General features: G+C 42.9%; 3 protein-coding genes and 1 long non-coding RNA gene across 15 annotated transcripts; 1 reads left to right on the top strand and 3 right to left on the bottom strand.

Annotated features, from left to right (window-relative positions):
• Window positions 1–32,861: 32,861 nt before the first annotated feature.
• Window positions 32,862–34,067, bottom strand: LOC308551781. Its single transcript, XR_013998069.1, has 3 exons — window positions 34,008–34,067; window positions 33,199–33,377; window positions 32,862–33,044 (listed from the first exon to the last, which is right to left on the bottom strand). It is a non-coding gene; the product is annotated as an uncharacterized lncRNA (long non-coding RNA).
• Window positions 34,068–40,939: 6,872 nt separating this feature from the next.
• Window positions 40,940–64,033, bottom strand: LOC308551775 (uncharacterized protein). 9 transcript variants are annotated; one of them, XR_013998060.1, is made up of 13 exons: window positions 63,466–64,033; window positions 62,036–62,120; window positions 58,942–59,068; window positions 57,696–57,764; window positions 56,670–56,730; window positions 56,013–56,146; window positions 51,914–52,009; window positions 48,744–48,799; window positions 47,935–48,113; window positions 47,671–47,780; window positions 45,688–45,832; window positions 44,815–44,889; window positions 40,940–41,026 (listed from the first exon to the last, which is right to left on the bottom strand). XR_013998060.1 is itself a non-coding variant. In XM_081126423.1 (10 exons), the coding sequence occupies exons 4-9, from the start codon at window positions 57,738–57,740 to the stop codon at window positions 44,874–44,876; spliced, it is 333 nt and encodes a 110-aa protein (XP_080982549.1). In that variant the 5' UTR covers window positions 57,741–57,764; window positions 58,942–59,068; window positions 62,036–62,120; window positions 63,466–64,033; the 3' UTR covers window positions 40,940–41,026; window positions 44,815–44,873. The 9 variants fall into 9 exon arrangements, 1 of the variants encoding a protein (XP_080982549.1); XR_013998061.1 differs by having other exon boundaries at window positions 47,671–47,739; XR_013998062.1 differs by lacking the exon at window positions 47,935–48,113 and having other exon boundaries at window positions 47,671–47,739.
• Window positions 64,034–69,813: 5,780 nt separating this feature from the next.
• ZBTB33 (zinc finger and BTB domain containing 33) lies at window positions 69,814–77,355 on the top strand. Its single transcript, XM_081126378.1, has 2 exons — window positions 69,814–70,052; window positions 72,431–77,355. Exon 2 carries the CDS (start codon window positions 72,433–72,435, stop codon window positions 74,449–74,451), a length of 2,019 nt encoding a protein of 672 aa, XP_080982504.1. The 5' UTR covers window positions 69,814–70,052; window positions 72,431–72,432; the 3' UTR covers window positions 74,452–77,355.
• Window positions 77,356–77,865: 510 nt separating this feature from the next.
• Window positions 77,866–131,833, bottom strand: TMEM255A (transmembrane protein 255A). 4 transcript variants are annotated; one of them, XM_081126411.1, is made up of 10 exons: window positions 131,568–131,833; window positions 124,980–125,122; window positions 111,624–111,686; window positions 109,389–109,478; window positions 104,096–104,164; window positions 102,593–102,664; window positions 102,111–102,199; window positions 94,082–94,244; window positions 87,707–87,850; window positions 77,866–80,256 (listed from the first exon to the last, which is right to left on the bottom strand). In XM_081126411.1, the coding sequence occupies exons 1-10, from the start codon at window positions 131,623–131,625 to the stop codon at window positions 80,098–80,100; spliced, it is 1,050 nt and encodes a 349-aa protein (XP_080982537.1). In that variant the 5' UTR covers window positions 131,626–131,833; the 3' UTR covers window positions 77,866–80,097. The 4 variants fall into 4 exon arrangements, with proteins under 4 accessions (XP_080982537.1, XP_080982538.1, XP_080982539.1 ...); XM_081126412.1 differs by lacking the exon at window positions 102,593–102,664; XM_081126413.1 differs by lacking the exon at window positions 109,389–109,478.
• Between the last annotated feature and the right edge of the window lie 12,346 nt (window positions 131,834–144,179).

Below are 144,179 nucleotides of genomic sequence, written 5' to 3'. Positions count from 1 at the left end.
TTAGTATATTGAACAGTTTGTGTCATCATAGAAAGAATCACAACATGCAACATTATATGCCATTAAGACAACTGCATCAGAAGCTCTTTACTTATTGCTAAAATACCTCAGGGAAGTTAACACCCCCCCCCCTTCAGCTTACCCCTAGTGTGCACCGGTTATGTGCCAAGTGCTTCAACAGGCCTATTACTCCCAATTTTAATATTCTAATAGCTTTTGGCAGATGTTGGATGCTGATGTAGCTTGAGTTGCACCATTTCCTGGTAAAAGGATAAACAAAGGTCTGTATCCTGACAGCTGACTATCAGCAGTTAAGCTGGCTTCTGCCCCCTCCTCACTAGGGATAGTGTCACCTTGTGTGTGGGGGAGTTTGGGCATGGTAAATAGGGGACCCTGTTTTAAGTCATATTGAGGGTAAAGGATCCTTATTTGAAAATCCTATCTTCTGCATGAAGTAAATTCTTAATAGGAAGGAACTTACTGGCTTTTTAGATAAAAGATATCCTTCCAGAATGTTGAAGGGGTCATTAGTCCTCTAAAACCTCTTAAGAGTCAAAAAGGTGCTCTAGCAAGGAAGGCCAATCATGGGACCCATGGAGTTTGAGGCTTGTCCACTGGGACATGAGAGTTGCTGAAAGCCTGGGACACTGCCTTGTCATTCTAGCCTGTAGTGTTAAACACTGTGGAGTCCAACTTGACCAACTGCCAATTGCCTAAAACTCTCAAAAACATCTTTGGCCACCCAAAAGTTTAGGGGAAAGAGGTATATCATTGTGACCAGTGTCAACTCTTTTTTTTTAAATCCTCACCTAAGGATATGTTTCTAATCATTTTCAGAGAGAGATAGGAAGAGGGAGAGACAGAAAGAGAGAGAGAGAGAGAGAGAGAGAGAGAGAGAGAGAGAGAGAGAGAGACACACATTGATGGGAGAGAAAAACATTGATCAGTTTCCTCCTGTTCTCACCCTGACCTATATAGAACTGGAAACCTATGTATGTGCCCTGACTGGAAATGGAACTCACAACCCTTTTGGTGCACAGGACGATGCCCCAACCAACTGAGCCACCTGGCCAAGGCATAACATTGTTAATTCTTCACACTCCACCCTAACCCACCCTAAAAACCATCCTGGGCTCAGGACCAGGTCAGCTCACTCTGCTCTGGCTACAATTCCAGGACCCTGGACCAGAGCTGCTGCTTTCCACAATGGCAGGTTATCCTAGCCCCTGCTACTCAACCAGGAGCCCCAACCCTATCCCTTATCCTTAAGGTAAACGGTGGAACAGGCATTTCAGGAAGATAATCAACGACGATGGAGAGGATTCATAACATTTTCCTCCCTGAATATCTGCCAACTTTCTCTGCAAACAAACAAAACTGTTAGTTAGATTTGCCTATCTTCTCTGTGTTCTAGTTAATGGGGTTTATGTTGTATTTAAATACTTTAAGTTTCCAAACTGTACCTGTTACGTGACATAAAGGGTCATCTCTCTGCCTGGGATCTCATGTTTACCCTCCCCACTTAGGATCTGTGGTCTTTCTGCTGCATGAATATATTGTCTAAACAAGCTTTGGGAGGATGCAAATATACCAGTGGTCAAATTTCCATAAACATAACCAAAGTTCACAGCTAGCTGTGGTATGGGCTGATATTGGGTCTGTATTCCCAGTACTTGTTTCACAAAACTGTCCTATTTGCAAAAGAAAGGAGGAAAACCATGTACTAAGCTTTAGTGGAAATTCATGCTGTAGGGTTTTGAAATAAATGAGAACACTATTTTCCCCCTAATTTGTTTCTTGAGGTTCCTATTCTCTTCCAAATGCCATTGAGAGAGCACCATGGAAGCCCATGGAAGGGGAAAAGCAAGTCACCAAACCTTATGTTCTTTCTTTAATTCTGCACAGGCTTTGTCAGCCTGAGAAAGTGCTCCCAACCTCCTCCCAACCTTTCCAACCTGAGCCAGGCCTGTGAGACAGTCTGTGGTGTCAGGATGCCAGTACTCAATGGCCTGCTTTGTTGGGCTGCAGCCCAAGTCCATCACTGCACTCACACATGCACTCTGTAGCAAAGCTCAGAAACCCAGCCTGATTTTCTTCACTTCCCTTTAGGCAAATACCACTTTGATACAACTTTTGATCCCATGACCTACACATTAGCCTTCACAGCCTGCAAGAGGGGAAAAAGTATGTGGAATTAACACAGCTATGAATCTATCGCAAAGGGGGCCACACCTTGCCACCAAACAAATTCCACAAAACTCGCCTCTTCAAAACGGTACCATCAAAATGGAAAAAACACCTTAGATGTTAGAAATTCCTCATGAGAATATTCACTTGTGCATTTCTTAGATTCATAAGGCTGAATTTGTGTAAGATATGAAAGACCCCTTTTGATTGCATGTAACTGTTCTCTAACCTTTTCACCCTTCTTAGCTCAATTCACATTACTTTTTGCTCACTTGTTTTTTCTGTGGACTGACTTCCAAAGCTTGTAAACTTTCCCTCCATTCTCAGCATGTGATTATTCTAGCAATGTTTTCAGGTTGATACATCAAAGAGTTTCAGAAATGTGCAACTTGGGGCTGCCACTCTGCAGTGCTTAACCAACCACTTACAAACAAATGGAAAACCAGGTGATGGAACAGGTAAGTTGTCTTCTCCTATCAGTCTCAGCTTAATTCAACCTATGTTGTTCATATAGAGCAGCGACTTTCAGCCCCTTTCATATTATGACGCACATCAACTAAGTACTAAAATTCTGTCCCGCACCAAAACATATCCTGTATGTTTTGCAGATCTGACAAAGAAAAATAGGTATAATTTTTATTCATTCGCACAGGACAACTATTGTGTTGGCTGTTGTCAGTTTTGTATATGACAAAGTAAGGGAAAAAAGGTCAGTGCCCCTCACTGAATAGTCAGATACTGCATGTTTTATTTTTTTAAAAATATGTCTTGCCCGGCTGGGCGTGGCTCAGCACCTGAGCTTCGACCTAGGATCCAGGCGATTGGGGTTCGATTCCCGGTCAGGGCACATGTCCAGGTTGCGGGCTCGATCTCCAGTAAGGGGCCTCTCTCTCTCTCCCTCTCCTTTCCTCTCTCTGAAATCAATATATTTTAAAAAAAATGTCTTTATTGATTTCAGAGAGAGGAAGGGAGAGGGAGAGAGAGAGATAGAAACATTAATGATGAGAGGGTCATTGATCGCCTGCCTCCTGCATGCCCCTTTCTGAGGATCGAGCCCCCAACCTGGGCATGTGCCCTGTCCAGGAATCTATCCTCGGCCTCTTGGATTATAGGTCAATGTTAAACCACTGAGCCATGCCAGCTCAGCGGGTACTGCATGTTTTAAAAATTCTGTGGCATACCAGTTGAAGAATGCCCATTCAGAGCATTCTCTGGATAAGTTACTCCACCACCCCACTATTTATAAATACGTTGATTTAGCTAACAACTTAAGCTTGGCTTCAAATAATTTAGCACAGTTGGACCCTCTTATAATCTGCTCCTCTGTGCACTAATTTGAATACTTCCAAAGTCAGGCTGAGCTTCAATAAGACTCTACAGAGAAGTGCTCCTTAAAGGATGCCAGTGCTAGAAGGAGATGAACTTTATTGTATGCACTGATGGGGCTCAAGGCAGGATGCCTGAAAATATGCCCATGTGGCAAATTGACTATTTATAATGAGAGTTACTTGAATAAGAGCTGGTACAAGAGTCTCCTCTCTCTGTCTCCCAAAAAGCAAGAAATAAATCTCTGATATAAAAGGTGCCCTCATGCACCAGGAGTTAAAGAGACATCCTCAGGACCAGAGACAGGGAATTCTGGACCCAGTGTTCTATACAAACATGTCTCGTTAATTCTTTTCTAATTTCTCTTCTAAGCCTAACATTGCTTAGATACTTCACCGAATAAGCACCCAAGCCTATGTCTCTTTGTCTGGTCCATTCCTCACAGATATGTTGTTACTTTCTCTAAAAAGTATAAAAGCTGCTTGCTTGGGACATTTCCTTAGGCCCCACTTCGGTGAGACCTCCAAGTATATGAATTCAATTCTTCATTTTCCCTGCTAATCTGTCTTGTGTCACTTCACTGGTTAGGCCAACCAGAAGCACTAAGAAGGGAAGGGGGGAAATTGCCCTTCTCCTCAACGGTACACTTATACATGTATACATATGTATATGGTTGCAGACATGATTATCTATATTTTTGTAAAGAATATGTTTAATTTTATACCCAGACTTTGCAAAACAGTTCATTTTGTCTTTTCCTTTAAGAAGTCGTGTTCTGTCTGGTGATGGGAAATAGCCATTGGCTGGAGTTCACCTATCCTATCTCCCTCCACAAAGATTCCTAAGGGCCAAGCTTATTTTTTTTTTTTAAATATATCTTTATTGATTTCAGAGAGAGGAAGGGAGAGGGAGAGAGAGAGAGATAGAAACATCAGTGATGAGAGAGTCATTGATTGGCTGCCTCCTGCACGCCCCCAACTGGGGATTGAGCCCGAAACCCGGGCATGTGCCCTGACCAGGAATCGAACCCCGATCGCCTGGATCCTAGGTCGTTGCTCAACTGCTGAGCCACGCCCAGCTGGGCAGGGCCAAGCTTATTTGCCAACACAAGACAGACACAGCAACGTGAGAAGGTCTAGGACAAAGATGTCCAATTCCTGAGACAGGTTTTAGGATGGCTCCCCTGCCAAAGGGCTTTTTCAGGTTTACTTACCTGCACTCTGTCTTCAGTGTCGCCTATGCGTCTCGCAATGTCCCTCCTGAAGGGAGAAAACAACAAGTGTTTAGTATTTGGAGTTGTGAATAAAATGAAATACATGAATATACATTTTATGCTTGATTTAAAATTTCCATTTTCTCCTCAAGATCCTCCACAATAAACTTTTCTGCCTTTCCCAGCACAAGATTTGCTTTATAGAGGGTTGCCCCTCAAAATTTAAGGTGACACCAACAACTCAGTAGTCAGCATAAATAATTTTAATAAGCTATTTAAAAAGATAAAAATTAATACCAAAATCTCTGATGAAGCACTTATAAAAATTTGAAATAGAAGATGGACCCAGCATTGCAGTTGTTTGACAGTATCTCAATCTCCACACCCTGATTCCAAAAATCCTATTTACAAAATCAGATTCACCAACACAGGTAGTAAAGAAAAAATAGATAAACTGGACCACATCAAAATTAAAAACTTATGAGCATTGAAAGAACGCAACCAATAGAGTGAGAAGGCACCCACGGGATGGGAGAAAATATTTGCAAGTCATATATCTGATAAGGAGTTTATGTCCAGAATATATTGAGAACCCTGCAATAGAACAATGAGAAAACACCCAGATGAGAAAAAGGCAAAGCCTTGAATACACCTTTCTCCAAAGGTGATACACAAATGGCCGCTAAGTACATGAAAAGATGCTCAACGTCATTATTTAATAATTTAAGAAATTAAAATAAAACCCACACTGATAGCACCTCATCCCATTAGGATGGCTACTGCAAAAAAAATCAGAAAATAACAAGTTTTGGGGAGGACAGGGAGAAGCTGAACTTTCATGCCCCATTACTGGGAATGTAAAGTGGTGCTGCCTGATTCCACTTATATGAGAAGCTCCTATGGGTGTGACACGACAGAGTCTCAGGTTTGCAGGAGGAAGGGCCGTGCAGATGGATGGTGGTGATGGTTGCACACTAAGAAGAATGTGCTTAATGCCACTGAATTGTGGTTGAAAATGGTTAAGATAATAAACTTTGTGCTATCTGTATTTTAACATAATAGAAATTAGGAACAATAAACTAGTCTCTTAAACAATTAAAATGGGCAAAGCACTTGAAAAAGCACATTAAAAGATGCTCAACATCACTTATCCATAGGGAAATGCCAATCAAAACCATAAGATACCACTTCACGTCCACTGAGACAGCTAATATAAAAAAGGCAGAAAGTAACAAGTGTTGGGATGAATGTGGAGAGATTGCAATCCTCATGGGTGCTAGTGGAAATGTAAAATTGTGCAGCTACTATGGAAAACAGTAGAGCAGTTGCTCAAAACCCTTAAAGCAGGAGTAGCATATGATCTGGCAATTGCACTTCTGGGTATACACAAAATGATTGGAAACAGTGACTCCCACCTAATTTTGCACACCCAAGTTCATAGAGGCCTTATTCACAATCCCAGAATATAAGCAACCCAAGTGCCCATCAATAAACAAATAGATAAACAAAATATGATATTTACACACAACGGAATGTTATGCAGCCTTAAAAAGCAAGGAATCCTATCACAGGCTACAGCATGGAAGAAACTTGAGGGCATTACACTCAGTGAAATAATCCAGTCACAAAGAGAAAACCAGTGTGTGATGCCACTTCTAGGTGCACCTGGAGGATTCAAATGGCTAGGAACCGAAAGTGGAAAGGTGGTTGCCAGGCCGGAGAATGGAGTTGTTTACTGTGTCCAGTTTTAGTTTTACAAGAGGAAAAGTGTTCTGGGGATTGATTGCACAGTACGAATGTACTTCACACCACTGAACTGTACACTGAGAAGTGGTTAAGATAGCAGAATTTATCTTTAAGTACGAATTACCACAATTAAAAAAAAAAAAAAAGACTGCTGAGCAGTAAGCAGGCTGGATTCATGTGCCGACTGTACGAAACTATTTCCCTGATGCTCAGAAGCTTTCCCCTCCCCCATCCCTAGAGCACAGGTGACTTTTTGGCTTAGAAAGAGAAGGAGAAGGCACAGGGCAGAGACAAATGTGCCTAGAAATAAGCCCAGACCCCTTGGAGAACTGGGCACCTCCCAGAGCAGCCACTCACCGTGTGACCATGTCCGGGTACTGAGTGTGTTGGTAAATGCTTTCCAGCTCCCGCACCTGGCCCGGCGTGAACTTACGGCGTTGGACTCGTCGTCGCGGGTTCTGGGGCTGCGGTGCTGCGGCCGCAGCCCCCTGGGCCATCTCAGCCAGCTGCTGCCCCGGCTCCTGGTCGCCGCCTCCGCCCTCTTGGTTCCCGTGGCCTTCGCGGTCGTTCTCACCTTCCTGGCCGACGTCTCCTTCCTGGTCGTTGTCGCCTTCCTGGTCGCCTTCGTGGTGGATGTCACCCATGAGGCCCGGATCTCCTTCCTGAACGTGGCCTTCTTCTTCTTCTCCTGGCCCCACACCCCGCACAGATTCAGATCTCATTGCGTCTTGCTCAAAAATTTCGCCTTGGCTGCCCAAGCCCAGGTCATAGAACTTGTTGACCCAGGTCGGAGGCTCCATGGCTGGAATGCAGCCAAGGTCGAGCAGCTTCTGGAACCGCGCTGGTCGGGAACCCAGCTGCCCGCCGAGGCTGAAGCTGGTTCTCTTTTTGGCGCCTGGTACCGGTTATAACCGCTGTGTGGCCAGTTCAAACCTACGGGCTCAGATTTAGAGGATTCCTATTGGCTTTCTTCCCCACCCCCCCTGGCGGCCAAGGTCAGTCGCGGTGGGTGGGACTTGCTTAGGCGGGAAAGCAGCCAGGGTGTGGCCAAAACATGGAGGCACTATGGGAAAGAAGGTGCTGGTCGTGGGCACGGGTGTGGAATGGGGTTCTAATCTCCAGCCCCACTTACTTCTCCTGACTCTAGCAGAGTGTCTGCCCTGAGGAAGGCGCTGTGCTGAATTAAGCAAGCTGATTTGGGGTGAGGGGTGCCTAGGGAGGGACAGCGTGGGCTGTGAGTCTTCACGGAACCACAGGAGCCCTTGTGGAAAAGACTGGAGAACGTCTCCTGATCCAACATTTGGCCGCTGCAGGCCACGGGCTAGTAATTAAGATGAAACGATGAACTGCGGGGCTTACTGCTCTGGGTTCTGCAAGGGCTCTGAAGGCAGAGCGCGCTGTGCTTCCCGGGGCGCCAGGAGTGGATCTTGGGGCTGGGTGTGCACGGTATTCTGGGTCAGATGCACTCTGCAGGAAGCCCAGTGCACCCCTTGAGAAAGTTCAAGGACTCCAGCGTTTTAGTCCCGAATCGGTGCCAGACTGCAAGTGTAGAGCCCAGCCCAGCATTTCGTGCATCCAAAAGCGCTTGCACTGCAGGGACTGTGGACGCCATAGTGGAGTGTGCGTCCTCTTCCTGGCACCACTCCAAAGTTTCTGGTTGCAGGTCCTCCTTGCAAGTTCAGGGTTCCCTGTGCTGGGCTCTGGCTGTGAAGCCAGGTGAATTTCCACCTGTTCCCCCTGCTGCCTCCTCCTTACCCCTTTCCTGATTTTTTCTAGTATTATCGTCATGATTGCTTGCTGAGGTAAAAAATAAAATTGTATTTATTCTCAAGAAAAGGAGTTCCAGGACAGAAGATGTGCTTTGTATATGCTCCATGAGGTCTTACTATGCTGGATATGGAAAATTATTTCTAATATTGGCCCTATGCTTGGTATCAAATATGATTTACCCTATTGTTACTGTCACCAACATCACTGTCCTCAGTATCATTTTATGAAAGAAATTAAACTATTTTGTGCACCCTTAAAGATATGGGGCTTAGGAACATCACAAACTGTACCTAAGCGATGAGTGCCCCCCTACTTCCTTTGTGGAGGATGGCTAGGAAATCAGCTAGAAGATGGTGAATGGCAAATCCACAGTGTGTGTGTGAGAGAGAGAGAGAGGGAGAGGGAGAGGGAGAGGGAGAGGGAGAGGGAGAGGGAGAGGGAGAGGGAGAGGGAGAGGGAGAGGGAGAGGGAGAGGGAGAGGGAGAGGGAGAGGGAGAGGGAGAGGGAGAGGGAGAGGGAGAGGGAGAGGGAGAGGGAGAGGGAGAGGGAGAGGGAGAGGGAGAGGGAGAGGGAGAGGGAGAGAGATTGTGTGCATGTGTCCCCTGGGTTAGATCTGTGTGTGTTAGTGCCTGTGTCTGTGTGTGTTTGCACTCAGGGTAGATCCTTGTTTTCTGGATTGAATTCTTTACAAGAGTGTAGTATGGGAACAGGACCAGGGTAATGCTTGGGGCACGACAGTTTTCCTGATGCACAGTAAATATGGCACTGGGTTTTATAACTAACTGCTGTGAGTATTGGCTTGGCTGTCTTATTTTCGGAGGCTAAATATTGGCAACAGAATGGTTATTTGTGACTCACAGATCTTTTTCAGCACTGAAGAGTGATTGCAAAGGTGCTGCGTCTCCAGGGATAAAGATAGTTCTGAAGTCCACTTCTGGCCTTCAGTTTGGTTGTTCCAAAAAGTAATCATTGAGTTTCCTCCTCAGGGTCTGTAAACCACTCAACATAGAGAACTCTCTGTTCTGCTGGCTGTGCCCAGTATCTGTACTTGTAAGTTTTCTCTCTTGGTGTCTACCTCTAAGTCAGTCAGCAACCCTTTGCCTATGTACTGAGATCAGCAGTACTGGTGTTTAGTTTCTCTTTCTCACTTTTGGACAATTTTAGGAAAAGAGAGCAGAGATACCTTTGCTGTGCTATATTAGAGTGCCCCAATTGTTATGGGGATTGTGAGGATTTACTGATGGGATAAGAAGACTTCACAATGACCATACACTGTGCAGCCTCACATTTCTCCTTTTGGTCACTTTTCATACTTTTTTATTCATAAGAACCCAAGAGAAGAGAGAGAAATTGTTGTCCCCTGGCACTGTGAAATGAGATAGGACATTTGCCTGTGAAAATACTTGCACCAACTCTTTTTGTACTGGTATGTGCTTCAGTCAATAAGCCTATGTCGGCTCCTTCCTGTATGAGCTCTGTGCCCTGAAGTATGTCAGGAGAGTGTTTATTTCACTCTCTTTCTAGGCCTAATGCATTTTGTTCCTAGGAACCAGGAAATGATAATGTAACAATAGTTACCATGTATTAAGTAAGTGCCTATTCTGGTCCCAACAGAAGGACAAGCAGTATAAGTTATAATTAGGGGTAGGGCAAGGTCTAATTTACATTTCAACTATGAGATCACCCTGACTCCCAAGTGGACAATAGTCATGGGAGTGAAGGAGTGAAAGCAGGGAGACAAGAAGCTAATGTGGTTAGGTTTGAGGCATGTGGGTCCATGATACATTTAGGGGCCCATGAAAATAGTTTAACTTCTGATTTGTGTCTGATAGACTGGCTGTTTGGAGTTGAAGAAAGAGGATGAGACAGCTCACATACATTAAGTCATTGAACTCCAATGAAATCCCTATGATGTAGGCACTGTTATTATCCCCAATTTTCAGGTAAGGAAGCTGAGAATCAGGTTGGTGCATTGGCCCAGGACACAGAGTGGGTCAGGCTTTGGACCTATTATCGGTGGCCTTTTCCTTTTTTCTACAATATACAACTCTTCCCTTTTCCTTTTTTTCTTATCATATTTCATTATTTTTTTCCTCCTTCCTCCCTCTTCCTCAACTGCGGGTAGAACTCCAGGATCTCATGTAGCCCAGTGGGTGTCAGTCAGTTAAAGAGGCAGATGACCCAGTCCTGTCATGCTGACTCCCTTCCTGGATGCTGCAAAGGGCCAGGGCCTATCCATGCTCACAATCACCACAAAGACCACGGTCTCCAGGACTGTCTCTATTGGCGGACTTCTGACTCAATGGGTCTGCCTCTGTTTAAGGTGCCAAAAACATTGTTAAAAGCTCAATATTTGTTTTGTGTTTTTTAAAAAAAATATATCTTTATTGATTTCAGAGAGAGGAAAGGAGAGGAAGAGAGAGAGAAACATCAATGATGAGAGAGTCATTGATCAGCTGCCTCCTGCACGCCCCTGACTGGGGATCAAGCCTGCAACCTGGGCATGTGCCCTGACTGGGGAATCGAACCCCGATCACCTGGATCCTAGGTTGATGCTCAACTGCTGAGCCACACCCGGCCAGGCAAAAGCTCAATATTTGAAAACACATATAGAAAGTTTAAAAAAGAATGTAGCATCACTTCAGAGCACATTCACAAATTTCAGAAAAATAAAGGATTTGTGATTTGTCCATCCTCAGAAAGGGCCTCCATGTGCTTCCTCATGACAGACTCTAGGGTTTCTCTTTGTGATTTGGTTTATTGGGGGCAGGGGTGGGGGAGGCTGTGTAATTATGAGTCTGTATCATGCAGAAGGGGGCTGAAGTTGAGCAAGCTGTGTATCTATAGATATCCTACTGAGTCTTGACTGGAGACTCATAGCAGGTATGCCTTTACTATGACTCTCCCTAAACTGCACCCCCCTTCACTTTTTTTTTTTTTAAACTAGGGCCAATCCTATGCTTGAAGCCCTGTTTGCTAGTCCTAAAAGCACTCCATTTTTGCCACAAGTACAGGTGTCTTTTGCCTACACAAAGATATTTAATCTCAGACTAGAAGATTATGCCCAATGTTTATTTTCCACTGAAGATTCCTCTAACTTATTTAAAGGCCTCCATCAGTGTACCTAATCAAAGGTAGGTTTTCAGAAAATCAGAAACCGCCTGGCCAGCTTGGCTCAGTGGTTGATCATTGACCCATGAACCAGGAGGTCATGGTTCGATTCCCAGTCAGGGCACATGTCCAAATTGTGGGCTCCATCCTCTGTAGGGAGCATGCAAGATGCAACCAATCAATGACTCTCTCTCATCATTGATGTTTCTATCTCTCTCTTTCTCTTCCCCTCTCTGAGATCAATAAAAACATATTTTTAAAAAAAGAAAAGGAAAGAAAATCAAAAAGCCTGGGCTAGTCAGCAACTAGCTCTCAGTATTGGACAAGTTCCTTATTTTTCTGGACATTGGTTCACATCTGTAAAATGAGATGTTTACACAACATTAGTCCTTAGGAATCGTCTAGGCAGACTTGCAATTCCACAATTCTATCAATCTATGTTCAAAATAAGTTTATCAAGCTTATAGGAGTTTCCTCCCTCAAAATACCAAAAACAAACTATTGCCTTTTCTACAATCCTTTAAAAAAAAAAAAAAATCTTTATTGATTTCAGAGAGAGGAAAGGAGAAGGAGAGAGATAGAAACATCTATGATGAGAAAGTCATTGATCGGCCACCTCCTGCATGCCGCCAACTGGGGACTGAGCAGGCAACTTGGGCATGTGCCCTGACCGGGAATCGAACCCCGATGGCCTGGATCCTAGGTCGATGCTCAACTGCTGAACCACGCCCGGCTGGGCTACAATCCTATTAACACTATCTTCCATAAATCATTAAAATGCCTTTTGTCCAGAGTGGGCCATCTTACAAAATAACTGAGCATAAATATTTCACATATTTCTTTAACATTTGTGTAGTACTTACTATGTACCAGCCAAGCAGTAACTCATTTTTCTTCACTACAACAGTAATTGCGAAGGGCCTCATACAGTGTAAGTAAGTATTCTTAGCTGCACTACCCACTGGGCTGGGGTTTACACTTGCACTGATGTGGATTCATTACTAAACCCTGGAACACTTAAAACTTTTTCAGGGGCACATTAGGTTCTGGCAGAGTGCACCTGATTCAGCTCCCAGAGCTCCAGGTAGTGTTTTTATTTCGGTGTCATTGCAAATACTTATAGCAAGCAGCCTATAGCAAATAATTTCAGTTTAATTACAAGCCCCTTTGGGATTACTGCCTGCTGGATATGAAGGGCTGGGTCAAAAGACATCCCCAAGCTTTCCTGAAGACTATAATAAGGTTCTCCTCTCTTTTCCTTTCTGCACCCAAATCAAGCAAAGCCTTTCCTCTGAGCAGGCACTCCACCAAGTCCACAGTACTCAGCTGAGTAGCAGCATAGATCCTTCATTCAGTACACGGCCACACAGCCCACAGGTACCATTCTGCTTTTGAAACTCATGACTTCATTGGTCAGAAAACTTTCAGTGTCTTTGTAAAATTGTGTGTGTGTGTGTACAAGGTGTCCCCAAAAAACATATACACACTTTGAATATTATGAAGTCAGTGTTTATTAATACATAGTTCATTTTCAAAATTTAAAAGAATCTACAGAAATGAATAATTTTTTTCTCAGTGTCTGTTTTCAAACTGATGACTGTTCTGGTCCAGGCACGGCTGAGAACTCAAAGCAATGGAATCGCAAACATCAAGAATCATTTCATTCGATATTTGTGCGCCCTCAATTCATCAACTGCTGCTGGTTTTGTACTGTAAATTTATCTTTTATGTATCCCCATAAAAGTCTAGTGGATAAATTCTCTTTGTTCAAAGCTTAGTCTGATTTTACCCATTATTTCAAATCAGTTAAACCTAAAAAGGAGTGAAAATTAAGTGAGTTATCAGCTGTTAAAGTGTGTATACATTTGGGGGGGCATATAAAGGCAGTGTTTGTACTTCAACTGAGTTTTCAAACTTCCAGTAGCATTTTAGGATGAATTTCCTTTGTTCAAAGCTTAGCCTGGCTGAAAAGAAAGAAATATTGAGCTATCAGCTGTTAATGTGTATACATGTTTTTGGGACACCCTGTGTGTGTATATATATTTATATATACTGTGGAGGCTAAAACATATACTTTTCCTTCCATCTTCCAAGTTCTTCTGGCTGGACTAATAACCAAATTAATGAAGATAAATTAACAGGAGAAAAATCAAAGTTTTAATACATGTGCATGAGGAACTCACATAGGTATAGAAATTCCAAGGACAGTGAGGGAACACTGGGTAAATAAGACATTCAAACAAAGAAGAAAGGGGTGGGACAGTAGTCTTAGATTTCAGAAGTGAGAATGGGCAGTTTACAGGTAGTTGAGGAAGAGGGGAACATACCTGGCAGGCAAATTCTCACTAGGCAACTCAGAAACAATGGGATACAGTGGGTATCTAGCTAGCAGGCACCTGCCCGAAGCCCTCTTGCTTACCATACTTAATTCAAATTAAGGCCACATCCTAAACTCTCTTTCCTGTCTGAATCTCTTGGGTAGGAAAAGAGGGGAGGGTAAAAGGTTCTTTCTGAGTCTTTTGTTTCTTACAAACAGCTTAAAAATCAGTATCCCAAAGAGCAGTTTCAGAGTGCAACTTTGCACTCCCCAGGGAACCACCAGCCTATTCCCTGCAAAACACAGTGGGAAGGGACTGGACAAAGAGAAGATAGACTCATGCCCAGTACAGTTAGGGTGACAGGGAAGGTGCTGCCTGTCAGTCATAGCTGGGAACAGAGGTCATTGGCCAGAATGGGCGTGGCCACTGCAAGCACAGGAAAATTTGGAGATACATAATCTCCTAAACAAAGAAGTTTCCCTCTCTTGGCTCATGATTCTTGTTGCTCTTGGCTTGTTCCTGCTTCCTTGCATTTACCCGTATGGCCCACAGCCATGTGGACCCCATATGCAATGGACTAATGGATTGCATAGGGAAATACAAGCTAAACTAGCCTGATGCTGGACTGGACTTGACTCCAACATGGGAAGGAAACTCTGGACACTGACTCTGATTTTAGCTCTGCTAAAGCCCCAGCTACACTTCTGTGACTGGGCAAAGGGAAATGGAACTTTGAAAACTCAGAGATTTAACTCCACGAAAATAAAGCTTTCTGCTCTATTTCACCCTCTTGTGCGATTCTCAGAAAATTCCTTTTCTCGAGATGTTGCAAGAAATCCACCCCCACTAGCAACCGGGGGAGACAAGGCCCTCTCCCCTGTGTTAAAAGAGGTGACAAAGCCTACAGCCAGCATCAACCATGTAGTACACACGCTTTGAGTCTAAGGCTGACACGTCAGAGACCAGACACCAACAGAGGCCCCGACCAGGGATCACTGAGGACCCCAGAGTTTGCAGAGACACACAGCTACATGGACAGTGCTGAGGACAAGGAGCATCCACCCAGGTGCAGCTGCGATGAAATCTGTTACCTGGGAGTCAGCAAGGACTGGGAGGAACTGCAGGCTCAGTGCCAGGACCAGGACACATGCTTCAGTGAATCCAGGAAATGAACTTTCCTGACAGCAGAGCAGAGAAGACACTGAATTTCTTTCCCAGTTGCTCTCAGTTCTGGGCCCCTGTTCCCCTCCTGCCCTTGAACCCTGGCATCCAAAGCTCCTTTCTCTCTATTTGCTTTTCCTCTTATCCAGATGTGAATCTTCCTGTGATCTCCATGATTGCATCAGAAGATGAGAAGGAAATATGGTTGGAACCTACTAGAGGAGCAATGACACCAGGAGCACCAGCAGTACCAGCAAAAGGCCAAGGCCAGTTGGTGCTGGGGCTCCTGGCCCCATGGACAAAGAGAACCTTGAGGGCGGTGGCTGGAGCCCAGGTAGACTGGGGACAGGCAGCAGCCCCTCTACTGCACCACTTTGGCCCCGGGGTGAAAGCAGCATGCTGAGGCAGCAAGCACTGGCCTGGACTTAGGCCTCATTCTCTCACTCTTCCCTCCCTTCCTGAGCTAAAGGCCAAACAGGGGTCTCAAAGCCACTGGGGTGTACTTGCCCTTAGGTGCCAGGGTGGAGGCAATGTCTCCTGGGCATCAAGGTAAATACCTTCATACAGCATTACAGTAAATCAAGGTGGAGGGGAGGACTTGAGCCTGATGCTAGGTTTTTGTAGACAGCCTTTGATTGGAAACAGGGTGGTGACCAGGGTGAGGAGGGTAAGGGACCATCGGTCATGCAAATGAAGGGTCAGATCCTGTCTTTATTTAAAAATTTGATAACTTGTTCATAATAAAAATTCATTTTGATTTTTAAAAATTGTGCAAAAAATATTATTTATCTGGAATCCTGAAACGTAAACCCCAGCTTGTGGGAATTGCCCATTACCAGGGGAATGTGATTTTCTAAAGGAAAAAAAATAGAAGTGAACTACTTCTTCTAGTCCCTATATACAATTAAATCTATTGGATTGCTATCTCTGACCATCTTTTTGAAAGTGGCCAAACTTTTTTTTTTTTTTTTTAAGCTATTTTTTTACCCATTCTCTGGGAACATGAGGCAGGGGGCACTTACCTATTAGACACACTACATGAGGTGACTGGGGTCCATGATCCATTTAGGGGCCCATGAAAATAGTTTAATTTCTGATATAAAGTAGAGTTGATGACCATGGTGGTTGTGCAGGTAAAAATAAACTAATTGACATATATTGTTGAGCATAGGGCCCATCGTTAGAGCCTACTCTTAATATTAGAATATGAACACATCTTGCAGCATCTACAAAACACTCCTTGAAGAAAGAATCTTACAGCCCTCGCCCAGCTGGAGTGGCTCAGTGGTTGAGCCTCTACCTATGATCCAGGAGATCGAGGTTCCATTCCCAGTCAGGGCACATGCCCAGGCTGCAGGCTCGATCCCCAGTGGGTGGCATGCGGGAGGCAGCTGATCAATGACTCTCTCATCATTGATGTTTCTATCTCTCTCCCTCTCCCTTCCTCTCTCTGAAATCAATAAAGATATATTTAAAAAATAAAAATTAAAAAAATAATCTTACAGCCCTCAATCTGTCCCAGCTCTCTTTATTTGACAATAGATAAAACTTATTCATTCCTAAGCAAGAGCTCAGGACGATACATCTAGGAAAAGAGGGATGTAGAGGAAAAGGGGAAGAGGCAGCAGCAGCAGGAAAGGGAGAAACTCAACCAGATTCACAGCACCCGCCCAGCACAGGGAACAAGTGATCTTTTGAAGAGAGAAGATAGGTACAGACACAGCAGAAGAGGCATTATCCACAGAAAGAACCAGGAGCCTCTTGCAAATTGGGCATTCTTGTATGCTCTAAACACTGTGCAGGTTTCTGCTCCTGCAAATGGAAATGGATTCGTTACTAAAAGTTTATAAACAGTGCACTTACTCATTGGTTAATAGAATTATATAGGTTTCAGGTGTACAATTCTATAATACATCACCTACATATTGTATTGTGTGGTCACCATCCCAAGTCAAGTCTCCTTCCATCACTATTTATCCCCTTTACCTTCTACCTCCTCCACCCCCTTCCTTTCTGGTAATCACCATACTGTTGTCTGTGACTGTGAGCTTTCTTTCTTCTTTTTTTTCTTAATCCCTTCACCTTTTCACCCAGCCCCACTAACAGCTGTCAGTCTGTTCTCTATCAGTGATTCTGTTTCTATTTTGTTCGTTATTTTTTAATAGCCAAGATCTGGAAACAGCCCAAGTGCCCATCAATAAATGAGTGGATAAATAAACTGTAGTACATTTACACAATGGAATATTACTTGACTGTAAAAAAGAATGAAATCTTACCCTTTATGACAGCATGGATGGATCTGGAGAGTAGTATGCTAAGTGAAATAAGCCAGTCAGAGAAAGACAAATACCATATGATAGCACTCATATGTGGTGGTGGTGGTTGTGTACATCTAAGCACTTGGCATGCTCAGAAAAGCCAATCCCAAGCTTCTGTTTCTGCAGACCTGAGAAGTATGGTAGGGTCTGACATCAGCCTCCTTGCAAAAACTCAGCAAGCAACCTCCTAGCTAGTAATATAGTTTGATTACTGCACCCTGCTTAGTCCGAACTACTGTGTATGGAGGCTGTACCAAGAGATATTATGTAAACATTTCTCCAAGGTCTCCGGAGCTAGTGTGAGGTCCTTTACTCTCAGCTTGCACAATTCAGCAGAGCCCCTTCCCCTGCAAAAACTCTCCGCCAAGTCTGGAGTAGTTGACTAAATTGCAACTTGGAGGCCCAAGTTATGCTCTCACGCATGCGCTCTACCAGAGCCCTTCTTGCAAGTGCACTCCCGGTTGCGGTCCAACCCCCTGCCGCATGCGCACCTCAGCACGCCCACCCCACCCCCATCTGTCGGTGCACACCCTCGCACCACTAGACTGTAGAAGAATCTTGAGGGAGCTAGGCCGCATGGCAGCACCTGCAGGCGCCATAGCCTCATGGACAGCACTCAGGACATGATGTCTCAGGTTCAGCGCAGCCATGATGCCGCCGGCTTCCTCGGCCTAGGAGTGGAGGAGAATGGAGGACGACTGCATGGTCCGTGCTGGTCGGGACGAGCACTTCAGCCAATTCCAAGAAAACAACGTTTTCTGGGAGAGGCGAGCGGATGGGACACCCCTCGGATGCAGCCACTCACCTCCTCCTTCCCACATCTTGGGCTACATAACAACCTTATCTTTCTCTTTGGGTTTCTTTCTTTGTAGAAGCAGAGCCAGCGGGGATCTTGCAGACCGGAGAGGGAAATGAGGAAACGGGTACAAAGCCCAAACCTGAGCAGAGAGCACAACCCACCGAAGGAAATGAGATGGCAGGTGAAGGAGAAGCAAAAGAAGGTGGCATTGGGAGCCCAGCTGGCCTAGGCTCCCCGGAACCCATGGAGGCAGAACAGGACGATGACAACGATGGCGACGACGATGACACCAGTACCAGCAGCGATAGTGACGGAGAACCAGGAAGGCAAAGGCAGGCAGAGCAGGCCCTGCAGGCCAACATACGGCGTCCACAGCGCAGGTACAGGCAGCAGCAGGTGGCCCGGCGCACCACGTTCACGGAGGTGCAGATGCAGGAGCTGGAGCGCATTTTCCGTCGCTTCCCCTACCCGGACTTGCTGTTGAGGTAAGCGGACTGCCCGAGTTTGCCGCCCTTTCCAGGGACCACGTGGCCATGAGCCTCGGTGGCCTTTGGTGCTCTCTCACAGGTCCCTCTCCTTCCCTCCTGACTAAATGCCACCTGGGGGACTGGAGGCAGTGTGGAGGGGTGGCAGCGGCTCTCCTGCACTTGGATTGGGGGATGCGCTATACCTTTTGGGACCTAAGGTAAATAATGTCGTGCGGGATTTACTGATTTATTGATATTTATTTTTAGACAGAGAGGAAGGGAGAGAGAGACAGAGAGACAGAGGCATCGATGTGAGAGAAACATTGGTGGTTGCCTACGTATGCGCCCGACAGGGATCCACCCTCAGCCTGGGTACGTGCCCGGACAGGAATCGAGCCGCAACCTTTTGGTGTGCGGGACGACACTCCAATCAACTGAGGCACTGGCCAGGGCTATCATGCCATGATTTAAATGAATCAAACTGGGAAAGAGGCAGGCGCCTGTTATTTTAAATAACGTTCTATTCGAACTGGATCTTAATTTTAAATGATCACAAATCTGTTAATCGTAGATTATTTTGGTGTTGATTTATATATTTTTTTAATGCTGCACTTGAAAATTATTTACCTTCAATAGTGATTTTTTTGCTTCCCCTTAAACTTTGCTCTTGAGAGGATACTGTCCCCAAAGCAAGCCTCAAGTTAGATATTACAGAATGGTGGGAGGAGGGGGAGCTGGTGATTAAATTTTTTAAATAATCTCAATCGAAGAATGAACAGCAGAGAGTTTGTGTCACCCCTTAGCTTCTACTAGGAATGTAATCCAACCTGTGCATTACTGAGAGATATTGATAGATGATAGATAGATAGATAGATAGATAGATAGATAGATAGACAGACAGATGATAGGCCAAACCATTTAAGACTCTAATTTAATTCATAAAATGCATAAGAGCAATGGTTGAAATTTGGTAGAGATATTTCCTCAGAGATTTTTAGTCATTTTGAAGTTGGTAAAACTGAAAGAAACAGTGAGTTAGAATTTCATGTGTTCTTGGGAACTGTGCCTCCATGAGACTTGGCTTTTTAAAAATGCTCTGTCAACTTAATTTCACTGTAAATCCTGAAATGGTGTGACTTTTTTTACTACAGAAATTGGTTCATAAAATAAATCACTGACATTTCCCAGAAAAAATTTAAATAAGAATGAAATAGCATCTTACATTTAATTTCCATCCTCATAGCTGAATACTGAACATTTGTGGTTTTCTCCTCTCAGGCGGGATATTGCGAGACGCATGAATGTGACTGAAGCCCGAGTGCAGGTCAGTAAACCTGAATAAAGCCATTTGGCAGGGCAGCCATTCTAAAACCTGTTTCAAGAATTACACACTTTTGTCCAAGACATTCTCAAGTTGGTGTGCTTTCACTGCCTTTTCCATCATTGGAAAACAAGTTTGGGGTCTTAGTTAATAAGATACATAAACTCTTGCTTTTGTAAATTGCCCATTATCAGAGGGAACGTGATTTCCAATTGAAAAAAGAATTACTATAATATACTATGCCTTGTATACAAAGATATGTATATATATATATACCTTTGTATAAGCTATACCTATATATACTTATATATCACATGTGTATTATTCACACACACACAGTTCAACTAACACTGGTATCCTTGAGATAACACTTCTGTGTGAAGTCACATTGGGGTTAAGTGTGAGGTGGAAATTATTCATATTAATGAAACACTAAATTAATTAATGAAATACTAAATTATTTAAAAATAAGCATAAGCTCACTGCATAAGAGGTGAGTTTATAAATATTTAGGGACTGGGGGAGGGAATAATTCACACATTAGAATACAATAGATGAGTAACTACTGTCTGTTAAGGTGAGACTAATGATGGGGGTGGTCCCCAAGCCCAAGTGCTTGTTTCTCCCACTGTTCTTTTTAAGGGTTTGGCAAAACAGTGTAGAGAGTGACAGCCCTGAATTTAATTTTCTGCAATACTCAGATGTGTTAGCCTACAAACATTGTTAACATTGTAGGTTGTGCATTATGGTGGAGGTGGAACAAAGAGTTACAACATTTGAAATATGTCTAAAAGAAATAAACTAAAACAACTTCAAGCAGAGTTGCACCAACCTAAGAAAGGCAGGAGTGTTAGGCAAGATTAATACAGAATGACACATGGGCCTTGAGGATACAACACACAGAGAAATTTTAGGAACTATCAAATGCATTAATGAATATTCTCTTGAGGAATTTCTAACACCTAAGAGACTTTTTCTTCCTTTTTGTGAAGAGATGGGTTGTGTGGAACTTGTTGGTAGTGAGAGGTGGCTTCTTAGTTCAGGCAGGATTCTCTCTCACCTGTGGTTATTTGAAACACTTTTTCGTTTGTTCAGTCAGTGATGACTAACATGAGTCAATGGATCAAGAGGTAATTTTCTGAGAGCATAGGTAATCCTAGGTTATATCAAGGAAAAATTTGGGGGGAAATGGAGAAGAAAAGAGAGAAAAAGATCAGGATAGGCTTGTTAGCTTTGCTGCAGAGTGTGTGAGTGCAGTGATGGGATCTGGCTGCAGATCTGGCGGTGGGGCTGTCTGAAAAGCAGCCCAACCAAGCAGACCACTGAGTGCTAAGGGCAGGGGTCATAGGCAGTGCTGGTCAGGGCTTGGGGGGACCAGGACTCTGCTTTCTCCCTGCAGGCAAAACCAGCTCAGAGGGAAAGAAACACTTCAGTTTGGGCAACTTCATTCCCCGCTCCATGGGTTTGCATAGTGTTGTCTCAATGGAGTTCTAAAGGGAAAAAGGAACCACAGAAACAAATAAAATGTTCTCATTGATTTCCAAACTCTATGGCATGAATTCCACCAGTAAATTTTCCCCAGTTTTGTTGAGATATAATTGACATACAGCACTGTATAAGTTTAAGGTGTACAGCATTATAATTTCACTTGCATATGTTGTGAAATGACTGACAAAATAAGTTTAGTTAACATCCATCATGTCACACAGATACAAACAAAAAATTAAAGAAAAAATGTTTTTCTTCCTTGTGATGAGAACTCTTAGGATTTACTCTCTTAACAACTTTCATATTATACCACAGAGCAGTGTCAACTGTAGTCATAATGTTGTACACTACATCCCCAGGACTTATTTATCTTATTACTGGACCTTTGTACCTTTTGACCACCTTCCTCCAACTCTCCTCCACCAATCTCCCACGCTAGTAACCACAAATCTTATCTTTTTCTATTTGTTTGGATTTTTAGATTCCACATGTAAGTGAGGTCACAGTGTTTGTCCAAAACAATTTTATTGGAAGTCCCCCACCATCTATTTTGAAAATAGAGTAAAACTTGTTTTATGATCCCAGCATTGGAAATAAAGAAATAGTATTAGCCTGATTTATATTTTGCTTATGTTTACACAGATTTGACCATGGGTACACTTGGATCCCCCCAAAATGACCTTGATTACAGTGTCTTTTTTAGACAATATATTCTTACAACAGAAAGACCCAAATTCTAAGACTGAGGAGGGAAAGTGTGGCCTCAGGCAGCGAGAGAAAGCCTTTTATGTCCCTTAAAATTCACAGTTTGAGTTTGGAAACTTCCAAAAGGATTTAAAAACAATGCAAACCCCAATAATTAGGACACTGAGTCAGTGGAGTCCAACTGACAGTTTTGTTTGTCTGCAAAAATAGTTGGCAGATATTTAAAGAGGAGTCATTTTGTGACCCCTAACCCAGATGGTTTTGTCTATTTTTCTAAAATGCCTATCCCACCTTTTGCCTTAAGGATAAGGGATGGGATTGGAACTGTTGGTTGAGCAGCAGTGCCTAGGATAACTTGCCATAGTAGACAGCAGCCCCTCTGCAAAGGTCCTGGACCTGTAGCCAGAGCAGAGTGAGCTGACCTGGTTCTGAGCCCAGAAAGGTTTGGAGGGTGGGGCAGGGTGGAGTGAGCAGAACTGACAGCTGTAACAGTAGTTTGGCTCCTTCCCTCCAAATTCCTGGCTGGGCAAAGATTTCTCGAGTTTTAAGAAATTTGAGCCGAGTCTGTCTAAACATTCATTACCTCAAAATTCTAGAATATTAAGGCAGCATCCAGGGCTTCAGCTTTTGTCGTGTCCTAGAAAGACAAGCCACAAACTCCCTGGTCCTCCAATGACCCTGCCTCCCTCACAGTACCATCTTTTTAACTATTAAGAGGTTTCAGATGATGAATGAACCTGTGGGCATCTTTGAAGGAAAGCTTTTGTTTAAAAATCCAATGTGCCCCTATTGACTCTACAGTACAATAAAGATCGATAGACCTTTTCAAAACAAGACCCATTCCCCTCAGCAGGATTGTAAAAGGCACCCACTTTCTCCTATGGTCTGCTTCCCCCCAGGACACAGATGTGCAAGGCATAGCAATAGCAGCAGGTACAGAGAACAGTTCCCCGTTCAGCCTGTACGTATGAGTGGGGACAAATACAATTAAATGTGAGAGGAGAGAGACAGCAATAAGCCACAATGTAGCCTGACACATAGTGCTCACTGTGGGTGAGCTTCAAGTCCCCATAGTGGGAACTCTCCTAAGATGCTAGAGCAAGAAGTAAATAGCTTCCTCTGATGCAGTTTAAAATCTTAAGGGCATATATAGTTGCTTACTGTGTGTTTCTTTTTTCAGGTATGACATTAAATGCTCAATGTCCTAAACTAATCCCTTTTTCTTTCTGATTGAAGATTTGGTTTAAGAATAGAAGGAGACGACAGAGGGCATTTATCTTGAGAAATATGCACCCCATGGCCCTGGGCAACCCGGTCAGAATTAATTTGGGTGTACCCCAGAATGTCATCTTTACTCCGCAGCCTGCTTGGATGTATCTGCCACCGGCCTGGATGTGGTACCCGCAGCCAGCTTGGATATGGTATCCTCAGCCGCTGCCACTAGGGCTGCTGCTGCCACCCATGCTGCCCATTCCTCCGCTGTTCATGCCTGCTCCTCCACCCATGATTTTTCCACCTTTGCCTCATGGTGGCCCGCATGCACGTGTCTGGGCCTGGTTTTTTTCTGTGTTTTATCCTTGAATGGTGATTTAATAGCTCCTGTTTTCTAAAGAATGGTTTCTGTGTTATTTTTGAGCCAGATTCCAATTCTGCATACCTCACTATCAATAACAGTTCACTGAATACCTGTGTTGTATATTAAATAAAAGTGCAGTCACTGGCCCACTATTTCAGGGCACATTCTTTGAGTTTCAATAAAGTTGTGAGTTCTCTGTATATTTGTTTTGTGTGTCACATGGGGTTGGTAAATGTGATGGAAATTGCTTTAAAAAAATGCCATTCAAATGGAACAGACCCACTCAGTCCCCCAACACCTCAGCACTCCCACATCCTGTCCACTGGGACCACATAGATATACAAAACACGATGGGGCAAGTCTCTAAGGAGAGAGCAGTGAGTTTCAAGGCAGGCCTGAGCCCTGTTCAGGGTGACAGCTCAGGCACAACACAGGACTCTAAGGGAAAATTCCTAAGAGGCTACTCACAGGGCTTTATGGAGAAGTGGGAGCCCGGCATCCATCCGGTACCTTCAAAGTTCCCTTCTCGTCTTCCCTTTTGTGGAGGGGACAAGGGGATAGGAGCCATTCTAGAAGGAGGGCTCTGCCTCTTCAAAGGTAACACAAGAGACTGTCTAGGCCTGCAAAGGCCCTACCCCTTTCCTGTCCCCCACCCCTAGACCTGGAGTGTTCTTATTGCTCCTTCTTCAGCTCTTAGCTGATGACCATGCTTTCAAGGCCATTTTGTCACTTTCAACACCCTTGAGAGAACCCCACTTCCAGCAAGTTCAACACTAAAGGGAACCTCTTCATTCAGTGCTCTCTGAAACAAAGAGGAGCAGCTCCCTGAGCAACGACTCAGAATAATCACTGCATTTAACCTTGCTTTGTTCATGCTTCCTTCTGCCGGCGGACATGCCAGGGTAGAAAACACACCCACACACAGCCACCCGCGCCTATGTATATTACGACGTAGTAGGCTGGGGTCCCTGCAGTGCAAGCGCTTTTGGATGCACGAAATGCTGGGCTGGGCTCTACACTTGCAGTCTGGCACCGATTCGGGACTAAAACGCTGGAGTCCTTGAACTTTCTCAAGGGGTGCACTGGGCTTCCTGCAGAGTGCATCTGACCCAGAATACCGTGCACACCCAGCCCCAAGATCCACTCCTGGCGCCCCGGGAAGCACAGCGCGCTCTGCCTTCAGAGCCCTTGCAGAACCCAGAGCAGTAAGCCCCGCAGTTCATCGTTTCATCTTAATTACTAGCCCGTGGCCTGCAGCGGCCAAATGTTGGATCAGGAGACGTTCTCCAGTCTTTTCCACAAGGGCTCCTGTGGTTCCGTGAAGACTCACAGCCCACGCTGTCCCTCCCTAGGCGCCCCTCACCCCAAATCAGCTTGCTTAATTCAGCACAGCGCCTTCCTCAGGGCAGACACTCTGCTAGAGTCGGGAGAAGTAAGTGGGGCTGGAGATTAGAACCCCATTCCACACCCATGCCCACGACCAGCACCTTCTTTCCCATAGTGCCTCCATGTTTTGGCCACACCCTGGCTGCTTTCCCGCCTAAGCAAGTCCCACCCACCGCGACTAGCCTTGGCAAGGGGGGTCGGAGGGGGAGGGAGGGGAGGACGACTGTGGAATACAGCCAATAATAATCATCTAAATCTAGCCCATAGGCATTGAATTTGTCTCACAGCAGTTATAAGCAGTACCAGGCTCCGAAAAGAGAACCAGCCTCAGCCTTTGCAGGCAGCTGAGTTCCCGACCATCACAGTTCATTCGACTGGCGCTCCACCTTGGCTGCATTCCAGCCATGGAGCTTCCACCGAAGGTGAACTACTATGACCTCAGCTTTCGCAAACAATTCGAAATTTTTGACCAAGTGGCAATAAGTTCTGAATCTGTGCAGGGTGCGGGGCCAGACGCCAAAAAAGAAGGCCACATTCAGGAAGGAGATCCGGGCCTCATGGATGACATCCACCACGAAGGCGACCAGGAAGGCAGCATCGGCCACGAAGGTGACATCGATCACGAAGGCCACAGGAACCACGAGAGCAGAGGCGGCGACCAGGAGCCGGGGCAGCAGCTGGCTGAGATGGCCCAGGTGGCGGCTGCCGCGGCACCGCAACGCCAGAACCGGCAGCCACAACTTGAAAGCGGAGAGTTCACGCCGGTCCAAGTGCGGGAGCTGGAAAGCATTTATGAACACACTCAAGACCCAGACTGGTTCACAGGGTAAGTGGCTGCCCAAAGAGGTGCCCAGTTCTCCAAGGGGTCTGGGCTTATTTCTAGGCACATTTGTCTCTGCCCTGTGCCTTCTCCTTCCCTTTCTAAGCCAGAAAAGCCACCTGTGCTCCAGGGTTGGGGGAGGGGAAAGCTTCTGAGCATCAGGGAAATAGTTTCATACAGTCGTCACATGAATCCAGTTTGGTTACTGGTCAGTGGTCTTTTATTAAGTTATAGTAATTTGTACTTAAAGATAAATTCTGCTATCTTAACCACTTCTCAGTGTACAGTTCAGTGGTGTGAAGTACACTCGTACTGTGCAATCAATCCCCAGAACACTTTTCCTCTTGTAAAACTAAAAGTGGACACAGTAAACGACTCCATTCTCCGGCCTGGCAACCACCTTTCCACTTTCGGTTCCTAGCCATTTGAATCCTCCAGGTGCACCTAGAAGTGGCATCACACACTGGTTTTCTCTTTGTGACTGGATTATTTCACTGAGTGTAATACCCTCAAGTTTCTTCCATGCTGTAGCCTGTGATAGGATTCCTTGCTTTTTAAAGCTGAATAATATTTCATGGTGTGTAAATACCATATTTTGTTATCTATTTGTTTATTGATGGGCACTTGGGTTGCTTCTATATTTTGGGATTGTGAATAAGGCCTCTATGAACTTGGGTGTGCAAAATCAGGGGGGAGTCACTGTTTCCAATCATTTCGTGTATACCCAGAAGTGCAATTGCCAGATCATATGCTACTCCTGCTTTAAGGGTTTTGAGCAACTGCTCTACTGTTTTTCATAGTAGCTGCACAATTTTACATTTCCACTAGCAGCCATGAGGATTGCAATCTCTCCACATTCATCCCAACACTTGTTATTTTCTGCCTTTTTCATATTAGCTGTCTCAGTGGACGTGAAGTGGTATCTTATGGTTTTGATTGGCATTTCCCTATGGATAAGTGATGTTGAGCATCTTTTAATGTGCTTTTTCAAGTGTTTTGCCCATTTTAATTTTTTTAAAAAAATATATTTATTGATTTCAGAGAGAGAACAGGAGAGGGAGAGAGAGACAGAAACATCAATGATGAGAGTCATTGATCGAGCCCACAACCTGGGCATGTGCCCTGACCGGGAATCGAACCCCGATCACCTGGATCCCAGGTCGATGCTCAACCGCTGAGCCATGCCCAGCCTGGCCATTTTAATTTTTTAAGAGACTAATTTATTGTTCCTAATTTTTATTATGTTAAAATACAGATAGCACAAAGTTTATTATGTTAACTATTTTTAACCACAATTCAGTGGCATTAAGTACATTCTTCTTACTGTGCAACCATCACCACCATCCATCTGCACAGCCCTTCCTCCTGTAAACCTGAAACTCTGTAGTGTAACACCCATAGGAGCACCTCATACAAGTGGAATCAGGTAGCTCCATTTTACATTCCCAATAAGAGTGCACAAAGGTTTAATTTCTTCATGTCCTCCACAACAATCATTATTTTCTGATTTTTTTGGCAGTACCCATTCTAATGGGATGAGGTGCTATCAGTGTGGTTTTTATTTTAATTTCTTAAATTATTAAATAATGACGTTGAGCATCTTTTCATGTGTTTAGTGGCCATTTGTATATCACCTTTGGAGAAAGGTGTATTCAAGGCCTTGCCTTTTTTTCATCTGGGTGTTTTCTCATTGTTCTGTTGCAGGGTCCTCAATATATTCTGGACATAAACTCTTTATCAGATATATGACTTGCAAATATTTTCTCCCACCCCGTGGGTGCCTTCTCACTCTACTGGTTGGGTTCTTTCAATGCTCATAAGTTTTTAATTTTGATGTGGTCCAGTTTATCTATTTTTTCTTTACTGCCTATGTTGGTGAATCTGATTTTGTAAATAGGATTTTTGGAATCAGGGTGTGGAGATTGAGATACTGTCAAACAATTGCAATGCTGACTTTTTATTTCAGACTTTTATAATTGCTTCATCAGAGATTTTTGCATTAACTCTTATATTTTTCTAAAGTTCACAAAAGTTATTTATCTGACCACTGAGTTGTTGGTGTCACCTTAAATTTTGAGGAGCAACCATTTATAAAGCAAGCCTTGTGCTGGGAAAGACAGAATAGTTTGCTGTGGAGGTTCTTGAGGGGAGAATGCAAATTTTAAATGTACCCATGTATTTCATTTTTTCACAACTCCAAATACTAAACATTTGTGGTTTTCTCCCTTCAGAAGGATCATTGCGAGACGCATAGGTGACACTGAAGACAGAGTGCAGGTCAGTAAACCTGAAAAAGCCCTTTGGCAGGGGAGCCATCCTAAAACCTGTCTCAAGCCTTGGATACCTTTGTCCTAGACCTTATGTTGCTATGTCTCCTTGTCTGTCTTATTTTGGCAAATAAATTTTCCCCATAGGAATTTTTGTGGCAAGTGATGGGACACATAAACTCCAGTTCATGGTTATTTCCCATCACCAGATAGAACAGGATTTCTTAAATGAAAAGCTAAAATGAACTGTTTTGCACAGTTTGTGTACAAAATTAAATATATATTATTTACGAACATGTAGATATTTATGTCTGTAACCATATACATATATATGTATGTATACACACACACACACGTATAAAGTGTATTTTTGGGGAGAAGGGCAATTTCCCACTTCTTTTCTTAGTTCTTCTGGTTGGCCTAACCAGTGAAGTGACACAAGACAGATTAGCAGGGAATATGAAGAATTCATACACACAGATGTCTCACAAAAATGGGGTCTAAGGAAATATCCCAAGCAGACAGCTTTTATCCTATTTAGGGAAAATAACAATATATTTGTGAGGAGTGGACAAGACAAAGAGACTTAGACTTGGGTGCTCATTCAGCAAAGAATCTAAGAAGAGTTGGGCTGAGAGGAGAAATTAGTAAAGAATTAATGAGACATGTTTGTATAGCCTCTGGGTCCTAAATTCCCTGTCTCTGGCTCTGAGGATGTCTCTTACTCCTGGTGCAGGGAGGGCACCTTTCAAATGGGAGATTTATTTCCTGGTTTCAGGGTGACAGTGCAAAGTCAGAACGTTCTTTTTGCACCAGCTGTTTGTCAAGTAAGTTTCATTAAAAACAATCAATAGGCCACATCGGCATAATTTGGGGCCACATGCCTTGAGCCACATCAGTACATTCAGTAAACTTCAACTCCTAGCACTGGTACCCCTAAGGACCACTCCTCCAGGGAGCTTTGTTGGGGCTCAGCCTGACTTTGGAAGTATTCAAATTAATGCACAGACGAGCAGGTTATAAGAGGGTCCAATTGTACTGAATCATTTAGAGCCAAGCTTAAGCTGTTAGCTAAATCAACACATTTATAAATATTGGGGTAGTGAAGTAACTTTTCCAGAAAACGCTCTAAATTGGCACTGTTCAATCAGTGTGCTGGGGCAGGCACACTGGTGTTCTGCAAGAACTTTCAAAACATGCAGTACCTGATCAGTCAGGGGCACTGACTTTTTCCCCCTTAGATTGTCATATACAAAACTGACAACAGCCAACACAATAGTCTTCCCATGTGAATCAATCAAAATTATACCTATATTTTTTGTCAGATCTGTAAAATGTACAATATCTGTTTTGGTGCGGGACAGAATTTTAGTAATTAGTTGATGTGTTCCATGAGATGAAAAGGGTTGAAAGTTGCTGCTCTGTACGAACAATTTATGTTGAAGCTGAGACTGACGGGGAAGACAGCTTACCTGTTCCATCACCTGGTTCTCCTTCTTTTGTTTTTAAGTGTTTGGTTAGGCACTGCAAAGAGTGGCAGCCCCAAACTGCACATTTCTGAAACCCGTTGATATTTCAACCTGAAAACATTGCTGGAATAATCACATGCTGAGAATGGAGGGAAAGTTTACAAGCTTTGGAAGTCAGTCCACAGAAAAAACAAATGAGCAAAAAGTAATGTGAATTGAGCTAAGAAGGGTGAAAAGGTTAGAGAACAGTTACATGCAATCAAAAGAGGTCTTTCATATCTTACACAAATTCAGCCTTATGAATCTAAGAAATGCACAAGTGAATATTCTCATGAGGAATTTCTAACATCTAAGGTGTTTTTTCCATTTTGATGGTACCGTTTTGAAGAGGCGAGTTTTGTGGAATTTGTTTGGTGGCAAGGTGTGGCCCCCTTTGCGATAGATTCATAGCTGTGTTAATTCCACATACTTTTTCCCCTCTTGCAGGCTGTGAAGGCTAATGTGTAGGTCATGGGATCAAAAGTTGTATCAAAGTGGTATTTGCCTAAAGGGAAGTGAAGAAAATCAGGCTGGGTTTCTGAGCTTTGCTACAGAGTGCATGTGTGAGTGCAGTGATGGACTTGGGCTGCAGCCCAACAAAGCAGGCCATTGAGTACTGGCATCCTGACACCACAGACTGCCTCACAGGCCTGGCTCAGGTTGGAAAGGTTGGGAGGAGGTTGGGAGCACTTTCTCAGGCTGACAAAGCTTGTGCAGAATTAAAGAAAGAACATAAGGTTTGGTGACTTGCTTTTCCCCTTCCATGGGCTTCCATGGTGCTCTCTCAATGGCATTTGGAAGGGAATAGGAACCTCGAGAAAAAAAATCAGGGGCAAAGCTTAGTGTTCTCATCTATTTTCAACCCCTACAGCATGAATTTCCACAAAAGCTTAGTACATGGTTTCCTCCTTTCTTTTGCAAATAGAACAGTTTTGTGAAACAAGTACTGGGAATACAGACCCAATATCAGCCCATACCAGAGCTAGCTGTGGACTTCAGTTATGTTTATGGGATTTTGACCACTGGTATATTTGCATCCTCCCAAAGCTTCTTTAGACAATATATTCATGCAGCAGAAAGAGTACAAATCCTAAGAGGCGAGGGCAAAGCCAGGACTCACACAGAGAGACATGGCCCTTTTTGTCACTTAAAATGTGCAGTTTGGAAGCTTCAAATATTTATTTATTTATTTATTTATTTATTTATTTATTTATTTAAAAAAAAATCTTTATTGATTTCAGAGAGAGGAAAGGAGAGGGACAGAGAGAGATAGAAACATCAATGATGAGAGAGTCATTGATTGGCTGCAGCCCACAACCTGGGCATGTGCCCTGACCGGGAATTGAACCCTGATCGCCTGGATCCTAGGTCAACGCTCAACCACTGAGCCACGCCTGGCAGGGCAACTTCAAATATTTAAATACAACATACACCCCATTAACTAGGACACAGAGAAGACAGACAAGTCTAACTGACTGTTTCTTTGTGGAAAGAGTTGGCAGATATTCAAGGAAGAAAAAGTTATGATCCCTTACCTTGGTAGCCCATTATCTTCCTGATATATGTGTTCCACCATTTGCCTTAAGGATAAGGGATGGGGTTGGGACTCCTGGTTGAGTAGCAGGGGCTAGGATAACCTGCCATTGTGGAAAGCAGCAGCTCTGGTCCAGGGTCCTGGAATTGTAGCCAGAGCAGAGTGAGCTGACCTGGTCCTGAGCCCAGGATGGTTTTTAGGGTGGGTTAGGGTGGAGTGTGAAGAATTAACAATGGTTATGCCCTGGCTGGGTGGCTCAGTTGGTTGGGACATTGTCCTGTGCACCAAAAGGGTTGTGGGTTCAATTCCCAGTCTCGGCACATACTTGGGTTGCAGGTTCCACTTGGCTATTGGGGTGTACAGGAGGCAAACAATGGATGTTTCTCTCTTGCATCAATGCCCCTCTCTATCTCCCTTCCTCTCTCTCTGAAAATCTATAGAAACACACCTTCAGGTAAGGTTTTTAAAAAAGGAATTGACAACGATTACAATGGTATACCTCTCTCTCCTAAACTTTTGGATAGCCAAAGATGTTTTTGAGAGTCTTTGGAAATTGGCAGTTGGTCGAGTTGGACTCCACAGTGTTTAACACTACAGGCTAGAATGATAAGGCAGTCTCCCGGGCTTTCAGCAACTCTCACTTCGCAGTAGACAAGCCACAAACTCCATGGGTCCCATGACTAGGCCTTCCTTACTGGAGCACCTTTTTAACTCTGAAAAGGTTTCAGAGGACTAATGACCTCTTTGACATCCTGGAAGAAAACCTTCTATCTAAAAAGCCAATATGTTCCTTCCTATTAAGAATATACTTCATGCAGAAGATAGGATTTTCAAATAGGGAGCCTTTACCCTCAATATGACTAAAAACAGGGCCCCCTATTTATCATGCCCAAATTCCTCCCACACAGAAGGTGACACTATCCCTAGTGAGGGGGGGGCAGAAGCCAGCTTAACTGCTAATAGTCAGCTATCAAGATACAGACCTTTCTTTATCCTGTTACCAAGAAATGGTGCAACTCAAGCTACACTTGCATCCAAGACGTGACACAAGCCATTAGAATATTAAAATTGGGAGTAATAGGCCTGTTGAAGCAATTAACACATAACTGGTGCACACCAGAGGTGAGCTGAAGGAGGTGGTGGTATTAACTTCCCTGAGGTATTTTAGCAATAAGTAAAGAACTTCTGATTCAGTTGTAAGCCTGAATGGCATATAATGTTGCATGTTGTGATTCTTTCTATGATGACACTAACTGTTCAATATACTAACTCAACCCCTTTTTCCCCTCTGGTTGTAGAATTGGTTCAAGAATAAGAGGGCTAAGGATTGGAGAAATGTGAGATATCGATGCTGAGGAATGTACCACCTGCTACGCAGAACCACCTCTACTTTACAGTGTTGGAGCGGTCCTAGAATGTGATCCTTGTTCAGAATCCTGAGTGGAGACCATTTCTTCTTGTGCAACTCACCCCTATGCCACCCATGCCACCCTCACCCCCTCTGCACTTGTGTTTTCAATAAAGAGGTACATTCTCAATATATTTGTCTCTGTGTCACATGTGGGACAAGTAGGGTATATATGGAAATTGTGAAGGAAGTGCCATTTTAAATGAATGACAAGGAGGCCTCCTTTCATGAGATGATCCAAATCACTGTCAGTAGGCCCTGCACATCACTGAAATTTCCCAGGTGCCCATGGTGAGTGTGCACTGACCCATACCTTCTCTACTCCCACCTTCATCCCATCCTCATCCCCACCCTGCCTCTTTAGACAATAAATATGTGCCAGATTGGGCAGGGTATGTCATCACTGAGGGAACAGTGTGTTTCTTGAGAAGGAGAGCTCTTTTCATGCTGACAAGTTCAGGCTGAATACTTGACTCAAATGGAATCATCCAAGAAGGCTACTCACGGGGCTTTATGGAAGGTGACCATCAAACCCTCATCCCACGTGCTGCAAATCCCGGTCACCATCTTCCCTCTGTGGGAGGAGATTGGGGAATATTCTGGCCAAGGGTTCTGCTGCTTACAAAGAACACAGAAAAGATTCCATCAAGGCCACAAAGAGTCTCTTCCCCCTTTCCTCCCCTCTCCCCCCACCAGCCTAGGAAAGCCTATTATCACTCCTTATGCAGCTCAGAAGCCACCTATCACGCCTTCAAATGTATCTTGTCACCTTCCACATCCTTGAGAGAACCCCAGATCCTGCTGCTGAACACCAGAAGGGAACTTTGGGTATAATGCTGCTCAAACCAGCATAAGGAGATGGTCTCCTGAGCAGTGTTGCAGAAGAATCACTCATTGGAAGGAATCAGTTGTACTTTCCTTGGCTCCTGCTGGCCTCTTTGTGTGAAACTGTTAAGTAGGGGGCAAATGAGGTTAGGAGAATGAACAGGCCAGGCCCACTTTTTAAAAAGCATTATGTTCTTCTCAGCTGAACCTTTGTTTTGGAATAATTGTTCACAATGTGATGCTCCTTTAATGGAGCTTTATGTTAAGTGTGACCAATTGTGAGCCCTAACCTGTTTTGCTCAGTGGTTAAAGTGTCCGCCCTAGGACCAAAGGGTCTTGGGTTCTATTCTGGTCAAGGGCAGGTACCTGAGTTGCAGGCTCGATCCCTGGCCCTGGTCAGGGCATGTGCGGGAGGCAACCAATTGATGTGTCTCTCTCACACTGATGTTCTCTCTCTTTCTCTCTCTCTCTCCTGCTCTCTCTGAAAAACAATGGAAAAAATATCCTCATGTCAGGATAAAAAAAAACACAACTGACTAATTGTGGACACCACAGTCATCCTATGGAGTGATTGCAATGACTGAAGGGAAGGTGCCATGCTGACATCAGAATTTCCTTTCTGATGGGAGTTAACCAAAGATCAGTTTCTCTGTGCTTCTGCATTCCTAGTGTGAAGGGAGGCTCCATTTTCATGGGAAAGCATACAGTCTTTGCCATGGTGTCTACTAATTTTTATTCCTTTCTTCTTCTGACCTTTCTCACTTGTGGGTGTCCATTTTCTCCAACGTGGTGTGTGTGATTTCGGGCTTCTGTAAAGAGAAAGATGTCATTACTACCCAGAGACCCCAGGCCTTGTTGAGGGTGGGGGAAATAGGAGAATGTCCCACATGTGCTCATTCCAATTCTCACCAGATGATTTTGAAGTCAACATTTCTCTCATTTCCTAGTGTTGACCAACTTTCCTTATCTTTTAAGCATGAGGCTTTTCAATGCTTTAAGTACCCACTGAACTTCAGGGCCTGTTAAATAATCTCTAGGACACAGTCAGGCCCAGTCCTGATTTCTTCTCTGATCTGGCCACAGCTCAAAGAACCACATTCGGCCTTCCCACCTAAGACTGAAAGCGAGGGAATACTCAGCACACATCCCTCCTGACCCTCACACCCAGTCTGACACACACACAAAGAGCATTCTTTGTTCATGCCCAGGCTGCCTGAAAGGAAAGGAAGAGTGAATCTATTTCCTGTGACTGGATGGTGTCTTTGTCATAGACACTACTCTTTAAACATGTCTGGCCCGGCTGGGCATGGCTCAGCTGTTGAGCATTGACCTAGAGTCCACAAGATCGTGGTTCAATTCCCGGTCAGGGCATGTGCCCAGGTTGCGTGCTTGATCCCCAGTCGGGGGCATGCAGCAGGCAGCCGATCGATGCCAACTCTCATCATTGATGTTTCTATCTATCTCTCTTTCTCTCTCTCTCTCCCTCTCTCTTCCTCTCTCTGAAATCAGTAAAGATATATTTAAAAAAGAAAAAAAATGTCTACTTCTTTCAGGTGCTAGATGGATTAAAGGCCAAGTGGTGGCATGAGACATAATATGCAAAACATTGCTATATATAATAATTTACCCTTAGCCTAGGTTTGCAGAGAGAGATGACTTCTAAAGTTATTCCCCCAAATTAACTAATACCCCCAAAAGAATTTCTCTCAATGTGTACTTCACATACTGGGAAAGTGCAGATCAGAAGTTCACTGTGGTAATATGAGGAAATAACTTGGATTTATAAAACATCTTTAGAAACTGGCCACAGACAAATCCATTGACCTTAGCCAGGTTGACTTTGTAAATGTTAATTGTGGCTGGAAAGTTGTAAGCACGATCTCACAGGGTTGAAGAACATCCAGCGCTCAGGCCTTTTATTGCTGGCACAATCATTTGGTCTGGCCCTGCCAAGGAACTGAAGGCAGGGCTCAAAATTCAATAAATCTAGGAGCTTTTTTCATAGCTAATTTTTAAGTTGATAATTTAGTTTGGCCCAAGAATGATGTTATGAATATCCAAATGGCCCTTGGCAGAATAAAGGTTCCCTACCCCTGTAAGGAGTTCAGTAGGTTTGGCAGGTATAGTTGTCTAATAGCTCTGGATGTGGTCTTGCTTTCCAAGGTTTTCCACAATAAAGAACACAAGCCAGTGACCTTTCCAAATATTTAAGTGGAAGATCAAATTAAGTAGGAGGAATGTATGAGCTATTTAGGAGGAAAGTTTTTTAAAAATGACATTTATGTAAGCTGGATCTTAATTCAGACAAATATAATGTAATCAGAACCTTGGATATCTGACTTGGAAGTACCTGTCAATCAAAATTCCAAGCAACTATTTTATCTACAAGCACTTAGAACAACGGGAAGGGGAAAGGAAGGGACCATAAACAATTCTTTATTGGGTGATACAAGAGTGTGTTCCCTCCAAATAGATGTGAAAGCAACATTTGAAATAAAGTGAAGAGCTACTATGAATGTGTACAAAACTGGGTAGTGAAGTCCTCAGTTTTTTCAAACAGGAACAGGAATCCATTTCCTGAATTGTGGGCACACATACAGAACTACTGTTTATGATGCAGTCATTCCATGCTGCTGGGACCCCTCTAGGAAATGCTGCAATACTGCAAATGAGATCATGGAGATAACACAGAGCCCTTCACTGGATGCTTGATCGATAAGTTCATCTTTGTCTCATTTGACTTCCCATAGCCCAGGGAATGGACTGAGCTTCTCCAAACCTTGAGTGGACACCTCTGGGGTCAGTTGCTGTGATCACATAACCTTCATCCTAAGAATGTTGTGTGCCATAACTTTTATTTTTCATTGAAGACTTCCCCTACGCCCCCTCATCCCATTAAGCCAGGGCAGAAGGTGTTCCAATGAGAAGGAATCCTTGCCTCAGCCACCTGCTCTTGGGAGACTCATACTTCTTTTCTTTTGTGGAACTTTCACACAAGATCATCATTTGGCAAGTGAAACAAATATTGAGGGGCCTGGCAGTAAAAGGGTGAAAATGATGGAGAATCAGTGTCATCATTTTTGCTGCTCTTCCAAGCAAAGGAATTCCTTTTCTCCTGGAGGATGCTCGGGTTAAAAGAAGAAACCACAATAGTCTGTCTGCCTTTAGGGGACTTTTGTGGGTATCCAGTCCTTTCCCTTCACATTACAGATAAGGGAGCACAAGCCCAGGACAGCAGGCTGGCCTGCAAGAGAGATCATGCAGACTTCCTTCCAGAAACGGCCAGACTCTGCGTGGCCATGCCCTCCCCTGTCCCAGAGCTGCCTGTATATGTGCAGTGCACACCCAGGTTCAGCTCTTCAACACACCCTCTCCATCCCGCACAGAACCCTTTCTTTGAAAGGGCTGGGAACTCAAGTTTTCTCACCCAGCCTCAGCACTAAGCCACTGCCCCCACCCCCAGGCATTCAGTATCCTGGTGTTCACTCTTGCACAGCAAACATCAGAGCCTTGGGAGAGTGATTCAGGTTGTATTCTTCCCACAAAGGCTGAGTGCAATTCCAGTGCAACAGGCATCCTTTTCTCCCATCTCCTTGCAAAGCTCAGCCTGCCACCTGGCAGCACAGCTCAGGAACAGCAGCCTGCTCTGCACATGTGATGAAAGAACTTTTTAGGAAAGCAGGCTGATGGCCTGGAAACCTTCATTATGCCAATAGGAATGCAGAAGACTTTCTGGAAGTACTTTCTTTTGTGTTTCACAAACAAGGGGACACTAGTGATTTAAAAGGAGGTATTCAGGCACGGGGATCCTATTACTACACCTGGCTTCCTCCAAAGCTCAGCCCCTAGACAAAACTAAAGCCTGTGTGAGAACCACAGAGTTGGGACATGATTTTCAATTTCAGGCCCAAGAATCTTGGTTTGTGGTGGGGTTGGGGTAGAGGCAAGGTAGAGACCAAGGAAGGGTCTCTGTGCCATTCCCTTTGAGCATTGTAGAAAAAGGAGTGAAGCAAAGGATATTTTGAAATCGGAAGTGGAAAGGAAGCTGTGGAGACCTACGGGGAGAGAGAAATCCATGCTGATGGCTGTGCACAGAGCTTTTGGGGGTAGGAGTGGCTGGTGTAGGGATCTGAGTGGTAAGCTGGATTAGGAAGTAGCCAGTGGGAGGGGGGCTTTATAAAACAAGATACAGAGAAGGGAAAACCTCAGGTTCATATTCAAATAAGTCCTTCACATCTTCCACAGATCCCATCACAAGGTCAAGCACCAGAGCTGTCTTTTTATCTCTGGGCCAACCTCCTGTTAACTCAGATGCTCACTTTAAGGATTTTCACAGGGATTGAAATACTCACAGGTTAGGAGCAAAGGTGAAGATAGAGAGTGGGGTTCAAAGAGAGATTATTGTCCTTGCTAGTTTGGCTCAGTGTTAGAGTGTCGGCTTGGGCACTGAAGAGTCCCGGTTTCGATTCTGGCCAAGGGCAAGTACCTGGGTTGCAGGCCTGATCCTCCCTCCCAGAGTCGGGGTGCGTGCGGGAGGCAACCAATCGATGTGTCTCTCTCACATTGATGTTTCTCTCTCTCTCTCCCTTCCACTCTCTCTCAAATGCAATGGGAAAAAATATTCTAGGGTGAGGATTAAAAAAAAAATCAAGATTGTTTCTGGGCCTGTCCCCAGTCCCAACACCCCAAGTAATACCCATGTTCTATTTCATTGTTCTAACCAGAGGAAATTTGCAAGGATGTCACAGGAATTCCATAGACCTACCCAGTCTTGCCAAAGCCTCAACACCAACAAGTATTCAGACAGAAATAATGCAAGGTGCTAAGTGAGTTCATGCACATTCTGTTTCATTAAGGATTCACTTAAGCCTCATGCAATATTTTGGGATAAAATCAAACAGGTTAAACTATTGAATACTGATGAGGGATGTTCTGCATTTTCTAAAATCAAACAGGTTAAACTATTGAATACCGATGAGGGATGTTTTGCATTTTCTTCTGCCTTCACCTTTTAAGTGGATTCCCTTTCCTCTGCATTGTGTCCTTTCTATTAAATTCACTCATGCATCCATTCACTCTGTCTTAGAATTTAAGGCCATAGGTAACACGGAAGATACATGCACTGCAATAAGAGAAAACAGTTAACTGTGGAGTAGGCTGTCGTTTTCCCAAGAGAAAGTGCCCTTTTCCCTGGGGGAACAGTAAGCAGTCTGTAAACACAGTCGTATCAGACTCTGGAAGTCTTGTACTTTAAAAAGCAAGACAAGATATAGCATTGATATGGTCAGAATTGCGGCCAGTTTGAATCCAAAGTTTTCAAACTGCCCAACTTTGGGTTTTCACTGTATTGGTATGGTTCATTATGTTAAATGTATTTTTATATGAAGGTCCTTGTGGAGTGTTTTGTGCCATTTCACAGACCTGCTTTCAGAAGAAGTACAGTTATTTCCTATTTTAAAGAAAAATTAAAGACAAAAGAGGGCATGAGTGCCTCAAATGCCAAAGTTCCACATGTAAAATGTCTACTTACCCTAAAGAAATAGTAAATGAGTGACACATTTGGCTTAGAATATCATTTGTACCCTAAATGCTGCAAAAAAAAAAAAAAAAAAAAAAGGAAAAAAAAAAAAAAGAATGCCAGTGAACTGGCAATGCAAGGGCAGAGGCTGTATCTACTCAGCTTTGTAATCCACTCCCCCGCAACCTTTTCTACCTTTTCACACATAGATATGAATTGATAGTTGTTCTTTTCTCTTTTTCTTTTTTTGGGACCTGTAACAACAGGAGCCATTGGCTGTGCTTTGGGATCTGGTTTGTTGGCCCAGTTTTCCTCATTCTCAGTCCCTCTCACACTCTGAGGAGGAGCATCAACACACTCAGCATTAGTCTCTAGCACACTTGGCCAACATCCTAAGGCCTGGTGGGCAGCAGAATATTTTACTTCTCCATCCAAGCCACCAGCGACGAGCTAGACTTGGCATTATTATCTGCCCCCGCTCTCTTTCTTACACACACACACACGCACACACACTATGGATCTGTCAAACACCATCTTCTAGCTGATTTCCTAGCCATCCTCCACAAACGAAGCAGGGTTGCCCATCCCTTACGTACAGTCTGTGATGTTCCTAAACCCCATACAAAATGGTTTCTCTAATAAAATGATAGTGAGGACAGTGATGTTGGTGTTGGTAACAAAAGGGTAAATATGTTTGATACCAACCATAGGGCCATTATTAGAAGCAATTTTCCAGATCCGGGATATTAACACCTCATGGAGCATCTACAAAGCACATCCTGAAGGGAGAACCATAGAGCCCTCAGTCTAGCCTGAATCTCCTTTTCTTGAGAATAAATATAATTTTATTTTTTACCTCAGCAAGCAATCATGACAATAATACTAGAAAAAGTCAGGAAAGGGGTAAGGAGGAGGCAGCAGGGGGAACAGGTAGAAATTCACCTGGCTTCACAGCCAGAGCCCAGCACAGGGAACCCTGAACTTGCGAGGAGGACCTGCAACCAGAGACTTTGGAGTGGTGCCAGGAAGAGGACGCACACTCCACTATGGCGTCCACAGTCCCTGCAGTGCAAGCGGTCTTGGATGCACAAAGCGCTGGGCTGGGCTCTACACTTGCAGTCTGGCACCGATTCGGGACTAAAACGCTGGAGTCCTTGAACTTTCTCAAGGGGTGCACTGGGCTTCCTGCAGAGTGCATCTGACCCAGAATACCGTGCACACCCAGCCCCAAGATCCACTCCTGGCGCCCCGGGAAGCACAGCGCGCTCTGCCTTCAGAGCCCTTGCAGAACCCAGAGCAGTAAGCCCCGCAGTTCATCGTTTCATCTTAATTACTAGCCCGTGGCCTGCAGCGGCCAAATGTTGGATCAGGAGACGTTCTCCAGTCTTTTCCACAAGGGCTCCTGTGGTTCCGTGAAGACTCACAGCCCACGCTGTCCCTCCCTAGGCGCCCCTCACCCCAAATCAGCTTGCTTAATTCAGCACAGCGCCTTCCTCAGGGCAGACACTCTGCTAGAGTCGGGAGAAGTAAGTGGGGCTGGAGATTAGAACCCCATTCCACACCCATGCCCACGACCAGCACCTTCTTTCCCATAGTGCCTCCATGTTTTGGCCACACCCTGGCTGCTTTCCCGCCTAAGCAAGTCCCACCCACCTGGACTGACCTTGGCCGCCAGGGGGGGTGGGGAAGAAAGCCAATAGGAATCCTCTAAATCTGAGCCCGTAGGTTTGAACTGGCCACACAGCGGTTATAACCGGTACCAGGCGCCAAAAAGAGAACCAGCTTCAGCCTCGGCGGGCAGCTGGGTTCCCGACCAGCGCGGTTCCAGAAGCTGCTCGACCTTGGCTGCATTCCAGCCATGGAGCCTCCGACCTGGGTCAACAAGTTCTATGACCTGGGCTTGGGCAGCCAAGGCGAAATTTTTGAGCAAGACGCAATGAGATCTGAATCTGTGCGGGGTGTGGGGCCAGGAGAAGAAGAAGAAGGCCACGTTCAGGAAGGAGATCCGGGCCTCATGGGTGACATCCACCACGAAGGCGACCAGGAAGGCGACAACGACCAGGAAGGAGACGTCGGCCAGGAAGGTGAGAACGACCGCGAAGGCCACGGGAACCAAGAGGGCGGAGGCGGCGACCAGGAGCCGGGGCAGCAGCTGGCTGAGATGGCCCAGGGGGCTGCGGCCGCAGCACCGCAGCCCCAGAACCCGCGACGACGAGTCCAACGCCGTAAGTTCACGCCGGGCCAGGTGCGGGAGCTGGAAAGCATTTACCAACACACTCAGTACCCGGACATGGTCACACGGTGAGTGGCTGCTCTGGGAGGTGCCCAGTTCTCCAAGGGGTCTGAGCTTATTTCTAGGCACATTTGTCTCTGCCCTGTGCCTTCTCCTTCTCTTTCTAAGCCAAAAAGTCACCTGTGCTCTAGGGATGGGGGAGGGGAAAGCTTCTGAGCATCAGGGAAATAGTTTCGTACAGTCGGCACATGAATCCAGCCTGCTTACTGCTCAGCAGTCTTTTTTTTTTTTTTAATTGTGGTAATTCGTACTTAAAGATAAATTCTGCTATCTTAACCACTTCTCAGTGTACAGTTCAGTGGTGTGAAGTACATTCGTACTGTGCAATCAATCCCCAGAACACTTTTCCTCTTGTAAAACTAAAACTGGACACAGTAAACAACTCCATTCTCCGGCCTGGCAACCACCTTTCCACTTTCGGTTCCTAGCCATTTGAATCCTCCAGGTGCACCTAGAAGTGGCATCACACACTGGTTTTCTCTTTGTGACTGGATTATTTCACTGAGTGTAATGCCCTCAAGTTTCTTCCATGCTGTAGCCTGTGATAGGATTCCTTGCTTTTTAAGGCTGCATAACATTCCGTTGTGTGTAAATATCATATTTTGTTTATCTATTTGTTTATTGATGGGCACTTGGGTTGCTTATATTCTGGGATTGTGAATAAGGCCTCTATGAACTTGGGTGTGCAAAATTAGGTGGGAGTCACTGTTTCCAATCATTTTGTGTATACCCAGAAGTGCAATTGCCAGATCATATGCTACTCCTGCTTTAAGGGTTTTGAGCAACTGCTCTACTGTTTTCCATAGTAGCTGCACAATTTTACATTTCCACTAGCACCCATGAGGATTGCAATCTCTCCACATTCATCCCAACACTTGTTACTTTCTGCCTTTTTTATATTAGCTGTCTCAGTGGACGTGAAGTGGTATCTTATGGTTTTGATTGGCATTTCCCTATGGATAAGTGATGTTGAGCATCTTTTAATGTGCTTTTTCAAGTGCTTTGCCCATTTTAATTGTTTAAGAGACTAGTTTATTGTTCCTAATTTCTATTATGTTAAAATACAGATAGCACAAAGTTTATTATCTTAACCATTTTCAACCACAATTCAGTGGCATTAAGCACATTCTTCTTACTGTGCAACCATCACCACCATCCATCTGCACGGCCCTTCCTCCTGCAAACCTGAGACTCTGTCGTGTCACACCCATAGGAGCACCTCATGCAAGTGGACACAGGCAACACCATTTTACATTCCTAGTAACAGTGCACCAAGGTACCAATTTCTCTGTTACCTCCATAACAATCCTTATTTTCTCTCTCTCTCTCTCTCTCTTTTTTTTTTTTGCAACAGCCATCTACATGGATGAGGTGGTATCAGTGTGCTTTTGATTTACATTTATGTTTATATTTTTCTGAATTTCACTGAAGTTATTTATCCTGACTACTGAGTTGTTGATGCCACCTTAAATTTTGAGGGGCAACCATCTACAAAGCAAGCCCCATGCTGGGAGAACCAAAAAATTTATTGTGGAGGTTCTTGAGGGACAGAATGCAAATTTTAAAACAAGCTGAAAATGTATACCCATGTATTTCATTTTATTCACAACTCCAAATTCTAAGCATTTGTTGTGGTCTCCCCTCAGGAGGAACATTGGGAGACGCGAAGGAGCGACTGAAGACAGAGTGCAGGTGAGTAAACCTGAAAAAGCCCTTTGGCAGGGAAGTTATCCTAAAACTTGCCTCAGGACTTGGGACACCTTTGTCCTAGACCTTCTCATATGGATGTGTCTCCTTGTCTGCTTTGTGTTGGCAAGTAAGCTTGACCCTTAGGAATCTTTGTGAAGGGAGTTGGGACACGTGAACACCAACCAATGGCTATTTCCCATTACCAGACAGAACACGACTTCTTAAAGGAAAAGAAAAAATGAACTGTTTTGCAAAGTGTGGGTACAAAATTAAACATATTCTTTACAAACATATAGATAATCATGCCTGAAATCATATACATGTATATACATGTATAAGTGTATCGTTGGGGAGAAGGGCAATTTCCCCCTTTCCCTTCTTAGTGCTTCTGGTTGGCCTAACCAGTGAAGTGACACAAGACAGAGTGGCAGGGAATATGAAGAATTGAATTCGTATACCCAGAGGTCTCACAGAAGTGGGGCCTAAGGAAATGTCCCAAGCAGGCAGCTTTCATCTTTTTTAGAGACAGTAACAATATATTAGTGAAGAATGGACAAGACAAGAGACGTAGGCTTCGGTATTCATTCAGTGAAGAATCTAAGCAGAGTTGGGCTGAGGGGAGAAATTAGTAAAGAATTTATGAGACTTGTTTGTATAAGCCTCTGAGTCCTGAATTCCCTGTCTCTGGCTCTGAGGAAGTCTCTTTAACTCCCTGTTCAGGGAGGTCACCTTTCATATGCGAGATTTATTTTCTGGTTTTAGGGTGACAGAGTGCAGAGAGTCAAAAAGTTCTTCTTGCACTAGCTGTTTCTCAAGTAATTTTCATTAAAAACAATCAATATGCCACATTGGCATATTCTGGGGCTGCTTTCCTTCAGGCCCATCAGTACATTCAAAAAGTTCAACTCCTTCTAGCACTGGTACCCCTTTAGGAGCACTTCTCTGTGGAGTCTTGTTGGGGCTCAGCCTGACATTGGAAGTACTCAAATTAATGCACAGAGAGCAGGGTATAAAAAGGTCCAATTGTACCTTCTTATCATTTAGAGCCAAGCTTAAGCTCTTAGCTAAATCAATGCATTTATAAATATTAGGGTGGTGGAGTAACTTATCCAGAGAACGCTCTGTGTCGGAGATATTCAACCGGTGTGCTGCAAGAATTTTTAAAACATGCAGTACCTGACTATTTAGTCAGAGGCACTGACCTCTTTTCCCTTACATTGTCATATACAAAACTGACAACAGCCAACATAAAAATAGTTGTCTGGTGTGAATCAATCAAAATTATACCTATATATATTTTTTCATCTCTACAAAACAAACAATATATATTTTGGGTGTGCCATAGATTTTAGTAATTAGCTTATGAGTGCTATGAGATGAAAAGGGTTGAAAGTCACTGCTCTATATGAACAACATAGGTTGAAGTAAGCTGTGAGTAATAGGGGAAGACAGCCTACCTGTTTTATTCACAACTCCAAATTCTAAGCATTTGTTGTGGTCTCCCCTCAGGAGGAACATTGGGAGACGCGAAGGAGCGACTGAAGACAGAGTGCAGGTGAGTAAACCTGAAAAAGCCCTTTGGCAGGGGAGTTATCCTAAAACTTGCCTGGTTCTCCTCCTTTTGTTTTTAAGTGTTTGGTTAGGCATTGCAAAGAGTGGCAGCCCCAAACTGCACATTTCTGAAACCCGTTGATATTTCAACCTGAAAACATTGCTGGAACAATCACATGCTGAGAATGGAGGGAAAGTTTACAAGCTTTGGAAGTCAGTCCACAGAAAAAACAAATGAGCAAAAAGTAATGTGAATTGAGCTAAGAAGGGTGAAAAGGTTAGAGAACAGTTACATGCAATCAAAAGAGGTCTTTCATATCTTACACAAATTCAGCCTTATGAATCTAAGAAATGCACAAGTGAATATTCTCATGAGGAATTTCTAACATCTAAGGTGTTTTTTCCATTTTGATGGTACCGTTTTGAAGAGGCGAGTTTTGTGGAATTTGTTTGGTGGCAAGGTGTGGCCCCCTTTGCGATAGATTCATAGCTGTGTTAATTCCACATACTTTTTCCCCTCTTGCAGGCTGTGAAGGCTAATGTGTAGGTCATGGGATCAAAAGTTGTATCAAAGTGGTATTTGCCTAAAGGGAAGTGAAGAAAATCAGGCTGGGTTTCTGAGCTTTGCTACAGAGTGCATGTGTGAGTGCAGTGATGGACTTGGGCTGCAGCCCAACAAAGCAGGCCATTGAGTACTGGCATCCTGACACCACAGACTGGCTCACAGGCCTGGCTCAGGTTGGAAAGGTTGGGAGGAGGTTGGGAGCACTTTCTCAGGCTGACAAAGCCTGTGCAGAATTAAAGAAAGAACATAAGGTTTGGTGACTTGCTTTTCCCCTTCCCTGGGCTTCCATGGTGCTCTGTCAATGACATTTGGAAGGGAATAGGAGCCTCAGGGAAAAATATCAGGGGCAAAACTTAGTGTTCTCATCTATTTTCAACCCCTACAGCATGAATTTCCACAAAAGTTTAGTACATGGTTTCCTCCTTCCTTTCGGAAATAGAACAGTTTTGTGAAACAAGTACTGGGAATACTGACTCAATATTAGCCCATACCAGAGCTAGCTGTGGGCTTCTGTTATGTTTATAGGATTTTGACCACTGGTATATTTGAGTCCTCCCAAAGCTTCTTTAGACAGTATATTCATGCAGCAGAAAGAGCACAAATCCTGAGAGGGGAGGGTAACAGCCAGGACTCAGGCAGGGAGACATGGCCCTTTGTGTCACTTCAAATGTGCAGTTTGGAAACTTAAAGTATTTAAATACAACATAAACCCCATTAACTCCGGCATAGAGAAGATAGACATGCCTAACTGACAGTTTTGTTTGTTTGTGGAAAGAGTTGGTAAATATTCAGGGAGGAAAAAGTTATGATCCCTTACCTTGGTAGTTGATTATCTTCTTGAAATGCCTGTTCCATTGTTTGCCTTAAGGATAAGGGATAGGGTTGGGGCTCCTGGTTGAGTAGCAGTGCCTAGGATAACCTGCCATAGTGGACAGCAGCAGCTCTGGTCCAGGGTCCTGGAACTGTAGAGCAGAGTGAGTTGACCTGGTCTCAAGCCCAGGAGGGTTTGTAAAGTGGGTTAGGGTGGAGTGTGAAGAATTAACAATGTTATGCCTTGGCCAGGTGGCTCAGTTGGTTGGGGCATCATCCTGTGCACCAAAAGTGTTGCAGATTCTATTTCCAGTCTGGGCACATACCTAGGTTGCAAGTTCCACCCTGCTATTGGAGTGCACTGGAGGCAAACAATGGACGTTTCTCTCTTGCATCAAAGCCTCTCTCTCCCTCCTCCCTCCCTCCCTCCCTCCCTCCCTCCCTCCCTCCCTCCCTCCCTCCCTCCCTCCCTCCCTCCCTCCCTCCCTCCCTCCCTCTCCTCTCCTCTCTCTCTCTCTGTCTCTCTCCCTTCTTCTCTCTTTGAAAATCTATAGAAACATATCCTCACACGAGAATTAAAAAAGACAATTAACAGTTATAATTGTATGCCTCTTTCCGCTAAATATTTGTTGACTGAAGATATTTTTGAGTTTTTGGAAATTGGTGGTTGGTTGAGTTGGACTCCACAGTGTTTACACTACAGGCTAAAAGCTCAAGGCAGTGTTCCAGGCTTTCAGCAACCCTCATGCCCCAGTAGACAAGTCACAAACTCCATGGGTCCCATGATAGGCCTTCCTTGCTGGAGCACCTATTTATATCTGAAGAAGTTTCAGGGCTAAAGACCCCTTCGACATCCGGGAAGGATATTTTCCATCTAAAAAGCCAATAAGTTCCTTCCTAATAAGAATATACTTCATGCAGAAGATAGGATTTTAAAATAGGGGGCCTTTACCCTCAATTTTATTTAAAATAGGGCCCCCTATTTACCATGTCCAAATTCCTCCCCCACACAAGATGACAATATCCCTAGTGAGGAGGCAGCAGAATCCAGCTTAACTGCTAATAATAGTCAGCTGTCAGGATACAGACCTTTCTTTATCCTGTTACCAAGAAATTGTGCAACTCAAGCTACACCAGCATCCAACACCTGCCAAAAGCTATTAGAATATTAAAATTGGGAGTAATAAACCTGTTGCAGCACTTGGCACATAATCTATGCTCACCAATGGTGAGCTGAAGGGGGATGTGTGTTAACTTCCCTGAGGTATTTTAGCAATAAGTAAAGAGCTACTGATGCAGTTTTAAGTCTCAGTGGCATATAATGTTGCGTGTTGTGATTTTTTCTATGATGACACTAACTGTCAATATATTAAACCAGTCTCCTTTTCCCTCTGATTGTAGGTTTGGTTTAAGAGGAAGAGGGCCAAGCTGTGGAATGCACCACCTGATACCCAGAACCACCTTCCCTTTATGGTGTTGAAAAAGCCCTAGAATCTCATCCTTGTTCAGGAGCCTGAGTGGAGATCAGTTTTACTGGTGTCAGTGACCCCTATGACATCCATGCCACTCTTACCCTCTCTGCACTTGTGTTTCCAATAAAGAGGTACATTCTCAATATATTTGTCTCTGTGTCACATGTGGGACAAGTAGGGTATATATGGAAATTGTGAAGGAAGTGCCATTTTAAATGAATGACAAGGAGGCCTCCTTTCATGAGATGATCCAAATCACTGTCAGTAGGCCCTGCACATCACTGAAATTTCCCAGGTGCCCATGGTGAGTGTGCACTGACCCATACCTTCTCTACTCCCACCTTCATCCCATCCTCATCCCCACCCTGCCTCTTTAGACAATAAATATGTGCCAGATTGGGCAGGGTATGTCATCACTGAGGGAACAGTGTGTTTCTTGAGAAGGAGAGCTCTTTTCATGCTGACAAGTTCAGGCTGAATACTTGACTCAAATGGAATCATCCAAGAAGGCTACTCACGGGGCTTTATGGAAGGTGACCATCAAACCCTCATCCCACGTGCTGCAAATCCCGGTCACCATCTTCCCTCTGTGGGAGGAGATTGGGGAATATTCTGGCCAAGGGTTCTGCTGCTTACAAAGAACACAGAAAAGATTCCATCAAGGCCACAAAGAGTCTCTTCCCCCTTTCCTCCCCTCTCCCCCCACCAGCCTAGGAAAGCCTATTATCACTCCTTATGCAGCTCAGAAGCCACCTATCACGCCTTCAAATGTATCTTGTCACCTTCCACATCCTTGAGAGAACCCCAGATCCTGCTGCTGAACACCAGAAGGGAACTTTGGGTATAATGCTGCTCAAACCAGCATAAGGAGATGGTCTCCTGAGCAGTGTTGCAGAAGAATCACTCATTGGAAGGAATCAGTTGTACTTTCCTTGGCTCCTGCTGGCCTCTTTGTGTGAAACTGTTAAGTAGGGGGCAAATGAGGTTAGGAGAATGAACAGGCCAGGCCCACTTTTTAAAAAGCATTATGTTCTTCTCAGCTGAACCTTTGTTTTGGAATAATTGTTCACAATGTGATGCTCCTTTAATGGAGCTTTATGTTAAGTGTGACCAATTGTGAGCCCTAACCTGTTTTGCTCAGTGGTTAAAGTGTCCGCCCTAGGACCAAAGGGTCTTGGGTTCTATTCTGGTCAAGGGCAGGTACCTGAGTTGCAGGCTCGATCCCTGGCCCTGGTCAGGGCATGTGCGGGAGGCAACCAATTGATGTGTCTCTCTCACACTGATGTTCTCTCTCTTTCTCTCTCTCTCTCCTGCTCTCTCTGAAAAACAATGGAAAAAATATCCTCATGTCAGGATAAAAAAAAACACAACTGACTAATTGTGGACACCACAGTCATCCTATGGAGTGATTGCAATGACTGAAGGGAAGGTGCCATGCTGACATCAGAATTTCCTTTCTGATGGGAGTTAACCAAAGATCAGTTTCTCTGTGCTTCTGCATTCCTAGTGTGAAGGGAGGCTCCATTTTCATGGGAAAGCATACAGTCTTTGCCATGGTGTCTACTAATTTTTATTCCTTTCTTCTTCTGACCTTTCTCACTTGTGGGTGTCCATTTTCTCCAACGTGGTGTGTGTGATTTCGGGCTTCTGTAAAGAGAAAGATGTCATTACTACCCAGAGACCCCAGGCCTTGTTGAGGGTGGGGGAAATAGGAGAATGTCCCACATGTGCTCATTCCAATTCTCACCAGATGATTCTGAAGTCAACATTTCTCTCATTTCCTAGTGTTGACCAACTTTCCTTATCTTTTAAGCATGAGGCTTTTCAATGCTTTAAGTACCCACTGAACTTCAGGGCCTGTTAAATAATCTCTAGGACACAGTCAGGCCCAGTCCTGATTTCTTCTCTGATCTGGCCACAGCTCAAAGAACCACATTCGGCCTTCCCACCTAAGACTGAAAGCGAGGGAATACTCAGCACACATCCCTCCTGACCCTCACACCCAGTCTGACACACACACAAAGAGCATTCTTTGTTCATGCCCAGGCTGCCTGAAAGGAAAGGAAGAGTGAATCTATTTCCTGTGACTGGATGGTGTCTTTGTCATAGACACTACTCTTTAAACATGGCTCTCCTTCTTTCAGGTGCCAGACGGATTAAGGCTGAGTGGTGGCATGAAACATAAGAAATATGCAAAGCATTGCAAGATATAATAATTTACCCTTTGCCTAGGTTTGCAAGAGAGATGACCTCCAAAATTATTCCCCCAATTAACTAATGCCCCAAATAGAATTCCTCCTAATGTACACTTCATATATCCAAAAGCATAGATCAGAAATTCACTGTGTTAATATGAGGAAATAGCTTTGATTTATAAAACATCTTTAGAACTTGGCTATCAACAAATCCATTGACCTTCGCCAAGTTGACTTTGTAAATCTTAATCGTGGCTGAAATGTTACAAGCAGGACTTGTAAGGAGTTCAGTAGGTTCGGCAGATATAGTTGTCTAATAGCTCTGGATGTGGTCTTATTTTCCAAAGTTTTTCACAATAGAGAACAAAAGCCAGTGAACTTTCCAAATATTAAGGTGGAAGGTCAAATTAAGTAGGAGGAAGGTATGACCTCTTTGGGGGGAAACTTGTTCTAAAAACTATAAGTAACCTGGATCTTAATTCCGACAAATGTAATGTAATCAGAACCTTGGATATCTGACTTGGAAGTGCCTGCCAATCAAAATTCCAAGCAACTATGTGCTTGGGTGGACAGATAGACCTATTTTTCATTTCTGTCAAAAATAACTGGAAATGCCTGAACTAGAGTTCTATTTATGCTTTTGGTGATGGTGGTGGTAGTGGTGTTTAGGAAGGGTGTGGTTGGGTGGAAATAAGGATCTTAAACTCATTTCAGTGGTGTCTTTATTTACCCAAAGGGGAAAGATCTGGGCCTTATGATCATATTGCAATGACATGGAAAGAGGGTTCTGTTAAGGAGTGGTCGGAGCAATGAGCCAAGGCATATGGACAGTTAAGTCACAGGCAAGATAAAATACAGGCTTAAGAATTTAAAAATATGTTCTCTAGTACATTCCAAATCCCACATTTGTTCAGCTGTAAGCATTTCATAGTGTTCCCAGCTCCAGAAGACTTCTCTAGTGGTAGGAGGGATCCTGCTCTAGGCTGAGGCATACTAGGGTTGGGTGGAGTTTCCTGAGTCTCTAGGAATGTGCAGCAGTGTTCTCTGGAGCAGTTTTCTCATGCCTTTCAGAACTGATGGGGTGGGTCAGCTTGGATGGGTGACAATGGATTTTTTAACTGAAAAGCAGCAAAATTTGCCAGCACCAAATATGCCACTTTGCTATATTTACTATTTTGAATTAAAGTTACTTGAGAAACAGCCATTACAAGGATACTCTGACCCTCCCCTGACTCCTGAAAGCAGGAAATAAATCTCCCATATGAAAGGTACCTTCCCTGCTCCAGGAGGGTTGATGGCATCCTTATCACCAGAGATGGGGAATTTAGGGCTGAGAACTTCAGAACTTTTCTAAAATACTATTTTATCAGTTGATGAAGAAGGCATGCTCATGCAGAAAACTTTCCAGAGGCAAGTACCATGGCCAGATGGCACAGCTCACAACAGTGTAGATCCTGAGCTGTCTCATTGGGTGGAGCTAACTGCTTAGAAGCTGGGCTTGCACTTGTGGCCAGTGTACTGAGTGTCAGGTCTGACTTCCTTGCTTGATACCCATGGCACTCCTCTGGCACCCACTCATGGCTCTACCTCACCACCTCCTTGTAATCCTGAAAGGGAAACTGTGCAGGAGACATAGCTGTGGGCTTATGAGTGGAGCTGCTTTGTTGACATCTAAGTTAATGCAGGTATGGAAAATGGTGAGGTTCTTCTGAGTTTGGTGGCCTCAGATGCCCCTTGTACAATAGAAGACACCACTTCTTCCCACTTCCCTTCCTAGCAACATTTACACACAGGCATCTTTGTGGTGGGTCACCACTTACTTGGATTGGCACATATCCTGCCTATGGAGCAGGCATACAGTTAAGCTACTTTTGGGGCAACCTAGACCATATCAGCTCACAAGAGCCTGGAAGTACCCAAGAAAAGCCAGAAGCCTTGTGTCAAGTGTGACCACTTAAGGCTGTAGCCTGGTACAGATCAAGTAGGGGTTCCCAGCAACTACAAATGTCTGAGGTAGGAAAATAAGGCCACCCAGCTCATGGCAGCCCCAACAATGATCCTTAAAGCTGATCTTGGCTTCCAGCCCTGGCTGAGACGAAAAGGAACCCCCAGCAGCCCTGGGAGAGAGAGGCCTTCCCCTGCAGTTGTTTTTAAGTATTTGGTAAAACAGCGTTGAGAGTGGTAGCCCTGAATTTTAATTTTCTGCAATACTCAGATATGTCTGCAAACATTGCTAAAATAGTAGTTTTGCATTATGGTGGAGGTGGAACAAAGAGTTACAACATTTGAAATATGTCTAAGACAGGAAATAAACTAAAACAACTTCAAGCAGAGTTGCACCAACCTAAGAAAGGAGGGCGTGTTAGGGAAGTTTATACAGAGTGAAACATGGGCCTTGGGGATACCACACACAGAGAAATTTTAGGAACTATCAAATGCATTAATGAATATTCCCTTGAAGAATTTCTAACACCTAAGAGACTTTTTCTTCCTTTTTGTGAAGAGATAGGTTATATGGAACTTGTTAGTAGTGGGAGGTGGCTCTTAGTTCAGGCAGGTCACTCACCTGTGGTTATTTGAAACACTTTTTCATTTGTTCAGTCAGTGATGACTAACATGGGTCAATGGATCAAGAGGTAATTTTCTGAGAGCATAGGTAAACCTAGGTTGTATAAAAAAAATTGGGGGGGAAATGGAGAAGAAAAGAGAGAGAAAAATCAGGATGGGCTTGTTAGCTTTGCTGCAGAGTGTGTGAGTGCAGTGATGGGATCTGGCTGCAGATCTGGTGGTGGGGCTGTCTGAAAAGCAGCCCAACCAAGCAGACCAATGAGTGCTAAGGGCAGGGATCACAGGCAGGGCTGGCCAGGGCTTGGGAGGACCAGGACTCTGCTTTCTTCCTACAGGCAAAGCCAGCTCAGAGGGAAAGAAATACTTCAGTTTGGGCGACTTCATTCCCTGCTCCATGGGTTTGCATAGCGTTGTCTCTATGGGATTCTAAAGGGAAAAAGGAGCCACAGAAACAAATAAGAAAATGTTCTCATCGATTTCCAAACTCTACAGCATGAATTCCCCCAATAAACTCTTAATTTAGGCTTACACCCTCCCTCTCTTTTGTAAATATAATAGACCTGAATTGGGAATAGGGATCTAATATTTGCCCAGATGTCAGCTCAACGTGGGCTCTGGCTGTTTAGGGAGATTTGACCACTGGTACATTTGAATCTTCCCCAAATAAGCTCTATTACACTGGCCTTCTTTAGACTACAGGTGTGGGCAAAGGTAGGTTTACAGTTGTGCATATAGAAAGACATGCAGGAAATGATTATTACAATAGCGTTATTAACTCAAAAGAATATCATAATGCAACTGTAAACCTACCTTTGCCCCACCCTAAATATACTCATGCAGAGGAAGGATTCTAAATCCTAAAACTGGTGAGTGAAAGTGAGGAATCAGGCAGGGAGAGGAGGCCCCAAGTGTGTGAGTGCAGTGATGGGATCTGCATCAAACCTTCTGTCTAAACCTTCTGTCACAGTTTGTAGAATGGGAACTTCTACAAGGACTAAATATAATGTAAATCCCATTACTAGGATGCTGAATGGACTGTGAGGTTTAATTGACATGTGTTTTTTAATAGTTGCCAGGCATTTAGGGAAAAGTCTTTTTGCATGACCCCCACCTCCACATTGTTGTTGGTTTTAAAAATTAATTTTATTGAGGTATAATTGACATATAGTATTATATTAGTTTCAGGCATATAACATTATGATTAAATATTTGTATATACTGCAAAGTGACCACCACAGTAAGTCCAGTTACAGTCACTATATGGTTCCAGAAGGTTTTCTTGTGATGAGAACTTTTAAAATTTATTCTCTTAGCAACTTTCAAATAGGCAATAGTTTAATTAACTGTAGTCACCATGCCGTATATTACACCCCCATGACATTTATTTTATAACTGGAAGTTTGTATGTTTTGACCTCCATCACCCATTTCTCCCACCCTCAAGCTCCCACCTCTGGCAACCACCAATCTGTTCTCTATATCTATGAGCTTGGTTCTTTTGTTTTTTTATTATTATTTATTTTTTTATATATATCTTTATTGATTTCAGAGAGAGGAAGGGAGAGGGAGAGAGAGATAGAAACATCAATGATGAGAGTCATTGATTGGCTGCCTCCTGCACACCCCCCACTGGGGATCCAGCCTGAAACTGAGGCATGTGCCCTGACCAGGAATCGAACAGTGATCTCCTGGATCATAGGTCGATGCTCAACCGCTGAGCTATGCCCGGCTAGGCTTGTGTTTTTTTTTTAGATTCCACATATAAGATCATACAGTACTTGCCTTTCTCTGACTTATTTCACTTAGCATAATGCCCTCAAGGTCCATCCCTGTTGTCACAAATGTCAAGATTTCATTATTTTTATGACTGAATAATATTCCATTATATATGTATGTATAATTTTCTTTCTCCATTCATTCATTGATGGACACTTAGGTTGTTTCTATATCCTGGCTATTGTGAATAACACTACAGTAAATATGGGGATGCCACCTATTAACCTTGTTCTAAAATTCTAGTTTCACTCCCCTGCCTTAGGAATTGGTGATGGAACTGGGATCTCCTAGTTGAGGAGTAAGGCTGGCAGGAACGTAGAGTGTTCCATCACCCCCAGGCAACATCACTTTCCATTTGAAATCCAGGACCTGTAGCTAGACCAGGGTTAGCTAACAGTGTCCTGAATTAAGAAAGGTTGGAGGGTGGGGGAAGGTTGATATATACAGAATTGACAATGGAATATGCCTCTTTCCCTCCAAACTGTTGGCTGGGCAAAAATTGAGTTTTAATAAATTTGAACCTAGTTTGGCTAACCTTTCCTTAGCATTAAAGGCTAAAACATCAAAGCAGCGTCCAGAGCGTCAGCAACTCTCATGTCCCAGCAAGACAAGTGATAAATGCAACTGGCCTCCTTGCTAGAGCACCATTTTAACTCCCAAGAAGTTTCATAGGATGAATGGTCCCTATAGTCAGCCTTGAAGGAAAGCTTCTGTCTAAAAATTCAATGTGCTCCTCTTGATTAGTTACTTCAGGATCAAGATGGGCTTTTCAAATAGGGGGTTGGTTCCCTCAGTATGACTTTGAAAGGGGTTGAGCTTTTACCATGCTCAGCTTTCCCTATCGCCAGAGTGACACTGTCTCTAATGAAGAGGGAGTGGAACAGCTGGACAGCTGACAGTCTGCTTTCAGGACACTAACGCTTCTTTACCCTGTTACCAGGCAAAGCATTAACAGCAAGGGCACAGTGCAATTCACTGGTTAGCTCTGCATCCAAGACCTGGGAAATAATTAAAGAATATTAAAGGTGGGAGGATAGAAACAAAGCAATAAGCCCAGTCGGGAGCTTGGCACATAGTCTTCTCTCACAAGGGCGAGCTGAAGTTAGGGAGCACAGTATTCACTTTCCTAAGATATTTTAGCAATAAAGAAATAGCTTCTCCCAGTGTGATTTAAAATCTCAATAGCACATAGATTTGCATGTTGTGTATTTCCATTATGACATTAACTGTTCCATATACTAAACCAATACCTTTTTCCTCCAATTGAAGATTCAGTTTAAGTATAGAAGGGCCAAGTGTTGGAGACATCAGAGGGTTTTAATTCTCAAAAATATGTCGCCTGTTGCCATGGGTCACCCTGTCATCATCATCTTGGATGGGCGCTATAATGACATTTTTGTTCTGGAGCCCAATTGGAATTGGGTCCTCTGGTGCCACTGCAGCCCAGAATACCCATGGCGCCCAAGCCATTCTTGCCTCCTCCACTTGTGCTTTCCTTTGGCTTGGATTTGACCTGGCATGGGTCCCTACCTTCTAAGGTATATATATATATATATATTCTATGACAGTTTTCCAAAGTATTTTTCTGCCAAGATTCAGATTTTTCATAGCGCATCATCAAGAGCAGTTTGCCAATTCCTTATAAAATGAAGTGAATAAATGAAAAAGTCATTGTGTTTTATAGGGCATGTTTTTGTATTTTCAGTAAAGATGTGAATTCTCTGCATACATATTTTTATGTATCAAGTGGGGCTAGTAGTGAATGAATAGAAACTGCTGGGGGAAGGCAACGAGGCCTGTTTTCATGAGGTGACATCCCTGAGTCACTACCAATAGGCCCTACACTTCTTGGATATATATATATGTGCAAAATGGGGCCAGGTAAATCCCTAGTGAGAGAATACTGTGTTTCAAGTAAGGGTAGAGTTCCACTCATGCTAAGGAGCTCAGACACAATCCTGAACTCTAAAGAAATTTTCTTAAGAAACTACTCATAGATCTTTATGGGAAAGTGGCATCCAGACATTCATCTAGTATGCTCCAAATTCTGTCCACTGCCCTCCATTTTTGTGAAGAGTACAGGGGACCAGAAAGCATTCTGGCCAAAGGTGATGCTGCTTCAAAGGAAACAAGAGGAAATTCCATCAAGGCCATAAAGACTCTCTTCCCACTTTCCTTCCCTTCTCCCCTGCCCCACCACAGGGACAATACTGTTGTGCCTTCCCCAGCTCCAAAGTGACGATGACACCTTCAAATGTATATCTGTTTCATTCAACATCCTCGAGAGGACCCTGGTTCTTGGTGATTACACTAAAAGCAAACCTTTGACTTAGTGCTGCTGGAAGCAGAAGGAGATGGTCCCCTGATTAATATTCCAGATTAATGGATCATTGAAAAGACGCAGTCAGATCTTGTTTTTTTTTTTCATGTGGTCTTTATCACGTGAAACTGCTAGGCTAGAAAACAACAAAAATAAAAATGGAGTCTGATAAGAATTGAGGAATTACTGTTAAACATTTAAGACAGTGTAATGGTATTGTGGTTATGTTTAAAAAAGAAAGAATATCCACCTTTTATTTTTTTAAATATATCTTTACTGATTTCAGAGAGAGAAAGAGAGAGGGAGAGAGAGAGAGAAACATCAATGATGAGAGAGTCACTGATCGGCTGCAGCCCGCAACCCGGGCATGTGCCCTGACCGGGAATCGAACCCCCACCGCCTGGATCCTAGGTCGACGCTTAACCACTGAGCCACGCCCGGCCGGGCAAGAATATCCACCTTTTAGAGAAACAGGCTGAATTGTTTTAAATGAAATGATATCTGAGATTTGTTCCAAAATTAATTGGGGAGCCATGGGAACTTCCCACAAGTTGATAATTTTTCAAGTAGGGTGATGTGTACATGGGCGATCATTACACTGCTCTCTGTACATTTCTATATATTTGATATTTGCCATAATAACAATTAAAGAAAAAAACCTGGCCATCTGTGTTTCTTCCTTCTTCTCGGCTCTTTAAAAATTTCCTTTTGTATCTTGATCTGCAAATTAAAAACACATACAATTAAAAAAACTTACACCTAAACATTAATACCTTTGAGCAGATAAATATGCTTTTGCTGTCCCATTTGTTGTTACAGAGAAATTCATTTGTTCAAACACTTATGTCAGGAACCATGCTAGGCACTGGGAACAAAGAACTTCAAGTCACATTAGGTATAACATTCAAAGAAGAATTAACACCTATCCTTCTCAAACTATTCCGAAAAATTCAAGAGGAGAAAAGACCCCAGAGCTCATTTTACAAGGCCAGCATTATCCTAATTCCAAAACCAGATAAAGACAATACAAAGAAAGAAAATTATAGGCCAATATCCCTGATGAACATAGATGCTAAAATCCTTAACAAAATATTAGCGAACCGGATCCAGCAATACATAAAGACCATACACCATGATCAAGTGGAATTTATTCTGGGGATGCAAGGTTGGTACAATATCCAAAAATCAATAAATGTGGTACACCACATAAAAGGAAGGATAAAAACCACATAATCAGACACTACATCAAGAAGACATAACATTTCTCAATGTACATGCGCCCAATCAGGGAGCACCTAAATATATAAAGCAATTACTTACAGAACTAAAGGGAGGCAACTGATTGATGTTTCTTTCTCTCCCTTTCTCCCCCCTCTCTCTCTCTAAAAAAATTAATAAAGCCCTGGCCAGAGTGGCTCAGTTGGTTGGGCATCATCCCATGCACCAAGAGGTTGCTGGTTTGATTCCCATCAGGCCACATGCCTGGGTTGCGGCTCGATCCCAGGAACGGGGCATGCAGGAGGCAGCCAATTGATGTTGCACTCTCACATCGATATTTCTCTCTTCTCTCTTCCTCTCTCTCTAAAAATCAACAAACTATTCTTTAAAAAAAAAAAAAAAGTCAATAAAAACATATCCTCGGGTGAGGATTAAAAAAAAAAAAGAGCTCTGGATTTTAAAAATACCTTCTTAAGTAGAAGCTGAAGTGGTGCTTTTCTTTGAATCTTCATCCTCTACTGGTGTGTGTTCATCAGCTGAATTTAAAGAAGATAGTTATAAAAATTAGAAATATGAACCATGAAATATAAAAATGTAGAATTAAACATTTTCAGTAATGATGCTGACTGTCCAAGAACCATTAAAAGTCAACACTGGAATAACTTTTAAGAGTACAATTCAATAGCCTACCACCTTCATAATAATATAATAATTATTTACACTTACATAATGCTTTAGAGTTTACGAAGTGCTATTCAAATTGAAAGTAGCTCATAAGATTTATATTTTCAGAAGAAACCTCAGAGCAAATGTAGGGAACTATAAGGAAAGATGAAAAAGAGTAGAGATAAGAGCAAGAAGAACCTCACACACTACAGTATAAACACATTTCATTCTGTTGTAGAGAATTCTGAAAATGAGTTATTAAAATTCTATGAGTTTAAAAATGGAATTATCATATCATATAATCTTTTCCTCCAGAGATCACATTTGGAAAACTTAGGTATCACCTGGAAAATTATTTTTGGGTTCCTTCTAACTCTAATTCTATTTCAGGTTGTCATAAGGATATCTGTAAGAACCAGTTTCTGATAATAATGCTTTATCACTCTGTCACAAATTATGAGTTTGCCTGTGAAGCACATTGTCTCAACTCAGCCTAAAGTAGACACAGCAGCTTATGAATAGCACCAAAGAGCCAAAGAGAAAAGAAATAAAAGAAGCATTAAGGTTTCAGATAATATTAGATATAGGAAAATTAAGTAAACAAAACCATTCTTTGTAATGCTAAAATCTGACATGCAATCTGCCATTAGGTTAGTTGAGAAAAAAATAATTCAAAAAATATAAATGTATTATTTGTTTTAACAGTGAACCCTTCTATGAATAAGAAATTAGCATCCCATGGATTATAATTTAGAGAGCACAATTAGCATGGTAAAATCCACTAGAAACATTCTTAGGTATGTTTCATGTTTTTAAAACTTAAGGGATATAAGAGGATAAATCACAGGGAAGAAGAAAAATGTGAGATGTATTTAAAGCTCTTCACTTAATAAAAATTTTAGCAATAGATTCTGGACTTAACAAATGCTATCAAATTTTTAAAATATATTTTTTAACAAATTACTCTGGTTCAGGATTGTATTAGCTAGGCTGCCATAACAAAATACCACAGATGGGGCGGTTAAACAACAGAAATTATTTTCTCACTGTTCTGGAAGTTGGAAGTTGAAGATTAAGGTACCATCAATGTTAGTTTCTGGTGAGGCCTCTCTTCCTGGCTCGTAGACTCTTTTCTTCTCCCTGTGTCCTCATGTGGTATTTCCTCTGTGCACACCTGGTGGAGAGGAGGGGAAAGAGATCTATCTCTGGTGTCTCTTCCTTTTTTAATAAGGATACCAATCCTTTCAAATTAGGGCCCCATCCTTATGCCATCATTTAACCTTAATTACCTCTTTAAAGGCCCTATTATCAAATGGTCACTTTGAAGGCTAGGCTTCAACATATGAATTGGGGGGTGGGGTTCACAATTCGGTCTATAACCAGGATTCTTTGGAGAAAATCCTCATACTTCAGGAGCTCCTAATTTTCCAATCTTCTCTCAATCTCCTAGAAAATACAGTCATGTCAGTAATTCAATGGCTGAATTGTTTCATCCATTCATATATATGTGTGTGTGTATGTGTGTGTATATATATTTTATATGTGAAATTCAATAGATCTAGTTAAGTCCAAGTATCCCTTCACATTTTGAATTAAAAAAAAAAATATGTCTATTGATTTCAGAGAGAGGAAAGGAGAGGGGAGAGAGAGAGAATCACCAATGATGAGAGTTGTCATTGACCAGCTGCCTCCTGCACAGCCCTGACTGGGGATCGAGCCCGCAACCTGGGCATGTGCCCTGAATGGGAATCGAACTGGGATCTCCTGTATCCTAGGTCGATGCTCAACTGCTGAGCCATGCCCTGCTGAGCCCTTCACATTTTAAACTTTAAATTAATAAAACTTGGTATAAATGTCAACTCAATATTTAGGATTTGATGTTCTGATAGCAAATGGTACAGGCTATAGACAGCCTGAGAGGCTAGACCAGAAATGCAGGCTGAGAGCCTGTAAGTGGATCCTTTCTGCTGCGTACATGACATAGCTCCCAAGTGCTCATGTGAGAGAAACAGTTTTACACTGGGAAATAACTGCATTTGTTTATAGACATGTATAAAAGAAAAAAGAAGTCTGTTTCTGTTTGGTTAAAACTTTAGTTTTCAGAAACCCAGGAATTAGTAAAGTCAGTTTTTAAAAAATGAAGCACTAGAAGTAGTAGAAAATAAATGGAGCTCTGAAAAGTTCCATGTGACAAAAATTGAATTCTATGAGATTCAGGGTTTCTTTTCTGTTTTTCCTTTAGTTCCTTTGTCATTTTTTGTTTTAATCTTTGTGGTTACTCATAAACTGAAAACAAACAACTGGGGCTCAATTCCCCAAAGTTTAGCTGTTTATATCTCTACTTGTGTGTGTTTTTTTTTAATCTTTACAAAATAAATATATTTGGTTTCATTGTTGGAATAAATTTATTTTTAACTTCTTTGTTCATGGGAAAAGATACATTTATGCAAAGTTGGAACTCAGAGAGTCTCCTACTTCAAGAAGCAGGCACTCTCCTCCCCCGGTCTCCATCTAGGAGCGGCCTCCCACAGTCTGCTCTGCAAAGGAGCTCCTTGGCCTAATGCCCTGGTCCCTGCCACCTGTGATTGTGCATCACGTTAGAGGCTTGCAAGGAAGCAGCCTGGTGACCAGCCCGCCAAAGCAATGCAGGGCTCTAATCCTGAGTGGCCACCAAACTTCCAGAGGCGCTAGGCTCTTTGGAGCACCTCCCCCACCCCTCCTCCTCTATTCCCTTCCCCCCTCCCCTCCCCACCCCACCTACCCCACAGACTAGGCAGGCTGCAGCAAGCAGAAACAATTGGGTTCTTTTATATCAAAACAGCAAAACACCAAAAGGGAGATGAGAGAGCCACAGGTGAGCCTTCCCGACTCCTGGAACTACAACTATGTGTCTTGCACCAAGTGGAAAATAAACGACAAGCAGCCAAAAAATAAAAAAAGGCAAAAAAAAAGGCAGGCAATCTAAAAGTAAACAGTTCTTCTAATATATGAGTATAGGGGCCAACAGAGCCTGCCAGACTGTAGACACACAGTCCTTAAGGTATAAAGCATAAAATCAAGGCCCACTATTATATGCTGCCTAGAAAACCAGTAGGGCCCCCAATGGCTTAACTGCAAATTCCCTTCTCCACCAACAGGGTGAGTAGGAGACCATTAAAATGGTCCCTCTTGCTAACTGGTTTCATCCGTACTCTTAAAATAAATTATCGTCTATGTACAAATGCAAATTTTCACCCAAGCTGTTCTTACATCTTTTGGTTAAGATTCCAAAATAGGAAGCTGTTTTGCCCTGGCCTGTGTGGCTCAGTTGGTTGGAGTGTTGTCCCATACTCCAAAAGGTTGCAGGTTTGATTCCTGGTCAGGGCACATACATACCTTGCAGCTTCAATCCCTGGTTGGGCAGGTACGGGAGGCAATGGATCAATGTTCTCTCTCTCCCTTCCCCTCTCTAAAAAAAAAAAAAAAAATCAACAGCATATCCTCTGATTGAGGATTTAAAAAAAAAGCTGTTTTGGTTTTGATTGACAGGCTGGGGGCACCTTTCTGAAACATTTAACTTGGAGAGGTAGGTCTCCACTGTAACTCAGGACTGTTTTTACTGTTTCTGCTCCCAGGCATGAAACCCTAATAGCTAACATGGAACGTGTATTATGTTCTAGGTACTAAATCATCACAACACTAAAAATGTCAGTACTATTTTTATTCCCTTTTTACAGGTGAAGAAATGAAGCTTAGAGAGGTTAAGGAACTTACCCAATGTTTTTACTTTGCTAAATTAACATTTGTTAAGTGGATGGTGAGCCAAAGTTCAACAACAGACCACAAGAGTAAATGAAATCGTTTATTTCTCACAGTTCTGGAAGGAAGTACACAGCATGCCTGGAGGGTCCACATGGGGAGGTCAAGACAGAGTGCAGATAGAGAGGACTGGACCTGGGGCACATGCCTTTATTAAGGTCTGTGGGTGGAGTGCTTTGGGGTTCCCAGGCTAGGAACAGATCAGTCCATTTAAACCAAAGAGTGAGGTTTTGCTAAGCCCCAGGGGTTCTTATCTAAGGGGCCCATTCAGCACACAGGTGCTAGGAGGCAGGGGAGACTGCTGATCACAAGGGCTGCGGGGGAAGTCATATTAGGAACTTACATTTGCTTGTGACTCTTCTTGCTGCTATCTAGGGCATGTGCTTGCATGAGGGAGACTGTGTCAGTTGAAGGTCCCTGCAAGCCACCTGGCAGAAGAAAACGGATGGTGAAGCAGCAATACCATGAAATAGCTTAGCTAGACTCTCCACATCCAAGGTATCACAGGTATTAAGTGGCAAAGCGGGGCTTCAAACTCAGGCAGTCATAATCTTTCGACAATCCTCCTCACCATGCTTTATTACCTCTCACTGCTGGAAGAAAAACCATCAAGACATGTCCCAACTGTTGTAATTTCAACCTACCCCTCAATGCCTGGAATGTTTTAAAATTTCTCATTTTTTAACACAGTCAAGGCACTTCATATGCTAGCAGGTACATTCAACAAACATTAGAAATAATACTTACACAGCAATAATTGTAACTCTTTCCTTCTCCTTTTTTTAAAAAAATATTTTTATTGATTTCAGAGAGGAAGGGAGAGGGAGAGAGAGACAGAAACATCAATGATGAGAGTCATTGATCGGCTGCCTCCTGCACGCAGACAGGGAATCCAACCACGACCTCCTGGTTGATAGGTTGACGCTCAACAACTGAGACATGCCGGCCGGGCTCCTTCTACTTAAACTATTTTTCCACTCCAATACTCACTTTCATTAGAGGAAAACTGATCTCACCCTCCCCTCATTCCTCCAGGTCAAGATAGAGACCACTTAACAAGACCTTTCTCAAGGTAGCTTCCCCTGCAGTTTAGCACATCACTTTCCCCCCCTTCACTAATCCTGCCTTGGAGGAAGGTTTTTCTACTTTTTTTAACTTCATTCAATTCTTCCCAACTCCCTACAAAGAATTTCCACTTACACATCCTGTTATCGTCTCCAACCGATCGATATGCCCTCAACAAGCAATGGTTGAGCTCTAAGTGATAAATACAGCGAATTCTGTGATGAATAACTCACGGAACTCCTCCTTTCCACTAGGTATAGTGGAAGATAAAAACTTGTTCGCAAATAACACAAAGCAAATGCTATACATAGGGCTGTGAGCTCTGGCCATGTCCGCTACAAGACCACAGGTGAAAGGGGATGTAGGGGGATCAGGGCACTGTCTGACGGCGCCCAAGGATGAGTGAGAATTAAGGGAGGAAAAGGCCGAATAAGGGGCTGTTGTGGATAGACAAGACAAAAATGAAAATGGGCACAAGGAAGGTAGAAGGAAGCGAAACGCAAACCGTCAAAAACGGAGAGATGAAGAGGACTCGGGAGGTAGGTGCGCTCCTCAGATCAAAGGCACGCCGTTGTCACCCACTCCTTCCAGTCTTTGTTCAGGAGGCTGGGAAAAGGCAGGTCGCTCCCGCAACGACCGCACTGTCAGCCGAGGAGGCAAAAGCGAAGGAGCTGCGGCGACACCGAGACCCGCTTTCGAGAAGGATACCTTAGGAGGTCCGGTTTCCGGAACCTTGGCCGAGGCCACTCAGCTGATGCCCGCCGTCATTGGGCTCCGCTGAGAGCTAGGTGGCCCCGCAGGGAAGGCGTGGCCTCGCTGCGCTCGGGGCTCTCAGACGAGCTGCAGCGCTTCCCCCAGAGCCTGAGGCCCGCCCTCTGCTCCCCAAGAGCCGCGTACGCCAGACACCGGGGCCACTGTTGTTGCGAAAACTGGTGCCACCCTCCAGAGCCTGGGAACCCGCCTGACTCCAGAACCCGCCGCTGCGCAGCCTCCCAAAGCCCAGGAAACCGTGGAAACCTTCCGGTACGTTTGCGAAAACCTTCCCTAGGCCTACGTGGCCGGCTGCCGACGGGAAAGGGTGGTCACGTAAACGAGCCGCCGTCACCACTGGTTCCCGGCATCCTTCGGTTCCCAACGGGGCCCGCCAGGTCCAAACTGGACCGGAGACCATGTGTTTCTCAGTCTTGTACTTGAAATCACAGCAGGGAAGGATGGCAGACCACACGATATATTTCACAGAGTGGCCCTGTCAACAATAGAGTCAATTCTGCTTGTGTTTCAGGTACTTTCCGTGCGTGCGTGTGTGTTACATATTCTATACTATTGGGTGCTTACTGTGTTTCATATATGTATATATGTATGTATAAATAATAGATGCATCAATAATATGTATAAATAAAATATGTGTGTACAAATATAGAATAAGGGTGGGGGAAAGTAGGTTTACAGTTGTTTGTATCTAAAGTAATACAATAATTAATAATGATACAAGAATAAATGTTTCATGTACTCACAACTGTAAACCTACTTTTGCCCCACCCTGTACATAGGGACAGCTCAAATCGAATTAGGTAGTTATAGACAGATTTTCAACTGCCTGGGAGGTCAGTACCCCTAATCCCCCCCCCCCCACACACACACATTGTTCAAGGGTCAACTGTACATATTTTTAAAGTCTATCTTGAATTAAAAGAAAAATCTAAACGGAATAAGGAAAAAGGCACAAAGTATTCAAAGTATTTTCTAAGCAGCTGAAGTGTTTGTGTCAGATTTAGCAAAAGGAAATAATACAGTAGGCCTACTTACATTTGAATATCAGATACACAATGAATAATGTTTTAGTGCAAGTATGTCCCATGAAATAATAATGCAACATGATACTTGCATGGCTCTTTCCCTTAATTTATTCTGTTCTCTGCTCATTCATCATCTTTTCAGAGAAGCAGTCCCTGACACTATCTGCAATAGCACCCTCATCTCTTTACACTATTTTTCTTCAAAACACTCGTTACTATCTGATGTTATATATTTAGGTAATATATACACATGTTTATTGTATGTCTCTCCCTTTAGAATCTAAGTTTCATAAAGACTGAGACTTCATTTTGATGATGACTGTATCCACAGTGCCTAGGACATTGCCTAGCAGAGAGTAGGTACTAAATGATATGTATTTAATGAACAAATGAATGGATTTTAATTTTGTCAGTGTTCATAGTAGTTTCATTCTGTTACATATTCATAATCAGCCTTGCTGTTTTGGGCTTAGTCCTCCATTTAAATAGATGGGCTCACTGCAAAATGTCCATTCTTAATTCTTTATTTTGACTCATTTCTTATTTGATTTCATATTGTCAAGTAATTTTTTTATAAGGGACTCATGGGTATTATAGTTCCTCATTTTTTTTCTTCATATTTGAAATATGAAACCTGTTGCTTTTTTGGGTAGATTGTATTATTGTTAGCAATTATCTACTTCTTTCCCAGAAGGGTTATAGATCCCTATCCAATTGACTTTGAAAACTTAAGAAGAAAAGGAAAATTAACAATATTAAACAAGTCACTTAGAGAAAGAGTTGTTGGGATTAAGCAGAAAAGTAGATAGTGATAAAAACACACACACATATATTTCGTATTTATTGGGTTCCAGACATTCATTCAACATTAAGTAACCATGTCTGTCTACCATTTATTGGGTCAAAGACAGGCTTCACAAATAAAATAGTGCTTGAGTTGTATCTTTCCAGAAGACCAGGCACTTGCCAAACAAAAGGAAAGGTAAAGTGTGGGTACAAAAGGAATGGTTAGTCCTGGATGCTTTTGCTCAGTGGTTAGAGCTTTGGCCCTTGGACTGAAGGGTCCCAGGTTGGATTCTGGTCAAGGACAGGTACCTCGGTTGCAGGCTGGATCCCTGGCCTCAGTAGGGGCATGTGTTGGAGGCAACCAATCGATGTCTCTCTCTCACATTGCTGTTTCTCTCTCCTCTCTCTGTCTCTCCCTTTCACTTTCTCTGAAAAGCAATGAAAAAAATATCCTTGGGTGAGGATTTAAAAAAAAAGTAATGGTTATTCCAGGCTCAGGCTTCAGGTGCAGACATGGAAACATATCATATTTTGGAAACTATAAGCCGTTTGACACTATATGTAGTTAATATATTTACTCCTCAAAACAACTCTATGGGAAAGTATTATTATCCCTATTTTACAAATAAAGAATCAGGCCCAAGGTTATATAGCTATTAAGTGGCAGTACCAGATCCCAATCCACTAACATCTGCTTCTCAAGTCTTTGTTTTTTCCACTATACCTTACTGTGGTTCCTTTTTTTCCCCTGTCAGGTGGGTAATGTTCCAGTGTCATAACAAGGTTTGAGGGAGGCACATCTCACACAAGAGCGTGAACACCCAATCATCATGCTTATGAACTATGAAAGGATTGTGGTTTGTATAGTGACCTTACTAAAACTGTGAAGCTAAGTATAACTCAGAGGAAGGGCTCTAGGGCTGAATCAATGTCATTATTTTCTGTTATCATCATTAATTAATACATATTATGCACCCACAAGATTCTTGGCATTTTACCATAGCAGAGGACAGTTGCTGTCTTCAAAGAATTCATAATCAAATTCAAATAAGGCAAGCAAACACTGACACGTGGTTATAAAACCGAACTGACTCCATTATTCGCCAATCAAAAACCTTTCTAGAATGTGAAACAATTGATACCTTCAAATCCATTTGACACAGGTTCTTCTCTTTAAAATCTATTGAGTTTGAAGTAGGGTTAAGCCTGTAGATGAAAGGAAAGTGAAAGGTGAGATAACTTGAGAAACAGAAAATTAATGAATCTTTCTTTCTTTCTTCTTTCTTTCTTTCTTTCTTTCTTTCTTTCTTTCTTTCTTTCTTTCTTTCTTTCTTTCTTTCTTTCTTTCTTTCTTTCTTTCTTCCTTTCTTCCTTTCTTCCTTTCTCCCTTTCTTCCCTTTCTTCCCTTTCTTCCCTTTCTTCCCTTTCTTCCCTTTCTTCCCTTTCTTCCCTTTCTTCCCTTTCTTCCCTTTCTTCCCTTTCTTCCCTTTCTTCCCTTTCTTCCCTTTCTTCCCTTCTTTCTTCCCTTCTTTCTTCCCTTCTTTCTTCCCTTCTTTCTTCCCTTCTTTCTTCCCTTCTTTCTTCCCTTCTTTCTTCCCTTCTTTCTTTCCTTCTTTCTTTCCTTCTTTCTTTCCTTCTTTCTTTCCTTCTTTCTTTCCTTCTTTCTTTCCTTCTTTCTTTCCTTCTTTCTTTCCTTCTTTCTTTCCTTCTTTCTTTCCTTCTTTCTTTCCTTCTTTCTTTCCTTCTTTCTTTCCTTCTTTCTTTCCTTCTTTCTTTCCTTCTTTCTTTCCTTCTTTCTTTCCTTCTTTCCTTCTTTCCTTCTTTCCTTCTTTCCTTCTTTCCTTCTTTCCTTCTTTCTTTCTTTCTTTCTTTCCTTCTTTCTTTCTTTCTTTCTTTCTTTCTTTCTTTCTTTCTTTCTTTCTTTCTTTCTTTCTTTCTTTCTTTCTTTCTTTCTTTCTTTCTTTCTTCCTTCCTTCCTTCCTTCCTTCCTTCCTTCCTTCCTTCCTTCCTTCCTTCCTTCCTTCCTTCCTTCCTTCCTTCCTTCCTTCCTTCCTTCCTTCCTTCCTTCCTTCCTTCTTTTTAGTATATCTTTATTGATTTCAGAGAGAGGAAAGGAGAGGGAGAGAGAGAGATAGAAACATCAATGATGAGAGAGTCATTGATCGAGCCCACAACCCGGGCATGTGCCCTGCCCGGGAATCGAACCCCCATCGCCTGGATACTTGGTAGATGCTCAACTGCTGAGCCATGCCTGGCCGGGCAAATTAATGAAACTTTCAAATGATCTGGTCCCAAAGGCAAATATTAAGGCCACTCAAGTTTCTTGGTCTGCTGTTTTACTACAAAAAAAAATTCATTTCCTAATCATTGGATCCCCTTTAATTATAAGTAACTTTTTAATTTTAGTTCACTTTTTGCTGAGTTAAGGGGTGAGGGACATGGACAGAAGGGAAGAGGTTTCCTGTGCTTTGAATTAACTGATTTTTGTTATACCTCAGTTGAGGATCCACACTTTTAAAGCCCTTTCATGAAAGGGACAGAAAAGCAAGGCAATCCTAGGGGCAGCCTTGGTGCTACTCATGCAGGTGCAAAAGAAGTTGTATTTCATCATCCAATTTACCAAGAGGTAACCAACAAACATGGCACTGTAATCTGTATTTCAAAGTTAAGTCTCATTTTAGTTTTAGTCAATTTAGCTACTGAAAGATAAATAGATCCTAAACTTTCAAGGTGTATTTTTGTCCTAATACCATGTGGTTTCACTTATATGTGGAATCTAAAGAACAAAATAAACAAACAAATAAAATTGAAACAGACTTGTAGACAGAGGACAGACTAATGGTTGCCAGAGTGGAGGGGGATTTGGGAACTGGGTGAAAGAGGTGACAGGATTAAGAAGTACAAATTGGCAGTTACAAAATAGTCACGGGGATATAAAGTACAGCATAGGAAATGCCATAACTATGTATGGTGCCAGGTGGGTACTAAAAATATCAGGGGGAACACTTTGTAAAGTATATGATTGTCTGACCACTATGCTGTACACCTGAAACCAATACAAAATAATATTGAATGTAAACTAATTGAAAAATAAAATTTAAAGTTCTTAAAAATATATATGTACCTTTATCTTATTCTCTAATTTTTTTTTTTTTTGCTACTAAATTTTGGGGGAGAATGACTCAAAAATGATCATTAATCTGCTAACTAGTTGTGTTAAATACTCAGTTTCTAGGAAAATACTACCATCTGATTTAGTTTCTTTTACAACAGCACACTCCTATTTCCCATGAAATGTGTGTATATTAAACAATGAAACTTTCATAATTTTAAGTCCTAATTAAAAAACCAATGATGCTATAATTACCACATAATTTTCTCACAATATAAAATCTTGGAGAAGATACTAAGTAGTATCATGTGAATTTCTTATTTCCATGTGACAATACAACTATATTACACTACTTTGATGTTTTACTCTGTGGCTTTACTTTATTGAGGAGAATGTAGCATAGATTGGGGATGGATAGATGGTGATGTCCTTGTCTGATTTCATGTTGAAGAAAATTAGATATAGTTAGATCTATTTTATCCTGATGGACATTTTAGTAAGGTTTTTGTAGGAAAGAAGCATGGGGATGCTGACTGAAAAGTAAATAGGTGCAAATTCGAGTTTTTGGAAACATGCAATATTTTTAAAAAAGAAAATGATACCCATGAGTCCTTTTGTTGTCAACAGGAAAAGCTACAATTTTGGCTCCTTAGTTGAATATGATCATTAACTAACCTAAAGGGAAATATTTTGCTTTCCAACCACCGATCCAGTTGCTCCATTCATCAGGGTACTCAGCTGGAAGTGTATTATCTGAGGATTTAAAAAAAATTACCACAACTTGCCCTGGCCCACTTGGCTCAGTCGTTGGAGCATCGGCGCATGGACTGAAGGGTCCTGGGTTCGATTCTGGCCAAGGGTACATACTTCGGTTGCAGGCTCGATCCACGGCCCCATTCGGGGCCAGTGCGGGAGGCAAACAATCAATGTCTCTCTCTAATGTTGTTATCCTAGAACTTGAATTATCTATCATAAGTTGATAAAATCTATTTGATTTTATTTATTTAGATTGTATTTCAAGGTGGTTTATCATCTGAGAAACAGGCTAATACAGCAGCTTCAAACTTGCAGTAGAAATGAAACTCGAATAGCCTCTCAAAGTCTGTACGCCCTAGATGCTTACACTGAACTTAGGTGAAAGCGTCTAGCTTCCCTTGCATCCCTAGGGCTCGTGACTGCGTTGCCCTAGCTTTCCCTTTTCTTTTTCCCACCCTTTCGCCCTCCGGAAAGGGCCGAACATTCCAAGAGCTTCCCAGTCTTCCCCCGCCCCCTTACGGAAGGAGCCGAAGGGAAGGCCGAGCGACGCGTCGAAGGGGGGCTTGCCGGAGCCGGGACGCTCCCGGAAAGAGCCGAAGTGCGCTCGGAGGTGGCTGGCGCCTCAGACTCGGGCGCTTCGCCCACGCGCTGTGCCCTCTGTCGGCGACGCCGGGCAGCGGTTGCAGCGGTGGCGGCAGGAGGCGGCAGCCGCGTCGACGTCGCCCAAGACTGGAGCGACGTTTAAAGAAGGAGCCGAGTCGCCGCCGAGTCCGGCCTCTTGTTGTTGGAGGACTCCCAGCCTTCGGCGCGGCCTGACGGGGAGCAGCGGCGGCGCGGGAGAGCAGGTGAGGACCCCGGCGGCTCGGTAGCGGCGCGCGCGGCTGCCGCCGTCCCCGGGCCGCGCCTGCGTCCGCTTTCTCCTCACTTGAACCAGGAAGCGGCCGAGCTGGAGGCTCCGCTCCTCCGGCCCTTTCTTTGTGTGGGGCCGGGAGGCAGGAGGGGGCGACCCGGGAAGGCCTCGCGAGGCCCCCTTCGCCGTCAGGGGCCCGTGGCTGCTGCTGCCCCTGGTAGGCCTGGAGCGTGGGAAGCCCTCCGCTGAGACCCACTGGGCTTTCTCCTTGCCCCTCTCTCTGCCTTTTTGTGCCTCTTGCTCTCCTCCTCGCCGCTACTTTGATTTAGAGCCTTTCTGCCGGGCCTTGCCTCCCCTTCCGTCCCCTTCCCAGGGCATAACAATGCCGCCTGCTCGGCCTGATCCCCTCACAGCACCCCCACCCTCCTCTTCGCCTCCGTCCACTTTCCCCAGCTCCCAGGATCACCCCCGCCCTCACTCTGCTGCTCCTGCCTCTATCTGTGTTTGCAAGCAGCTGCCTTTTCCCGTGAAATGGGGATAAAAACCCCGGTTGCAGCCGGCTGGGTGCAGATGGGGAAGAGGGGGTGGAGGAAGGAAGATGGGGTTCAGCTGCCGCAGGGAGCCGCGTGTCGGTTTGTTTCACTCCCTGGCGGATGGTGTTTCCACCATCACTTGCCCCCAGTCAAGGATTTCTGTCCCAGTGACGGGGAATGGCTTTTGCACAGTCAGGTCGCAGATCTTGGGGTGGGTTCAGACCGATTTGTGCTGTTTCTTGGCCCACCTTAATGAGGAGGAGAAGGAAACCTAAACAAAATGAAACCAAGTCCCAGTGTCACCAGGACACGTCTATTTAACGCATTTCTCCACTGGAAAAACCCGTTTGCAAATGACAAAAATTGTGGGATATTATTCAGAAAACCCACCTGTCTACTGAAAAGTGACTTCTTTCGAAATCCCTGTATTTCGGAAGCCCTGGTTGCTGGCTCGCTGTCCAAAGGTCACCCTTTCTGATGAATGACTTTATAGTAACCTGGAATTCCTTGGTACTGTTAACAAGCAATGCCTTCTTACTGATGATGATTTAAATCCTTGATCTCTAGACTCTTCACCTACTTTTTGAAAGCTATAATTTTGAAATATTGAAAAGATATTTGAGATGCCCTGCCTTCCACATGTACAGGGTGTCCCAAAAAATGTATACACACTTTAACAGCTGATAGCTCAGTTTTGAAAAGGAAATGTATTTTAATAAACACTGCCTTTATAATTATTCAAAGTGTGTGTATACATTTTTTGGGGGGACACCCTATATATTTTAACAACCCAGAATCATTGTTACTGGGAATATCTGTTGAGACGTGGAAAAATGTTTTGGGGGTGGTACACAGCAGTGCTATTTACTGACATCCCCGCATTTTTTCTCCAGTAATATCTGCACTGTTCCAATAAGTCTGTTTTCATTTTCATGAACTCATTTGATGTGAAAAAAAGTTCTCATACCAATGCACATAATTCTTTACCAGCAAAATGTTTTTGTGCAAATAAGCATTAAGAAATGGTAAACTTTCCTTTTCCTTTGTCTTACTTTTTATAGTAGCTTCTGTTGACTTCCTTTGGCACTCCTTTTAACATTCCACCTCTGGAGATTGTAAGAGAGGTGAGGGGAAGGAGAAAGGGAATGAAGAAAGGGGAGGGGTGGGATAAGAAAGGTGTTGAGTGGTTTATCCCGATGGGGCGCCGCAATTTAAATCAGAATAGACGAATAATGGGAAGCTTAGAGATAATAATTGTCAGTGCTTATAAATGCTGATTCAGTCATTGGCTTTCGGGGAGTAGCTTTTGAATATGTTCTTAAAGACAAGTTAAAATTTAGGAAGAGTATATATTTCAGACTCAGTATTACACACACCAAGCTTTTCTGACATTTAAATGATTCATTTACAGGTGAAATAACTTTTATATGTTCATGATTAAGATTTTAAAAAAAATTTTAAGACAGCTAAAAATGAACTCTTAACTCTTCTTGAGGAAAAAGCTCAAAATTGGAACTAAGGAAATTAATTCTAATCTTTAAAAATTGCTTAGTGATGATGCATATATTTGAGATTCAAAGGAAGAGATTACTGTTCACATCTGTAGATCAGTTTAAAACTTGCTTGTCTCTTCACAGGGGGAAGTCATGTGATTTAACACATGGTCCAAAACCCAACCCATATGAACAATTTATAAAAAAGCCAAAAAGTTAGGCCAAACTTCGGTTAAGACTTGAACAAACTATTTAATCATGCTGTAGCTAAAATTCTGAATGATAAAGTACTTTTGTTTTTCTTTCCTAACCTTCTTTCATCCCCACCTCCTCCCTTTCTCTAATAGGCATGGAGAGTAGAAAACTGATTTCTGCTACAGACATTCAATACTCTGGCAGTCTGCTGAACTCCTTGAATGAGCAACGTGGCCACGGACTCTTCTGTGATGTTACTGTTATTGTGGAAGACCGAAAATTCCGGGCCCACAGGAATATTCTTTCCGCTTCTAGTACTTACTTCCATCAGCTCTTCTCAGTTGCTGGGCAAGTTGTTGAACTAAGCTTTATAAGAGCAGAGATCTTTGCAGAAATTCTCAATTATATCTATAGTTCTAAAATTGTTCGTGTTAGATCAGATTTACTCGATGAGTTAATTAAATCAGGGCAGTTGTTAGGAGTTAAGTTTATAGCAGAGCTTGGTGTCCCATTGTCACAGGTTAAAAGCATCTCAGGTACAGCTCAGGATGGTAATTCAGAAACCTCACCTCCTGGTTCTAGTGACAAGAACCTTGAAATACAAAAATCAAAAGTCGAAACCCAAGAGAATGGGGCCACTATAATGCCTATTATAACAGAGTCTTTTTCCTTATCTGCTGAAGATTATGAGACAAAAAAAATTATTGTTACTGATTCAGATGATGATGATGACGACGTTATTTTCTGCTCTGAGATTCTGCCTGCAAAGGAGACTTTGCCAAGCACCAGTGCAGTGGCACAGGCCCAGCCTAACCCAGGCTCTGTTGCTATTTCAGATGCCGCACCTTGTGCTAGCAATAACTCTCCCCCTTTAACAACTAACACACCTACTCAGAAACTTCCTACTCCTGTGAATCAGGCAACTCTGAGCCAAACACAAGGAAGTGAAAAATTGCTGGTATCTTCAGCCCCGACACATCTGACTCCTAACATTATTTTGTTAAATCAGACACCACTTACTACGCCACCAAATGTCAGTCCTTCACTTCCAAATCATATGTCTCCTTCAGTCAATTTACTTGTGCAGAATCAGCAGACACCAAACAGTGCTGTTTTAACAGGAAACAAGGCCAATGAAGAGGAGGAGGAGGAAATTATAGATGATGATGACGACACTATTAGCTCCAGTCCAGATTCGGCCGTCAGTAATACATCTTTGGTCCCACAGGCTGATACCCCCAAAAATACCACTTTTGATGGATCACTGATACAGAAGATGCAGATCCCTACACTTCTGCAAGAGCCACTTTCCAATTCTTTAAAAATTTCAGATATAATTACTAGAAACACTAATGATCCAGGTTTAGAATCAAAACATCTAATGGAGGGTCAGAAGATCATTACTTTAGATACAGCTACTGAAATTGAAGGCTTGTCGACCGGTTGCAAGGTTTATGCAAATATCGGTGAAGATACTTATGACATAGTGATCCCTGTCAAAGACGACCCTGATGAAGGGGAGGCCAGACTTGAGAATGAGATACCCAAAACATCTAGCAGTGAGCCGGCAAACAAACGTATGAAAGTAAAACATGACGATCACTATGAGTTAATAGTAGATGGAAGGGTCTATTATATCTGTATTGTATGCAAAAGGTCATATGTCTGTCTGACAAGCTTGCGGAGACATTTTAACATTCATTCTTGGGAAAAGAAGTATCCTTGCCGTTACTGTGAGAAGGTATTTCCTCTTGCAGAATATCGCACAAAGCATGAAATTCATCACACAGGGGAGCGAAGATATCAATGTTTGGCCTGTGGCAAATCTTTCATCAACTATCAATTTATGTCTTCACACATAAAGTCAGTTCATAGTCAAGATCCTTCTGGAGACTCGAAGCTTTATCGTTTACATCCGTGCAGGTCTTTACAGATCAGACAATATGCATACCTCTCTGATAGGTCAGGCACTGTGCCTGTAATGAAGGATGATGGTATTGGGTATAAGGTTGATGCTGGGAAAGAACCTCCAGTAGGGACCACATCTACTCCTCAGAACAAGCCAATGACCTGGGAAGATATTTTTATTCAGCAGGAAAATGATTCAATTTTTAAACAGAATGTAACAGATGGCAGTACTGAGTTTGAATTTATAATACCAGAATCTTATTGAACTCCTTTGAAATATCAAAGTTTTGGTTTGGATTAAGGGGCAGGGCTTTCAGAAGACCTATAAAACAAATTAAGGAATTTGATCTGCCACATCATCTGAAGGTAGTTTAGTTGGATTATTTGTTGATAATTTTTAGAAGCAAATCATTCTGAAAGTTTGTAGAGATTGAGAAGTCCCCATCCCCCCAAGTATGTTTATATAGTTAGCTATCAGCTCATTTAAAAGGGGCAAAAAAACAGCTTGGAGAGATAGTTTCCAGAATAGAATTTGAAGCAGTCTGAATGTTTTTTGAAAATAACTGGAGTTATTAGCATACCCTAGTATATCTTAAACTTTCCCCTTCTATGTTAGCACTTTACTGCTCAATTCTCAATTTTCTTAATATTGAGACTATAAATGTGTGTTGTGTCTTGTATATGGCATAAAAAGTAAACAAGAACTTCTAAAGTTGTTCTGGAAATTTTCAAAGTAAGTTTCCATGTGGTTGTGTATTCTGCTAGTCCAAATGGATAGCAACCTCCTGCCTCCCCTCATGAAAATGGCCATGCAGTTAAGTCTCATCTGAAAAATTAGTTTTAGCGAATTAGATTTAAATCTTGCTTTTATTGTCATAGTGTGGAAAAGACTTTGGTGGCTGGGACTAGTGTATATATGCCTTTGCTATATGGTCTCTATGGTCAAAAATGCTAATCTCTGTAATGCAGACAGGAGGAGATGAAAAGTTCTCTTGCTTTTTTTTTTTTTTTTTAAATTTTTGCTCTTACAGGATAGAGACAGAGTGGAAGTAAATGGAGATTGCCTTTTTGCTCGTTATGGTTAAAGATAGTCCCTTGGAAATTTTCAAATTTCAAATCTATAAGCCACCAAAATAAATCTTTAATTCTGTATAAATCTTTATACATGATAGATTCCAGAAATGAGACTCCTACATATTTTGGGTGGGAGGCTACTGGCATATATTTTTCGATGTTCATATTACTTAGAATCTCTAATAGGAAGTTTTCATTTGAAATAGTTGAATCAGTGATCTAGTATTTTCCTTTCAGCAGGACCTTTTAGGTTTTTACCCTTTCTAAAGTAAGTTTCATTCCATCTGCAAATCACTGCAATATTATAGCAATCAGAAACTATATATGGAATGTAATATAGGCTTGGTGATCCCCATTTATCTTGAGGACAGTAAATACCACCTTTCTTCCTTTTAAAACGACACATATTTAAACACTTAGAAAATAAAGTAAAAACGTATTGAAGTGCTAGAACTAAAAGGAAGCAGGTTGGAAAATACAGCCTAGCATTTATGAAAAGATTAACTTGTTGAACTTCTGTAAATGACTTTGCAAAGGAAAAAATTTAATAGATACTGAAAAAGATTGTTGTGCATAGTTATTAGTCATGTGTAACTTTGCTTAAGTATTTCTTAATTCAACATAGATATTTTCTTTCTCCTTAACCATGTATTTTTAAAGATAGTCTATTTCTTGACTTTGAACTTAAATAAAGCTTTAATCATGTACACATCATTCTTCTGATGGTAAGCTAGATTTCAAGATAATGGTTTCAGTGTTTCTTAAGTTGGTAGCTGAGGGTATCAGGCATCAGTATTTGCAATAATACAAGGAGAAAGAAAAAGTAATCCTTTGCTTACCGAGGACTAGAATGATGTGCATCTGTTTGCTGTTCTGTGAGTCTAGACCTTCAAAAACCATTTTGTAAACTAATCCTTGGAAAATTTTAAATTACCTTATAACTTAAGACTCGGTGATCTCTGGATTCACAATATCAGTTTCCTTTCTGTGAAGAGATTGATAGCATTACTCTTTGGCTATAGGTGCATTCTGAAATATTTTCAGTTGCATTAATGCTATTTCACCAGTATAACATAATTCTACAGGTGTGAATGATACTGATGCCAGCAGAGCTTCCAGACTTTTCAGACTTTAATGCTAGGTAAATGAGTTTGTCATCATAAAACTTGGTCAATTCTACAGGTTCTTATGTCAAACCAGGAATTCTATAATGGAAAACTATCCATTCTGAGTAATATGGATATAATTTTCTGCTGCTGCTGTGCTTTACGTAAATTCTGAGTATGAGATTTAAACTGTGCCTATTAAAGGTATCTTTTGGAGTTTTTGGGGAGGAGGAAAACTGGAAAATTAGATTGTATTTTTGCCAGAAGACTCTTACTTGCATGTATGTCATGGTCTTCAGTTTTTCTAGAAGTTTATTCAAAGTTTGGAATAAATGTGGAGTATTCTAGTATTTACTCCCAGTATTTACTGGGCTGGAAATCTGCAGCAAGACACTGTTTTAAACTTATCGTGGGGTTTTCTTATTTTATACTTAGTTTTCTGGCTATTGAACTTCACTTTTTCTTTCAAGTTGGCTTCAAATTTGGTTCTATGATAAATTACCTATAAATATTCTGGATAGGAACTGTTCGAAATAGCAATTTGTTAGATGACAGAAAGTGAAACTGCTCAAACTAAGCAAAGATATTTAAATGCCATGGCAATTTTAAAATAGATTTTAAAGGGAACCTTTAAAATCTATTTTATAAATGATCATCATTTTGGTGGTAATGATTCTCCACATGCAACTACTATGAGGAATTAATGCTACATTTTTTCCTATTGTACCAAAAAGATAAAACAAATGGTAAAAATGATCCAAGGTATTTTGTATGGTCAAGGCATGTATAATCTAAAGAATTAATTGCTATTCAACAGCACTGGCTTTCTCACCTCTGTCAATCATACGAAACCTTGTTCATTTCCACCTAATGCTATAATATTCATACTTGTACAATCTTCATGACTTTAAGTTCTACTTTTCATTAACTGTTACCTGATATTAGTTCGTAGAGATTCATATGGCAAAAATAAAATGTTTTAATTGTGATTTTTGAGTGCATTTTTTACAAGACTATCAGAAGTTATATAAACCTTTATATTCTGCTGTTTTTCAATTTTTATAGCAGGAGATGGGAGCTATATATCTGATGACAGCATGACAGAATTCTCCATTAGGTTTTATATGTTGGTTATTTGCATTCCCAAACTATTTTGAACCCTAATAGTAAAAAGTGAGTCGGCTGCTGCTGTCACTTTAGACAACCTTTTTCATCTCACGGCACACATAAACTAATTATTAAAATTCTGCGGCACACCTCAAAATACATTTTTTGCCAGTCTGACAAAAAATAGTTATAATGTTGATTCATTCACACTGGACAGCTGTTGTTGTGTTGGCTGTTGTCAGTTTTGTGTATGACAGTTTAAGGGGAAAGAGGTCAGTGTCCCTGACTAAACAGTCAGGTGTTGCATGTTTTAGAAATTCTTGTGACACACGGGTTGAAAATCACTGCGTTAGAATGTTTGTGACACTTTTAGATTCCATGAAGACTTATGTAAGTGGATACGGAGAAGGACATTTTTATTAATTTGAAACATCACAAAAGCAGTCTGGGTTTCCAACATGGCAGTGATAAAGATTTTAAGCAACATCCAGTTTATAGGTTCTGGATTAATATTTTAATATTTCATGCCCAGTTCAATACTTTAAAGCAGAATTAGGAATAAAGCAGTCAAGATTACAAAATACAGTCAAGGTACATATTGGAAATACAAATTCCTTCATTACAGCAAATGTTTTGCAAAAGAGTAAAGCAGCAAATATTAATCTTTCTAAGGTAACATGCACTTCATATAATTTGATGTAATAAAAAAAGAAGCTGCTCAAATTAAGTGTTACAAAATCTGTACTGTTTCAAGTTATTTTGTAAAGTAAGAAAAATCCATAGAAATGAGTCATAGAATCTTAACACTTTAAGAAATGTGATAAATGTAGGATATACTGTGTAATGATGCCTTTAAAAAAATTAAATATTCACTAAAGCAAAAGTTACAGTGTAAACAGCAAAAATTTCATTATTACAAGTTGATATTTGTATTGTAAGTCAATTGGTTATTAGTCCCTTTTTGAAATCCAATATAATTTTAATATGCTCAGAATTATAGAAAATAATAGTAATTTTATATAACACAAAAGGATTATAGTTTTCCACATTTGAAATCTAGATGAGACATCATTCATGGTGCTGAAAGTTAAACTGAATGTCTTGCAAACATTTACTGTGAACAGTGAATGCACTTGTTGTGCCTTGATCATTCTTGATGGCTGGGTGTCTGCAAGGTAGATGGGAGCACCAGCATTTGCTTGCTACCTCTAATCCATCACATTGGGAGGTAGCTAAATTGGCTGGAAAATTTTCCAGTATGTGTTCTGTTTGCAGAACTGTCTAATTAGGTACCCTCCTATAGCCCCTGTATTTTTACATGATAAAGTGTAGGATTATCAACCTTTCTTTAAATCAATCCTCAGGTTAACATAAGATTGCAATGAAAGTGTTCATTTTGAAGTGAAGTAATGAGTGCCAAAGTGTTAAATCCATCAGGTCGATGGTTTCAAGCTATGCCTAATTAAAAGAATTGTACAGATACCTACCACAATGTGCCAGATGAATTTTTAATCTACAATAACACAAGAATTTGTCAAGTTGGCTACATTTGAGGTTTTGCAGATTTAAAGCGGCATTGTAACACTTTCACAGTCTTGGACACTTTCATGATTGGTCTCAACAGAAAAAGGGACCAATAAGAGCAGTGGCATTAAACACAGATGATTCTTTTGGGGTAGGGTGCAGGATACGTGCGGTTTGCTGGGGTTGAAGCACAATATTTGAAGATTAAATAGTCACAAAGATTAGTAACAATTCATGTCACGACCCAAGAACCTAATCTAGCATTTTAATTCTGAATTTTAACCATAAGATTTATGTCTGTAGCAATTGTGTTTTGTAATACTGCAACATGTAGTAGGACCACTGTCTCCTAAGTTATCAGATGCGTAACAGATCGTGAAACATCTCACATGTTGCTCTCTGTATTTCAGTGCTTCTGGAACAATCAATCAACCCTGCTTCCCGCCACTCAAGTGAATATTGCACTTTTCCCTTTGGGAGGTACCAATAGCAAAAGCTGAGCTGAATGATCACGACAGCCATTTTACAATACTCAAAGAAGAAAGAGATATGGGCAGCTTTTTTCAACATCCAGGCACAAGCAAACGAAATCCCAGTCAGAACTCTCTGCATTGGAACTACTGTGTAGCTCCATCATCTGGGAAATTTTCCTTAGGAACCAACTTTAGTGGTAGGGAAAGATAGGGCCTATAAGCCAGGTACTTCAACCAAAGTACTAGGGGGGCAATCTGCCAAGGGCCTGAGGACAACACTCCATTTACACAAAATGAAACAGATGGCAACCACTCTTCTGCTGAATGCAGAGGCAGAGCCATAGGGTGATGCAGGTCCAAACATGACAGTCTTCTTGCTGGGCTGGCTCCCTAGCCTTGCGTACAGCATGTGCACTGTTCTTCATGGAAGTCCTGGGTTCAGCCTAGCCACCCTTGCTTGGCACATAACGAATAAGCTTCATTCCTATCTTTCCCTAGCCTGGCAGGCCGTTGTAAGACCTGAAACTATGCATAAGAATCACACTTTAAATTGTGTACCCTATACACTTCCACTAAAGCAGAAATACAAAAGCCACAATAATCCCGATAGCCAGCAGGCATTCCTCTTTAGGGGCTATAAGGTGGTGGCTTTTCAAAAGGCGGGTAGTAGGGTGGAGAGTAGCGAGGTGGTGCGCTGGAGGACCACATGTAGCTGGGTGAAGGAGAGGCAGACTGGGGCTCATCAGAAAGTCCAGAGGGAGGGGAGGGTGGAAAGACACCAGAATGCTGTGTAATGAAAATAAAACAGTATCAGTTTGGGCAGTGGGATTGCAATTCCTCAAAGTCAGTTGTTATTTAAAAGTGAATATAGACCAAGTTTGTTTCTGTTTGGAACAACAGCTCCTAAAACCTCACAAAGTTATTGAGGGGCATGAAACTGGGCTGGTCCCACTTTCTCAGATATGTTGGACTCCTCCTACCCTTCCCTTTGAACCCCTTTTCCACATTTAGAACTCAGGCCTTCAATACTTCTCCCTGACTATGGTAATAGCATCCCAGCTAGTCTTCAAAAAGGTAGTTTGGGCCTGGCCGGGCGTGGCTCAGCAGTTGAGCATCGACCTAGGATCCAGGCTATCGGGGTTCAATTCCCGGTCAGGGCACATGCCCAGGTTGCGGGCTAGGCAGCCGATCAATGGCTCTCTCATCATTGATGTTTCTATCTTTCTCTCTTCCCCTCCTTTCCTCTCTCTGAAATCAATAAAGGTATGTTTAAAAAAATTAAAAAATTTTAAAAAAAGGTAGTTTGGGCCTTAACATTTGAGGTTAATTCACTAATACCTGGGAAAGTCTTTGCTACAAGAATATATCACAGAGCCCATCTCATAAAAAACAAAACAAAAACTAAGGTCAGAGAGGTTAAGTGGCTTTCTTGGATCTGCGGTTTTTTAAAAAAAATCCTCACCCAAGGATGTGTTTTATTGATTTTTAGAGAGAGAGAGGGAAAGAGCGAAACATTGATTGAATGTTTCCTATACCCACCCTGACTGGGAATCGAACCCGCAACCTGAGTATGTGCCCTGACTGGGAATCAAACCCTGAATCTTTTGGTACACGGGACCACACTCCAATGAACTGAGCCACCCAGCCAGGGCTGGATCTGGAGTCAATCTAAGTCCGACAGTTTTGATTTCATCTTAAGTGTAGCCCACCAACCCCAAGGGCGGGGTTGGTTGGAGAGAAACAAAGAACAGAGGCATGGATAAGAGGGAGGAACAATCTGTCAGGTTGCAGAGACACCAAAGATTCGTTTTTACTTTGTGCCGGCTAACTTTGGTGGTCTTGGAGAAGGGAGTGGATTTGGATTTAAATACCCGGTGAACTGGTGTGTTAGGAGTCATTTGCCACCTGGACCCTAATGATTTCCCTGCTCTAGAAGAGTTGGCCTGTCTCTTTCATTGTTCTATCCCCCAGAGCTCAGAATAGAGCTTGACAAGTAGTAGGTACTCAAATTTTGAATGAGTGACTATAACTTCAGGAGGATGTAAGATGAACTTGGCATGTTTTAAAATAATACCTATTTTCAAAGAATACGGTCACACCTCGTGGGGACCATTGCCTTGCTCCAATGGCGGAGCATAGCTGAGCCCTGAAGGCTGGAGGGGGCTACAGGGATGGCAAGAGGCAAGAGGCCGGTTGTAGGCTCTCCAGAAAAGCAAACATAAGCCAACAAACAGGGCTGGAGAATGATAATTTTCTGTTGTGTCTCAACTCTAGGAGAAACTGGTATATTAAAAAACACCCACTGAAACCAAAATTTCTCAAGAGTTCAAGTACTGTTTGGGAAGGTCCCATACCTTTATCATATCTTTTTTCCAGGTCTGGAGCAATCTAGAGTCAGCCTCAACATGAGGTTTCTGGAGCCTGAGACCAGTTGGCTGATTCTCCTCATCCCCAATCCTGACCACTGCCCAGGTCTCTAACCCTTACTTGAGACACTGAAATGTCTGTCCCTTAACACTTAATATTAGGACTGAGAAGAGACTGTGGCTGCAATCTTCCCCGTCCTCCCCCACCCCACCCATTATTTCATCTTGAATAAAGGAATGACAGGGTCATACAACCTGCAGAGCCGTTCAAGGCAAAACAACTTGAGGTAGTGGACTCAAGCCAGATTCCTTTCTAAAATCTCCATTTTTTCCTTCCTCCAAGAAAATATGTGTTTTTAAGACATCAATATCATGATTCCCTAGTTTTATGCTCCACACCCCAGAACTCTTTCTCCTTCTCTCCCTCCCTCCTCTTCTGCTGCTTTCTTCAACTAAGAACACTGTCGTCTTAATAGGAGAGGAGAGCAAAAACCCACCAGGGACCAGATCTCTGTGTTGGGGGTGTGGTACTCTGCCCTTTTACATCCGGCTCCAGGATGGGAAGAGTGAGGAGGACATTTTTATGTGTTCCCAGTCACAAAAGGGAGGGACGAATTTCCTACAGTGGAGCTAAAGGCAGTTCTGTCCTGATAGGCATTTAAAGGCTTCTGTGGGCAACAGCTCTGTGTGTGGCAGTTGTACACTTTGATAATAAAAGGGGATGGTACAACGGCCTTTGGTTTTCACTTCTCAGTTTCATGTTTGGGGGGGGAAGTGGGGTGATTCTTACTTCCTTTGAGGATGCTGGGAGTCTTAAGGATAAAATTCAAGGGCTCCTGGCAGAGCTACAGAGTTCATTGGCTGCAGTCCATGCACCCTTGGGGTTTGAGTTGTTGGGGGGCGGGGGGTGAGGGAGGCCCACAGTACCAGTGTATAGTTTCCTAGCAACAGGCAGGCACCTTGGGAAAGATCTGGCTTTGGTGCAGCTAGGGAACTGGCCTGGTGCATTTTGGTTCCTGCCTAAGAGTCGACTTTACTAATGGGACAAGCAGCTCAGAAGAACAGGGCTTTGAATCCTTGTACACCACAAAGCATGAAAAACGTCTAAAGAGCCCACTGCCAGGCCTAGTCAGCTCCAATGTCCTGAGCTGCTGTTTAGAGGCTGGGGTGCCAGAGGCTGATGGCACTCTAAGAGGAGCGCCATCCTTTCAGGACACACACAGCTGTCCTCTTCCATCTTAGCCTGCCCGCTCTCTGCAGGATGTCTGACCTACACTCTACAAGACCAATCTGCATTTCTGTCACAGTGGGCTTCTCTCTTCAGGAGTACTGGGAGGCAGTGACTCAGAAAAGAGCCCTGGCAACGACCAGGTGATAAAGGTTACCAGCAAGAGATGCTGTGTCCCCAGGGGAAAATTCAGGATTTCCAGGTCTTTGCATCCCCACTGTTTCTGGGCCAGAAAGAAAAGCCAGGGGAGATGGAGAGAAGAGTAGCTAAAAGGAAGAGGATGGAAAGGGGGGTGGGGTCAGAAACCAGAGAAAGGAGGAGAATAAAGGAAAATCTTGGCAGGAAAGGGGAAATAAAGAGAAAAAGTTAAGTGGCAGCAGCAATACCTTCTAAGGCTCTCAGCAACCTGTGCCTCCCCCAGGACTAAAGCAGGCCTTTCATTAAATGGGTCCAATTTATAATGGGTCATTTTTCACAGCTAAGATGAAATCTAGTGTGTACCATCATGTGATTGAACAAAGAGCAGAAAGAGAGGTTCTTGCATTTTTCATAGGCTTAGACTTTTGTTTTAAGCTAAACTTGGCAATTCACCAAATGGACAGGAAAGGGATCAGTCCATGGTTAGAATAAAGCAGGGGGACTGGCCCAGCAGCTAGACTGGGAAGTATGGCTGGAATCCTTAAGTGGTTTACAGAAAGCTACACTGGGTTGACTTTCCCAGCAGAAGTAGAAGCTGACTAGGCTGAAGCTGAAGAACGGTAATCGGGAAATGGGTGCAAGGGGCAAGAGAAGTGAGTGTTGGGAGATGAGCAGGGAGGCAAAGGAAGTCTCAGTTTATCTCCTTCCTGCCTTGGGGGATGGGGAGTCCATCAGAAGCAAGGACACTGTGGAGTCCAGTGTTTGAAAGAGTCCTGTTTCTCCAAGCTCAGCACTCACAGAATCCTCAAGGCCATCTGACCAGACCCTAGTGCTTGCTCATGTCTGACTATAAAAAATGTTTCCCAAGCTTCCTAATTGGACAGTTACCCAGTAAGGGCATGACTTTGAGGGGTTGTTACAAAACCCTATAAATCCCTTTCCTCTTCCTACTATCAGCCTCAGGGTAAGATGGAAGCAGAAGACTTCAAACCTTAAGTCACAAGAATAGTTCTACTTGGAAATGAGCAGAATTGGGAAGTCATCCAGAAGGTCTAGAAAGGTCAGTTTTCCTGCTATAATTTAGGCCCTTTTACAATCCGAGAAGACCATAGGGAGCTCTGGCTTTTTTTTTTTTTTTTTGGGAGGGGGTGGCGCGGGGGGGGGGGTAGGTAGGTCTGTGCTCCTGGTGGTTTTATTGTCAGAGCCGGTGTACATTTTGCTGACTGCTTTCTTTTTTGTAAATTATTTATTAATTTTTAGAGAGAGAGAGAGATATTTGTTGTTCCACTTATTTATGCATTCATTGGTTGATTCCTGTATGTGCCCTGATCTGGAATCGAACCCACAACCTTGGCGTATTGGGACGATGCTCTAACCAACTGAGCTACCTGGCCAGGGCCTGACTGCTTTCTATTTATCTGAGGACAAAGCAGATGTTCCCCCATCTTCTTGGCTTTCTTGGATAAAGAATGGTATTTCATCCTATGAAACCATAAGGGAATGGAATTTAGTGAACAAAAAAAGCTCAACTCAAACACTAGAACAAGACACCATTTTAGTTTTAAAGGGAAGCAAATCACTTAACATACCCCTCCAATTGCCACTGTACAACTATAAAGTCTCCAAAAAGGAAATACAAAAGACAGCTCAAATCTAGGCAAAGAACTGGGAGACATATGTGTCCCAGTGGCCCTGCAGTATTGAACAATTTAATAACGTAGTAAGAGACCCTTTTTGAGCCATGATTAGGAAGCCCATAATTTAAATCAGTAGAAATAGAAATATCCTAAAATTACCTGGGGAAAAGATCTGTGCTGTGCTTAAATTTACAACTTTTCCAAAGAACCCTCCAGCCAACCTCTCGAGTCAGACCTGGATACAGATCCTTGCTCTTCCACTTACTATCTCTGTGGGGAAGTCACTTACTTTTTCCATGACTTAGTCATCTCATCTTAAAAATGGCAACGACAAGGGTATTTTCAGTAAAGGACAGAGTGAGATGATATATGTAAAACATTTCTTAGCACAGTGCTTGGTACATAGTAAGTACTCAATATATAGCAGCTGTTTTTAAGATAGGACCACAGACATGGAAGCATGAAACAGACTGGCAGATCTCAGGGGGAAGGAGGGAAGGAGGGTGGGAAGAGATTAACCAAAGAACTTATAAGCATATATGCACAGCCCATGGACACAGACAGTAGACAGGTGAAGTCCTGGGGTGGGGTGGGAGATGGGTAGGGGGCGTAAAAGGGGGGAATGGAGGATATCTATAATACTCTCAACAGTAAAATAATTTTTTTAAAAAATTTAAATTTGCTATGAGTCCATAGTTTAGGTCTGGGTGAGGTGGCTAGATTCAGATTCCTTTGCTGGGTTAGGTACTCTGTTTTTGGGTTTCCATAGCACTTTTGGTAATAGTCTATTTACTTTTATGTTCCCACTGCTGTCCCCTACCAGCCCCTCAAGTCTAGTGCCTATGTCTCATTCAATTGCTCTATCCACAGCTCCTAGCACAGTGCCTGGCACATGGGAACACAGAGTAAACATTAACTGAACTGAAACCAATAGCCTGAGTCACCACTGGCATTGTCAGCCTTCCTTTCATCCTTGGCGTAGTGTGTGAATGAGGAATGATGGAGACAGAGATGTTCTATACCCTAAAGTGGGGCTTCCTATCTTAAGAGTTTGAAGCAACTATCACCAGGGAGATTATTGTTACTATTTAAGGGGCACATTATAAAGTGAACATTCCTAAAATCAATATAATCAATATGGTTGACTCTGATATAAAAAAATGGAGGCAGCCTCTATGGCTGAACCCATGTGTTGCCCCTCTATCTCGGGATGATTTTTTATTATAGGGGCCCCAAAAGAATGATGACCCTTCTTGTGTTAGCTTCAGTATCCTTGCATTCTCTTAAAAGATTCTTTTTTTTTTTTTTTTTTGCCTCTGTTGCTACTGAAATTATCTATGCACTTTTTGAACATATCTTGTTTTCCAGTCTACATCATCTATTTGGGTAACAAGCTCCCTGAATTGTTTACCTGTGAATACATAGGCTATAAAACAAGTTCTAACATTGTTATCCAAGTTTTAATGGACACCTCCTTGTTCTGGCATTGTACTTTATAACAGTGAACAAGTCCATGTTCACACTATATGTCCAGTTGTCCCTTGATATCCATGGGAGATTGGTTCCAGGACCCCCTATGAATACCAAAACCCCCAGATACTCAAACCCTTATATAAAATGGCATAGGACAATGCAGACAGTTGGCAGTCCACATCCGTGGATTCCCAACCGCAGTCAGAAAATTCTGTTTTCCACCTGCGGTTGGTTGAATCTGCAGATGCAAAATCCTGGGATACAGAGGGCTGACTGTATTTATTGAAAAAAATCCATGTATATGTGGACCTGTGCAGTTCCAATCTGTGTTGTTCAAGGGTTAACTGTATGACTATTGCAATGCAGAGTCCTAGACCTCCCCAAACAGTATCTAAACCAAAAACAAAAACCAAAAAACTTTATTCAACTATATGGGGTTTTCTAGTTTCAATTATTTTGTTAATCTGAAGCTTAAATTAGGTTGCTCAAGGGCTTTGCATTTCTAAATTTGCTGTTTAATGGGAAGCACCCCCAAACACTCTTGCTTTTATGTCCCCATTGGAGCACTTATGGACTCTTAGTCAATAGAAATTCATTCTGAGCCTCCCTTCCTTCAAAGGTATTGCCTTTGGTTCCCAAATTTTGAATTAACCACATTTTAGTGTGATTCCACTTTTCTGTGGCCAAGGGTTTACCAACACTGAAAATGCCTATAGGATCATTTCATTTGTTTTCCCAAAGTGCTCTGCACACAGTGAATCCCTTTTAATTAAGTGCCTTTTTTGGTTCTGTTTTTCTGTGCTTAGTCTCAACTCAAACTGAAATAGGAAAAGTGCAGATTTGGTAACACTGTTCCTGACCCATTTGATAACAGGACAACAAAGGGGAGAGGGTGTTATAGAAAATATCTTCTCTGTGTAGTCTTAGTTAGGAAGTCTGGAAAAAAAGAAGGGATTATGACAGATTTGATTCAAACTTTTGTGTGGCTCAGAATATCCTTGTGCTAAGGAGCAGGACTAGGCCTCTCCCTGTGGCAGAAAAATAGAAAAAGCCACTGTTGGACAGCTGTCCATGGGAGGTACTAATGAGTACCATCTTCTCCTTGGTGTAGGTCAAGGCAATTTGAAACACCTTGATCCTATTTCTTTCCTCTATTTTTCCATCTTTCTGTTTCTTCTCCTCTTTTTCACCCTTCCCATCTATCCTGTTTGCATGCCTACATAGTCCTTATGCTAGTCACTGGTACCCACAGGCTGCTAAAAGCCATCAGGGACAGAGATGTTAGGGAGGCTACCTCATACATGTTAGGGAGGTTCCATGATTAGGGAAAGAACAAGAGAGCATGAGTTAATAGAGCAAGGGTAATAGAGAGTTCTTTTCTTCTCAAAACATACCTGAAAGTCATAAGCAGAATATGGTGGCAGGTGAGGAGGGCTATGGTAGTAGGTATTGTAGGATGCCACTTGAGGACGAGCATAATAAGAAACAGTTGGATGGGCATTCTCAACGGAACAGTTCAGTGCCGGGAGAGTTGGGTTCTGTAGAAAACCGCACATTAGAAACATTAATGTTCATCACTAGGAAAATGGTTAAACTTTTACATCCATACTACAGAATACCATGCAGCAATTGATAAACAATTTAGTAACCAAAAAGTTGTCCAGGATATATTGTTAAATAAAAAACAAAAACAAGCCTGCCTGCATGGCTCAGTGGTTGAGCGACAACCCATGAACCAGGAGGTCACAGTTCGATTCCCAGTCAGGGCACATGCCAGTGTTGCGGGCTCAATCCCCAGTAGGGGGCGTGCAGGAGGCAGCCAATCAATGATTCTCTCTCATCATTGATGTTCCTATCTCTCCCTCTCCCTTCCTCTCTCTGAAATCAATAAAGATATATTTATTTAAAAACAAAACAGAACAAAAAACAAAAACAAGCCACCAGCAAAACTATAGAGACAAAGATCAGTGGTTGCCAAGGGTTGAGGTTGGGGGAGGGATTAGTAGCTGGAGCATAGAGGATTTTTAGGGGAATAAAAATACTCTATATGATTTTAGAATGATGGATATGTCGTTATACATTTATCCAAATCCTAGAATGTACAACACCAAGAGGGAACCATATGGTAAACTATGAACTTTGGGTGATTATGATGGGGCAATATAGGTTCATCCTTGGTAACAAATGTACCACTGTGGTTGGGGATGTTGATAATAGGCTATGCATGTTTGGGGCAGGGGGTATACGGGAAATTTCCGTATCTTCTTCTCAATTTTGTTGTAAACCTAAAACTGCTCTAAAGAAATAAGTCTTTAAAAAGTAAGCCACCACATCTAACAAATCACTACATGGAAACATGAAAATATCTGGGAGATACACCATGGATTGACTCAGAATACATTCTTTCCAAAATAAAAAAAATAAAAAAATAAAAAGAAAGCCACCATGTTAATATAGCATGATCCAAATTTATGTAAGAATAAAGACCCAAACAATTATGTATGTATGTATGTTTTTAAATGAAAAGAAATTAATCTGGAAAGATTCACAACAAACTTAACTGTGGTTATCTCTTGGGAGGGGAGTAGTATTAGGAGGTAAATGGGGGCTCTTCACTTTCTGTTATACAGCCAAAGTTTTTACAACTAATATGTATTACTTGTGTCATTTCTCCACAACTTATTTTGAAAAATTCAAACCTATAGAAAAGTCAAAATTGTTTATGTGATTTTTTTTTTAAAACAAAAAAGAAAAAGAAAAAAAAAAGACCCAAAATGTACAATGTCAAACTGACAAGGCTGAACAGGCTACTGCTCTTGCTGTGACAAAAATGAATCACAAAGGGTTTGTAAAAGTTGTGAGGTTCTGGTAGATTCCAACCTTGTGAAGGAGTTCCCATGCAGACATGAAGTGTATTTATTTCTCATCAGCCCTGCAGGCTGGAGGAAAAACCCTAGCAGTGAACAGAAACCATGAAAGACCAAGCAGAATATAGTGGTTATTTTTTTACAAACAAAACAATGCAAAGAATTGAATACCATTTTAACATGGTGGTGCGTGTAGCCCTTCAAAGGTTAAAACTAATCTTGTCTAGGAAGGGAGTCCTGCTCCCAACAGGACCAAAGCATTGCTAAAGGAAATCACTACTGCTCATTAGCTCCCAAAGAGGACTGTGATTTGTATCTTTTGAGTGCCACATGGGTCAAGGTGTGGGACAAACATTTTTTCCATTTTCCATGTCATTGACACCTTCTCCATTTGTATGGATAATCAAGAGCTGTTTGCAAAATCAATGTGTCTTGTTTCTGGTACACATTTACTCTACATTAACAGAGAGCAGAAGCTTACTCTCAAGTGATAAAAATGTGTGGGCAGGCTTTGGCAGTGGCACAGGCAACCATATTGGGGTGTTGGCAGGGGAAACTCCCTTATAGCAAGTTTTGACACAGTTCTGTTGCTCTCTTCCTTGGAGTGGGTTACTGTTTACATTTCCAGGAGGTTTGAAGAGCTACAAACCTCAGTAATTATGATGCAGCTCACAGACAACCAGGGAAATGTTTGTCAGCCTCTCTCATTTGTGGGAAAGAGCTGAGATCTTGGCCATTCTAAGGGTTGGCTCACTTTACAAAGGAAGAGTGCTCAGAAATGCTCTTACCTCTTCACCAGAATTCTAAGAAGAAATTTCATCCCTGAGAAAGTCCCAGAAATCATGTTCCCTAGGCTTTCTGTCAATTAAAAAAAACCCACCCTCCATAATAAAAAGAGGTACAACTAACCAATGGTTAGTCATTATCCATCTTTATCAGAATACATACTTATACTTGGTTGTTAATACTTTGGGTACTATAGCATGGTTTATCTAATGCATCATAATGGGTCAGTGGTTCATTGTGTACTTTCTCAGAACAACAACAAAATACTTCCACATATCTTTCCCAACTGTATAGTTAACACATGGCCAATCCTGATTCTTGATGTAGTGATTAATTAAACAAATAATGCATTAATTGTTCGTATTGAATTAAAGAGGTAAGAAGATAAATAGTATTTCTATAACTTGTTAGCCAACTAGAGTGTTCCTAGGTTCAATGCTTTATCATTGTCATTACTTTGTTTTCATAGATTTCTTTTCTTAAAAATGAAAGGTCATCAATAAAATCTCAATAATATCCACCAAATAAGTAAATAAATAAATAAATAAATAAATAAATAAATAAATAAAACACACCCTCCAGCTCTTGCAAAATGAAACCAATTCTTCTATGCAAATAAATTAAGCCTAACTGTAGAGAAACAATCACACAATGAAAACTCTATCTATAAAAGTTGTTTTGTGTGTGTTCAGCAAGTCTGGGGGACCAGGATAATCTTTGAAAGGAAGTTGACTATAATAGAGAAAGAAACACAGAAGAAACATGAGAGGAAGATTGAATGAGCACCGAAAACTCACAGACAGGAGAGTCAAAAGTAGAAGATATAGAGAAAATGGATGGGCCAACAAGATAAGATTAGGGGTTAAAGGGAGGTGAAGTGAAGAGTTGGACAGGGAAGGAGCAAAAGAGATGGTCCCAAATAATGGTCTGGTTATGTTTTAAATCAGTAATTCTGATTTTACAATAAATTTGGGTACTGTCTCTATTTGTGTGTGCACACAGGAGTGTGTGTGTTTCTGTTAAAATTCTGGGGTTTAAGTTATGAGATCCCCATTACTGATCAGTAGCATTCTGAGCCCCAGGGAAACAGAGGTTACTAGGTAGCACAGGAAATGGTGAAAGCAATCTTGTCTGGACAAAACTGAGTCTGTTCTGAGACAATGATTGCGGACTTTGGAAAGAATGCCACTTTTCTTCTTCCCCACTTTACTCCAAACCAGAGACAACAATTAGGAGAAAATGACAAGATATAATCACTTTTGAAAGATTCATCTCTAATCCTTATAGCTTTGGTCAACAAATACTTCATCAAACATTTCTTTAAGATCCTTTTTACCAAGCACCTCTGGTCAGGGAGTGAAGGCGGACGTCCTTTTTCCTTTCAGGATCCCACAACTCTGGAAAGGGTCGCTCCTCGCTGATGTTATTGAGAACTGCCAGCTCACAGCCCTTGGCTCCTGTCCTCACTCCCTCGGGAATGGCTTTCATCAGCCAGCACCCCCAAGTCTCTCTGCAGACCCTAGGGCATTCTGCTCAGAGGGGAGGTATACCACAAGGCACCAACCACATTTGGACCTAGGCTGAGGCTTTTATTTAGGTTCACTTGGTCGATGTTTCGGGATTTTCTACACCATGTCTTATTTTAGCAGAGCTAAGTAGTTCCTCCATGGTGCTCCCATCTTACACTCCCATTAGTGTTCTCTTACCTCATGCATCAAATATCTTGCCCCTCTGATCTTTGCTTTCATCTTTCATTTTCCCCATTGGTCCTTGCCTGAGTTCCTGGGCTTGGTTGGCATCTGATAATGATCAAAATTTTTCTTGTTCTCCTCTTTTACTGTTAAAGAAGTTCCCAACAGTTGAAAACAACTCGCTTTAATTTTTTTGAAATTAAAGTGGCTAAACAAAGGAGGCGGTGTCTGTTAAAACCCTTGTAGAACCACAAAGGGCTGTCCAAGTGCTAGTTAGGAGAATCTGGGATGGAGTAGAAAGAGCAAAGGCTCTGGCATCTGAGAAACCTGGGCTTCAGTCCCAGCTCTGCTGTTAATCAGGGCAGGTCACTTGACCTCTGCTGGCCCATTTCCTCGTCTGTGAAATGGGGGTAGTAATACTTACTTTTCTCACAAGCTAGTAGTAGTGGTGAGGAGTGGAGAAAGTAATTGTGCAAAAGCACTTTGTAGAGAGTAAAGGGCTATTACTGCCACCTATGAGGACAGACCATCAACAAACCCTTTTCCCCAGAGAAAGCAAAAGACAGTGAAGTTACGAGTCCAGAAATAAGCCTAGACATCAATGGTCCACTGACTGTTGACAAGGGTCCTTGCTGGAATCCCACAGAACATACCAAGTAGCCACCACCCACTCGATTTGTGCCTCAAGACAGCTCAGCTGCCCAAGTCTGAGAGATCTAGGAATGATTCCGAGAACTCTTCCCACCTGTCCTGATGGCCCATCTCCTCCACTCGCCAACCTAGGAGCTTCTCTGCCAGCCTGCCTGTCTCAGATTTGGCTTTCATCTGCACCTTGGAGAAACTCTCCAACAACAAAGGACATTCTTTTCTCCAAAATAACCCCAACCCAGAAAGAGTTTTTCCGCTTTCTCACCCAAAGCTCCCTCAGGCCCAAACAGGAAATCCTTCTCCCTCCTCCTTCTCCTCCTCCTCCCTCCTCCTCTTCCCTCCTCCTCCCTCCTCCTCCTCCATTCTCCTCCCTCCTCTCCCTCCTCCTTTTCCTCCCTTCTCCTTCTCCCCCCTCCTCCTTCTCCCTCCCAGGGCCCCACCTTGTTGATGCTTCCCCTACTCCTCTGGGCTTGAGTTTTCTTGAGTGGGAGGAGGGGTATGGGAGTGAGAAGTGTGCATATGAAAGAGGGAGAGAAAAAAGAGACAGACAAACAGACAAGCTGGGCGTGAGCAGAGAAGGATTTCTTTGAACTTAGGGTCACCAGCAGGAACACTCAATACTTCCATTCAGCCCGATCCTGGCAGGGACTTGCTGCCCCAAACTGCAGAGTTTTTCTTTAGCCCACCTTTCATTTTCCATTACCCATCCTTCTGACAGTCCAGAGTCAAATTACAAACTGCCTTTCAGGTTCCTGTTCTTCAGGCACCCCAAAATGGGACAGAAATAGCCAAGGGCCTAGAGACTATCTACATCATTCCTGGGGTCAAAGGAAAACCACTTTTAGGCACAAAATAATTCCCTAAACACACGAGAGACATTCCTTTAAAGCAGTGGAACGAAACCCTGGCTACAGATCAGAATCGCCTGGGCTTCAATTTAAACCAATTAAATCAGAATCTCTGGAGGAGGGGCCCAGGAATCTGTTTTTTTAAGCACCTTAAGTGATTCTATTCTCATAGGAAGCCAGGAGGCTAACCATAGCTCTAAAGCTATTATCTCTATCATTTGAGATCAGGGTTTATTAAACAAGCAAATAAATGCTTAGAAATGCTCTAAAAACAAAAAAAGAAAGGAGTCCACTATTATGAAACACCTACTGGGTGCTGAGTCCTGGTGCACCTTTGCAGACACACATGCAAAGGTGGAAAGGAGTTGAAAGAGAGGCTAGGGAATGTGGGGAGGCTAAGACAGGTTGTGGTTGAGGACAAGACCTGGCAAGCAGCTTAGCCCAGGGCTGACTCTTCAAATGTGTGTGTGGGGGGGAGTCCAGATGCTCTTTCTGAAGAAACTCCAGGATGAAATTCCTGGGAGGGGGAAACGGACGTTACTCTTACCTGTAGCTAAAAAAACCTCTTTCCTTCCATCTCTCCCCAAGTTTGCTAGGGGAAAAACTACCCCCAAAGGTTTCTACTAAAAGTGTGTTTGTGTTTGGGGGGGTAGTTGGAAAAGGCTATATTTACATAACCAGCATGAACCAGAGAATTGAGAGCACCCTCCCTCCCCCACCCCACCCCCAGAATGTGCCACAAGAACACAGGCAACTCATGTTAACAAGAAATATTTTCAGGTTTTTGAAGGTAGTTAGTTACATTCTTGAAGCAATTGCTTCTGATTCATCCCTTCAAAACATAGGCCCCCATTGTTCCTAACTGCCCCAGCCCAACCCTAGCCCCCAACAGGGGCTTCCATGGAATGGGAAGACACTCCCTTCCTTACCATGTCCTTAAAGCCTCCAAGGACAGCGGCAGTGATGATACCCAGGAACAGGCCAACGATGTTGAGGATGGTGGCCGACCAGAGCAGGTGGTAGAGGTGGATGATATCCTGGCAACTGCTGACATCGATGTATTCATAGTACCCACCAGTGATTTCCACCCGACTGGACAGGGAGAAGCACACTTCAGTCAGTCCCCAGGGAGCAGGCAGGCCCCTAGGGCTTTGGCTACCATGAAGCTCAAAGAAAAGCAGCTGAGCTATCTTAAGGGCCATCATAGCCATGAATAAGCTTGGGGAGAAAGACATTATACTAAATCCTAGCGTGATTGTTATTTATTAAAAAAAAACCAAAAGAACTACTACCTGCCAGAGAAACACTTGTTGCTATCACTAAAACTAATCCTAGATGACATCACTGACACTTGACACTGTGCCAGGCACAGTGCTAAGCATTTTACATATGTGAATTCATTAAACCTGTGCTAATATGGCAGTCCCTAGTTACATATGGCCATATAAATTAAAATTAACATTAAGTACAATTTAAAAAAATTCAGTTCTTCAGTCTCATCAACCACATGCTACATGCTCAATAGCTACATTTGTAAGGGCCACATTTGTGACTGGTTATTGTACTGGACAGAGCAGATTACAGAACATTTCCATTATTGCATGAAGCTCTTTTAGATAGTACTGTAAATACTTATAGTGCTCTATGAGGTAAGTACTATCACTATTTCCTTTTTTCCAATGAAGAGACTCAAGTACAGAAAGGTTAGGAACTTGCTCAAGTCGTAAGAGGTAGGGCTGGGATCTGAATTCAGGCTTCAAAGATTTCAGTGTTTTCTTTCTCAAGACAAGATAAAACACTAACACATAAAAAACAATGTCCCAATAAAGAACTACAGCTGAGTTGCTGGACAAAACCTATCATTTCTTTGGTGAGGTCTTCCCTGACCACTCTGTTTAAAGACACCCCTCACTTCCAGCCCAGTCATTCTCTATCACATTACTTGCTGTGGACTGAATTGTGACCCCTCCAAAATCCATATGTTGAGGCCCTAACTCCCAATGTGACTGTATTTGGAGAAGAGCTTATAGGAGGTACGGTAATTAAGGTTAAATGGGGTCATAAGAGTGGGGCCCTATTCCAATAGGATTGGTGGCATTATGAGGAGAGAGAGAGAGATCTCTCTCCATACACAGTCACTGAGGAAAGGCCATGTGAAGGGAGACACAATGAGAAGGCTGCCACCTGCAGGCCAGGAAGAAAGCTCTCATTGGAATCCGAGCATGCTGGCGCCCTGATCTCGGATCCAGCCTCCAGAATTGTGAGAAAGTAAATATCTGCTGTTGAAGCCACCCAGTCTATGGCATCTTGTTATGGAAGCCCAAACAAAGACATTTCCCTTCTCTCATTCCTGTGTAGCACTCATTCCTCGCTCATGTGTCTGCTTCTTATTGTCTCCCCAACTTGAATGTGAGCTCCATGAGGACAGAGACTTGATTCACTTTATTCACTACTGTGCCTGACGTGTAGTTGGTGCTACATAAATACCTGGTGAATAAATTAAATGAAAGTTCCTGTCCTCCTGGATCTTGCAAACTAATTTACAACTTGACCACTGGAAGCAATAATGAATCTAAAACACTGTGATTCTTAAAATGAAAATCACAACCAAATGCCCTGGCATCAAGGTGGTTATTACATGTGACTCCCCTGCTGTAAGAACACTGAAGTTAAAAAAAAATAAATAAATAAAGGTTAACCTCCAGAATGAATCAGGGAGGGATTAGTCACACAAGGAAAAACTTTTAAACTTGACAGATGAATTTATCTTAGGATTCTTTAAAATCAGTGTTTCTCTAAGAAACTGAAATCAGTGTGGTTATAGGACATCCTGAGTCAGAATCATCTGTGTGTGTGTGTCAGTGCATTATTTGTGTGTGCCTATGGGTGTCTGTGTGGATGTGGATGTGGATGTGTCTCTGAGAAAGAGCTGGTTAACACTCTGATTCTTAAGCCCAGCCCCCATCCTATTGAATCTGGCAGAATTTTGGGAGGTGAGGCTCAGGAATCTGTGTTAACATGCTCACTGATGTTAGAGAACCACCATTTTCCATAGTGGAATTTTAAAGGTGTTTCCATTCATTAGAATTTTTATTGGATTTCGGTATTTTCCAGAACATAGCTGAAGAGACCATCCATAAAGCATACATTGAGTGTCTCCTGTTTGTTGGCACTGTACTCAGTCCTGGAGATTGGGCAGGGAGGACACACAGATTACTTAAGCTCAAAAAGGCACAGCTGGACAAGGACTACCCTGTGGAAAGACCTGTGTATAAGGGAAAGAAGAGGCTTGAGAGTCAACTTCTGATTGCTCCCAAATGATCTTTGCCTACCTCTTAAGACGCTGAGGGCAGGCTGGCAGTATGTACAGATAGGCAGTGTGGCATAGCAGGCTCTGGAGTAGGACTGCATTTGAGCCCTAGCTCTGTCACTTATATGCGGTCTGACCCTGAGCAACTTTCTTAACCCCTCTGGGCCCAGGAGATTTAATTAGAGAATGCATGAAAGCAGTGCTCCAGCACATAATAAGAGCCCCCACCAAAACACGCAGCTGTATTTTTTCCCTTCTAAGAGCCAGCCTCTGGCAACAAGATTCAAACCTTCGAATCTTGTTCTTAAAGGTATTAACGCTTTAAAGGCTCAGACCATGACATGAGACTAGATCAGTAGTTTAAAATATTCAATAATTGTAGAGAACGTATGGTTTGTTTCTGTTTGAGTGGGTTCAGTAGCTATTGAATTTTTATTTTTATTTTTTTTTTACTGAACTATGAAGGAAAAGAATGTTAATACTTAGATCTGGTTTGAGATTTAGCAAATGAATGTGGTTTGTTTCTGTTTGACATTCAGGATTCCATTTGGTTTACTCTCCGGGCAGAGTTTCCTCTGAAATTGCATCTTTTGCATTCTTAGCACTCTTACCCTAGAACCTCCAAGGCTTCAGGGCTCTCCTGCCAGACCCTACCACTGCCTGATTCAGCTTCCTAAAACATTTTAAAAATTAAGTCATTCATTTAATCAAAACCCTTCCATGGCTCCCTATTACCTTCAGGAAAATGTGCACAAATTCCTCAGCCTGCCATAACCTGACTCCAAAATGGAGCCCACACTCTAGTCCTAATCTCTCCCACTGCTCAGAGCTTCAGTAGTTACCTCACTAGTGCCTTCTTCAAGGACGCCAGTGCCCATTCATTTGCTTTTATCCTGGGCTCCCATAGCCTCAGAGAGTCTGTTTTTCTTAGTTTGGCACTTTGCATATGTCAATAATTCCATTATTCATTTAATCCAATGTTTATTGAGAGCCTACTCAGTACTGAGTGCTGTCCTGGATACTGAAGCTACCACCAAGGCCAAGGTGGACATGACATCTCTGTCTAAATTGTAACCTCTTGAGGGCAAGAGTCATCTTTTACCTACATGTGTGTCTCCCTCTGCCTTGCCTGGTGGTAGAAATGTTATGTTATCAATAGGTACTTGGTGAATGAATAACTGAGTTCAAAGACTGATCATTGCATTGATCATGAGATTGATTACTCAATATGGGCTCTCAGCCCCTTGCTTTCAACTTGCTGGGCGTGCCTGGAGAAATGGCACCCATTTAAAAAATGGACCCATTTAACAAAGCAGGAGGCAACCGATCCTGGATAAGGCAGAAGGGCATGTTTCTGCTCCTCGATAAGGGCCTGGAAACATTTGCCAACTCTTGCTTGACAGGCAATGGCAAGGGAAGCCTCTGTGCATCTCTCCCTCACTGCATGTATTTTGTCTAACCCTCCCTTCCCACAATCTCCCTGGTAAATTGAGTTCCTTAAGGGCAAAATTATGTTTTCTTGATAGGTATTCTTCTAGAATAGTCCCTGGCACATAGTAGGAGCTCAATAAAAGTTTGTCAAAGGAAGAAATGAATGAAAATAAGCTATCGTCTTTCATTTTATTAGCAGCTGGAGCAGTTCAAGAACCAACCTGTTTCCTTTCGTTTCCTTTAGGTTATACATTGAAAAACCAGTGATATTGACTTGCCCCACCCCCCAAGCCAAGTAAAATGCTCTGAAAGGCTGCTGCTGAGGAGAGGTGTCCTAGAGAAAGCTGCCTTCCTACACAAGGCTAAATGAAATAATCTATGTTTGCTATTAAAACCTCACTGCCTCTGACGTCAGAGAAGTTCTGTGGGTTTGAGGGGACAGTAGAAACTGTGTTTCCATAGCACTGTACAAATGACTGCCTGGTGTGTTTGTTCCCACTTTTTTTTTTTTTCTTGGCCTCCTTTCCAGGAAATGGACTGGAGGAGCTGGCAATTGATTAAAAATAGGCTTCATGTGAGGAAAACATATGCATTGGACAAACTTAAAGTCTCCGAGCCTCAGAATGATTGTGGCAAGCTATATTTAGGCCTGGAGTTTAGGTTTCTTCAGCACTGGCTGGAAAAAGCCTCCAGTCAAGGCAAAACTTCTTCCTCTATTGTAGGATCATCACCTGTTAAGTCTCATGGCCTTGGTTTATGACCTAGTGGGACGGTTTCCTGATGAAAAGCTTAGTACGTATTTTTCTAGTGGCCTAGCCCTTGGAATCTCAGCATGACAGACTCTGGAAAGGGCCTTGAACTGCTGCCCCCAGCTGGTCACCAGGCATCAGGTGGGTGAAAACCATTTCTGGGTTTGGAGGTCTTTAAGAGCAATGTCCCTGTGACTCCTCTTAGTTGCCTTGTCCTATATTTTATTTTCCTGGTGAAAGGATGTTCCTCTTTTTGTTCCCTTTTAACAAATGTCACTCCCAGGTCTATTTTTTGTAGTTGTTAATCCTCACGCAAGGATAGGATATTTTTTTCCCTTGATTTTTTTAGTGAGAATGGAAGGGAGGGGGAGAGAGAGAAACATCAATGTGAGACACACGGATTGGTTGCCTCCTGCACACACCCAACCCGGACGGGGATCGAACTTGCAACCCAGGTATGTGCCCTTGACTGGAATCGAATCCCGGACCCTTCAGTTCACCGGCTGACGCTCCAACCACTGAGCCAAATCGGCCAGGGCTTCATCAGGTCTTTACTCATGCCTGGTCCTGTGCTGGGTGGGGCCTGGGATACAGATAACATGAGATCATGTTCACTGCCTTTAGAGACTCAGAGTTTAGCACAGCTCCTCATAAAATTTCTTTAGAGCCTTAAAAATAATACTAGCATAACTTGCTTTAAGAAAGTTAGAAAGTCAACCCTGGCCAGTGTGGCTAAGTGGTTAGAGTGACGGCCTGAGCACTGAAGGGTCTCAGGTTCAATTCCCAGCAAGGGCATGCACCTGGGTTGCAAGTCTGATCCCTATCCTGGTCGGGGTGCATGGGGCAGGCAACCAATCGATGTGTGTCTCTCACATCATGTTTTTTTTCCTCTCTTGCTCACCCTTCTCTAAAAATCAATGAAAAAATATCCTCAGGTAAGGATTAACAAAAAAAGAAAAAAAGAAAGTTAGAAAGTCAGTTACTATGAAGCTTAGAGTGACGGAAAGATAAACTGAGCTTGAGTCACCACTTTAAAAAAAAAATCTCCTAAGGGCTCAGCTAAATGGAATTTAAAGTAAGATTTAGTTTATTCAAACCTTCGTCAGAAATACACCTAATTGCAAAGAGAAAGGTGTGTCTGCAAGGAATCACTTCTCAGCCTCCTCAGTGGGCCTCCTGTTTCCTTCTTGGATCTTAGGCTGTATCTTGGCCAGCTCCCAGCTCCCTTCCTGGAGGAGACCAGGAAGCCAGAAAGGAGAGGGGAGCAAGGAGAAGGGAAGAGGATGTCAAGAGGAGGGAGGAGGGAAAAAGAGAAGGAAGGGCGGGGGGGGGGGGGATAAGGAGAGGCAAGAGGAAAGATAGCAAAAGAACCCTAGTTCCCCTGGGACCCATTTTACATTCTTTTGATCATTTTTGGAAGGATGGGCTCAGGAAGTACAATTATAGCCAGCTCTCAATCATTGCTGTGAGAGGGAAGTCCTTTACAAGTGTTAGTTATTATTATAACATGAATAATTGAACCTCCCAGATAATCCCCAAACCTCATTTGAGTCTTGAAGTTTCCTTTCCTCTGCCAAACCTTTTAAGGAAATGAGACTGGTACTAGCAAAGGAGGTAAATGACTGGTGTGAATTCACCCCTTCTCCTCCCTGCCTCCAGTCTGTCTGTCTGGTCTTAATCCTCGACCTAGAGAAACTACCCCAACCCCCCAATACAGAGAGTAGGGAACGTGAGTTGGGGGGGCTGCATCCATCTCACCCCTCTGGGTCTAGCTCCATTCAGGCTCCTTCTGGCAACTTTCCCCTTCCTCCCTCTCCCTCCTGGCTCTCAGCACTCCTGCACTGAGTCTAGAGAAAATATGTGCATGAGCAGGGATTGGCTGACACACCCCACAGGCGGGGCTACTCACTTATGCTCTGTATCTTTTGCTCATGCATTCCTGATTCCACTTTCTAAATTGCTCTTGAAAGTATTCCTTGCTTTCTATTGTCTCTGAACTAACTTAATCCAGGCTCCATTCTCTTTGGCCTAAACTCTTGCAGTGACCTCCTAGCTGCCTCCTTTCTAAGCACTCATATCCATCTTCCATGCTATACCCTTCAATGGCTCCCAGTTGTTTACAGGGTCAAGTCCAAAGGCATTCCTATGGCCAAGGAGCCCTCCATGATTTGACCTGTGGCTACAACTCTGCTCTTACCTCTTATCCCCTTGTATAACTATATAACTACCCCACCTCCACAATTCCTGGGAATACCCTCCCCACTTACACTCACATTTGGTTTGTTTCCTAACCCCCTATTTGTCCTATAAGTCTCAGCTTCCACATCAACTCCTCCTTGATACTGCCCCTGCAGCAACTCTGACTTTCAGTCATTTTGGTTGCCAGTGTTCCCAGTACATCCACTGATTGACCACCACACTTATCACACTATCTTGCAACCAGTTGTTCACATGTCTGCCTTCTCTACTAGTCTGTGAGCTCCACAGCATTAGTCTCTGTATTCCTAGCTCCGAAATAGGCTTTGAAAGAAAGAATAAATGATGTTTTCACAATTGGAGGGCAGAGAGCCAGAACACTTGTAACAGAACTAGCACCAAGCCTTTTCCTGCCTCAGGGCCTTTGCACTTGCTATTCCCTCCGATTGAAACATTCTTCCCCCCCAGGCATCTACTTGGGTTGACCTCTCACATTACTCAGGTCTCTGCACAAATGTTGCCTCCTTAAAGATGCCTTCCCTGGGTATTCCATCTAGCATAACACACACATTCCACTCCTGTCACTATCTATCTGCCTTTCCTACCTCATTTGTTTTCAGAGCTCTGATCAACACATGGCATGTTATACAGGGTGTGGCAAAAGTAGGTTTACAGTTGTGACTACAAAAAACATGAAGCTTCTTCTTCTATTATTATTTATTAATTATGGTATTATTTTCCATACGGACAACTGTAAACCTACTTTTGCCACACCCTGTATATTCATGTTTATTGACTGTCTTCCCTAATAAAATATAAGTTCCAAGAGGGCAAAGATCTTTGTTTTGTTTGCTGCTGAATCTCCAGTGTCTAGAATAGGGTGAGGCACAGGGAAAGTACTCAATGATGACTTGTTCAGTATTGAACTTGGACTTAGAACTGTGTTGGAACCCTATCTCTACCATTTTCAAGTTCTGTGTGACATCAGGCTAGTTGCCTGTCTCCTCTGAGCCTCACTCTCATCATCTGTAAAATAGGGATAATAATTCTACAGACATCATAGACAAGAATGAAATGAGATCAAATATTTAAAAGCACTTGACATGCTGCCCAGCACAGAGAAGGCAGGTAATGCTTGTGAGCTGAAATCTGTTGACCAACCAGTGTCTTCTACTTCTCTGATCCCTATGGCGAGCCCTTCCCCCATCCTAGCCCTTCTATCATCCATTGTGATCAAACCATTATTCCTATGCCTGGGGGCTCAGTTCTTACTTGCCACAGTTGTAGAGGTCACAGCAGAAGCAGGTGTTTCCCCGGATGCGAGGTGTGCAGAATCCACGGCTGAGGTGAGGGCAGGTCACCTGAGGGCACACAACAGTGAGGAGATGAGAGGGCATTGCATGAGAGGCAGGAACCTCTGGGATTGGAAATGTGAATTAGCCACTGATGGAGAAGGTAAAGATGGCTGTGAGATGAACACACCAACGCATGGGAGGGATGGGGTTGGGCAGAGGGCTGGCTGAATTGTACATGAGGCAAGTCACTGTGTAGCTGGGCTCACATCCAGCCTCAGCCCTCAGTGCCCCATCCCTGATGGAGAGGAGAAAGGATGGATGGAAGGAGAAACAGAAGAACAAATAGACGGTAGGGAATGAGGATATGAGGGAAAGGCAAATCAGGGAGCAGGAGGAAAGGGGACCAGATGGGAAGGAAGACAGAGGGGCTGTCACATGCACTCTGAAGTACAATGGTACCTCTCTAGCTGCCTGGGTAAGGTTCCTCATAACCCTCGCGGAAGGAGAATTTTTGGTTGAGGAACTTATGACCTTATATAGGAAAAATAGGGTTAGGGGGACCAGGGTTACCAGTGAACCTATGGAAGTCATTATTAACATTTTTACAGTCACCAAATTAACACAAGAAAGCGATCACGATGAAATCAAGAGAAGAGCAAAGACATTTTACACATCTTGAGCTGGCAAAAAGTTTTAAAGATAAATTCCCATTTACCATCTCTTGTTGGTAATAAATTTTCCAGGCTCTCTCCCCGATATGGATGCAAATTTGTTTTGTTGTGTAATAGAGAATATTCATAGTAAATGAGCACTCTTTTCTATATTGGGTCTTTCATCCAAATGCTCACAGCCTTTCTGATAAGCATACACATTTCTGCTCCTCCCTTCTAACCTGAGGATAGTTAGAAAAAATGGTAAATTTGTGATTGGGGAAAGAAAAAAGAGGCAAGTGGGTAGTGGGGCCATGAAAAAAATGTATTTGCCCTGATGCCTCAGTAGCAGGGGCTATCTATCGCTTTGCCTAGTTCCAAGGGCACCATTCACATTATATTTTATGTAGAATGGCTTCCCCTAACATTGTGCAATGCATTGGCCATTTTATATCCACTTGCCTCTTTTTTCTCTCAATCACAAGTTTTAAAATTTTCTAACTATACAGGGATGGGGTGGGGATGATTTTCAATTTGAGGTTAATGGAGAACCAAGTTGTCAAGGTTCCTAGAAGCACACAGTAGTTTCCCATGAACGTGATCTCTGGGTTGGGGGGCAACTATCGTGTACTGAAATGAAAGCTCTCTGAAAATGACTTGAAGCCATGCTTCACCTCACTGCCCACCACCTCTAGTTTTCCATGAAAGGACATGGAACACAAGGAGAGCTGTGTGGGTCAGGAGAAAGATACTCTCATGTACCCATTCAAACATCATCAGACTGGCCTCATGAAAGGGGCCAGGCCAACAGTCCAGCACTCATCAGAGCCTCCAAGGGAACCAGGCCTCTCAATCACCCTCATTTAGCTTCTTGACCCCTTGTGTGTGTGGGACTCAGGCTCTGCCCCCTAGTCTAGGCCCAGTGCCTTGGTGGGGCTCCTGCTTTTCTTCCAGCTCGGGCGCCTGAACCACAGGTGACTGAACCATTATCCACAGAGATGGGGGAGGACTCCGCCCTGTGGCCTCTGTACTCTCTTCCTCTTCGGATCAAAGCTACAAACTGAGAGGCTGCCTGTGGGGTCAGAGGGGCAGCCTGTGGCCACAGAACAAAGTAAATCTGATTAGGCCTCATGAGGCTCCAACCTATGACCATGGCCTAATCATTAGCACTGTGCTCTGATCCACTGAGCAAATCAACTACAGATACCTGATAGACAGCCTTAGGACCCTGGAAAGGAGTAAAAGAAAAAGGTTTTAGGCAGAACAGGAAACTTCCCCGAAAGGTAAGACATACAGCCTCATTCTGGCTCACCTCCTCAGCTTCCTTCTGGGATGTCTTGGGGACATAGTGGCACTGGTTAGCGTAGAGTGGTTTCAGATCCTGGAAAGGGAAACACCAAACCAAAGGGGTTTTGGCTTTGGAAAATAAAGCAGCAAGCGCTCTGATTGGTAATAAAAGATTTGAACACACACACACACACACACACACACACACACACACACACACCCCAGAGCAGGCAGTGGGTTGAGTTAATTTCTTAAAGCTGCTCATCTAGGGAGCCTGCGGATGTGACCATCAGATAAAAATGCTGTAATAACTGCTTTCCATTGGACCACTTGGTTAATGGGAAATTAGGAAATTGATTGAGAAATGGGTTTCCAAAAATTTCCTCTCTGGTTTTCTTTTATTTCTAGTCTTTGTGTTCTTGCAAAAAGTCCCCAGGGAATTAGATTCAAACTCCAGGTTACTGCATCATCACACATGGTGAGGGGGTGGGGGTGGGGGTGAGGGGGACAGCGTAGATCTAACAATGAGGTCTCATTATCACCTGAGGAAAGAACCAGGGCTGGCTGATATGTACTCTCTGCTGTCATGGCCACAGCTTTTCCAGAAGGAAGAGCTCAGGAAGCAAGCCCCAGGGGGATGGGCAGCTACTGAGATTTTTATTCAACTGAACTATGAGCTATTTTCACTCAATTACACAAATTAGATAAAGACAGTGAACTCCAAAAATACTGCTAAAGCCCAGAAAACTAACATGAAGGCTCAAGGGCAGTTGATTTACCCCACTGGCTTGGCCAGCTTCCTGGTAAGGAAGCTCTCAGGCACGTGGTGCAGGGGGTAGGGGTTGGCATAGAAGAGACAGACAGAATCCAATGCTGCCTGGAAGCTTGCAGGCAGGGGATGTTGTTCACTTTCAGGGTGACACTAAACATCCCCTGAGTGGTAGGGGGCTTAGGCCAAAAGCAGGTTGGGACAGGACAATCGGTTGATGCAAACTGACCTTAGGGGTTTGGCCAAAGCACCTTGGCAGTGCGAGTTTACCAATTGCTCCCCACCCTGCCCCCAGTTCTTTCACCATTTCCAATGATCCTGGTGGCTGCTTTTTCCCCACACATGTGATTTAGCATCTCTTGTTCCTGGTACCCAAGTGCTCCTGCCTCCTAGCTTGCTATCCCATCCAGGACCTAGGACTTTCCATCAGCTGCTTCTACATGAACCTCCTGGCTTCTCAATGTTCTAAAAGTACAATGTCCTGTTGCCTTAGCCTGCAGTCAGGCTGGAAAGGAATGAGGGTTCTCATGTTCACACCCGGCAGGATTTATTTTCCATATTTGGGTGATGGCAGAAGTCATTATTATCCTGTAGAAGGGCAGGCTTGATGTGCTGGTCACAGCCCTCCTGACCTGGTTCTGCAAAAAACATTCAGCCACCAACTGCCCTAAATGAAAATAAACATGTGTGATGGTTGCCCATTTGGTGCTTCTGGCTGTTCTTCTACATTGAGATCCCAGAGGAAGAACAAGCCCATGCAATTGAGAGGTAAGAAAAGGTCACTCAGCCAGGGCTCAGAACCTTTTTAATCTGAAGGTCAACAACTCTGGAGTGAAGGGATGGAAACAGAAATTGCTTTATGGTGTCTACTCTGTGCCAAGCCCTCATAGGGCATGCACACACCCATGGCTTCAGATTGTCCTCATACTTACCTTGAAGGTAGGTTACTATTATATCCATTTGGAGGAGGAGAAATTGTGGCACAAAAAGGTAACATGACTTTCCCATCTAGTTAATGGCTATATTAGGGAGAGGGGAAAGGAAGGAAATAGGAGACAAGAGAGAAAAGGAACAAGAAACATTTACAGGGGTGTGTAGGAAGGTAGGCCTTGAGAAGTTCATATACCCCAATCAAAAGATGCCATTAAAGGGCCTAAAAAACAGGAAAAGTTGGCTCTAACCCACCCAAGTGGTGTTAGGGTCAAAATGTGCCTTTGATTTAAATGGGCCAACAGATATCACCATAGATTAATAAAGCCTCCTTCCTCAAAACTCTCTGAGTGTCATTGAGGACTGGCAGATTTCTTAGGACAGGTACAGTGGAAGCATAAAGGTTTCTTAAAGATTCATCCAGCCTTACCCCAACCCCGAGTCAAATGTGGTACTTCAGGCCACTAACTGCAGGAGGTACACAGGGCCTGGAGTCAGAGGCAGGTAGGGATCACTAGAGAAACTTCTAGTAATATGATTTGGATTTTTTTCCCCATTGCCTTTGACTGAGACCAGTAATAAAAAAACATTAAGAGTTTCAGGCAAATGCAAATCAAACCCACAATCAGATACCATTTCATACCCACTAACCCACTAACCCACTAGAATGGCTAGAATTAAAAAGTCAGATAATAACAAGAGTTGACAAGGATGTGGAGAAACTGGATCACTTATAAACTTCCAATGGGAATGTAAAATGGCACAGCCACTTTGGAAAACTGTCTGGTAGTTCCTCAAAAGGTTAAATATAGTTACCACATGACTCAACAATTCCGTTCCTAGATATATAGCCAAGGGAAATGAAAACATATGTCCATACAGAAACTTGTACATGAACGCTTACAGCAGCATTATTCATAATAGCCAAAAGGTAGAAACAACCTAAATGTCCATCAGCTGCGCAAACAAAATGTAGTATATCCACACAATGCCACATTATTAGGCCATAAAAAGAAATGAAGCACTGATACATGTTATAATATGGATGAACCTTGAAAATATTATACTCATTTAAAGAAGTCAGGTCACAAAAGACCACATATTATATCATTACATTAATATGAGATGTTAATTAATATAGGAAAATCTATAGAGAAAGAAAGTAGATTAGTGGTTGCATAGGACTGGAGGGAATAGGGGGATGGGGAGGTGATAGCTAAAGGGTATGGGGTTTCTTTTGGGGATGATGAAAATATTCTAAAAGTGATATGATGTGGTGACAGTTTGCATTAACTGTGAAGATATAAAAGCTATTGAATTGTATACTTTAAATGGGTGAATTATATGGGATATGAACTATATCTCAAAAAAGATGTTTAAAAAAATTAGGAGTGAGAGGAGGAGGGAAATGGAGGAAGCCATTTTAGCTCATGATGCCATCAAAATCTACTGCAGGTTTCCTGGCCAGGAGGCCTATGTTGCCATGGAGACTGCCTCAGAGAGAATACTGCTTGTCAAGTGGGGATAATAATGCCTGCCCTACATACCTCACAGGATTGCTGTGGGTCTCAAATGAGAAAATAGATGTGAAGGCACAATGAAAAGCTACATGCACTACACAAAAACAAGGCATTATTGTTATCAAGATGGCTCCTGTTGAATACAGAACAGCATGCATACTATGATTGAGTGCAACCATGCTACAAAAATAAGTATGTGCTCTGAGGGTAATATGCAAAAATGATACGAATTGGTATATTAAGGTGGTAGGATTGTGGATAAGTTCCTGATGTGTCATTTGCCTTTTAAAAAAAATCCTCACCGGAGGATATTTTTCCCACTGCTTTTCAGAGAGTGGAAGGGAGAGAGAGACACACACATACACACACACACATCGATGGGCTGCCTCCTGCACATGCCACGACCAGGCCCGAAGATCAAGCCTACAACCAAGGTGGAATCTAACCCATGACCCTTCAGTCCGAGTGCCGATGCTCTGACTGGGCTTGGGCTCATTTACCTTTTTAAGAAGAAAAAGATGAAAAACAAAATGGCTGCTCTCAGCTAAAATCAGAAGTGCTGGGTCTGATATAAGGGCCTACATTTATATTCCTGGTCCTGAAAGAAAATTGGGCAAGGAGCCTTTCTCTCCCACCTTTTTCTTTTACCCCTTCCCAGAAATTATCTCCTGAGATGCCATTTCAGAGACTGCTTGGGTGGCAGCACTGATCATATGAACTCTTATGTCTGGGAGGAGGGTCCAAGAACAAGTTGAAATTGAAATAATTAATGTTGCAAATCATCCTTTTCCATATCCAACCATACCTGTGACACTCCCTCAGGATGACCTGCACTATTAGCCAGTGACTGAAATGGAATTAAATATCATTGATTCATAGAATATCCTGATAATATAATTTTGCTCCAATCCAATTGTTTTAGAAAAAAAAGTTCTAACTAGTTCATGAGTTGCTTCCATTTTCGATGTTGGTTCAGTTGAAATCAAATGAGTATTTGAGTTTGTTGTGAGTGCTCAATAATTTGCTATGGCTTGACTTTTGTTTGTGTGCCAGGTCAGAACTACATTATGACTTCCCTGGGACTTAAGCACTTTTGCCTTTGTGGGCCCTTCCTCCATTAAAAAATATTGAAAATTACATTTTATTTATTTTAATTATATCTTATGATTGTATTGGCATATATTTATATTATATGTGAAAACTTTCTTTTGACCTAAAACTGCATTGTTTTGTTCTGATTTGAAAAGAAATAATATTTTTATGGGCCCCTGAAAGCAGCATGGATCACAAGCACTTGTGCCTATTGTGCCAATGAAGAGATCAGCTATAGACCAGATGTCTGGAATAGTATGAAATGGAAAGTGCTGAAAAAGGGGCAAGGGGTTCCCTAGAAAGCCACCTGGGAACACCCTGAATCCTAAGCTTCCTCAGAGAATAAGCACAGCTTTGGGTTTAAGGAGTAAAATGGCCTTTCTCAGGGCACAGATTCTTCAGAGTAGGTAGCATTTCGCATCTTAACACCAGGACTGGGTTCTGAGTGGAGGCTTCTAGTTCTGGGACTTTCCCTCGACCCCAATCATGTCTCTGCTCTCCAACCACTGCTGTAGGGACAGCAAAATTCAGGCATTTGAGAAAAGGTGACTATGCCCTCATGGTCTGCTCTTGTTGCTGTTGAAGGAGAGAGGCCATCTATTGAAAACTTCAAGTCTCTCAGGAAGTCATGTGGCTTCCTGTTCCTCTCTCTCTACCAACATCAGTTCCAAGCCATTCCCCTGGTCCTACTGCCCTTATCTTTGCCTTTCTAAATCTCACCCACTTGCCGAAGGCCTGGCTCCAGCCCCACCACCACTAAAAAGCCTGCCCTGACTGCTGGAGTCCAAGATAAACCACTCTGGCCTTTAGAGTTTGTATCCTCAGCTGAGACCCAGTTCTCTAGATGCCTATGTATCCATGGGTGTCCTTATCTTGACTGTCAGCTCCTTGATACAGGGATCCTGTCTTCTGTTCCCCTCATGACACTCAGCACACATCCAGTACAGGCTCAATGAAGCCTTGCTGGTAGTGCACACTTACTTTAAACCAGAACTGAAAATACTCACAATGTGTCTGGCAGCAAAGACCCCATCGACTATGGCACAACAAAAGGCTGCAATCACACCAAAGCTGATAAAAACAATAGAAGCCACCAGCTGCAGAGGGAACAAAACAAAAGTGTCTGTTAGCTTTCCACTCTTGCTGCTCCTGGAGACTAAGTGATCCCCAAGAGACCACCAGCTAAAGCAGAACCCTGGCTTGCCACACATGAGGATGCTCTTTGCAGTCATGCAGGATGAGTGGGAGCTGAGGAAGGGGGAGGCACAGAAGGGGCCATTGAAGCACCTTTTACATTTTGAGGGCAAACAAAGAAATTCACTCAGTGCATTTGTGAGCACCAAATGGAGAGGAGGCTTGCTGGTATCCAGCATGCTGTCCACGGTGGAATTTGACTGTGTGACTCTTCCATTCTCAGACTCAAAAATGTTGGACCTCTGACATCATGTAGTCCAACCCTCTATTTTATTTATTGTGAAATTAGGGGCTTAGAGAGGGGAAGTGGTGTGTGTGCCCAGGATCACCATCTAGTCTACGGAAGAGTCTTGTGCCCACCGACTCCTAGTTCAATGTTATTCCCAACCCCTCATGATGGGCATTAATGAATACAGGGATGATTCTGAGGCCCCACAGAACCCTACATGGCCTTCTGCATCATTGAAGAAAGAGAACATTCAACTTAAGACTTAAACGTTAAAGGCATTTTACAAGGGTTGAAGCCTCTGAAATGGATCAACTCTGTGTGGTGCATATGAAAAATTTCAAGTAAGAAAAATGTTTGCTTGAACCAGACTGCCCTATTCTTTGACCATGTTAGATAACAGAAATGTTCCTAATAATTTGTCTTCCATGACAAGGCTGATACTACAATCCAACATGGGGGTAGGTGTTTTCAGGGGCATGGATAGGTGCTGCCTGAGCCCACCATCTGCCTGTGTTCTGACCTTCAGAACTAGATGGAATCAGTGTTTTTTTTTTTCCTTGAGGTGATTGGGGGTAGGGAAGGGAAATAGCATGGCATTAAGCAGCTCTCCAGGGAGAAGGAGGAATGAAAGTCAAGGCCACCCCAAGTTTCTCCCACCTCAACAGGCTAGGAAGAAATGCTTATCTCCTTTGGGAGTTGTTGAGAAACCTCTCCCCATAAATCTCACTTCACAGCACTAAAAAGAATTGGTAAATAATGGATGAACAATGTCATGAAATTGGCATTATTAGCTATGCTATAATCAGCTCTACAACTAAAACTCCTCTATTATTTTGAATAATTTAGGTCCAAAGTGCAAACACAACTGGGGGGGGGGGGGGAGGTGGTGTGGAGTCCAGGTAAAATGGAAGATTGGAACTATTAGAACTCTCCTGAGGGCAATTCCCCATGTTGCTGGGGGAGAACATATGGTTAGAGTTCTCTGTCCCTGGAGCTATTACGTTATCTGATTAAACTTGCTATTAAATAGACCCTGTCATCAGAGTCAAGATGCCATAGAGACTTATACTGGGGGAGCCTAATCAGTCCACCATCTGACCACTCACCAGGCATCTTGATTTACAAGCCCTATAAAACTGCAATTCGGTCTGGACCTTCTTCCCCTGCCCTCTAGGAAGCTTTCTCAGACTGGACCAGGAAAATACAACAGCTTACCCATTAGGACACAGAACTTTCTAAGTTTTACCTCCTACTATATATGCTCATCCTCCCTTTCAAGCTTACAACATACTTAGTTTTGAACTATAGGTAATGGAAATACTTTAGGGCTCCATAATTTTATTTTGTCTCTTATGTGCCCCAAGTATATTTGTTCTCCTATTCAAAGTACTCTAGATTATAATCTCCTAAAAAGTGGAACCCTCTGAAAAAACTTCCTCAAAAGGTTATGCATCAGAGAGGAAGATGTGAGAGTCACCAATAATCCAGAGCTGTGGCAATGAAAATCACAGAAGTAAAGGCACTGTAGAGGACAGTCGCCTGACCGGATAGGCTGGGGAGGTCCTTTGGGAGTGAGGAGGAGAGCCAAGGGCAAGATCCAAAATATCCTGTCCCTGTGACTAAAGGAGACTAGTGAGGCCACCAAGGGAGCATCAGACAAGGTAAGATCAAGTCCCATACCACAGGGTCACCGAAAAGTTCCCTGGAGACTTAAGTGAAAAGGCAAAGTAGCAGTTTCTTTTGTGGCCCAACTTGTGCAACCTTAAGAAATGTGTTACCTTCAGACGAAGAATTTGATTCCATAGCAATGAAAACTTACCATCTGCCGTTTGTTCTCAATAAGGTTGGATCCGATGATTCCAAGGAATGATCCAAAGCCGAGCTGCAAAGCAACAAGGCACACATAGCATGTGGAGAAATGGTCAGCCCGACCACACAAGCATTCAGCTCCTGGATATGATTCAGGACAATGGAAAGTAACTGGGGTATAGATGCTAAAACCACTTGCAGTCATTACTTACACAAATAAAGTGTGTACAGTAAAAGCATTTCTCCCACTATTTGCCAATTTTCCCTTGTAGATATGAATCATGCCTAAAAAGAAATGCATGTGCCCCCAAACTAAAAGTCAAAGTCAGCCATAGCTTTTCAGAGCCTGCTTATTTCAATTTCAATATCCATTACTTAGCATGGAGCTGGTGAATCAGTAAGAGACATATACTGGTGAAAAGCACGCATTACATTCTGATCTTTATCCTTTTATTTTTAAAGCGACCTTCCAGTCTAATGCATGGATTACAAAGTAAAGGTTTGAAATAGCAATTTTTGATGCATCTGGCACACTAATAAAACCCAGGAAGTCCTTTAGAAATTAGCAAGCACCTTAACCTAAACTAAAAAAACAACACACCATTTTTTTGAAAGCCTGTATTTGTGGTTGACCCAACTGCAATTTATGCTAGCACTTATTCACCTCTTCTTCCATCTCTGCTTCATTTATGGACAGCAAGCATTTATTAAAGGGCATGCAGAGATGGCACCATAAAACCCTGAAAAACAATTTCCCTGTCTAAGTGGCTGGGATGATGGCTCGGTGTAGCAGATCCCACTTTTGTCTCAGTTCTGCCATTAGTGGACTGAGTCTGCCAGTCTCAGCTGAAAACGATCAGTAACCGATGGCTGTCGAAGGGGATAAAAATGAAAGAAGTAAAAAGTGGTGAGAATGGACCAATAAATCTTAACACCAGTTCAGCAATGTAGTTACATATCTCTTTAGCTTCACTAATGGTCTGGGTTCCCACCTTGGCTCACAGGGGCATCTATTTCAGTCCAAGGCCCCAAACTTTATGCCTAGGCTTGGAAATCGAATAGACCCATGGGCTGGGCTGGAGTTTGGTGAAGCAGTGTAGGGGGGCTGAGTGGTTGTCTCAGACCCCCAGGAATGAAAGAGAATGAAAGCAAGGATTGAATACAAGTTTATAAAGACTCACTCTGCAGGGCCACTCAGGCAGCAAACTCTCTTGGGAAATAGAAGCTGAATTGCATAAGGGTATACAGATCCCATGCCATCCAAGACTACCGAGAACGTCCTCACTCAACAGTTAAACTATACATATCTCCCACCTGATCTTATTTTAAAGATAATTAAAATGTGTTGTCATAAAGTATACTGATTAAAACTTGGTTTTTAAAAGGAGATTAAAACAACAACAACAACAAACCTGGTTATCAGACTAGCTTGGCTTCTAACCTCAGTTTGTGTTCCACTTATGTTTGTGAGAGCTTGAACAAGCTGACTGACCTCTCTAAACCTCAATTTCCTTATTTGGAAAACATGGACTATAGTAGTGGCCACGTTATAGGACTTTTATATGGATTAACCAGGATGATACATTTGAAAAACTTTGCACAGTGCCTGGCACACAGTAAATACTCAGTAAACATTAATTACTCTTCTAGTGATTATTATTACTATTTTATTAGACATTTAACTTTTGAGCAGCTCTAACCTGATTTGAGCTAGAAAATCCTATCATTATTTGCTCTGTTTCATAACAGACTCTCATGTTCTATCTTATCTTCCCCTCCAATGTGTTCCACAGCTTTTATTTTTTAGGAAGAATTCCATAAAGAGTCTGTGCTTATGGAACCCTGGGCCACTTTTGGAGATTGAGAGAAAGTTGGAGGCATATTCTTACATGGAAAATAAATCCGTTTTCTGAGGAGTTCAGTTTCCACAGATATTCACTAAGTGTCTCCTGAACGCCAACAGCAGTGTGCCTGAAGACGGGAAGCAAAGACACTAGCTCTTCCTGCACTCTCAAATGGCTGTCTAATGGCAGTGACCAGAAGAGGTGGGCTGAAATCTTGTGGAATTGACTGGCAAGACAAGGCACTCTAGGGCTGGAAATCCCAGGCCAGCCAGTTACTTCATTTAGCTCCCTCGCATTTCCTTCCATTCCATTCTGTTCCACTCCAACTCATTCACTTTTCTAACACTCACTGAGTACTTTTGTCAGATAAATAAGAAGATAGGGCCCTGCCCTCCAGGAACTCATAATCTAGTGAAGGAGGGATGGACTGTGGGTTAAGGACTACAGGTATAAGCAAAGTGCTATAGGAGCAGAGAATAATTCATTTTTTATGATATCCCTGGCTCTGTTACTTATAGACTGTCACCTGGAGCTAGTCCCATAGCCACTCTGTGCTTTGGTTTCCTCATCTAAAAAAAATGGGACTCAAGGTTGGCCGGCATGGCTCAGTGGTTGAGCATCGACTGACCCATGCACCAGGAAGTTGCTGGTTTGATTCCACCTGCATGGGTTTTGGGCTTGATCCCTAGTAGGGGTGTGCAGGGAACAGCCAATCAATGACTTTCTCTCATCATTGATGTTTCTCTCTCTCTCTCCCTTTCCCTTCCTCTCTCTGAAATCAATAAAAACATATTTAAAAAAAAATTTTAAAAATGAGACTCATAATGGTAGCTACCACACATGGCTGCTATGAAGATTAAATGAGATAAGGTACAGGCATACTTCGGAGATATTGTGGGTTCAGTTCCAGACCACCGCAATAAAGAGGGTATCGCCCACAATAAAGCAAGTTGTAATCTATTTGCTGGTGGAGGGTCTTGCCTTCAATTTGTAAAACACGCAACATCTGTGAAGTACAATAAAGCAAAATGCCATAAAATGAAGTGTGCCTGTATGTAGCGTGACTTCATAAAGGAGGCTGCTAATTACATAGTAGGTCTAAGATTTCACAGAGGTGGAGACATTTTAACATGAGTTCAAAAGAAAGGTAGAGTTCATCAGGCAGGAAACTAATATCTATTGAGTCCTGTCTGGAAGAATTCACTCACCTGGATGACAGGTTGATGAACTCAGCAGTGTCTCTAAAACTACCTTATCTTTGAAAAACAGTTTAATTCAGAGAAGCACTTGTCCTCCATTTTGGTCACAATAATGTTTTGGAGTTTGGTAGAGCTCATCTCATTCCCGTTTGAGAGAAAGGAAACTAGAAGCTTAGAGAACTGTATGGACATGTCCCCTGATAGAGCCAGGACTAGCCCTCAGGTCCCCTGACTAATAGCTGGGGTACTCTCAACCATGCTTTGCTGCATTTGTGGCCAGTGTTTGTAAGAATAATGACCTTCATAGCTGCCCCCCAAGGAAGAAGTTCTCTGTAGGGATGGAGTGAGAAGTCCTGTTTGAGGAAGAGCTGAGGGGTTGAAAGTAAAGAAGAAAAAAATCAACAGAACTTCCTGAAAATGGGCAGCTGCTTTTTCTTCCTTTCTTCCTTTCTTCCTTTCTTCCTTTCTTCCTTCCTTCCTTCCTTTCTTTCTTTCTTTCTTTCTTTCTTTCTTTCTTTCTTTCTTTCTTTCTTTCTTTCTTTCTTTCTTTCTTTCTTTCTTTCTTTCTTTCTTTCTTTCTTTCTTTTCCTTCCTTCCTTCCTTCCTTCCTTCCTTCCTTCCTTCCTTCCTTCCTTCCTTCCTTCCTTCCTTCCTTCCTTCCTTCCTTCCTTCCTTCCTTCCTTCCTCCCTTCCTCCCTTCCTCCCTTTCTCTCTCTCTCTCTCTCTCTCTCTCTCTCTCTCTCTCTCTCTCTCTCTCTCTCTCTTTCTTTCTTTCTTTCTTTCTTTCTTTCTTTCTTTCTTTCTTTCTTTTTAATATATCTTTATTGATTTCAGAGAGAGGAAAGGAGAGGGAGAGAGAGAGATAGAAACATCAATGATGAGAGAGTCATTGATCGGCTGCCTCCTGCACGTCCCCAACTGGGGATGGAGCCCGCAACCTGGGCATGTGCCCTGACTGGGAATACGAACCCTGATTGCCTGGATCCTAGGTCAATGCTCAACCGCTGAGCCACACCCGGCAGGGCTGGGCAGCTACTTCTAATCAACTGTTTGCTCTCCTGAGGCCTCGGAAAGATAATCTCTAAAGGGAACCTTCGTGCACTGCTGGCAGGAAGGCAGATTGGTGCAGCCATTGTAGAAAGCAGTATGGAGTTACCTCAATAAATTAAAAATGGAACTGCCTTATGACTCAGCGATTGCACTTCTGGGAATATATCTGAAGAAATCCAAAACACTGATTTGAAAAAATATATGCACCCCTATGTTTACTGAAGTGTTATTTACAATAGCCAAGGTTTGGAAGCAGCCCAAGTGTCCATCAGTAGATGAGTGGATTAAAAAGCTGTGGTACATTTATACCATGGAATACTATGCAGCTGTAAAAAAGAAGGATCTCTAACCCTTTGGGACAGCATGGATGGACCTGGAGAGTATTATGCTAAGTGAAATAAACCAGTCAGAGAAAGACAAATACCATATGATTTCACTTACATATGGAATCTAATGAACAAAATAAACTAAGAAACAAAATAGAAACAGACTCACAGATACAGAGAACAGACTGACAGCTGTCAGAGGGGAGGGGGGTTGGGGGACTGGGTGAAAAAGGTGAAGGGATTAAGAAAAAAATAATATTTATAGACAGACAACAGTATGGTGACTACCAAAGGGAAAGGGGAATGGGAGGAGGTAGGAGAGGATGAAGGGTGGATAAATGGTGATAGAAGGAGACTTGACTTGGGGTGGTGAGCACACAATACAATATACAGATGATGTGTTAGAGAATTGTGCACCTGGTACCTATATAATTTTATTAATCCATGCCACCCCAATAAATTCAATAAAAAACAAAAAAAGAAACAAAAATTAATTAATTATCTTTTAAAAAGAAAGGTCATCTCTATGGTCACCCCTCTAGAACTGCATGGATTCATGGAACATTCAGACCTTTGTACCTCCAGCTTGATTCCCATCACCTGAACAAATAACCAGTTTGCTTTATTTTGGCTTCCCTCCATTTGTAGAAAAAAAAAAGACAGATCCTTAGAAATCAAAATCAGAGTGTCAAGGGCTCTTTTTGGGCTATGCCCTATACCCTATGCCTATTTCCATCCATTGCCCCAGAGACCCAGTGCTGAGGCTCAGAAGGATTAGTCATTCAATACAGATCAATTGGACACCTACTCTGTGGCAGGCACTGTGTTGGATCTGTGATTTGGAGGCCAGGAAGTGGGGTGGGGTATGATACCAAGACCAATAAGATTCAGCCTCTGGAGCGATAATTAGGTAAACTGGTCCACAATCTCTTTCCATAATCCTGAAATCCCCAAAGCTCTTAAAACCAAAAGGTTTTTTTTGGTAACTGACTTGGTGACAAAACCAGACCTTAAACTGATAGGTCTTAAAAAAAATATATCATCTTTATCGACTTAGTGTAAAGGTTCACAGTTTATTGTAGAAATATGAAGGTGCTCGATTATGGGGTGTTTCTTAAGACCCCACTGGGATGTTAGATAACATATGATATACGTACTATATTGTTTTCTAAAATAAAAAAAGTCTAAATTCTCAAACACATCTGGCCCAAACCAAGGGTTCAGATACGAGATTATAGACCTGTATAAACAAAGCTAAATGAGAATACAGCCCAACAGCCCACAAAGAAGGAGGTGAGAATTTTCTAGGAATTGTGAGTAGGAGGAATCTATGGTAAGGAGTTCAAAGACAGTAGACACCACTGTGGATCCTAGTAGTTAAGAAATGTCCTTGCTGTGTTGTTAAGTTGGGATAGGACAGAGCATTTAGATATACAGAAAAAGAAAGCAGGGCGGACGTTCCAGGCCAGGGGTAACAGTGAGAGTGGCGGCATTAGGCAGAGAAGCCCAAGTCATGTTCGGGGCACTATGAATTGACAATTTTGGCAGAGGAGAGGTAATGGGAATCCAGGCCGAAGGCATCTTTGGAGAGCTTTGAATGGCAATGCTAAATAGGTAACAAGGAGCCAGTGAAGGTTAGAACCTTCTGACATTATAAGTCTTATCTAGCAAATCAAGCTTCATGTCTCATCTTTAAGTGTCCTTACTAAAGTAGAAATTTTAATTTAGAATGATTTTATATTTTAGAAACATTTTCAACAAGAGGTGGACAAAATTTCTCCCTAATTCATAATAAACCACCAAATCTCAGTATCCAGAGCTCCTTGAATTTCCTGAACATTCAAGTGAGTCAAAACTTGGTTGGAGGGGGAGAAACAAGACGGCCGCATAGGTAACAGCTGCACCCGCTGCCTCCGCATCCACATCAAAATTACAACTAAAATACAAAACAACCATCACTCAGAGCCTCCTGAAATCTGGCTGAACAGAAACCCTACAACCAGGGAACTGAAGGAGCATCGAGAGTGGTAGGAGGAGTGGAGACGCAGGCGGATAGGGGCTGAATCGCAGAGATGCGGCCACGGGCCCACACCCAGTGCCGCGGTTTAAACCCAGGAGGGAATCTTGGCGGTGCGGGTTTCCCGGAGAAGTGAGGGGTCCCAGCCCCATAGCAGGCCCCCAGCCCAGGGCTCCAGGGCCTGGAAGAGACATCCCCACGACTCCGGGCTATGAAACCAGCGGGGACTGTCTCTGAGGGTTGTGGGGCTGCGGGAGCCCCAGGCAGCTCCGCTTAAAGGGCCCGCGCACGGACTCACTCAGACGCGCTCCCTCTGAGCCCAGTGCCGGGCAGCAGCTTGAAGGGACCCTGGGACATTTGAGGAGGAAATAACTTGCCTGAAGTCAGGGCGAGAGCTGGAGGGGCAGCTTCCTCACAGGCAGAAGAGCTGACAGAGGCCATTGCTCCTCTGGCGAGTCCTCCCCCCACAGAGCTGGTAGGCAGGCACCATATTTGAATCTCCAGCACCTGACTCACACCTTTGACCCTGCTCGGGTGATTTCCGGAGGCCCCACCCCTCCCTGCTTGCAGGCTCATCCAAGCCATTTCCAGTGGCTTTTCTGTGCATGTGGCCTCTCGAGCCTCATGTTTAGCACTTTCCTAAAATCTCTCAAACAAGCAGCAGCTGCCCCATAGTGCTTGATAAGTGGCCCCAGGCCTGGCACTAGTGGCAGCCTGCATTGACTTATAGCTTGGCCTTTCCTGGACACCTCCAAGCCCAGCACAAGTAGCAGCCAAGTACGGTTTGCTGTGTAGCTCATGCTGGGTGGCGCTGAGCAAGGCATTGGCAGAGGCTGACTTTGCAACTCCTGGGAGGCCCCAGAGACAGTGCACCTGGTGGTCAGACTCGCCCATGCTGGATTACAACCCTACCACATCCACGAGTGACACACTCAAGGGGCGCACCTGGTGAACACCAAAGCCCCACTGAAGTAAATCCTGCTCCATAGGGGTATCTCCAGCACAGCAGCTCTTTGGCTGTAGTTGCAGCTGGTCCTCACAGCTGATTGGCCTGGGGGGTCAATTCCTCCCAGTGACGCCAACAGCAACCAAAGCTCAACTATAACAGGACAGTGCACACAGCCCACACAGGGGAGCACCTAGAAGGTCCAGCTCAGGTGACTGGGGAGGCTGAGCCACTGGACCCTAAAGAACACATTCTACACAAAGCCACTCTACAAATTCCAGGAGACATAGCAGCTCTACCTAATACATAGAAACAAACACCTGGAAGCAGCCAAAATGTGGAGGCAAAGAAACATGTCACAAAGGAAAGAACAGAAGAAATCTCTAGAAAAGGAACTAAATGAAATAGATCAAAGCAAGCTAACAGATACAGAGTTCAGAATAATGGTTATAAGGATGCTCAAGGATATTAGTAAGAGTATGACAAAAATAATTGAGAAAATCAGTGACATAATAAAGAACCCATTTGAAATGAAGGCTACATGAACTGAAATGAAGAATAATTTACAGGGAATCAACAGTAGAGTAGAGGACGCTGAGAATCAAATCAGTAATTTGGAACACGAAGAAACAAAAAACACCCAATCAGAAGAACAAAAAGAAAAAAAGAATCCAGAAATATGAAGATAGCATAAGAAGCCTCTGGGACAATGTCAAGAGGCCCAACATTTGTATTATTGGGGTGCCAGAAGGAGAGGAAAGAGAGCAAGAAATTGAAAACCTGTTTGAAAAAATAATTACAGAAAACTTCCCCTACCTGGGGAAAGAAATAGACTTACAAGTCCAGGAAGCAGAGGGTCCCAAACAAGAGGAACCCAAAGAGGCTCACAACAAGACCCATCATAATTAAAATGCCAAAGGTTGCCCGGCTGGGCATGGCTCAGCGGTTGAGTATCGACCTAGGATCCAGGAGATCGGGGTTCAATTCCTGGTCAGGGAACATGCCCGGGTTGTGGGCTAGGCAGCCAATCAATGACTCTCATCATTGCTGTTTCTATCTCTCTCTCTCCCCCTTCCTTTCCTCTCTCAAATCAATAAAGATATGTTTAAAAAAAAATGCCAAAGGTTAAAGACAAAGAGAGAATCTTAAAAGCAGCAAGAGAAAAGCAGTTAATTACATACAAGGGAGCACCCATACGACTGTCAGCTGATTTCTCAACAGAAACTTTGCAGGCCAGAAGGGAGTGGCAAGAAATATTCAAAGTGATGAAAAACATGGAACTACAACCAAGATGACTCTACCCAGCAAAGCTATAGAATTGAAGGTCAGATAAAGAGCTTCTCAGACAAGGAAAAGCTCAAGGAGTTCATCACCACCAAACCAGCACTACAGGAAATGTTGAAGGGTCTTCTTCAACAAGAAGCTTATGAACAAAAGAATCTGATGAACTAAATAGATCCAGAGACATTGATGCATGTATCAGACGATCATATTTCAGAGGGAAGAGGGAAGGGGGGGTGGAAGGTGGGAAGAGATTAACCAAAGAAGTTATATGCATATATGCATAACCCATAGACAGAGACAATGACGGGGTGAAGGCCTGGGGAGGGGGTGGGAGCGAGGTGGAGGGGGCCAATTGGGGGGGGAATGGGACACCTGTAATACTTTCAACAATAAAGATAAAATTTTAAAAACCCCACAAAAACAACTTAGTTGGATTTATCAAGGGTATTTACCTGTGAAACTCAAATCACACTGGCCTAAAGAAGGCTTCTGGGCTGATTATTTTGAATGATCCCTGTTGTCCGTGTCTCCTGATATAATTTTCAATTAACTGACCCCATATCCCCCAGGGAAATGGGGAAGAAACTCTTGGTTTCTTTCCTGAAAGAAAACCCAGGCTGGTGTGGGCCCTATCAGTACAACAGCTGGGGAGAGGGTTCGAGAATGAAAGGCCTTCCTTCCTTACTGACCAGGTGGCCAACTCCATCTTGTGGGTTGCTTGGGAAACACATTTCGAGGCCTCTGTCTTCTGGATCTAAAGTTAGAGAATTACAGCGAAGGAGCAGGTTCTCTCCCATGCCTTTTTCACTTCATACCACACAGGCTCTTGTTTTTTTAGGCCTCCAGAGTAAAAAGCTCACTGGAACTCTTTTGGAATAGACTATGTCTTAAATGGTCTAGGAAAGTAAAAATGCTAAACTCGTTTGTCTTTCTTTGGGGGTTTTAATTTTTTTTTAAATTGTAAAATCCAGCCTATATAGATGAGCATATTTTAAGAGATGCATGTGTACATTTGTGTCTTAGGGTGATGATACCACATTCCAGCTCAGGTAGAGTAGCTAACACTCTATTATAATGCACCTCATTGTACAAGGGTGTGTCTTTTGGCAAAATAAATATGTCCCATGAAAGTTTCACATAACTTAGAGTTATGCAAATGCTATTATATTTTAAAATGCCTGAGCTCTCAATATTTAAATGAATTGTATGGTAAGTCTTCTTTTAATCTAATAATTGCTCCCTAATTTGCCTGTTTTGAAATTTAACTTCTCATACATTGTTAATACATTTAACTAGAGTCCAAAACAGCAGGGTTCCAAATAACCTGAACTTTTTTCACAGTTCTATACAATAGTATTTTATGTTCAAATCGACCAGTTTGACAGTGTAGGATCTTAAAATGCCACATTATGCTCATTTTGGTTCGATTGCTAAGCATACTTTATTTAGTGTGTTGTAGTTCTCCAGGTGGTTGCTGGTCCACCTGAATTAGACTCCCCTGTGGTGTTTATTAAAATGCAGATTCAGCCTGGGGGTGGGGTGGATGCGGGGTGGAGGGGGTCAATGGGGGAAAAGGGGGGACATCTGTAATACTTTGAACAATAAAGATTAAAAAAAAGGAAAAATAAATAAATAAATAAGTAAATAAATAAAATGCAGGATCAGCATGTCTTACTTTTCTAATCAAAGGTTAGCTCAGCAAAGGAAAACTCAGGTCCTTGGGTCCCACTCAGACCTACTAAATCAGGATCTCTGGGGGTAGGGAGCGCAGCTCGGTATTTTCCACATTTTCACCAAGTCATTCTTGTGCATGCTAAGGTGGGGAAACTGCTGGCTTGGAGTTTATATAGCACCTTAATAACCAAACTATTCAATTAGTAAAAGTGTCCCATTCTCAGGCGTTTACTGTTTTCAGAGGTTTGAATGGTAATTGTATTTGTTACATCATGATCTGACCTATAAACTCAAATGGATTTTTCTGCTTTTCAATCTGTAATTTTCCCCTTCGCTTTCTATAATTAAAACCCATTTTGATAAAAAATCAACATGAACTATGAGAACAAAATTTTAAAGGTTAAACCACGGGGCACACTGTCTGTTAAGGATGGCTCTCCTATTAACATTTCCAGATTAGCTTTTAGTGAAAAGCACACACAGAGACACACGCCCCCACTGCTTCACTTTGCAGCTCTAGCTGAACATCACCTACTCAAATAATAACAATTTTGCACCCTCCTTCCTTTGTTAATGCATCCCCACCTAGCCACCCACAGTGAGATATTCTACAGAGAAAGTTCATGACCACCTTTCCTGAATAGGAGTTCCTACTCTTAAATCACATGGAAAATACTTTCCCTTCACCTGTGGAGAGTCTGAATCTTGGCTTGAGCATTATTAGCTCATCAGTCAGAACTATTTCACTAAATGCAGCTACCTGAAGCACACAAAGTCACACGGACTCTAGATATTGCTTTTCCAAGCCACCAAATTGCAATCTCCCTCCCTTTCCTCTCCCCACTTGCCCCTTGCTTGTGTTTAAAAATAAAATCCAATTCTGCTGACGACTGGTTTCCTTCCCTCACCACAGGAAGTGGACTGGGTGAGTTCTCACATCACGTGTTTAACAAAGGGCACCAAACTTGTCTGTGGGACACCTGCCCTTGGCTGCTGGGGGCGGGAGGGGGAGCCCTGCCAGCCCAAGAGCTGTAAAGGGAGGTTCCCAGGCAGCCTTCAGCTCCTGGGAGTACAGCCCACGTCATGCCCCACCTTTGCTAGCGCTCTTGAGGAGGCTGACTATGTAACTGATGACCTAAGCAACAGGCGTCTGGCTTGGTCACTGCTGGTTTGGCAAAGACATCTATCTTTAACCGCTTTCCCTCTCTTTGCTTCTTTCTCCCTTCCCACCTCTCAAAAGAAAAAAGGAAAAAAAAAAGAAAAGAAACAAAACAACAACAAATACGTCTCACCTCTTTGTTATCCTAACATTAAAAAAATAAAAAGTGAACCATCCTAAAATTCTTTCCTGCTTGCCAGCAATTACAATTGGGAAGTCAGTTGATATTGAAAATATGATCCAACTTCTAGAGTTAGATTTTGGTGTTTAACAGAAGTTTGTATAGATCAAAATGAGGTTTCTGTTTGTTTTTCTTTTCTCCCCCTCCCCCAGCTTTATTGAGGTATAATTGATAAATAAAATTGTATATATTTAAAGTGCACAGTGTGATGATTTGATATAAAATGAGGTTTTGTATGTAAAGAGCGCAGCAGTTTCCAAAGTGGGTTGCATGCACCCTGGGAATTGGGAAAACAGTCCACCAAAGTATAGAAAGAAACTATTTGAATTCTTGTTTCCTATCTATTGTTTATCTAAAATAATAAGAAAGGAACTAAACGTTACAAATGTTCAGTAAACAGACTGTCACTGGCGCCCTCCCTCGGTGTGAATGTCAGACAACAAGGTGAGCTATCCTGAGGGAGGTGGGCAAGTTCCAAGCAGCAAAGGGTTGATGGTGGGGTGTTTTTACATGTACCTGGATTGTCTTATCCAGTTTTAACTAAATTAGTCCCAACAAAATGGACAAGTAGTTTGGAAAGATTCCTACTGAGAAACCACAAATTGAAGATGACCTTAGTAATGTAAGCAGAAGCCAGCAACAAGAAAACGGTAGAGCTGACACTTCTAACTCGCAGGGTGAGCTTCTTGTCAGCCACATGGTGAGAGCCACATTCAAAAGCAATGATGCCAATGGCAACCTAATCACATTTGATAAGAAGTCAGACAAAAATATTCAAAATTATCTAGTGGGTTATTTGAAATAAGAATTTATAGTCACTGTCTTTACTGACAGACTTCATGTGATGTGCATATCATCCTCTGAAATTTAGTGAGTGTTAATATGAAGATATTAAAATTAGTGTTGATTTCAATTTTATCTAATTTTTAAATTTCCACTTTGTATGTTTTATAAACATGTACATAATTTACAAATGAATAAATATACATATTGTAGGAGTAAATATTCTACATATTTTTCCTAATAAGAGTGATCACTTTGGAGATCAGTGCTGTTGGTCACGGAGTGTCAAGCTGTCAGAGTCCTGGGATTTCAGGTAAGATCAGGAGACTTCTGTTATATATTGGGAAGCAGATGCTCAGAGAGAAAAGGATCTTAGCCTAAGGTTAACACTGCTAGTTAGTAACATCTCCTGGACTAGAAAACCTAGGTTCCAAAGAGTGAGATGACTTGCTCAAGATCTCACTGCTAGTTAGGGGTGGAGAGTCTTGGTCCAATGCTCTTCTTCTTTTTCTTTTTTTTAAAAACATATTTTTATTGATTTCAGAGAGAGGAAAGGAGAGGAAGAGAGAGACAGAAACATCAATGATGAGAATCATCAATCAGCTGCCTCCTGTACGCCCCCTACTGGGGATCCAGCCTGCAACCCCGGCATGTGCCCCAACTGGGAATCCAACCATGACCTCTAGGTTCATGGGTCAATTCTCAACCACTGAGCCACACTGGCCTGGCCAGGGCTCTTCTTAATGGATCCAGAATTGTCTTTGTATATACATATAGAGATATATAAAGGAGGAAAACTGAGCAAACACCAGAAACTCAAACCGAATTGAAAACCATCAAAGTAGAACCCGAATGTCTGCAGCCAGCAAGCTACTGAGACCCACCTATATTTTTGATACTTACAATAACTCCCGGGTAATAACCTCCAACAGTCACATTCTGGGTCCTGGTGGTTGCAGCAAGGCCCACGGTGAGAATTAACACGGACACAATAAGCAAAGTCACGGTGACATATATGGAGTTTCGTTTCCTCCGATTGAAGGCTCCTGAAAGTACATGGAGAAATTGAAATTGGTCATTTTGGCTGGGGAAGGGACGGACACAAGAAAAAATCACTAGGAAGGTTTTCCTTTCCTATTCTGACTGGTAACCGGGGTTATCTCTGGGGAGTGGAATTATGGGCAAGACATGGAGCTTTAGTTTTTTGGCGGTCATCAGGTACCACATTCACAATAAAAATATCTATTTCCAGTTTGAAAATAAACAACAGAAGAAATCTTTCCAGTTACATAAAAACAAAACACATTTTTGTGCTTTCGGCACTCTGTAAAAGATGTGTCAGACCCACTTAGTAGACTGTTTTTCAGGCTAAATTATAAGGCATATGATAAATGGGAAGTGTACGTGTGGAGGTATTAAATAAAAATATCTTAAAGCCAACGTGCAACTAAGAATGGCTTTTCTCATAAGCTGGAGACATGAAATTTCATTTTAGTGTAAATATCAGAACCCAGCTAGGAACTGGGGTTCTTTTTTCATTTATTTCTGACATTTGCCTCGTGTATCAACTTTAAAACAGTGTGTTGGCAAGATTTGTCACATAACAAATGTGTATAATAAAGTAAGTGTTCGGAGGCCATTAGTCCACAAAGATATGTATCGGGGGAGTCGGATGGGGAGGATTATAACTTATACACATATAAGCTTATGTGAGGGCGACATACATATAAATGATGGTAAAACCTTCTCCCACTTGGTGCTTATCAGACATGATAGCGCAAACCAATATTTTTTTTTTGAAAACAGGCTTATTAAGTCAGGTAGAAAAATGATATCTAGACTCATTTTCAATTTAATTTTTTTTTAAAGGAATCAAGCACTGCTCCATACTCTGCATGCATTTCTCTGGCCTGGGGAGAGGGCTCTCAACAAGAAATACCAGGGATGAATTACCCTATGAGAGTCTAGCTCTATAGTGAGGAGGATGAAGCAGTGGGGAGCCTTCCAATGGGGTCTCCCACCCATTGGCGTGACTGTCATTTTTGGGCCTAAAGAGGCAACTTGGGTCTGTTTGTTGGACCTGATCACTCGGGGAGGCCTCACTGCGGCCTCAGGAAGCAGCTGCCAATTGAAGCCTCCCAGACCACAGCACTGGGAAGGAGGGGATGAAGAAAGAGGGAGGGGGCAGGGAGGGAGAAAATCAGCCCAACTCAGGAGGCCTGGTGGTGGAGACAGGGAGGGGTGGTTGCTCACCCTTCAGCCCTCAGCAGACATTCCCTTCTATAGGGAAGGGAATCGTCAAGAGTGACACTCTGGGTTAGCCCCACCATTCATCTCATCTTCCCCAGTGCTATCCCCGCAAGGCTCCAAGGGAGGTGGGAGGGGCTGGCTGTCTCCCCTGACGTCAGCCTTGAAAGTGAGGGGTATGACTCATCAGGGTCATTTCTAATAGGACATTAGTCTAAGACTATTTTACATTGAAATGTAGAAGTGGCTTGAGCGTTTATAGGCGCCCACGTACTAAAGTACCCTATCGAACCCGGGAGGAGAGGTAAGGAGAGTTGGGAAATGAGCTCCCTTCCAAGGGGGCCTAAGTCCAGCCTCCAGGAAACCTGAAAGGACCATTAGAGACACCTGTGACACCAGGGCCCTTTGTGTGAGAGGGCCATTTGGGATGCAAATGGCAAACTGAAGGGTGGTAAACAGGGTGAGCGAGCCTGGAAGAAGCCGGACTACAAGTGGTGAGGATGGGGAAGCAGGGCATGTTTCATCTGTTTACCTTGAAGGTTGGTTATTCTTCCTCTGGATTTCGAGGGAACCTAAATGATTCTCTAAAGCAGGGTCCATAAGTCTATTTGATGATAGATACTTCTCCGTGAATCTTCTAGTTAGTTCCACAGAGAGGCTGAACTTACCAACATCCCCTCCCATTCCTGTCTGCCTTTCTGCTTTGTCACTCATATCATCTCTGCCCCAAATTGGCAAAAGAGAGCGAGGGAACATCTGGATATACCAAGGGTATTTTTGTGACACAGCCAAGTGTCTCAACACCTCACAGGTTATCTTAGAGACTTAATTGGGGGAGTGTATGTGTGCACGGTCTTTCTGATTTTTTTCTATCACTCACCTACTCCTTCCCCACTAACTGGCTTTTGATCCTATTCACAACTCTTGGGTCTCCTTTGCAAATATCACTCTAACTCTTAAAAGCACAGGAGCCAGGTCGGGAAAGTGACTCAGCAAACCACATGGTGTCATTTGAAAATCTATTGTTTTTCCTGCTTTAGAACCTGAATTGAAAACCCAGTCAGCTGAGAAACCCAGGCAAAGATCCTAGTGCTCCACTGGGGCCTTGCCTCTAGGTAGGATTTGCTTTGGGTAAAATTCCTAAGAAAACTCTTCCTTCACTAGGTTGAATATCTATTCTCTGTCTCCTCCTCTTCCCTTGTGTCACCCCTTATTTTACACTATAAGGAGCATACTTGTGTAAAACAAAATTATTTCCAGTTGCACTTGGGAAGTGGACCATTTTAAGGAATGCTGGGGGTGAATCCTTCTGGAAAGTGAAGCATTATCCCACCATTTATCTTTAGTGTCAATTTGACTTAAAAGTCACAGCTACTTAGAGCAAGACACACCTGTTCTCTGAAGGTGTGGCCCGGGCTCCTAAAAGGCAACTCCTTGAGCCTGCTTAGCACATTTTCCTGGTAGTTGTTTGATTTTGGAAAGAAGTAGAGCCCTGTTCTTATTTGGGTACAATTTGGGACCTGCCTTGGATGCTCCTGTAAACACAGGATCATCTGATTCCAATTTTCTTTAGTTAAATGAACATGTCAAAAAACCTTGGAAACCATGAGGTTCTTAAGTAAAGCAGCAGGTACTTGAAACACAGTGCCTACCCCAATGTTTGATACCTAGCGAGCAGTCAATACTTGTTGAATAAACAAGAGGCAACGTCTCATGATTGCTTCCTTTTAATAAAAAAGGCCACGGAGGGTGGGGGTGGAATTGTGTGAATAAATATGGGTTACGTTCATAGAATTGATTTTTTAAAATAGGGTACACCCGATGGCTCCCCAGAACTAAAAGCCTTCTCTCCAACTACTGTCACAACCCCAGTGTCTCTCACTAGCCTTTCTACTTGGTATCCAGCATATTTCCGTTCCAATAACAACAGCCACCCCTGTAACCAACAGCAATGGGAGAGTCTGAAATCCTGTCATTGGCGTTGCCTGCCTCCCCACTCCCTGGCAGCCTCCCTGCAGAACTACTGCAGACCTCCCTCTCCGCAGTGTCCCACCTCCACCCCAGATTCTTGAGGACCAGGGTGTTCAGCTCTATAAGTGCCCAATTATTTGTTGTCTCCACCCTTCCAAATACAGCCAGCTTCTCCATCCTCTGGGTTTGCCCCCTGGTCAGAGTCCCCCCACCTCCACACAGCAGTTTCTGAATCTTGGTCTTTCCCTTCCTCTGAAACCTGTTCAAAACTCACCTCCTCTTCCAAGTTTTTCATGACCTAGCCCACGCTACTGGAATCACTCATTATTTTATGTCCCTTTGTTCCTAGGTACCTTACTCAATAAGTATATTAATTATAACTGTTACAATTATCATTGTAATTGTGGTTCTGGTCCACAATCCATCTGATGTCCACCAGCTTCAGGATCAAGTATCTGACAGGAACCAAGGTGTGGGTTGCCAGCAGGTAGGATGATTGTCTGCTCACTTGTGTTTTACCTTGTACTCCTTATTGATTACCCTCTTGATGACAAGGTGTGTAATCCGAGTGCAGCGAGGATGCGGACTCAGCATCCTGTCTTGTGTACCGTGTTGTTGATGACTAATTCTCGAGGCTGAGCTTTTGAACTGATTAGGATTTTCTTACCTTAATCAGCTTTGCCACACAGGGAGGGTCCCAGGAAATCCCAGCCTTGAGCATCCTGGAAACAGGTGGCTGCCCACAGAAGAACCTTAAGGCTCTGTCAATCTCCCAAACATTTCCTTAAAAGCACTGAAATTCCCCCACCCTCTTTCGTAAATCCTCGACCAGAGACACCCACAGGTGAATTACAAATGTGTCATTTGGGAGGGAAGGAGTGTGCCCTGCTGTAGTAGAGGTGCCTTAGCGCCTGGGGGCGGTGTTGTTAAAAGGGAGAAGGGGGTGCTGGAATCGGATGAAGGGGCGCTGGAGTCAAGTTACCATCTTTCTATTGTCAAGAACCTGCTCCGCTCCAAGCTTCGGACTAACCGCTCATCCGCAGGCAGCCAGTAAGCCTATAGCACAGACACCTTGGTTCAGTGTATCTGTGTGTTTAAAATTTTATTGTTTTGGCTGCGGTTGTGTCTTTCCTGTAGGGAGAATCCCCTCAGAAATGCTGCCCTTGGAGGCTGCAGCATTAACCTCCCCACCCCCCTTCCACTCCCCCAAGCAAAGGAAGGTGGCTTTGCCAGGGCTGAGTTAAGTGGGAGTAGCTCCTAAGTAGCCTAGACGCTGATTCAGGCCTGGGCTGCACGGGACCAGCGCCAGGGAACTCCGGAGAGATTCCCCTATCCAGTGCGAAAACCCAGGGTTACCACTCCACTCAGGAATTTGCTCGAGCCCTGGGTCTGCCGACTCTCCAAAGAGGGATGCACAGAGTGGACTTCCACGTCCATAAGGGATCCATGATTCTTTTCCCGCAGTGTCTGGACGAAGCTGCGCAGACCTTTCAGGAAACGCAAGATTGGCTGAGGGCCCCTGGGAACCCAAGAAAGAATCTCTTCATCTTGTTCCCCAAACCCACAGAGCAGTGTGCCAAGTAGCAACGTTTTAAGCCCTTGGCTACTAACCTGCCTACTCCTCCGCAGGCGGACGGACCGCGCTGGGGGCCTGCTTTGCAGGTGGCTGTGGTGGCTGCGAACGAGGTGCTGCAGAACCCTAGCACCACCACCCCCCACCCCGCCAAACCTCTCGCGCAGCTGCCTGGCGTCAGTCGAGCCAGGGCAGTTTTGGCGCCACAGCTGGCCAAGGCGAGGAGTGCATTGTGTGTGCGCGTGTGTTGGGGGAAAGAGAGCTCGCGGGAGTCTGGTACTGCTGGGTTCCGATTCGGACCCGAGTCCTTGGCCTAATTTGTACCACTTTGCAAATAACTATGACCTTTAAAAGAAGAGCAAATTCTTATACTGAATATGCAAAACCAATAAAAATACGGATCTTTCCACCATCTAGGAGACCATCTTTTCTGACGCCCCTCCATGAACAAATTCTGTTGAGACCGAGTCTCTTGCCAGCAATGGGGAGCTCACAGAGGGGGTGCAATCCTCTCTCCGCCCCTCCCCTCGAGATGTTCCTGCAAATTCTTCGGAGAAGACCTGAGCAGACTGGATGGCAGAAATTCAGGATGGAGGGATTTTGCAGAATGCAAAGTATGTTGGAAAGAGAGAATTCGATTTGGTTAAATTGTATCCGAGGCGAATTTTAAGATGAGGAGGGATCAGGGTTTAACAATCTCCTCCTGCTCTCCTGGGCTCCAAATTAATTTCTCCGCCCAGTGAAATCATAGGGCTTGGGAAGGTGCCTCATAGCTGAGAGGACTGGGTTTCTGTTTTGTTTGTAACTATCAGAAAGCAGCTTTGAGGGGCGGCCAAATTGGTGCCTGGAGGTAGCTGTCCCCCAGTTTTGTTGAGGAAAAGTGTTGAACCAAATCAGGCTAGTGGGTCCCCCCTCCCCCTCTATTCTACCCAGAGAGGGAAAGCGCGACTTCAGAAGAGACGCGGGCTCGCGCTCGCTCTTTCTTTCTCGCGCTCTCGTCCCCGCCCCCCCCTCCCCATCACAATCACGCACATTGCTTTTTGTTATTTGGAGCAGAATAGGAATCAAATTCAAGGAATGTTGGTCCTGCCACTGCAGACTGCAAGGCTGGGCTGTCTTGAGTGATTCTTCAGGAATTCCCCTCCCGCCAGCCCCCCTCTGTTCCTCTCCCACCCGCCCATCCCCCAGGGTTGCGCAAACCTCCCCATCTGTGAGGTGCAAGTCAGCTCCCCTCCCACTGCAGCTCAGAATTTCAGAGCCGCTCCGACAGAGTTGGGAGGGGGCGAGGACCCCACACATTCTAATTATCCTTAGTCTAGAGCTCTTAGAAGTGACGCGCACTTTGCAAAGAGGGAGCGTCGAATGGAAAGCGAAGGCGCAGGTTGCAGGGAAGTGTTTTGATCCCAGACAGCTGGGATTTACCACCGGCTGCAAGTCTGTCGACACACTCACACAAACACGCTCACACTCTGGGCAGGGAGATTCCAACGCCTGCTGGGCTCTCCAACCTCAGCGTGTCGCCCCCTCCCCCGCTGGGCCGCTCCCCTGGGGCTCTGGTCCAAGTCCCAGAGGCTGGAGCATGCTGACCCCCTCCTCAGCCCCGCTTCCCCGCTCTCCCGGTGGTCAAGACACTAGCAGTACAGAAGGCAGCGCACTTGCCCCTCGCTACCGTGGCCCCTAGGAAGGGCGGCTAGACTTACCCATAGAGTCGGGCAGGGACATGTCGCTGGACCGCTGCTGAGTCAGGGACTGATGCATGGTGAAAGCTGCCCAGCTGCCCTGGCCAACGATGCTGCTTCAGGCACCCCTGGCTCAGGGCGCCCCGCAGAGCATCTTACTCCGAGGCGGCTGCTCCTGGTCCCTCCCAGAGCTGAGAGAGACTGCCTGGGTTTTCGAGCTGCAGCCCAAGTGCCGCCTCCTCCCTTCCCCTCTTCTCCCTCCCTCCTTTTCTGCCTCCCTCTGGCTCGGGAGGCAGCAGCATTGGCGGCCCAAGCAGCGGTGTGCGCTTGCGCAAGACCCCCCCTCCCTCCCCCCTCGACCCCCCCATCCTAGTTATCCACCTCCCAGCCTCCCAAGCCAGACAGGGAGCCGTTTTAGCCCCTTGGGGCCAGGGCTTCGCAGAGAAAGAGGGGGACGCTACAGCCTGGGGCCAACTGGCCTTCTCTGTAGTTTGGAGAGAGGGTCTTGGGCAAGCATCCTGTTCTAGGATTTGTAATTGGGGAGTGGGCAGAGTCAGAGGTTCAGAGCTGAGGAACACACACACACACACACACACACACACACACACACACACACACACACACATATTTGTGCAGGTTTGGTCTTAGTGCTTCCAGAATGACATAATGGACCTGGAGATGATCCAGAGAAGGGCCACTCTATAATCAAGGGGATGGAGGAGGGTGGAGGGGACTGCCATATGAAGATAGATTAAACAAACCCTGACTCTTTAGTCTAGAAAGATGAAGGCTAGGAAGGGATGTGACCAGAATGTATAAAATTATGCAGAGATGGAGAGAGGGAACACAGCCTTATTCACCACATCTGAGAATTCTAGAACCAACAGCACCCAAGACCTAGAAGGAGATTCAGCTAAAACAAATCTGGCTCTGTATCAACTCCCCAGTTGTGCTTTTGTTGAAGGAGTTTTTATGTCAAATATCTCATTTTCTCATATTAGCAGCCATGCAAGGCAGAAAGAAGAGGTATCAAGAACCTCATTTTACAGATGAAGAACCTGAGTCTCAGAGAAGGGATGAAAATTTCCTGTAGTCACTCAGCTAGTAAGTGGCAGAGGTGGGATTTGAACCCAGATGTGTTAGACTCCCAGGTCAGTGCTCCTCCCACTATGGCAGCTGAAAAGTAATATCACTGTAGATGCCATATTGAAAACCTAAGGAATTCATAAGCCCCAAGAGGTGCAACAGGATGAAAACACAAGTAGCTTTGGAAAGAGTGAAAAAGTCATGGCTGAGAGATCCACTGGGGATTGCTAAGGGAAACTGGGGGTGATGTGGGAATATCTTTGATCTTGGAGGACAGCCAAGTCCCTCCCAACCTGTCTTTCCAAACCCCATTAGGATATTGGGCTGGAAGCACTATGTTTTTAGCCCAGAAGGGTGGTGCTGGTGTCCTCTAAAACAGCTGCAGAACACGATGAGTCTTCTTAGGAGTGCCCCAAGACATCTGCCTGGTGGCCGAGGGAAGAAGAAGGTGAAGAAGGGGTAACAATGGATGCCAGCTCCTTCTGGAAACTCAGCCTCGTGCATCCCAGGGAACTGACCTGTTTGAAGGCACCCATTCCATCACAGTGAGAGCTGCCAGGTTCCACTTGCCAGGCCTCCTTCCAACCACCTGCCCCTGATGATTGCTGCAGTCCTGTCTCCATGACACCCTCCCCCCCCCCCCCGGCCCCGAAACGTGCAAAAAAAAAAAAAAAATCCACCTCAGAACCAAGTATAAAACTTTTCTGAGATTTGATGAAGTGTACTTGGTTTTCCCCAGCTATGGCTTGCTAATCTACTCTGAGGTTTTGTTTCCTTTTGCAGGAAATGGAATCAAGGGCCCTTGCCCTTTCCCATCTTCCAAAGGAAGAAAAGATACTTCCTGAAGGTTAAAAAGGAAGCCCTTTGTAAGAACTTGGGCACACCCCAGGGGCCAGGCTGAATGCTGTGTCAGGTATTATTAGCAGCCCTACACTATAGATGTGTCTTAGAAATCTGTGATATATGTCCTAGATAGAGACAAGATGCCCAGTGTTGTAGAAGGGTGTGTCTTAAGCATGCGTGGCTTACGTGTCAGTCTCCATGAGCTCCACAGGGGCAGAGAGAAATCCCATATGTACACTCTTGCCATGTTTGTCTTCAGGTCTGTTTACTTACCTCTTCTTCCCTCCACTCTAAAAACACTCTGACAATCAGCACAGAATTCTCAGGAGTACTTCATAATTAACTGATTTTGTTCCAGTGAAAGTAGCCTGGAAGAAAAGGAGGTTTTGTACAGGCTGGAAAAGACTGTTTTACACCTTCTTTAGAAATTTTTGGCTTCCCTATAGCAATCATATAGCTAGAGATCTCTATTACTCATCAACTGACACAGAGGGCCTACATAATGTGACCTTTATAATCAAAGCCATATTCTATTAAGGTGCCCTTAATGGAAGCGAGCCTTGCTTTATGCAACATCTGTATTTCTGAGTCCTACGTGAAGATTAAACACTATTTTCAAAATTGCTATAGAGCTGGCTATTTAAAAGACTTGCACAATGTATATTTCCCTTGGACTGTCTCTTGAGGTACCTTATGGGACTTGGAACACAGCAGGCTCTCAATCAAGTTAACAATGACTTTGAGACCAGTAGCAGTGACAATAGCACCTGCTGTGGCAGCTCAGAGAGTAGTAGCAGTCTTCTCCCCGAGGATAGTATGCTTGTTTGGACAAAGGAAGAGCTGATAAGTGAAGGACTAGAATGGGAACTCAGGAAGGAAAATCTCACATTTCAACCAAGCCTGGCACAAAGACCCCCAAAAGAAAGTTTAACTCAAAATGAGCTGGACAATTAAAAAGCAGAGGCAATTTTTCATGAGCTCCATTCTGATTTTATTCAAAACACATGTGGATTCGATACATTAATAGACTAATAACACCTGACTGGCATTGACTTAGGAACCTGGAGGTTATGGTTCAATTCCTGGTCAGGGCACATGCCTGAGTTGTGGGCTCAGTCCCCAGTGGGGGACATGCAGAAGGCAGCCAGTCAATAATTCTCTCATCATTGATGTTTCTCTCTCTCTCTCTCTCTCTCTTTCTCTCTCTCTCTCCCCTCCCTCTCTGAAATCAATAAAAACATATTTTTAAAAAATAGACTAATAGCAAAACTAACCAATAGGCAATCAATCCACCTAGATGAAAGAACAGGTCTTTCTTGACAGTGAAGGCTACTATAACACACACACACACACACACACACACACCAGCCATTCTCTCTTGATCTGATTACCACCCACCTCTCAGCTCCCAGATTTGAGTTGACCAAGGATATAAAGGAAGCTTCAGAATAATGGAGAACCTCAAAGAGTCTAAATACCCAATTGAAGTTGTAGTTGTGCCCACTGGACTACCTTAGGTTAATGCCTGATACCCAGTGCCCATGCCACAAGCAGCTGAATCTTAACTGAGGAGAACCATGATTGATGATGTGATTTCAGCCATGAAGCCTAACTGGTTCCCATTGTCAGCTGGTCATTTTCTTTGGGTACTAGGAAAATCAGCACAGCATCAGGGGAAAAAACTGGTACTTGTCTTTACTTTGTTATTGTTTTCTTCCTATTCTGAGACCTGCTTCAGTTACCAAACACCGTATCATGAGTGTTTTCCAAAACCAATAAAAAGTGTTTGATGACATGATTTTCAATGGATGGAGCATCATTTATTTACCATTCCCTATTATTGAATATTTTAAAGGTTTTTAATTTTTCAGCATTATAAATAACATGATGAGCTACATCTTTGCATCTTTGTTACCATGGGATACAATATTGTGGTGGAATTATTGTTTCAAAAATTCCAAATATATTTTTCTAATTAAAACATTTTTTCAACATGCATATAGTGAAGTGTCTTAAGTGTACATATCAATGATTTTTAAAAAATATATACACACCCGTTTAACCATCCAGATCAAGATGCTGAACCTTTCCAACGTACCAAATGGCTCCTTTGAACCGTTCCCAGGCAATAATCCTCTTAGAGATAACCACTATTCCGATTTTTATCATCAAGTTGAAATATTTTTAATGCTTTTAATACATATTGCCAAACTGTCTTCCAAAATGTTTGTAGCAAAGTACATTCCCACCAACAGCAAGTAAAAGTGTCTGGGTCCTTACTCCTTCTTGGCTTTACCTGGCAAAGGAGATGTGTTAGCACTTAAGACACACCCAGTTACAGTTAGCAACAGGCAGGGCCAGTCAAGAAGCTGCACTGGAGTTTAGCTGGGCACTAGGCAGCCAGTGGGAAGCACATCTAGGAGCCGGAGGCTGAGTGCAGTCCCAGTAGGAAGGCAACACTGTGTCATAGTCCATAAGTACCTTAGAGACCTGCAACTTCTCAGCTGTTTTCATTGTCCTATTTATTATTGTTCTCTGTTGCACATACCCAAAGTCTCCTTTTTATGTAGTTATCAAAATATCTCTAATGATCACTTAGTTATGCCTGGTACATGGTAGGCACTTAAAATACTTGGTGAATACATGGCACTTGTAATCTATTGCTTTTTTCTGCTTACTAGAACAAAACATGACACTATAAAAATTCCCCAGGTTGCAGAGGTACACAGTGCAGCAAGCTAGTCTCTCCCCCACAATCTTCCTCTCCAGAGATAACAATTTTCCAGTGTGAACTGCATTTTTCCTGATTTTTTTCTCCATACATAATTTTACTTTTGTTTATTTGTTTTGAGAGTTAAATATTCCTTTTAAAAAGCAAACTTTTTAAAATAATAAAATATATTTTTGTCAAGCATTGTAAGTTGCATTTAAAAGCTCACAAATACACCATATCCAAGTCTACCTTGAATCAATCAAACTCAACAGCAGTTCATTCTTGTACAATAAAACTCCCTTCAACTTATATTACAATACCTACCTAGTTCTTATGGTCAGGGGATGAAAACTGCGTTTCATTTCTGATCACTAATGTGTGGTGAAGAGCATCAGGAGAACTATATGAAAATGAACATAAAGAAGTTATTCTGATTTGAAAGTGCATTGTTTAGAAACATTGACAAAAACATCAAAATGATACAGGTATACAGACTTCTAGTAGATTTTTGATAGGCAAGTTCAGAAGAACAATCTGTTTCTTACTACACAGAGGAGGTCATTTCTTTTTAAGATCAAAGCCTTTTTATTTATTTTTTTCGCAGAATCTCACATTTTCCTAATTTGAAGGCATAAAAGAGCAAGAGAGGATAATAATGTATGCAGCAATGAATATACTAGAGAAATCTTGATATTCAAAAAAGCTAGATAATGCTTTTTGGAATTTTAGAATAAATACAACAGAAGTTAATAATCACAAATGTTAAGGTTAGAGCGAGGTCAGTCAATGCATGAACATAATTAACGTATTTTATACAGTAAACTATGCATTGAGGCAAAAATCTATATAGAAAAATTCACCCTATATATTACTTTTCAATCAGGATAAAAGGGCAGGAGATGAAGATGAGCAACCTTAAGCCCATAGGAATGGATTGGAAGATCACTAAGGGGGTCTCACAGTTGGGATGGCCTGGTTTACCTGCCAGAGATGGTGGCTGCTGATAGGATTCAGTTAAGCTGTAACTGCCCTGTTTTTCCCCTCTAATTAATTACAGAGCTCAGTACATCCTTTTCCTTTATCCCCGTCAAAAAACATTCATTAAACACCTAATTAGATGTGGCATTGTTGCAGGCAGGGGGTGTGTGGATGTCCAACTGCTTGGTTCAGGTTTGGACTAGAGAGGATTTGTGTATTCAGTAGTTTCTGGGAATCAGTAGATTTGCTCCCAGTTCACACTGCTCTACAGAGCCTGTACAAATGTTTACACTCTGTGACCCAGTAATTCCACTTCTGGGAATCTGTACTAAAGAAAGAGAAATCTGGACTGAAATTTATGTGCAAGGATGTCCATGGCAATATTATTTATAATAAGGGTAAAAATTGGGGAAAACCCCTGAAATGCCCCAAATTAGGGGAATGATTAATTAGATGACACCACAGTCATAAGATGCATATATTATATATAGCTATTACAATTGTGTTTTCAAGTGGTAGAGACATAGAAATATCAGTAATAGGAGGAAAAGCAGCCTAAATACTGCATGTAATAGTTTGATCCCAATTTTATTTAAAATTGCATATATATGCAGAGAAAAATGACTAGAAGGGAAGCCATGAAAATATTCACTGTAGTTATTTATGGGAGGTGGATTTACAGGTGACTACATTCTTCTTTATACTTTTCTGTATCTTTCAAATATATTCAGTGAGCATGTATTATTATTAAAATCAGCAAAAAACCCCTCCAAATTCCGTTTTATAAATAAGCAAGTGAATGTTTCATTAATTGCACTCTCTTCTCCCTGAGGGCTGCTCAGGACCCACCTCTCTCCCTCTCCCTCTCTCTCTCTCTCCCTCTCTCCCCCCCATCACACACACACACACACACACACACACACACACACACACCACACACACACACACACTGTTCTGCTTTCAGTCTTCCTTGCCTAAGTGCAAGTTTAGGGCAATATGTCACCTCTCTCAAGGGAGTTTGTATTGCTCTTTCATTGTGTGATTAAAGCTTGTTAACAATGGCAGGTGGGCAAGTCCTTTTTCTGGTTCAGTTCTTTCTATGCCCCTGGAATTACACCGGCAGGGGGCTGTCTACTCTGCGGATTGCCTGAAGGGAACAGCTTTCTGGAAAACTGACCTGCCTGGGAAGATAAAGGAACCCTGCCTGGGATGGGATGGTGGGAATTCGAGGGAAAGACAATAGAGAAAGGGATAAAATGAGCGACTTTGTTTATTAGAGAGGATTCCTTTGGTAAGGTTGTATTTTAGTGTCTTGCTGTTTAAAAGAAATGCCTGCATTGCAGTTCAACTGGACTGTAAGTTCTATGGAAGATGACAGGCATCTAACTCCATGCCTGCCACTCAGCTCTGCCCAGGAATCCAGAGTCCCACTATAATGAAGAGAGGGCAGTTCAATATAGGCAACCATCCTTTAACAAACAGCCAACAATTACAAAAGTAAAACATGCACCTAAATTTCAAACAATACAGAAGTATATAAATTAAAAAGTGAAAGTCTTTCCCTCCTCAATCTCACAGTTCTGTTAAAAGTCTGGTGTATATTTCCCCAGACTTTCCCTCTTTTCTTATGCACATACAGCAAATATGTGCACACACAGAGTTACACACGTAGAGACTGAAGAAAAATGGAACCAAACTACAAATATTATCCTGTAACTTACCTTTTTAAAAACCCAATACTATTTACTGGGCATATTTCCATGTTGATATGTATAGATTTACCTAATTTTTTTAGCAGCTGCATAACCTTTCATAGTGTAAATGTTTCAAACTTATTTAACCATGCCCCCATGGTTGGACATCTAATTTAGTTCGTTTTTCATAGTTACAAGCAATACTGCAATAAACATCCCTGTACTTATACCATGGAATCAATGTAAGGGGAAATCTTTCCATCAGTTGTGCATTACCTAGCCATTTGCAATTAGTTTCCTGGGCTCCCGAGAACAGTTCTTAATGGCTATGCCAAATGTTCTGTAACGTCCCAAATGGTCCAAGGCATCTTTTCCAATTAAATTTCAGTCTACTACACACTGCATTTTCAATGACATTATGCTTTAAGGACAGGTCACTCTTACAGTACTGATTCAGTGTTATAACACTCTTATCTTTATTCTAATAAGCTGGACTTGAATGGGTGCTGCCTGAAGAGAGTGGGCGGCTAGAGGCTTTTGGTAAGCATCAACAGCAGCCCAACCCAGGGGAACACAATTATGTGATCTTCATGCCTCCACTTAAATCCAGCATTTCTCTACCACTTCTGGAAAGAAAACTCAACTAAAGATTAGGCACTTTATTTGCTACCTACCGGCTTGGGGGAAAGAAATAGGAGAGCACTAAGAATAACATCTGAATTAAAGGAGACTAAGCTGCTTTCTGCCCCTCTCACCTCCTCAAGTTCCCACCTTTATCCAGGTGTTCATTGTCTCCCACCAAGCCTCCTGGCTGTTTGCAGGCCTTTTCTCTGACACCCCACATGGAGGTGGCCTCAGCCATTGCCTGCACCCCCACCAAAATACATCTCTTTTTAGAATTCTCAGTTGCTGGTATTCATTTGTGTGTGACAGAGAGCGCTTAAGGCTTGGCATCAGGAGACCAATTTCTAGCCCTAGGCCTTTGACCAAATCAATGAATCTCTCTGAGCCTCAATTTTGACATCCGCAAAATGGGAACAATAATAATACCTTCTTCACAGGATTGATGTAAAATGAAATGAGATAGCATGTGGAAAACTACATTGAAAGCAAGAAAAAGTGCTCTGTGATTGTAAAGTTCCATTATTATTTATGGATTGTCTCTTCTAGATAAACTCGTTTCATTTTATTTGTTTAAATGAGATTTCTGGAGACTACAATATTTTAACTGGGAGGAGTGCTTATTACAATGAAAATATCAGGCAGTGGAGCAGGCCAGTAGGGAAGATATTCTGAGATAGGGAAACCCTTCTAGACCTTCAGACCCATAGATGTAGGAGGTTATTGGCACCACCAAGACAGAAGGCTGGCCAGAGTCCCCAGGCAAAAATTTCAGCAAGGTCTCTGTTACCCTTTCTATCTCTAGGGAAGAGGAAGATGGGATGGAAGGGTCGAGGACAGTATAGATTTCTGTGGGCTGGCTTGACGACCTGTCCTCCCTAAGGAGATGTGTTCTAGCAACTGTTTGGTGTATTTTTAAAGGTCAGAGAGGCTTTGGCTCTATAGGATGGAGTGGCTGTGACACCTGATTAATGTCTGTGCCGAACTTTCCAGAATGTAATTTAATCAGCAGAATGATTGCAGCAAGCAGCTGCCTGGAGGAAAACGATCCTGTTCTAATGGTGGCTTGTTTGAAGTGTTGGCATTGTAGTAGAGCACGTACATTATTAGTCCAGCCCAAGGGGCCCCAACTAGGACACTGGATCAACTAGTAAGGAGATGCAGCAAATACCAGCAGCCCTCTATGGCTCTGTGTAGGGTTTCACTGTCAGGTTGTCAGCTCCTCCTACTCCAAGGACCTTAACTGTCAGCCTCCCTCTCGCCCTCAGGGTGTTCCCTGTCAGCTTCTTTGACCTAATCTTATCATTATTATCTATTCCCTGAGTCCCCTCAGATCCATCACTCTTAGTGCCCCATCCCCAGCTTCAAGGCCCTCACTGACAGCTTCCTCCAGTACACTTATACATACATCCGAGCATACATCTACCCTCCCCCCACAGGTGTTCTCAAGGCTTAAGTGAAATGAAAAATGGCCTCTCCTCACAAAATTACTTAAGTCCCCTGGTCCAATTAACCCTTCTTGGCCTATTTTTCCATCAGAAACACAGGGGTTATTATACCGACTTGCAGAAATTCTGTAGTTGGTATTATACTTCCTAACAGGTAGAACATACAGGGCAGACATAGGTGACTGCCATGTCCCATCACTCAAATGACATGGTGTCCTTCATATTGGAGCTGACTATACTGGGCTTCCTCACCAGGATCTGTGATTTGAGATGTTTCCCAGTAGTGGAGATAGGTTAAAAGAGTTAGTCACACTTTCTTGCTGATTTTTGTTTCCCTAAGCCTGCCAGAGTGTACCCCAGAATCACCACAAGGATCTGACCCAGGATGATGGCAGTGCTTGGAATTAAGGCCCCAGTTTACAGTGGAAAATGTAGCCTTTGGAGGACCAAAAGGATCAAAATGGATAGGGCTGAAACAACTCCCTCTAAACTCAAAAAAAGAGCCTAGCAGTTTCTTCTTTGTGCGCAGTTGAGAGCACTTCAAGACTCCTAGGTTTTGCCTGAGGCACCATCCCACAGCCCTATGTATGAAATAAATTTGGAATACAGGAAGAACAAAAAACTGACTAGTGTTCCTGACAACATTAAGTTGTGTATGTGTGTGGGAAGATCTAGAGGTGGAATTGAACCATAGAGGGTAGAGATAGTATTCAAAGTTAAAAAACACCTTGAATAGTATAAAACAAACTACTATTGAACACTTGCTCTGTGCCAGGCCCTAGAAATGAATAAGATTCAGATCCTGCTCTCAAGGATTTCACAGTTAATTGGGGGAGATTTATAAAAAAAAGATAATTTCAGCACAGAAAACGAAATACTGAGAGAAGACTAAGAAGGGGTTCTAAACCAACCCAGGCAGAAGGAAAAGAGGGAAGTGGTGCCTGATTTAAGTATTAAAATATTTACTCATTCATTCACTAATTGTCTAGGATAAAAGTTCTGTGAGGTCAGGGACTTGTTTTGTTCACTGTTGTAGGTCTAGAACAACACATGGAATATAGTAAGAGCTCAATATTTATAGACTAAATGAGTACATGCCCACTATGTACCAAGCACTGTGCTAAACACTTGGGATACATGGGGAAAGGGTGATGTAATCAAGAAAGATTTCTCTAGGTTTCTGGCTTTGAATACAAGGATTGGTGTTAATTCTAATTCTTTAAGTGCTCTAGTCCTGGACTTTTCATTGTTTTGCTTTTTTTTTGGGGGGGGGAGTTGGTGGGAATATTTGATTACTGACTCAATCACTTTACTTGTATAACTCTGTTCAGACTTTCTATATCTCCTTGAGTCAGTTTTGGTAACTGTGTCTTTCTAAAAATTTGTCCATTTCATCTAGGTTATCTAATTTATTGACATACAATTGTTCATAGTATTCTTTTAAAAGTTTTCATTTGTAAGATTGCTAGTAATGACCCCCAACTATTATTGTTGAATTGTCTATTTCTATCTGCAATTCTGTCAGATTTTGCTTTGTGTATCCAGGGAAGGGTATCTGTTTTCCACTGTGTATATATTTATAATTGTTATATCTCCTCTCCTGAATTATTGGCCCTATTATCATTATAAAATATCCTTCCTCATCTCTAGTAATAATTTTTAAAAAATATATCTTTATTGATTTCAGAGGGAGAGAGAGGGAGAGAGAGAGAGAGAGAGAGAGAGAGAGGGAGAGGGAGAGGGAGAGAGAGAGAAACATCAATGATGAGTCATTGATCGAGCCCACAACCTGGGCATGTGCCCTGACCGGGAATCAAACCCCTATCGCCTGGATCCTAGGTCGACGCTCAACTGCTGAGCCATGCCCAGCCAGACACAATGTTTGTCTTAAAGTTTATTTCGTCTGATATTAGTATATCCACTCTAACTCTTTTGGTTACTGTTTTCATGATATAGTTGACCCTTGAACAACATGGGTTTGAACTGCATGAGTCCACTTATATGTAGATTTTTTTCAATAAATACTATAAATGTAATTTCTTTTCCTTATGATTTTCTTAATAACATTTTATTTTCTCTAGCTTATTTTATTGTAAAAATATGGTATATAATATATATAACATACAAAATATATGTTAATCAACTGTTTGTTATTGGTAAGGCTTTTGGTCAACAGTAGGCTCTTAGTAGTTAAGTTTTTGGGGAGTAAAAAGTTAAACATGAATTTTCAATTGCACGAGAGAGGGTTTTGCGCCCTTAACCTCCACATCATTCAAGGGTCAACTGTACATCCTTTTACTTTCAACTTAATTGTCTTTGAATCCAAAGCATGTCTCTTGTCTGAGCATATAATTGGATCGTGACTTTTGATTCATTTTTCCAATCTATGCCTTTGGATTGTAGTGTTTAAGCTATTTGAATTTTTTTTTAATTCAACTTTTCGAATTTAATCTTTTTCATATCTCAATATCTTTCCATTCTTTGATCTTCATTTATAAACTAGTACTAACAATTAGTTATGCCCTGTCTCTTTTATAAGCTATTTGAATTTAATGTAATTACCAAAAAGATAGGACTTATGTCTGCTATTTTGCTTTTGTTTTTTATATTTCATGCCTTTTTTGTTCATCAATTCCTCCATTACTGCCTTCTTTTGTGTTAAATTGATTATTTTCTAGTTTACCATTTTAATTGCCTTGTTGTTTCTTTTTTTTTTTTTTACTGTATTTTCAGTTGTTTTCTTTAGTGGCTTCCCTGAGGATTGCAATTAACGTATTAATTTATAAAAACCTAGTTGAAATTAATAGCATATTAATTTCAGTATTATTCAAGAACTCTGCTCCAACATAGTTCCATTCTCTCCCCCCTCCTTTGTGCTGTTATTGTCAAACAAATCACATCTTTATACATTGTATGTCCATCAACACAGATTTGTCATGATTGCTATATTCAGTTGTCTTTTAAATCAGAAAGGGGGAAAAAAAAAGATATACAGCCTAAAATTAATATTTCATGTTGCCTTGACATCTGGTAAAATTGAGAGTGCCTCAAACGGCCTAACTGCAAATTCACCTCCCCCCAATTCACCTCCCCCCTCTGCTTCCACATATAAGGTTCTCTAGCCAAACAACCCTCCTTATCATGGAGAACAGGTACAGTGCCTGCTTATCTCTGAGTAGTGGGCTTCAGTTCTCTGCCAACCTACAGAATTATTTAAATAAGCCAATTGCATCTTCTCAGGAGAACCAGA

The sequence above is a fragment of the Miniopterus schreibersii genome (assembly GCF_964146895.1).
Source record: "Miniopterus schreibersii genome assembly, chromosome: X".
NCBI classification, from domain to species: Eukaryota; Metazoa; Chordata; class Mammalia; order Chiroptera; family Miniopteridae; genus Miniopterus; species Miniopterus schreibersii.
This window is presented reverse-complemented; position numbering and strand designations above follow the sequence as displayed.

Bases quoted from the DNA above. Each gene is read 5' to 3' on its own strand.
- LOC308551775 (XM_081126423.1), bottom strand. From the start codon at position 57,740: ATGAAGATTCAAAGAAAAGCACCACTTCAGCTTCTACTTAAGAAG. The intron at 56,731-57,695 runs GTATTTTTAAAA...TTTAATTTGCAG, and splicing joins TTCAGCTTCTACTTAAGAAG to ATCAAGATACAAAAGGAAAT. The intron at 45,733-47,670 runs GTGAGTAGCCTT...CTTATCCTTAAG, and splicing joins GTCACCTTCCATAAAGCCCC to GCAAACAATGGAACAGGCAT.
- ZBTB33 (XM_081126378.1), top strand. From the start codon at position 72,433: ATGGAGAGTAGAAAACTGATTTCTGCTACAGACATTCAATACTCTGGC.
- TMEM255A (XM_081126411.1), bottom strand. From the start codon at position 131,625: ATGCATCAGTCCCTGACTCAGCAGCGGTCCAGCGACATGTCCCTGCCC. The intron at 94,245-102,110 runs GTAAGAACTGAG...CTCCCTGTCCAG, and splicing joins GACCTCTACAACTGTGGCAA to TCGGGTGGAAATCACTGGTG. The intron at 87,851-94,081 runs GTAAGGAAGGGA...GGTTTTCTACAG, and splicing joins TTGGAGGCTTTAAGGACATG to AACCCAACTCTCCCGGCACT.